Source organism: Pleuronectes platessa, chromosome 2, assembly GCF_947347685.1.
Source record: "Pleuronectes platessa chromosome 2, fPlePla1.1, whole genome shotgun sequence".
In the NCBI taxonomy this organism is placed as follows: domain Eukaryota; kingdom Metazoa; phylum Chordata; class Actinopteri; order Pleuronectiformes; family Pleuronectidae; genus Pleuronectes; species Pleuronectes platessa.
Window position 1 is genome coordinate 9,514,881 of NC_070627.1, and position 104,503 is coordinate 9,619,383.

Genomic DNA, 104,503 nt, shown 5'->3' on the forward strand with positions numbered 1-104,503 from the left:
GCGTGTGATACTCCCTCCGTCGTGATTGGCCGGTGCTGCCTGATGTGTTATATCTTCTGATTACCCCCCACCACACTCACTGATAAGATCCCAGCTGGAGCAGGTCAGGTGCCACAGGGCCAGCTCTCTGTCTTCATGCCTGGTGTAAGGATCGGTAAGAACATGCCTCGTGTGGATGTTCATGTTTGTCTGGCCGCTCAAACATCGGCACGTTTTAATTGTTTTAGTGAAGAACCCCCGATGTCAGCACTTCACGTTGCAGTGGTGTGAAAAAAGAAATACAATCACAGCTCTCACACACACATCAATAAGCTCATGTATATACAACGATGTACTCATCATGCTTTCAGACCTGCACTGAATTCCAGTGATCCTCGGTGAAGGTTCTCCACAGGGTGTGTATGCGTGAACTCAAATATCCGATAGAGAGCCTCCAGAGTTTCTTTGGATTTTATACTAGGGCGTCAGGAGGAGGAGCCATGTTAGAACACAGCAGGAGATCCTCCGCTGGATTCACAGCGATCAAGTGGACGCTTCCAACACGCAGCAGATGCAAAAAATGAAAGAACTGGATGAAGAGGAGGAGCCACACATGTAGAAGAAACCGACGAAGATATCAGGAGGGTTTGCTGTAAACAGAAAAACGTGATCTCCGGAGCAGCATTAATACGTTACATCCTCGGTGCTGCATAAACCCTCACCTGAATCCTCCAGAGGATTTGTTGCTGTTGTGCACGTGTGAAAGTAAATTCCGGACTCAATTCCTCGGAGTTCCTCTGAAGGACATGTCTCAAACGGCTTTAGCTAGCAGGGTTACGCAAAAAACGACTGAACCGATTCCCATTGAACTTCCAGGAGGGGTGGGGATGACTCAAGGAAGAACTATTATAATACCGTCTGGCTCAGTAAGCAGATCAAATCTTTTTTTTTTCAAAATTTTTATTAATTTCTCTGAGAATAATTCATATGGATCTTGATTGCAACTGTAGTTTGACACATCCAAGCTCAAATAATTAGAGGACCCACCTCTCTTTGCACTAACCTTCACATCCCTGTGTGTTATCTCACCAGTCTCATTCGTCACTACAAATGAAAGGAAAAAAAAAACTTTTCACAAAAACATCATCATTGGCTTTTCAGTTGTTGCTTAATTGTTGAGTTGTCCACAAGGTATTGATTCAATCAGTCCCGTCATTCACAACACACCCATCCGACAAACTCAGACTGGCTACTGGGAGCATGGGGAGAACTCAAATATCCGATAGAGAGCCTCCAGAGTTTCTTTGGAATTTATACTAGGGCGTCAGGAGGAGGAGCCATGTTAGAACACAGCAGGAGATCCTCCGCTGGATTCACAGCGATCAAGTGGACACTTCCAACACGCAGCAGATGCAAAAAATGAAAGAACTGGATGAAGAGGAGGAGCCACACATGTAGAAGAAACCGACGAAGATATCAGGAGGGTTTGCTGTAAACAGAAACACGTGATCTCCGGAGCAGCATTAATAACTTACATCCTCGGTGCTGCATAAACACTTGCCTGAATCCTCCAGAGGGTTTTTTGCTGTTGTGCACGTGTGAAAGTAAAGTCCGGACTCAATTCTTCGGAGTTCCTCTGAAGGACATGTCTCAAACGGCTTTAGCTAGCAGGGTTACGCAAAAAACGACTGAACCGATTCCCATTGAACTTCCAGGAGGGGTGGGGATGACTCAAGGAAGAACCCATTATAATACCGTCTGGCTCAGTGAGCAGATCAAATCTTTTTTTTTCAAAATTTGTATTAATTTCTCTGAGAATAATTCATATGGATCTTGAGTGCAACTGTAGTTTGACACATCCAAGCTCAAATAATTAGAGGACCCACCTCTCTTTGCACTAACCTTCACATCCCTGTGTTATCTCACCAGTCTCATTTGTCACTACAAATGAAAGGAAAAAAAAAACTTTTCACAAAAACATAATCATTGGCTTTTCAGTTGTTGCTTAATTGTTGAGTTGTCCACAAGGTATTGATTCAATCAGTCCCGTCATTCACAACACACCCATCCGACAAACTCAGATTGGCTACTGGGAGCATGGGGAGAGATCCTATTGGTCCATTAAAAAATCTGTTATGTTTCTACTGTCTCTTTACCAGCCATGTCCATGTGTCTATCATTCAGGGTGCTAATGATAATGTGATGCATGCTGGGACAGGGCTCACTGGCCAATCACAAAACTTAACAAACCACCACTTATCGTGCCTCCTAGGTCCCAAATTTAAGATTTAGCAGAAATATTGTTGATATTGTTTTGTTTTTTGTAATCAGCTGTCTATAGTCTTGACAAAAGCATATATGTATAAGTTAGCATATATAATAGTAGAAAAACACTGCATATGAGAGAGAGATTACCTGTATCAGCCTACACTATTTTCAACTGATGAAGTTCCACCAGTGGTTACAACATTTCCCCGTCTAAATAATCTGAGTCTGTGTGCGGGCGTCCACAGCCGTGCACTTACATGTGATTTGCATATAATTGAGCTCTTTCAGACATCACTGCTGGTAACAAGATGGTTCTTGCTGTTTGCTGTTGTTGCTTTTATTGTAAGCATCCCGGCTGCTGAGATAATGTTGCTTTATTATGGCTCACGTTGTGCCTTCTCCTCATGACAAAGCCATTTCTCACCAAGACACCCTCTTCTAACTAATTCATTTTTCCTGAAACAGAATTTATCTTCCATTACCGCGCACGTGCAGAGAAACAATCATATTTCCTCCTCGCTGAAAAGAGGAAAAAAGGGGCTTTTGTTTCCATCTCTCCATCGATGGAGGGTTCCTGACGATCGCCTCTCTATGTAAACTATTTGAATTCATAATGTGGAAAACGGATGAATTAATTTCCTTGGCCACTTGTCTGTTTCAATATCAAGCGTTTATTTGAGAGTGCTGCCTCTTCATCTCACTGGTGTGACAGAACTCCCAGAGAAAAGAACAATCTTGAAATAGTGCTAAACGGATATTCATCTCTCTGCCTTCAGTCACGATTACTTTTACCTGCTACTGTTGGACTGTGTCCTGCCTCTTTGCCAAGGGAGCAGGTTCATATGATAACTGAACTGTGTACACACATTTGAAGAGTAAACGCAGACACTCACAAACACACCCTCACAGATTCTCGCCCATTAACGCAAAAAAAAAAACTTCCCACACAACACAAACCCCACACAGGTACAGATGGATTTTTTTAAACATCAACAGCCCTCAGCCATCTCTCCCCTCGTCGTTCCCTTCATCTCACTCTATCTTTTCCTCATCCTTCTTTCTGTCTTCCCTCTCATCTCCTGAACCTCCAGCGGGTTCCTCCTGATTCATTATTTCCTGTCAGCATGTGTCTCTCGAGGCCTCGCATGCACTGGAGCCCCTTCGCTAACTTCACTCGAGCTGGTAAACGGCTACACATCCCCCCCTTCTTCCTAAAGAGCTGCACCCTGTGTGTTCGCACTTTAACTTTTAAACAAGCGGAAAACACTCTCAAGGAGATAACGTGGAAGAAGCTCGTGCTCTCGGCTCCGGGCTTATCAAGAAGGGGTGTCAGGTGCACACAGCCTCAACACCTGAGATGTGCCGATGACGAGCGTGTGGCTGAAAGGTTTCAAAGGGAGGATTCTCCAGAGCAATAAGAGAGTTTTGAGAGGAGTTATATTAGGATATATAGGAGCTGGCCTCCTTCTACTTTGTCCCAGCGGCTACGTGACGGTAAATAATCAGGGCGCTACGTGAGTTCGGGTCTGTGGATTTTGAGCTCATTTTAAATTTCATCAAAATTTTATGAGCTAGAGTAGAAGTAGAATATTACAAAAATAAGACTGGTATAAAAACAAGCCAAGACAGTGACTGCTCGGCCAGTGCTCCTGCTGCATTGATTTAAAGTTATTTCAGTGTTGGTTAAACTAGGAGGATTTCTGCAGTTATATTAAAGATGTATACATTTCTTTTTAAATAAAAGAAAAAAAAACAGTGAGGCAATCCATTTAGAGAGAGAGAGAGAGAGAGAGAGAGAGAGAGAGAGAGAGAGAGAGAGAGAGAGAGAGATGTTGTAAGAACTTGTAAAATGTGTGTTTTACGTTAACAGGCCACAAATTCAAGGAAAAATCCTGAATAAATTGAGAAACACAAAGGATGCAGATGGAGGAGGGGGGGAGGTCAGTGCAAGGTTTGAAAAGTATGAACATAATTTGAATGATATGCTTTGAACGTCACAGAAACCAGGTGTCAACCCACTTTCCTCACCTTTGGGAGATTTGGGATGTTTGATAGCATTCTCCACAATCAAATTCTAAATTCTACATGAGCGAGTGTTTGGAAGAATGTTGTTCATCCCACCACTTGTAGAATTGATGCCAGGGGCCAAAATTCTCATGAAGAAATACAGAAACAAGAGCAAACAGGCAGGAGATCCCCTTGCTGATTAGCTACTAGGTGACAACATTGAAAGTAATGTTTATATATTTGCTATATAATTCAATACAATAGTATTTGTACAGCGCCAAATTATAACATACATTAGCTCAAGGCACTTTATGTCGCATGGTCAAGACCTTAACATTTTTAGTTTACTACACGTGTACTATGCATGTTCCACTAGAGGGCACTACAGAACTCAGACCTTATAGAGCCTTTGGATTTTCACTCTGTAAACAAAAAACATCGGAGGAGGTTAGGCCATGGTTTCTTCTATAACCAAGGCAGAAGACGCGATTGTGGTGCGGACAACATTGTGACAATGGTGAGTATGGTATCCGCCCCGTGGCGCCCCTACTGTTCATGTGCGCATTGCATCTTATGGAGTTGTCGCATTACTTTCTGAGGATAGGCACAACCAGCGTACCAGACATTCTATGCAACAATATTAGAGTGTGGTTACCCCATGTGTCTTCAGACAAAAATGGTTGATAATCAGGTTCTTTGGTTCAGACCATCTATTTGATTGTTGACTCTGCACATGTCTGTAGAAAACATCGGGCTCACTTTGGGTTCGGACAGAAAAAAACAGAACGTCTGACTGGTTTGGGTCAGAATCTGTTTTCTTTCTGGCTCGGACAGTAAACTGCTGCCTGAGCTGCTCTCTTGTTCACATGAAGCAAGTATATCTGCAGCCTTACTCTGATTTGTGTTTTTTTGCCCTCTTTGCTATCAAAACCACTGAGTCTGTCAAGCCTGCATGAGTCCATCATCCCTGCCTGCGGTTGGTATTCACTTGTCTTCTCTGCACAGCAGTATTTGGGGACATGAGGGAAAAAGAGAGAGAGAGGGGACAGATCAAATGTGATTTATCGGGTGTTGGACAGAAGGCCAGTAAACTTCACAAACTGAAGAGGATCAGGGGGTCACAGAGGGGAAGGTCACCACTGCATAAATACTGACAAGGCAGTCCTCGACATGATTGTTGTGTGAGGAAGGAGAAGAGTGTCTGAGTTTTAACTGTCAAAAGCTGACTCATAGCGTCCTTCACTGATTTTGGGGGGGATAAACTTCTGCCCAATTCATCTCTGTTCTCCTAATTCAAGAACAAGATTAACATTTCTGTTACTCTGACAGAACATTAACATATAATGACCATGAATTAGTTCTGGATGGACCATCACTCGTTACTTTGCTCTAAATGTTGTCTGTGTGAGTTATGGGCAGTTGCGGAGCAATCTGGCAGCAGGTTGTTGGGGTCAGACTCTGTTATGATCTGACTTGAGACCTTGGACTGTCACGTTGGTCGTGGAGAAGGAAAATAAAATAAAATACTTCGGCAGTGCCAGTGTGAACCTGATCAGTGCATAGTGACGGGTCATCATCACACTATGTGAAATATAGAGTCACAGGCGGCATAAAGGGGAATAATGCAATTAGCTTGGATGTGTCAATCAATGATATCGTTATACAATCAGATTGAATCCGAGTTTATTCAATCATTTATTCATTAAATCAGTGTTCAGTGTGTGATAACCCTCCTTTTGGTTAACTGAAATTGAAAAGGTATGACAGAGGGCATTAAATGATATACCAGGGCTCTGACTGGTTTTTTGGTGTCAGACATTTCCATTTGTAAAAACCTAACAACTCAAACTGAGAGTTTTGTATAAAGGAGGGGAATGTACAAACATTCAACTACAGATAAATAAAGCAGTCAGCAGTTTTTCTCAAAGAGCTGCGGACACTTTCTCGCCAACTGCAAACTGGAAACCACATAAACAAGCCTGTCTTTAGTTCTCACCACTTTCAAGTTTGTTTCTGCTGTGGATAATTATTTTGTTTCAAATCCACTCTGAAATATTAAATATATTTATTAAATATATATATAAACATTTACTGTCTTTATAATCCTTGTCACAGTTGCCACAAGCGAATGAATGGCGCCCTCAATTAAATTAGCCCGAGACATGATTAACACATTTGGGCACCATGCTGCTCTGCTCCCAGGAGGCCTCATGCCTTATGAAACAAATATTTGAGTAATATAAAGTAACGAGACAAGCAGTGGCAACAGGGGTCTGCAGGGACAGTCTTAACACAAGAGTCAGACCCCCGGCCCCATCTATATGTATAAAGGTTGCATATTTACAGTGCAATATATACACAGTAAGCTCCGAGTTGTCGTCAATCAGACAATCTATAGTCACATATGTTTGCAGACATACAGTAAAAAAACTATAAAAAGTGGACTAAGAGCTTTGAAGTCTTTTCACTACAGCTACAGCTCAGATATAAAAGCATCTACCTGAGCAGACAGACTGTATAAGCACAGATCTGAGTGATCCCCGTTATAAAAATTGCATGGCACTGCTGGACCATGACTGACACACACCCTTCAGTGGCTCCACTTCCACTTCGCCGCAGTCACATTCATGGAGAGACACCAAAAATATCAGGCCGATACAGGAGAGGGGGGGAGGAAAGAAAACTGAGCAGAATAAAGCTCCACAGTGCGACATGGGAGAACATTTGGTCCACACAGCTCCTGGTGTTTCTTACACCTTCTGAGCAGCTGTTAGGGTGATGAATGTATTTTGACTGAATGATTAATTCCATACAGAAACACAGATTCATGTTTTCATGTAAAGAAAAAGCTGATCAGTCTTGCAGAGTGTGCGAACATGACGGGACGGTAAAGATGTGTCCTTTGTTCTACCATTAAAAGCAGTTTTTCTTCTTCGCTTTGAGACGACTAATCTTTCGTGTTTCCTTGTGTTCAGAGTTCTACTTATTGATGTAAAGGATTTAGACTACGTTCACAAGGAGTCCACAAGTGAACCATATCAGATTCCTTCCCCACTATGTGACCCAGACTGAGAGGAAGATTTCCATGATGAGATCTGTACAATACATATGATCACACTTTTCCGCTTGTGCATCCCTTGAAAATTGTCATTTTATTAAATGCCATTCAGGCGTGATGCTAGAGGAGTGGCCTATGACCTTTTTCCTATTCAAGAGGCCAAACACATGACTTGTGAAGCCACCGTGGCCTTGACCTTTAACCACCAAAATCTAGTCAGATAATCAATGAGTCAAAGTGAAAATATCGCTCAAATTTGAGAGGATTCTCTGGAGGCGTTCATACCATGAAACAGTCACAAGACAAAAGTGATTTATGAGGTCATATGACCTTGACCTTTGACAACCCAAATCTAATCAATCAATTTGTGAGTCTAAGTGAACAGACGTGCCACATCTAAAGGGATTCTCTCAAAGCTTTCTGAAGATAACATGTTCACAAAGCAAAAATAGATTTTGTGAGATCACCGTGACTTTAACCTACATACGGACGAAAAGAAAACCTGAAAGCAAAATGCCTGAAGACATAAATAGGGTTTGTCCTCTGTATGTTGTTGGACATCTCATCCTTCTATTGTCAGGCTGAGATCTACATTTTCAGACTTGTTTCAACTGGTAACAGTTGAAGCTGCACTTTGTGAAACATGCTAATGTTAGAGTCACTATGAATTATCCAGGGATCATTTATGTCTGTACAAAATCTGGTCCCTGCGTTGTCAAGATAATTTATTCATGACCCGAGTGTGAGAGGAACAGACCAACAAGCTGACTGGGACTTCTGTCCCTAAAGCCCCACAATTAGCATTGCTAAAAACTGAGCAGCATAAATCTAATGAAATATATAATAACCACCGGGGTCTAGTCACCGAAAGGAAAGACACTAACCCTCGGTAATATCTGCTCCCTGAGTCCCACTCATCATTTGTAGAATCTGAACTAAACGTAAGTACAAACCTCTTCCCTCAGGCTTAATTTGACAGTCCATCTCTCAAAATCTGTTTGTAGAGACCTGGTAAATTCTCTAGAGGGTATTTGTTGATCACTGGCACCATTCTGTCATTCAGCAAATACCAAAGATTTACCTGAAGACAAAGACTTGAAAGAATAAAGCCAACGCTCGTCAATCTTTCCCTGCGTCACTCTTGTGTTGTTTCAAAGACCTGTACCTACTGCCACTGCTTAAAATATTACAAATGGATAAACAAAGTAGAAACAAAAACGATAGAGAGGGTTCATGGAACTATTTAAATAGAGTCGAGGTTTCGTCGAGTGTATGGCTAGAAGCACCTTTGGTAAAGGAAACAGAGTAAAGCTTCTCATGGGAAACATGAAACTGGATTTAAACAATAAACCTAAAAAATTGGCAAAATGTCCCAAAAAATCTTCCAAAAACTAAAAAGCTTACATGATGCATTTTGCATCAACTAGAAACTGGTTTCAGCTGTCCCAACTTATCACTGGTTTCAATAACTCCAACTCCCTTTTTGTAGAAAGGCAAAGTCGTCATTTCCTGAACTTTTCTCAGGTGGGTGAAAGCTGCTTACGTACAATTGATTTCTCTTTTCTTTCTTTTAACTTTACCATTCTGCAGACACTACACTTTTTTTCTGTCCATTTGTATGTCCTGCATTTCTCACCGGAAGATAACACTTACCTGCACAATTATCTGCAGCGAAGTGACGATCAATACAGCTGATATAAAATGGTTAAGGAGCAAGAGTAGACATTAGCATAAGTGGGTTTGAATGCAGATGTCATGGGGATGATTGGTGAATGGGGGGGGCGTTAGCACTGCCACGGCACCTGTCAACACAGTGGTAATGCACACGCTCATAATAGCGAGAGGAGAGGAAGCAGGTAACTGTCACTGGAGTGACATTTTAACTGACAGCATCAAGCAAACATGCAGAGGAACATAAACATCTGTCTGTGTTCACGTCTCACAGGTTCTTGTTTATGCTCACAAGAACACAACTTTGCATATGAAATACATAAACACGTTAAATCACACAAAACCCACAAGATGGTCACATTGCTTACGAGACAAGTAGAAAAAAAACTTTGATTATATAATAATTAAAAGAAATAGAATTAGATAAAATCTCTGGGCTCTGCTTTTCTACTCTACGAATGAATATATATTTATCAATATGGGACGATTAGCCTGACAAGCTAAAACATTAAACTCTGTCCACCAGGGGTCTCTTAATAAAAAAAAACTAAAAAAATAACTAGTTTGATGATGTCATGAAGCATCATGGGAGTTGTTGTCTTCACCTCCTTTAAATAAAATCTACCGAACATCTACCTAATGATTTAAATAAATTTTACAGCAATGAATAATCGGGATCCAGTCGGAGTGACCAGCATCAAACACTGTTTCCCCTTCGTCATACGTCGTTTGCCACTGGTAAAGCTGCTGTGGTGCTAGCTTGGATTAAATTGTGGATTTCTCTGGGTTTGAACATAGTTGGAAACATTCTGGATAATGTAAGAACACTAGTCAACAACATATTTTTTCCGGTGTCCTCTGACATTTCATAAACAGAATTATCAATGTCGGGAAGTGAGTAGAAAACCACGTCATTAGCAAATAATGGACTGGGAACGATCAAGCATTTTGTTTTCCAGTGTCAGGGCCCGTTTCTGTCGGCCCTCAGCACAGAAGTTGAAACCGAGCGCCAGCTACTCTGGAAATGTTTGTACTGAGAGTGTGAGAGGGAGTGAGGATGCGCTGAGAGGGTGAAGGGAAAAAGGGACAGAAATAGACTTGTTTTGTGAGTTTATTTTGAGCTCCATTACCCCTATTACAGATGAGTATCTGCTCTCCAGCCTCTTCTAAATGCTGAGGGTGCAGGTGGCCCACTGAGGAAAGCACCTATCAATCTCTCCCTGGCTATCTACCTATCCGTGTGCCCATTTATTCATCAGCTCATCAGATGACAATCCACCCAGTCCGTTCCACTACTCTTCTGCCTCCCCTCCATCTTTCAGATAATCAGTCCATCAACAAATCCATCTGAGCATCCACCCAGCAATTCATCTACCTATCCCTTTATCTCGCCATCATTCGTCCATTTGTCTATCATCCGTCCATCCATCCGTCCTCGCACACACCCGGCTCCCCCATCAGTTTCCAGCGGCTCCATCAACACCACTCCCCTGTTATTTAAAGAGCCTCATACAACAGGCTGTATGTTAGACGTCCAAAACAACAGACAAACCAAAAACAGAGGAGCTTTTCAATCAATAGGCGCAGAGAGCTGTAATCACTCCTGTGACTCAATGGTTCTGGGAAAATGCATAACACGGCGACAGGGGGAAACAATTAAAAACACAGAAAGAAAACAGTGTACAGACGCAGTTTGAAGGCATGGCTGATAGAGTTGATTACCAAGAGAGTCTCCAGTCACTAGAATCAATTACATGCTCACAGATATCACCAGTAATTGAAATGGATTCGTGGCGGAGGATTATTCTCCCGTTCCATGTAGAAGAAGAGTGGAGAAGAGTAGAGAAGCAGAATCCCTGCAGATTAAAGGGAGGGAAACACACATATTTGCTTTCATACAAAGGAGTCAGATGAGAGATTTGCTAACAGCTGCTTGGTTTAACTAAGCACAAATAATGGAACCAGTGGTAAACAGTTAACCTGGTTCTGTATAATGGTAAAAATTAAAAACTGCCAACCACCACAGCTAAAGCAGTGACTTTATGAATAAAATAATAATGGATCTATAAAGTGTAAACATAAACGACAATTATTAAGCAGAAAACTAATTGAATAAAAAAAGATCGGCACAGTGAAAGTGCAAGTTGAGTAAATATTCACTAAATGGTACATGGACTGATATGTATATAGAACTTTTCTACACTACGACATTTTCACACACACTTACTTACTTATATTCATGTCTGATATACATCACGTGGGTTGCACATTGATACAATATTAACCATTACTTTATTTGTGTAGCATTTAATCAACTATTCACGCACATGTTATCAGACTTCAAGTCTTAGCATTCAAAAGTCTTTTTTGAAGTGATCACGTGACACAGCCGTGACCTGAGTGACCCCAATTTTATTTTCACAAACATAAGAACCTCTGGTCTATTGTATTTAAATTTAAGTGTTTCTGGATGTAAAATGTAAAATGAAAACATCTTTACTTGCTCTGAAACCTACTGAGGTGTCTGTTGCTCTCTATGACAACCCCCCCCCCCGGGGAAATAAAAACATATTATTAATATTTATTTTTGCGAGGTTTCCTATATTCGAAAATTAATGAACTATTGAATTCTTATTGATTTGTCCTTGCTCTTTAAATGGAATATCTGCAAATGTCTGCAAAGGTTGATTGTCACCAGTGATATTAGGAAGGAGGAGGAACAAATGTGGAGGGAAGCGCTTAGCTGCACGTGTCATTCTCAGACACCCCTGCAGGCCGACCATTAGCAGGCAAGAGGCAATCACCATTTCATCAACGTTCACTGCACCCCCCCCCCCCCACCTCTCTCTTTTATTCATGCCTGCTTTCTTTTTTTTACTTTTGTTTTGCCTCCTCCATTTCTCATTTTGATTCTCTTTCCATCGCTCTTCTTTCTCCCTCTCCGAGCTCTTCTCTCCTTCCCTTGGACGACTGTGGTGGTGTTGGAACCATCCATTCATCTGCCTCTGCACGCACTGTTGAATGTTGATTTGAGTGAAAAATACCAAGAGCTGTTTTTTGTGTGGATGGGCGTGTGTACCACGGAGGTGTGTATCGGTCGGTGTGTGATGATGTTTGTGAACCTCGGGCCGACCCTCTGCACCCTGATGGCAGCGCAGGAGAGGGTGCCGTGTGTTGTGGGATAATGGAGGATGTAGCTCTCATTTCTCTCATTATAGTCGTCTATCGCTGTCTTTCTCTCTCATGTAAACACACACAAACACACACCTCTTACCGACACACAATACGAGCACACGCACGTGCACATATACCTGTATCCTTTCCCTTCCCTCACCACCTTATCGGTTTAAACCAGCTCTGACAGTGCTGGCCCCGCTCACCCACACCTTGTCTCGGGGGCACAGCACATTATAAAACAATTACTCCCTTAATTGACAGTTAATTAATCCAAAGTCAATTTGACCTTGCCAGCTTAACCTTGAGATTGAGAGCCGTGGTCATCCCGACACTGACACAGAGAACGCTGGGATCGAGGGAAGTGATAGACGAATGTCGACCGACTTATCTCTACACCAGCGGAGAAATCACTCGCAGTATCTTCTTGTCAGCGTTAAGATAGACTGCACTGGTGTGTGTGTGTGTGTGTCTGTGTGTGTGTGGTTGTGTGTTCAACATTACAGCTTATCAGACAATTGCCAGTTTATTCTGCTGAACTGATCATTTAGGTGTTAATTAGACCTCTTATTTGAAAACTCTGCAAAACCTCTGTTCATCTGGCATCTGCCTTGGCTACAGTATGTGTGTGTGTGTGTGTGTGTGTTGGTGTGTGTGTGTGTCTGTGTGTGAGCGCACGCATTTCCACATTTTCCCTGTCAGTTAGTCAAAAGTTGTAGTTTAACAACATTTGTTGTTTACTGCTTAGATAGCGTATAAAGATGAACACACTGATGGCTCCAAAATGTTATATAAAGTTTCCTGAGTGCCCCCTGGTGGCTTGCTGCAGTATAGGTAATAAATCCCACTTCCTCCATGTTAGTGAATGGGACATCACTGCCGCAGCTCCATCCCCTGATTGCTACTGGCTCCAAATGCACAAGAAAACAGGATCTTTATATCGGGACCCGAGGAAGTGGAGACAGATCATCATATTTACAAGAAACATTTACCTATCAAGTACAATTTTCAGGAAACTATCAGGAACATTCATTGCTTGTTATGACAACATGAAAGTACATAGTTATTGTGAGTTTATCTACATCACCTAACCGAGGCAAGATATGGGTGGGAATAAGGGAACAGTTGCTGGTAAATCAAATGTCATACAAACAATGTCAGTGTTCATATGTTCATAGTTGCACCAGCTTGTAAACAACATAACAGCATGACACTGCGCCGGTGTTCAAAATGCACGAAGTGTATCAAGTCAAAACAATTCCACCATCCCAAGGACAGCTGTCAATCCCGCTTCAGCCCAACTTTACATCATCTCAGCTGTCAAATTAAAAGTTCAACTTCTCGCCATGCAACCAAACAGCAGTCCACACTCATCAGAACATCTGAGGCGACCTCGACGTCAAGACCCCCCCGTTTACGTTTGGGTCCCTTTTCCTCTCAAACGCAGAATCGTTCTCTGTCTCAAAATCTATGGCGCGCTGGATAAATTTGTCTCCACTTTGTGTTGCTTTGACAAGACAGAGCTGCGGCTTCATGGCCGACTGAATTTGTGTGATTAAAGAGACGACAAGCAAAACCATCTGCTTGTCACATCCATCTGTCATCGCCCAGCGTTCGCCATCAGCCGCACATCACTCAAAAACAACAGCAAGTTGTGGTGGGAGAGAAACAGAGAGAGGGGGCACGATCGCTGCGATGCCTCAGAGAGAGAGAGAGAGGCAAGGGGGGGGGGGGGGGCTGGGGAGAGAGAGGAGGGGGGGGGGGGGGGGGCTGAAGAGGACCGGGAGGTGAAGGAATGAGAGTCAGAGGGTGTGACTGAAAGTGAATGAGGGAGTGAGGGTGAAAAGACAGAGCCCAGGGGTGATGGAGAGAGGGCCCAACGCAGCAAGAAACTGGGAGAGATGGATGGAGGTCTGCTGCGGTTTTGTGCTGCACGTGTCGGAGGCGGCCCATTGAAGTCGCCCTGCTGTGGCCACAGATGGTCTTATAGTTACAGGAAGTGTCCTGCACGCTCCCACCAGTACACCATCGAATCTCAACAAAGCTTCATTCACTCTGGTTCCTGGAGTTTTCATACGTCGCTGTTCATAGTCCTTCCAACGACAGCCTATTGTGCGTATTTAAAGTGGAATGTGAATAAATAGATATGTATAGTAAGAAATATATATGGAATAGTACAGTATTAACAGGTATTGTATGATATAAGAACTATGAGCAGTAAGAAATATATATGGAATAGTACAGTATTAACAGGTATTGTATGATATTAGAACTATGAGCAGTAAGAAATATATATGGAATAGTACAGTATTAACAGGTATTGTATGATATAAGAACTATGAGCAAGATAAATATATAAAAATATATAAATATGAATATACTATAGGCGGGATAATACAGTAGTAAAAAAAGTAACAGTGTAGTGCAAATGTTCAAATGTTCAGTGCTCGGAGGAGGGTGTGTGGCAGTCCAAGCCAGGGTGGAGGGGGGGAAGTATAGTCAATGGAGAAGGTGTGTGTGGGGGGGGGGGGGGTTGCTGCTATCACTGTGGTGCAGAGTTCAGCAGGGTGAAAGCCGCAGGGATGAAGCTGTTCATGAACCTGCTAGTCCGGGAACGGAGGACCCTGTAGCGCCTCCCAGAGGGGAGGGGGGCAAACAGTCTGTGGCTGGGGTGTGAGCTGTCCTTGACAATGCTGCGCGCTCTCCGCAGACATCTCTTGCTCTGGACAGCTGCAATGGTGGGGAGTGAGGAACCTGTGATGCGTTGGGCAGTTTTCACCACCCTCTGCAGTGATTTCCAGTCCGCAACAGAGCAGCTGCCATACCACACTGAGATGCAGTTGGTGAGGATGCTCTCTATGGTGCAGCGGTAGAAATTCACCAGAATCTGAGAAGACAGATGGGTCTTCTTCAGTCTCCTCAAGAAGAAGAGTCGCTGGTGTGATTTCTTGACCAGGGTTGAGGTGTTGAGGGTCCAAGAGAGGTCCTCAGAGGTGTGGACACCCAGGAACTTGAAGCTGGTGACACGCTCAACCTCCGTCCCGTTGATATGGATGGGGGTGTGTGTGCCACCTTTCCCACAATGAGCTCTTTGGTCTTCTTGGTGTTGAGAGCCAGGTTGTTGTCGGCGCACCACTCCGTCAGATGCTGGACCTATTCTCTGTAGGCTGACTCATCGTTGTTGCTGATGAGGCCAGTCACCGTTGTATCGTCTGCAAACTTGACAAAGGTAATAGATACATGTACAGGTATACAGTCATAGGTGAAGATGGAGTAGATGAGAGGACTCAGCACACAGCCCTGTGGCCACCGGTGTTCAGGATGAGGGTTGAGGAGGTGTGGTTCTCTAACCTAACAGACTGGGGTCTGTTGGATAGGAAGTCCAGTATCCAGTTGCCCAGGAAAGTGTTGATGCCTAGGTCAGAGTTTCTTGATCAGTTTGGAGGGGATGATGGTGTTGAAAGCTGAACTGAAGTCTATTAACAGCATTCTTACATAGGAGTTGTTATTGTCCAGGTGAGAAAGTGCAGAGTGAAGTGCCGTGGAGATGGCATCCTCCGTACTCCTGTTCTGGCGGTAGGCGAATTGGAAGGGGTCCAGTGTGGGTGGTAAACAGGTTTTGAGGTGAGCCAGGACCATCCTCTCGAAGCACTTCATAATTGTGGGGGTGAGTGCAACAGGGCGGAAGTCGTTGAGGCTCGCTGCAGTGGAGTGTTTAGGCACCGGCACGATGGAGGTTGTTTTAAAGCACGGGGGGACAGCTGCTTGGGCCAGTGACAGGTTGAATATGTCAGTCAAGACCTCAGCTAGCTGCCCAGCACAGGCTCTGAGCACGCGTCCGGGGATGCCATCATGGCCCGCAGCCTTACGTGCATTGATCCTGCTCAGTGCAGCACAAACGTCGATGGAGGAGAGTGTGAGGGGCTGGTGGTCTGTAGTGAGCACAGCCTTGATAGCCGCCTCCTGGTTGTCCCTGTCGAAGCGAGCATAAAAGCTGTTAAGCTCGTCAGGGAATGAGTCATCGCTGTTTTGGGGGTTGGTGTTGGTGGGTTTGTGGTTAGTTAAAGCCTGGATGCCTTGCCACATATGTCGGTGATCGGAGTTGTTCTTGAAGTGCCCCTCAAACCTTAGCTTGTGGCAGTGCTTGGCCTTCTTGATGCCCCTCTTCAGGTCAGCCCTGAATGAACTGTAGGCCTGATCATCACCTGATCTGAAAGCAATGTCTCGTGCCTTCAGCAGTAGGCGGATCTCTTTGTTCATCCATGGCTTCTGGTTAGGGAATGTATTGATACGTTTGAGGGTGGTGACACTGTTGATGTTGGTGTTGATGAAGTCCAGAACAGAAGAGGCATAGGAGTCGATGTCCGTGTGGGAGTCCAGTGTGGCCTGAGCGGCAAACGCCCTCCAGTCTGTGTTTTCGAACCGGAGCTGGAGTGCAGTGTCTGCTCCCTCTGGCCACACTTTAACTGTCCTCACTTTGGGTTTCACACGTTTGATGAGTGGTGTGTATTTGGGGAGTAGGAACAAAGAGAGGTGGTCATACTGTCCTAGGTGGGGGAAGGGGACGGCTTTGTAAGCACCAGCCATGCTGGTGTAAAAATGGTCCAAAGTCTTGACTCCTCTCGTTGTACAGGAGACATGTGGTGGAATTTTGGGAGTACAGTCTTCAGGCTGGAGTGGTTGAAGTCACCCGCAACAATAATGGCTGCCTCCGGGTGTGATGTCTGACGTTTGGTAATGGCAGCATGCAGTTCTTTCATTGCCAGCTTAGCATTAGCATCAGGGGGGATATAGGCTGCAGTCACAACAGTAGATGTAAACTCTCTGGGCAGATAGAACGGTCTGCACTTAACCATGATATATTCCAGGTTAGGAGAGCAGTGACTCTCAATGATGACAGTGTCCATGCACCAAGCTTTGTTCACATAGATGCAGAGGCCCCCACCTCTTACCGGAGTCATCAGCTGTTCTATCCGCCCGGAGGAGGTAGCGCCCCGTTAGCTCGACGGCACTATCGGGAACGCTGCTGTTGAGCCATGTTTCTGTGAAAATCATGATGATGCAATCCATAATCCATTTGTGTGTGGTGATCCGCAGCCGCAGCTCATCCATTTTGTTCGCCAGAGACCGAACATTGGCGAGGAAAAGGCTAGGAAGAGATAGCCGGTGAGAAGTTAGCTTTAGCTTAGCCCTTAGCCCTTAGCCCACGTCTCTTCCCCCGTCTTTGTTTACGATCTCGACGCCGCCTGTGAGCACTTCCGGTCAGCGCGGCCGCGTTGGTAGCCTCGGTAACTCTGACGATCTCGGGAATGAGCCTTGGACCATCGAAAAAGTGGGTAGAAGAACAAGATCCGATGTCTAAAAGATCCTGTTGGCTGTAGACGGTATTCGAAAGACTGTTCTGAGTGAACAGACTTGAAACGAGTAGGCAGATAATAACTATTTAGCTAAATCTGGGGAGACGCTGAGACTCGCATTGTGCACGCGCCGCCATCTTGGTATGGTTCACACACACTGAGCCTCAGACGTTTAGTTAGATTTTGCCTGCCAAATGTTTTCATTCATACTTTCTTTTTAGTAAATTCAGGCACATTTGTCCACTTCATCGTTGAAATAACTGTTTGTTAAGTTGGGTCATTGAGATATTTGAAGTACTCTGAGAGATGAATGTATTATGGGCGGCTGTGGCTGAGGGGTAGAGTGGTCGTCATCCAACCTGAAGGTCGGCGGTTCGATCCCCAGTCTGACCTATCTGCATGCCGAAGTGTCATTGGGCAAGATGCTGAACCCTGAATGGCTCCCCATAGAATAACAAAGTGCTGCGAATAGATGCACTGTATGAATGTGTGTGTGAATGGGTGAATGTAAAACTGTACTGTAAAGCGCTTTGAGTGATCATCAAGACTAGAAAAGTGCTATATAAATACAATTTACCATTATTATATGTCTCGATGACCATTAAATCCATTAACACGACCTGGGCTGAATATTACACAATATGTAAATTCTCACTTTTTTATTCTGCAGATGTACTTTGATGTCAGAGGCAAATTTCACAGTAGGACAATAAAGTCTATCGCATCATATTTAATCTTATGTTATCTCAACTTATGTTATCTGATCTTATTATTGTCCAAAAATATATATTTATTTAGAAATGTGTTTTTTAGGTTTAAACTTATCTTTGTTGTTGTTTCAAATGTCCTCAGATTAATCTATGGTGTAAATAATCATCAGCAGCAGCAGCAACAGTGTGAGCACCCTCTCTTCTGGTAGAACAGGAAACACAGGACAGAGATACGGAGAGAGAGAGTGACTGGATTCACACAAAAGCTGAGTCAAGACTGGGAAATAAAGGACGGTGAAGACACCTTGTTGCTTCATTGTTTTTCTACGTGCTCTCCTTCCGTCTTTCACAATTTTTTCATTCAGTTGCCGTTGTTCTCTTCTTCCTTCCCTCTCTCTCTCTCTCTCTCTCTTCTCTCCGTTCACCTCAACAATGTCCTCTCATCCTCAGAATAAAACACAGTCAGCAAAGGGGCCTTTGGGAGTTTGTGGGAAAACCAGCCCTCATCTTTCATCTCACCATCCCAGCCCTGTTCTCCCTCTCCCCCTCCTTCTCCAGAGTTTCTGTCTCCTTTTCTCTTCTTCCTCCTCCCTTTCCCTCTCTCTCTATCTCCCCCAGCCACTTTCTCTCCATCTTTTTCTTCTCTCCCTCCCACCAACTCTCTCCAGGATTATCGATTTAGCGTAGGCTGTGATTGAGTCTCACTGGGTGTAATGTGGGCCCTAAGGTGTCTTCTGAATGGAGAGCATCATGAGTTATGGACTAACTATAGTCACTCTTCCACAACACCTGAATCACACACACACACACACACACACACACACACACACACACACACACACACACACACACACACACACACACACACACACACACACACACACACACACACACACACACACACACACACACACACACACACAGTGAGAGAGAAATTGCTTTCTCCAATGCAAACCAACCCTTGTGTGCAAAAACAAGGACACACATTGATCATAGTTACACCCGCTGACACACACACGCACACACATACACACACAGTTGATCTGATGCTCATTATAGACATTACTTTACTTCATACTACATAGGTGAATATGTTATAAACCTGCTTTTGCTCATTTGCATTCAGAGGGATTGAATCTACCTGTGACCTCTGAGGTTATTTTAATCCAATCACAGGTAAATCACACACATTATCAAATTAAATAATCCATCCCTCCACTATCTCTACCACTTATCATTCATGGAGTAAAACCACACAGACCCAGGGAGAACAAACTCCACACAGACAGACCCGGACGCAGCACCCAGAGGCCACAGTGCTGAACCACTGCTCCAACGTGCCAGCCTGCCATTATACGATATATCATAACATTATACCATATAATAACATCATACAATATAACATGTGATTGAACAACCTCAGCAGCCACAGATTGAACCGTGCACAATTGAGACAACATAGATTTTATGAAAGCTTTACTCACCGTCAAGACAGGAGCACCACTCAAGTGTCCGTGTTGAACCATGTCAGTATCATCTCCTTCCAGTCACCAGAGGACAGGCAGGAATCAAACCTTTCACGTGTGAAGCGCAGGCTCATCCATGTCGAGTGGAAAGTGTTGTCTCTGTGTGGAAAAGAAGTGTTGCTAGGTTAAAATACTGCAGCTGTGTTTATCAAAGTACTTTAACCCAATACTTGGAGACCTAGTTTGCATTTTGTGCTAGTTTATGCTTTAACTTCACTAAACTTCAGAGGGAAAAGTACTTTATGGTCCAATACAAAGCTCAGTTGCATTTCACAACAAAAGTTGTATTCATAAACACACAGTAAGTTTCTAAACCACCTGTTAACAGTGCAGTGACAGCATCTAAAGCAACAACATCAAACTGCTGGGCGCCGTAATCTGTTCATCATCATAACAAGTCGGGGGCATTAATTATACAACAGCATGAGTCACAGCAATTAAATAATGAGTACCACTACTTAGGATACTTCTATATTTTGAAGGCTGACACAGTTGCTGAAAACAGGATGTTGACGCTAGAATAATCGTTTGAACCATTTAAAGTAAATCTTCATTTCTTATATTTGATGTTTTATTAATTCTTCTTAAGATATTAAGTTAAAAACCCCTTTAGGTTGTTGGTAATGAATCAATAATCAACAGGTTCATTGAGAACTACTTGACAATCACGTGTTGTGGCAGACAGGTGATGTATTTAAACCTGGTAAATATCTGGAGTGAGAAAACGCAGTAAAGTTGTTGAGTAAAGTAAGTCAAGGTGTCAGACTGTGTCCAATGGTGCAGACATTCGAGGTGTTCACCTGTGGAGTCGGTCGGTTGTTCCATGTCGGTGGGAGCTGCAGCAGCTGGAGGAAGAAGGGACACTGACACCTGCTGACACCGAGAGAAACTTTACAGCCCGGAAGTTGGAGAATAGCCACTTCCTTCACCCGCAATATCTGACGTCACAGTCCTAAGGCCCGCCCCCTGGACGCGTTCATTAGTTTTATTTTTATTTTGTTCAGTGGTGGTGATTACTACCCTGTAAAATATACTCTGTTAAAAGTAAATGTTGACAATGTTTAGGTACTCCAGTCTTTAAATATAATTAGAAAAAACTTTTACAAATAAAAGTACTAAATGCAGAGCTTAGCAAATAGCAAAGCTAAATTGACAATGTTATACTTTCACATATTATATTATAATGTAGCACCAATGACTCAGCAGCAATGTACTGTTGTAGTTGGTGCAGTTGTTTATGAGCTTAATGATTTATTTCATTAATGGAAAATAATTAATGTTTGCATTTAACAAATCTGAAGCATTTAACAAAAACAGTTGCTGGTCACTTTGCTGTCAATCTTACTGCTGTACTTGTGCACGCTAGTTGTAATATATGACAAATTGTTTTGTTTGATTTTATCCAATAGTCAAAAAGAACATGTGTGAGAAAACATGGTTACCTCCAGTATTTTTCCCAGGCCAGTATCACATACACACACATAGGGATTCCAGAGGTCCACAGGATCACTGACCAGGCCCGATTCTCTACAAAAAAAGAACAAATTCGGCAAAAAGAGAAAACCTGCGAGGAGGTCACTCACAGACAGTTGCCCTCTACACAACTTACCAGGGTGCAGTCGGAGCCAGAGCACGAGAAATGGAAAACACACAGAGATGAAATAAAAATACATAGCGTCCCAGTGAGAGCAGAAAAGATACCTTTTATGAAAAGGTGAATAATAACAGAGAAGACTTAATGCAAATGTTATTTGGAAATAGGACACTCTGTGAGAAAGTGACTGAGAGGCTGCAGGGCGATCTACCTGCTCCTGCTCAAGTGGATTCAGTATCAGGCACCTGAATTAACAGGATTGATTTCAGGGGGTCGCTTTACAGTGCAGGATGTACCACATACACTGATGGCAGATTGGGAGCCTCTAACAGGTCTGCATCATTGATTAAAAGGCAGTTACTTTAGCAGAAGTCGCTTGTATTTGCCGCTGATGTCTCCAGATATATGCTCACTTTTATCTGAGCATTACCCCCCCCCCCCCCCCTCATCGAACACCCAACTACCTGCCCCAAAACCAAGACGCTCATTGTAATTCGTGAATCCTATTAGGATTGGCCCCAGAGTCGGCCTCTGCTTAGCAAATAAATAATGGTAATGATGATGATCCCTCATCTTGTCACTGGGGCTCTCCCCCGGGGGCCTCGCGGTGCAGGTGGAGGGAGCCTCTCTCGGCCTAATTGGTTCCAACCCTGCAGTCTTCTCTCCAGCCTTTTCTCTCACCCTCCCTCCCTCCCTCACACACACACACACACACACACACCGTCTCTCTCTCACTGGGCCCCAGTTCTTGTCTTTCTCTCAATGTGTTTGTGTGTGTGTCATCACCATCTTTATTCTAATCCAACACAAGCATGAAATCACACCAACACATCAGCACTTTGCAGGTTTTTTGTCCACAAACAGATGGATTAACAGAAGTGAACACACGCACACACACACACACACACACACACACACACATAAACACACACCCATTGTTACGCCTCTTTTATGCCAAAGAGGCGATTGACTCCTTTCCCACTGTCAGTAGAGGAGTGTCATAAAGTGACTGTTGGTATGTAAATACAGTGCAGATCCGGTAGAGGGCTCTATCACTACTTGCACAGGTGGGATGAGTTAAGGTCGAGGGAGGAGTGGATATGAACACAGCCCCCACACTGGTCATGTTGTAATGTTGCAGCCTGTTTCCTGGAATAAAGCTACTTCAAAAGAAGTTTCTTTTGAAATCTGAAGATATCACAAGAGGTTTGCATGTTTCTTTTCTTTTTCCAGGTGACTCATGTTTGACTTCAAAAGCAATGGAAACAGAAGCTCTCACTGGCTTGAAAGTGTTAGATCTTCCACGATATGAAAAAAAATCCCAGCTGCTCCCCAAAAAAAAAGTAAATAAATGTTCATTAAAATAACAGTCATATCTTTATTCATATAGCACTTCTCAAAACAAAGTTACAAAGTGTTTCACACGTTAAAAACACAAAAATACATAAAAGCATGAATAAAATAAATAAAACATTCAACATGTGACAGAAATTTAAGCCTGACTACACATTACAATTATAAAAACTATAAAATCAGGGAATGGAGGATATTCCCAAGTCTTGACCCTCAAATAGTGAGGACCAGCCCAAATGTCCGCCCCTTAAAATGGTGCTCATTAAGATATTATTATATGCACACACACACACACACACACAGGCACACGCACACGCACGTTTACACGCACACACCCTCATTAGATTTTTACTTACAAAAAAAGACACAATTTGTATCTCACAAGATTGCTGTGTCATTCTGAATGTACGAGTAATGGAGATTAATAATTGTACAAATCAGATTAGATAATTGAATTTTTGGCGCCTGAGTGAAAAATGGAAGGGAATGAAAGGGATGTTATTCTGCAACACCTATTAAAAGGATCGTGTCAGGGCTTTAATCTATTGCTTTAGATGTTCTGTCAGGAAATAGGAGATTCGATGCACATACACACACACACATTTGAACATCTATCTTAGTAAGGACACTCCAGCCCCTTACCTTAACATTAACCATCAAAACTAACTCTAACCCTAACCCTAACCCTAACCCAAACCCTGATCTTAACCTTAACCTTAACCTTAGCATAAACCGAATTCTAACCCTATCCCTAAAACAAAAAGGACAAATCTTTCAAGCCCTAAATCTTTGTGAAAGGCCTAAAGCATTGTGATGGTCTTAGGTGCGACAGGAGAAGCAGAATCTGTGTCAACGCTTGGAAGAGACTCTCTGAAGCCTTTTTCTGAAAATCAATGGCTCTGCAGCCGGCGGACGAAAGATGGATCTTTTCTCCCCGACTGGTGGTTAAATGGGATTCTGAATGTGGTGGGTCAATGGGACGATGCGGAGCCTGTACTCTTTAAAAAGGGATGCGTCACGTCCGATGCCTGCAGTTCAACATCTGGCAAAGTTGTTGTACTTTTCGGTCCCAAATGACATGTAACATGTTCAGGGAGGCTCCTGCTGAAGTAACGAGTTGTGTGCAGGTGTGAGTGTGATAGTTAACACCTCACAGTCACAAATTAAGGAGAGGAGGCTTGTGGAACTTTTAACACTGATTTGATCCCTCGATTTAATACAGAATACTCATCTAATCTTAGCCTAATGAATGTCTGCATTTGATCATTTAAATACTGTATAGATATTGTATTTAATCTGCTTTATAGCACAGTTACTTGTGATGTATATACTGTATATGAATACATGAAATAAGATTCAAGATTCATCACGTGATCTTGTTGGTTACAGTCTTTGAAACAGACACGTTGCACATCAGCTTCACAACTGTTCTTCACAACAAACACACACTGTCTCCCTGAGCTGTGTGAACTCGGTTCAGAGAATAACAGCAGGACTTTCTTTACTCTACTTACTATATCCGGTGCAACAGGGACCTCTGTGGGCTAAGATCGCAATTACATGTTACCGGTGTCTTAAGCACAACAATAGGGTAGATTATTAAAGAGAGAAAGAAAGAAAGAAAGAAAAAAAAAACGTAATACAAAATAACTGTGGATATACATTTTTTTTTTAATAAAAGTTTCATACCATCCTTAGGCTTCAATAAACTTTCTCCATGCAGATATTTTTCAAGTTCATCATGTTTTTCATATACAATTTTCTTTTTGATTTAGTTCATTTGAGGGTTGCTAGTTGAATTATTCTGGGTATGAAGGGCAGGCATGATAAGCTAATGCTCCAGCCTGCACCTTTTTGTAAACTTATTGCAATGTTTTTTTTTAACAAATCCTTAGTTTGAAATGTGTTTTGTGCATAGCGTAAAGTGAACTCTTGAATTAGCTTGTTGGACCTGTTGGTGAGGTTACTGTACTGCTAAAAAGCAACAGTATAAGCAAGTAAATTGATCTTTGTTTGTTATATGTAACTATTGTATTATGTCCAATTATTTTATAAAGATACAAAAATACGATTTTGACTTACTAGCGTCATTCTTAAGTATTTTAAGTAAATGATTCAGAATCATAGCTCAGACTTTATCCACCGAAACTTGAATTCTCTTGTCCTGAACTGCCCACATTCATTTAGCATCATGCCACCGCCCCCCCCCCCCCCCCCCCCCCCCCCCCTGGCCCTCGCCCTCTCACCGCTGCACCCACATATAAAAACCATCCACCCACACAAACGACAAACATCTTGGCATCCCCCTCCTCCATCCTGCCTGTGTGGAGTGGCAGGGTCAGGGGGTCAGGGATGACAACATGGCAGCTGTGATATCCTCCGCGCGGTCCTCTCGGGCCAGGGCGGCATGAAGCAGAGGCTGTTGCTCAGGAGGAAGTGACCCGTGTCTGAAGGGGGGCTCTGTCGCCCAATCAGACGACTGCTGAGGCCTGGCAACGCTACCTGCTTGGGCCTCGCTGCTCCTCTCCTCTGACAGACAACAGAGGAGGAAGGAGCCGTGACCAGACAAGTCTTTCTCTGCGTGTGAACTGTGTGTGTGTGTGTGTGTGTGTGTGTGTGTGAGAGAGAGAGAGGAGAGAGGAGAGAGGAGAGCAAACAAACAGGTGGTGACTGAGTCAATCAATTTCATCAAGAAAAATAAATAGAGAAAGATGAAATTGAAAGAAAGGAAGGATTCTTTTGTAACAGCAATTAGAAGTCAAGTTCTAATTACAGGAAGCTGAAGTGAAACTGTCTGTTCGTCTGGTTCCATGTTATTCAGGCCCAGTGATGCCGGTAACGCGCTACTTAGTAACGCGTTACTCTAATCTGACCGCTTTTTTCAGTAACGAGTAATCTAACGCGTTACTATTTCCAAACCAGTAATCAGATTAAAGTTACTTGTCCAAGTCACCTTGCGTTACTATTTCGGTATTTGTGGTTAGCCCGCTGGGCACGTCCTGCGGCTGGGGGAGCAGTCGCCCCGTCGCCCTCCTCACCACGCCGCCGGAGGCTCGGTGTGCGGCACTCCTCGACGTTTTTTTAGGGGGGGAGGTGCTCGTCCGCGGTGCGGGGGCTTTCCTTATAGTATGCCGCGGGGCGGTGTCCGTCGGCGCTGCGGAAGGCGGGGACCGGTTGGAGGGGACCGGGTACGACGGTCGGCGACAGCGACTCTGGACGTGTGTCGGGCTCTTCTCGCGGATCACCTCAGCTACAGCGCCCGTTAGGGGAACCCTCCGTTCGCGCTGGGGGGGGGGGGGGGGGGGGGGGGGCCTCCGGCGGTGTCTAATAAAGTTAGTGTTGGCCAAACCGGTTGTCATTTTTATGTTGAGGCGGCGGGGGTGTTGTCGGCAGCTGCTGAATGTAACTAATAAAGTAACTTGTAATCTAACTTAGTTACTTTTAAAATCAAGTAACTTGTAATCTAACTTAGTTACTTTTAAAATCAAGTAACTTGTAAAGTAACTAAGTTACTTTTTCAAAGTAACTATGGCAACACTGTTCAGGCTGTGTTTAACACTTGGACGTCTCCACAGACGAACAGACACCATTCCCTGCATTCCCCCGTCTCCCTTTACATAGCGAACTGTCCCCACTGTGCTTTCTTTGACTAATGACACTGCAGTCGGGTCAGATACAAAAAATATCTCTGCTTCCTTTACAAGATCTGTAAATTCCTCCCTCTCATCTTCATCAGACATTTGCTCATCTGCATGTGAGCAAATGGATAAATTCTTACCTTTGCTTTGACCGACACCAGTCATGTGTTTGTTTGAAAAAGTCTCCACACACACAAACACACACACAGTTCAGAAGTTGTTATAATAACAATGGTAAGATGTTAAAGAGGCACAGAAACACAGAAACAATCAGTCCTTTTATGTCAAAACAAATAATCTATTGAAATAAAATAAAGGTAATCAATAATGATAAAATAATAATGCATAAGCTGTTACACACCTGTTTTTAAGGTTTACATTTTACAACAAAAAAGTCACAATGAGTGTAAAACTGCTTCCAGACATGAAGGTGACATCTTCCCGAGTTCACTTTTCACATATGAAGACTGCAGCAGGAGATTGTTCCGGTCGGACGGACGATGTCACCACAGCAGGGACATGTCTGGAACGCTCAGGCGACAGGTGGCTTCTGGGTAGATGCTCCAGGAGGCAGGACATGACCGTCTCATGCCGTCCCTGCTGCCGGATTGAGAATCTCAGTGATATAGAGACATTTGTTTTCTTTCGGTTTCAGGTCCGTCGTGTGATGGATACGTCACCAACACGTGGTCATTTTCCTGCTGTATTCTCACATGAGCTCACACTGACATTATCCGGATGTTTTACGAGGGGGGGCCGCGAGGAAAAGTTCCAGAAAGAGTCCTAAACAACTGACCGGGACATTTGTGCTCTCACATGCAGCCCTTTTGGAAAATGTTCAAAAGTCTCGATCCTCAGACGCTTCATCTCTCGTCCAAGAAGCTTCTTCAAATGTGCGCACTCTCTGAAAGCAGCTAAATGGTCTTACAGATCTTTTTATTCAACACTTGACCGTGCAAATGAAGGAGGTATTAGATTGTCACAAGGTATCCTGCATTTAAGATTTGTGCTCTGTGATGTGATGACTACGATGAAAGAACGTGTCACTGTAATGATGCTTCAGAGCAGAAATAGGGTTATTAGCTGCAGGAGGAGATGAAGCAGATACAGGAGCTGGCAGGAGGTGTGACCCCACGCCTGCTGCTCCTCCTCAGATCTCCTGCAGCAGGTTAGCGGGGAAGAAGCCGAGCTTTCGTCCCGTGCTGACCTTCAGGTAGCCGTTCACCTCCTCGCCCTTCTTTACCACAATCTGAGGACACACACAGCGAACACACACTTTTTGAAAACGGCAAAATTATAACGCTGAGCAGAAAACACAGTGTGAGGGAGAACAAAATGGATCTGATCCTGAAGTGAAGCAACCTTCTGAGGGACTTCATGTTATCTTGACTGTGGACTGTGAGCTTTTATAAGTGTCTTTGGGGATGTGACCCTAACAGCTGGATTTAACCAATGTCAAGTTAACGGTGGGGGTTTATACGATTATTTTCAAATTGTCATAAACTCAGAACCAAGAAAGGGAAAATAAGTTGGAGAAAACTGAGACCAGAATCTATAGTATCATTATAATTTGCAAATCTGTGTAAGAACTTTGCTTAATCTTATAACAAAAAAGAAAAGAAAGAAATATAATCTATAACCGTTATTCATCTGTCTAATGCTATCAAGATAGCCACAAATAAAGGCGTTTTAATTTCCTCAGTAACAGTGCCTTAGTTATTTTCTTCTTTGTTTTTACTTTTATATTCATTCCCTTTTACCCTGTGAAATCTGGATTCACAGATGTGTTGACACCTTACGTAATGAAGACTGCAGACACTGCAGCAGACGGACGTGCGTGTGCCTGAATAGTTTCCACGTCTTTACAGGAGAGAGAATTTAAAGTTAGAGTTGAAGCTAATTTACAGTGAGTGAGGGTTAAACAGGAGCAGCTGAGAGGTCTAACAGGTTAGTGACTGAGCGTAAATCACACAACCAGTTGTCTCCTAGTGTCAACATGACACATGCTTCTGTGTGTGTGTGTGTGTGTGTGTGTGTGTGTGTGTGTGTGTGTGTGTGTGTGTGTGTGTGTGTGTGTGTGGACCTGGTCTTTCTTCAGAGTGATCTGACCCATCTCTCTGTTGCCGACGAAGGAGCGTGTCACCTCGTAGACCGTCTCTCCTGCTCGCACCCGGATGATGTAGTTGGCCGGGATGAAGCCGGTTCTCACTCCGATCTTCCCCTGGTGGAACAGAAGCTGGGACAGTGAGGGGCTGCACCTCCAGGTTCACATTTAGACTGGTGCTTACATCGTTTAATAATCTAATCTGTTTTCCAGTGTGACTTTGAAACCTGAGAGACTGATACAAATAGGTGAATGGAGGATGATGATCCATTGAGGAGGAGGAGGAGGAGGAGGAGGAGGAGGAGGAGGGGGAAATATTCTCAGCTCCGGACCAAGAGAATCACAAAAACTACATTTCATCAGCTCTTTACTGGAATATTATACCAAACATTTAGTGAGAATCGATCACACCCAACCAGTTCAACTCATTTGATGAGATTTTAAATGATGCCATGACTTTCTTTTTCTCCAACACTGAACTCTTATTAAGTGCCTGTAAAATGAAGCTGCTACACCATCTATCTGGTTCCCAAGAGCTCGTCTTGGTTAAAAAATGAAAATCACAGACCAGTGACGGATAGGACTGGTTTCTATGGAGGACACTATCAATAGGAAAAGTGAGAGATTTAGATTATGAGCAAAATCTAATATTAGTTATAATGATCTTATTGAAGATTTTAAATTTCATAATTTCCGGATGAGACAGGGTTGAAATCATGACCTCAATCATGAATACACCCAGATGTGTTGTGTGAGAACAAATAGAATGAGGACTCACCCTCCACCACTCCTCGTTGGAGTCATCTATCACAGTGATGCGGTCCCCAGCGCTGAGGAGGAAACTGGATGTGAGTGTATGAAGATTGATCTGAAATAATGACCTGAGCTCAGAGATGACAGGTAGACTTCAGAGAGACGTCAGTGGAGGAGGGGGCGAGAGACTCACTGCACATCCAGGTCGTCCTTCTCCACGGCCTTGAAGCGATACAGAGCCAGGTAATAGTGAGACTGACTGAACACACCGATCTTCCCCGGCTGAGGTTTTTTACCCTGAGAGAAACAGGGAAAATACAGAATTAGGATTCAGCATCAGCGCTTGATTTGAAAATATCTACATGGTAACTTCATCAGAGTCGAAGTGCTCATTATCATCATGTTACCACTGCTGTCGTGTGTCATGATTATTCAATGTTATCATCATTAGCATCCTCCACGTTCTCCCACCTTTTCATCTGCAGGAGCTTTGTCGCCTCTTTTGTCTCCTTCCATGTTTGCTGCTCCGACAAAAACACAAAACGAACAAAGGGAGACGCTGAACGAAGGTCGCCAGTGGACTCAAACATGAGACGCACAATTGACCCACTTGACACCCTGTTCACTCACCTCCTTCCCCTCCCTCCTCCTCCTGCTTGGGCTGGGACTCATCTTCCTCCATCATCATCATCATCCTCTGGACAAAAGCACAATACAATCACAAAGTCTTCACTGTCCGACTTCTTCAGGACTGAATTGTACTTTAACAATTGGAGTAAAACCAACTTTAAGAAGATAGCAGTTTTAAAGGTCTGTAACACAATGCACCGTTAAAGGAAGTTAACCCTGGGAATACAACGATAAAGTCCAATGTCTGTGCAGTGAGACAGGTGGTGTCCACACTCACGTCCTTCTTGTCCTCGGAGCCTTTCTTCCGCTCCTTGTTGGCCATGATCACTCCGATCCGCAGCGTCTCAAACACGGGGTCGGTGCGGTTCGACTGCGCTGCCAATCAAACGCCATCAATCAATCAACAGAGAAAGTTAACCAGAGATATATTTATTTATTTTAGCTTAAAAATGAATGGAAGCGAAGTGAGTTCCTATTAATTTGCACATTTATCTTTGAATGATATCTACTGATCAGGTTAAAAGCTCTGAAACATAATATCACATTAAGCCCCTTTGTCTCATGCTGTATGATTTGAAAGCTTGATTTAGACTCTTTTAAGGTGAATGTCCTCTTTTTGCAGCAGTCGTCTTTTGGGACTCACAGAAGGGCAGCAGCTGGGAGACTGTGGCGTTCTGCTGGCTGCTGTACAGAGGAGAACTGTACGCTCTCCTGAATCCTGGAGGCTACAACACGAGAGGAGGCATGTGTTATACACAGAATAAAAATAGATGATCTGCTGTCCAGTCCAGTTTTGATTTAACATCAGATACGACTGTGGAACATGAGTCTCACAATTTTGCCAAAACACCTCTGGTGCTCCACATAGGACTGGCACTGGTGGTGGATGCTGGTTTTGCAGTTTTTGCATCGCAATGCAAACTTATTGTTCACTGAAAGGAAACAGAATAAAAAAACACAGATGAAGCTGCTGAAGTCCACTTTGCTTCATCAGGCAGGAAACACCAAGAGACCAGAGCAGCGTACAAACGATCATTCTCGCGCAGACGTCACAAAACTTGGGTTTTTTGCAGTAGTGGTCTTTGAACTTGTGAGGTCTGTCGTTCACTGGTTTGACTGGTTCCGGTGGAGAAGGTTCATCTTTCACTTCCTCTTCCACCTCCTCCTCGTAGATGAAGTAGAGCTGAAGATGAATGAGCAGGAAAGAGTAAAAAAACAAACGGTCAGCTGGAAGATAAAAGTGATCTACAGCAGGGGTTTTCAACCAGGGGTCCGCGGCCCCCTGGTGGTCCGTGACGGCATTGCAGGGGGTCCGCGAAATTCGCTTTGATATTTCAACACATTTCCAGATTACTCTTGAATGTCATTGTAACATTTACATAATGTTGCTTTAACATGGAATCCATCAGATTTCATTTGGTTGTGTCCACAATGTTGTGTTCATTGACTGTTTCATCTGTTTCAAATGAAGCAACAAACCTGGGTGTCAGCGTCTCACTGAATTGTTCTCTGGCTGTTTCTTTATTTATCCGGCACCACCCACCAACAATAAGAAAACATTTCTATTAATACTGACTCTCCCTGCTGCCGGAGTCACATGAGGTCGGTCTGCTCTTCACACAATCTGCATCGAGTCAGCCAGATCTGTGAAGAACAGCTTCACCACTGTGTGTGTGTGTGTTTATTATCATTCTGATCAAATTCACATTTTAGAAAGAACATCTGCTCGATAACGAGAGTTTTTGGACTCTTTTTGCATGGAGGCGCACACACACCAACACACAAACACACACACACACAAACACACACACACACACACACATATGCAAACCACAGGCGGGATGGGTTCAAAGGGTTCAGATCTCAAAATAGCCTCCAACAGAGACCAACACAATCCCCACCTGGATGTAACAAAGCTCGACATTGCTAAATATTCTACAGTCTATTCAGACAGAGACATGAGCTTGGCACACACACACACACACACACACACACACACACACACAAGGGACACTCGACAGACTGAACTGGCTCCGTGTCTCCATCACTGGCAGGATTAATGGCGTCCTGCCGTCGTCAGCCTGTGGATTTACGCCACAATAACTGATAACGCCAACAACAGTTCACACATTACAGCGTCATTACTCTGCGGCTCTCTTTAGCTGAAAGGATTCCTGAACAAGCTGCACCCCCAGTGCCTGAGGGCCTTCATCAACTTCCAACTTCCCCATCGGTCACATATCAGGGGAGCAGGAGAACACATGATGTGATATCTGTGAATATCCACTGTATTAAAAGAAGGGATTTGCAAGTAAAATGAAGCTCAGTGAACCCACGTTCCTACATCTGTGTTCTAATTCCCAGGAGGGATACGGATGTGAGCCACATGTAAATTGGCAAATGAGGCCCAAATATCCCAAATCCAATGTGGGCTTGTTCTGAATAAAATGTGCTCTTGGGCCGGATATGGGCCAGTTCTGGTATATTTAGTTTGTTCCAGGCTGACTTGTGGCTTTGCTCCTCCTTGATCGTGGCCCAAATCTGCAAAAACAGGAATGGACCTCCCACAAGCTCCACATGATATGAGGAGTGGAGTGCACAACATTGAAAATGTACATTTTAAGAAATACAGCACCTCCCTCTCCTGAATTAATCATGAAGAACTTGAATCGACTGCTCAAAGTGATTTAGAGCTTTGCAAGTCACATTCACACACATGCATTCAGCGCATTTCCCATCACAGCAAACCAGGATCTTGCCCAAAGACACCAAAGATTGGAGGAGATGGGGATCAAACCACCGACCTTCTGGTGGACGACTCTCTCTGCCTCCTGAACCACAGCTGCCACATAACCAAGTAGCATAGTCCTGTTAATAATCCACCTAACAGATTGTGAATGTTTTTCAATGTGACTACTTTAAACCATTTAAACCTGTTGAAAATGTGTTGTGTGGATTTTCCAAGAGTTCCTCAAATGTTCATTCAACGTTGGAGCAGTAATCTTTTGTTTTAACATGGCAGCAGAAATTCAGATGTTACGTATCTCATCTTTAAATAAAGCTGAAAGAAGTGAGTACTACTACTGTGGGCGGCTGTGGCTGAGGGGTAGAGTGGTCGTCCTCCAACCTGAAGGTCAGCAGTTCAATCCCCAGTCTGACCCATCTGCATGCCGAAGTGTCCTTGGGCAAAATGCTGAACCCCGAATGGCCCCCATAGAATAACTAAGTGCTGCGAATAGATGCACTGTGTGAATGTGTGTGTGAATGGGTGAATGTGAAACTGTACTGTAAAGCGCTTTGAGTGATCATCAAGACTAGAAAACCGCTAAATAAAGACAAAGCCATTTACTAACACTTTAACTTATTCACTAACATGGGTTTAACTTGTAACCAGTGACCATCTGACTTGTGATTGGGTCCTCGATATGTGTGTGTGTGTGTGTGTGTGTGTGTGTGTGTGTGTGTGTGTGTGTGTGTGTGTGTGTGTGTGTGTGTGTGTGTGTGTGTGTGTGTGTGTGCCATTAGTAAGCCATTAGTAAGCCATTAGTAAGCCATTAGTAAGCCATTAGTAAGCTCTGGATACTCCATGTCTCACCGTGTTGTCCTCCTCTTTCACCACGTTATCAGGGAGCGGGGGGTTGTCATGAATATCCACAGAGTCCTTCTCATCCACCCTGTCATCAGCGAGGAGCAAATGTCACATGGACAATGAAATGTTTGGAAAATAAAGTGTGACTAAGAATTCTCACGTATCAGAGTCTGTCTCAGAAGTTACAATCTAGGTTTTCTCTTCTGTAGTTGTCTGGTATCAAACAGTAGAGGATCAACTTTGTGTTGACTATTTTCTTCTGTTCAGCAAATTGATTATTTAATCATTTTTAACTCGTTTGCTTTTCTGATATTTTGAGACAATTCATACAAATACACAACTGGAAACCACACAGGCGTATCTCTCCTTCATATGAGGGACATTTGTTGGGAGAGTTATACACCATCTGCCGACAGAACTCACGAGTCGTAATGAGCCATGGTGTCTGGTCAGTTGGAGTTTTGTTCCTCCAGAGATTGAGGGATTCCACCAGCAGGTGTCACTGCGGACACAAAACACGGCAGCGTCACTTCAACTGCTCCAAAGGAGATTCTTCTCCCATTAAATGATCATTTCTGTTCGTTACGACTGAGGCGCAAACCAGTTTATTAGATCTGTCACTCTCCCACCAGTAACTCTCATGTTTCTTACCCCTTCGGATTCACATGAGTGGACAAAGTGTTAATATGTATAAAGATGCAGTGAAGGTCTCAGAGGAAGCAACTTGATCTTAAGTTAAAACCAGACTCACATGTAACTGGTACGTGTGAGAATAAACGTTAGAGGCACGGATATGAAAACATCAAGCGGCCAAACACTCGGAAACTGCTCAGAAAGTATTAGTGTGGGGTTAAAAATGACCACAGGAGGGTGGATCACTCTTCTGGATGCATGCACATGCAGAAATTACATCAACTGACCGTGAAACGTGAACACCACTTCTTATCAAAGGGATGTGATTCTCATAAAGTCAGTGCTGTCAACCTGTGGAGACTCTGTCCAGCTTTGTTCTACCAGCCTTGTTGTTTCTTTACATGCTCGACTTTCCAAATGAGGCTCCAACAGGTGGGAGATTGGGATGAGTAATGCTAGCAGCCCTGACTGTGTGTGTCTGTCCCTCATGTGACTGTTCTGGACAGCTGAGCACTTTATAAGCTGAGAAGCAAAAATCCAGAGTGCTCTGCTTCTGGTTCCTCACTCAGTAAAGAGTAATGTCAGAATTTTATCTCTCTCACACAAACTTGTAAATACCACTTATGTTACAAGCACATATTAAAAACTATGGGGCAGAGCGAGTCCATAGTCATAGTATCTCCAGTGGACAATAAAATTCTCTTCACATCGTTTATATTATTTATATTTTATGTATTTTTTATTATGGGACTAATAAATGTCTATTTTATATTTTCATTATATGATCAGTAAGAGCTACTTTGATATTTTGAACCAGGACTTGCATCTGGATAGAGTTGATTTTCTTAAAATAAAATACATACAAGAGCAAATATATCTTATATAAAACAACATAGCATTTCACTGCTGAAATACTGTCAGTTCGGTGTGGAGGGTTGAAGGAAATGTGGAGCGAGAGAGTGAGAGGACTGACATGGACGACAGTGAGGTGTGTGTCTTTGTCATGAGCTCAAATCCCACAGAACAGGCTTTGATGAGCTGGGGCATGAATGTGTTCAGTATGTACAAAGAGCTGGTGAATTAAAAAGACTCCTCCAAATGGACGAGTGGAGAGAGAGAGAAACTAGACGCTACCTTACAGGGTACAAGAAAATAAACCATTTAGAATCATTATCTAATCTTTATAAACACGAGGCTCAATAGGTGGTGTTGGTTGTCCACTATCAGAAGGTTAGTAGTTCTTATGTGGTGAAGTGTCCTTGGGCAAGACACTGACCCTAAACTTGCCCCTCAAGGCTGTGAATGATGTGCTAAAATGCTGCCTGCACTGTGTGAATGGCAAAACAGCACTGTTAAGTACTTGAGCGTCATCATGTGATTTACAGAAGGACAGAATTGATGACAACCAGATTATTAGAAATGTCTCACAAACTTTCTGATTTACAACCCAGGTAACACACACAGCCTCCTTCAGACCCTGTGCTTGAAACGTTACCTGGGAGGTGACTTTAAAAAGTTGTAGTGTAGTGGGAGCACAACTGGTGCGGACAGGGTCTTCAACATCACCTGATGTCAGCTCCACACTGACTCTCCACCATCATCAAAACACTAAAAGAGGCAATTGGATTCCTCCAGTAGTTAGAGATGTAAAGAATGTACGTCAAGCTGCAGTGAAGCTGTTGTGCAAGATGTATTTCAGTTTGTATTTGCAAATAATAGAGTCCAATGTGGAGCCGGCGTCTGTGGCTCAGCCTTCAGATCCGTTTTCAGTAAAAGACAAACAATGAAGCACGGGACACGGAGGATGTTTTGATAGATTTTTTTCTCGACTTTTATATTTTTAAAAACAAACAAAAAATAACAGATTAAATAAAATTTACAGTAGACATATGCAATCATTGTGCACTTACACTACTTCTTCTGATACGTTCTGCACAGCTGTCAACAAAAAAAACGCAAACACAGTGGGGCGTCGGGGTGGAGCGAGGGGGGGGGGGTAGAGGACAGAGGAAGTGAGGTAGAGGGCAGAAGGGGAAGAGAAGGGGATGAAGAGGAGGGGAGGATAAAAGGAAGGCCTAAACTTTTGTCACTCAGGGAAAGAAAGAAAAAAATCACTGAATATATAGATTTATTTTATTCCTTACATCACTTATATAAATATATTGAACCCCAAAAAAAGAAAAAAAATCTCAGAAAAAAAACTGAAAACAGCGCAATACAGAAACCCACAACAGCAGTAAGGCAAACAGAAAGCAAGAGAGGGGAGAGAGCAGAGAGTACATGAGAGGGACAGGAGCGGAGATATGACACATGGCAAGAAAAGAGGGAGCAGCGGCGAGGGAGGGGCGAGAGAGAGAGAGAGAGAGAGAGAGAAAGAGAGGGGGGAGAGAGCGAGCGAGCGAGCGCAACTGTGCGTATGAAAAATTTATAAATATGTGAGATTAGCAGACGGCTGGGTGATGGAGAGTGAAGGGAGGAGAGAAAGTGGAGGCAGAAAAGGGACGAAGGGTTGGAGAGCAGAGGGGGTGAGGAGGAAGAGGAGGAAAAGGTTTGACTGAGGTCGACTGTCCAGTGTGTATTTGTTATGTGCTATGTGACCCTGTTGCCTGTGTTTGTGTGTCTGTCTCCTGGGATGTGTGTTTGTGTGTGTGTGTTTGTGTGTCATTGCATGTTATTGTATAATGGCTGCACACAGTCCACGGCAACAGTGAAACACATGCTCACGTGTCTTGTGTGCTCTTCTGCTATATAAATACAAAACAAAAACAATGAATAAAAACAAACGACAAAATCATAATTGCAACCGATCACCAGCCACCTCCTGATTCACACCTTCTTCCCTTTTACAAGTTTAACTCAAGTTTTTTTTTCTTTTCTCGTTTTTGAATTGTACACCTAGAGCAGTCCCCCTCAGTCCACCTTCCTTTTCCACCAATCCACCAAGAGTCTCTCTTTCTTTCTGTCTCTGTCACTTTCCTTCTCTCCTCCCACTCTCGTTTTCTTTCACTGAGAACTGGCTCTCTCCAGCACGCGCAGGTCATAGTTCTTTTTGGCGGCCCTCAGTTTGAAGAGGCTGGCCCCGCTGTTGTTGAGTTTGAAGGAAGCACTCTGGGCGGCCATGGTGCTGGGAAACACTGCCACTACTGTGTAGAGGTGAGCCGGGTCGTGGCCGTCGCACTTCGCTCCCCTACTGGAAGGCCCTGCGCCGGGACAGGGGCCGCAGCCCCCCGCTCCCCCGCGGCCTCCCTGGGGCTCCTTCAGCCACTGGATCTTGGCACCGCACATTGACAGCTGGTTGAAGAGCTTTTCAGCCTCTGGGCGTGAAATCCCCTCCGGCAGGTCCGTTACCTCGAGTACTCGACTCACCACTGGACAGAGGAGAAGCGGGGAGAGTCAGGGAGAGACATTCGATGTTGTTAGGCACGACTGGACAGGCCGCATCTTTAGAGACTCTAGGCACCTGTTTTCAGAGACATGCTCAGTGTGGTGGCTCATTGTAGCTGTTTCAGCTAAACACTTTTTGCAATGTGCAGCGCTTAGGGGAATTACGGTGTGCTAAGCCCCTGGGGCCAGCAGGAGGCTCCGAAAGGAAATCTAATTTGGCATATTTACAAAGGCTGTTGAGCAGCATCTGAATGCAGTGCTACAAGCTAAAGTCAGTGTACTCACAACGACCCAATGTTTACTTAATGGCATCCACACCAGATGGAGGAATTTGTGAGGAAAACAACACACACACAAAAACTAAGGCTGAATCAAAGGGATCCAGACGAGTCACGAGGTACGTCCCCCAGTACAGACTCAAACGTACACCTGAACAACACCATGTGTGAGAGTTTACAACAACACCTGTGAAAAAACCTCATACGGTTTCTTGAGGAGAATATGCCGATCTGTGATTGTGCAACGTTAACTCACCAACATCAGTGGTGCCGAGATCCGTTGATGCAGATTTGAGTGGTTGTTTTTTGCCTCGTGACCCGTGTTTCATTACTCCTTGGCCCTGAACACAGTGACAGTTATTGTGCGGCCTTAAGTTAGGATGCAGTAACAGAACAAGACACTAGATGGCATACCATTGGAATCCTCTGGTAACACGGCATTTGGTAACTGCAGACAACGACTAACAAAATACTACAAAAGCAACATGTACTTGAAACACCTTGTCAAAAAAAGCATAATCAAAAATCAGCATTACCATTACCAAACATAAAATGAATGCCGGTTTTTATTATTTTAAATATCTAGAATATCGGGATCAGTTGATATCACAACCTTTCAGTTAGGCTCCAGCACAAAGGCCTACCAGTACTGACCTGATGGGAGCTGTAGGAGGACTGGCCATGTATGAGGCCAGGCGGACAAAGGCTGTACTGGAGAGGCTGCCCCAACAGAGAGTAGCGCCCATCTCCTAAAAAATGTAAATCAAAATAAGTTAAAATCAGTCCTGAGGTGAAGAGGGCAGCAATAAAAATGTGTTATATGGATGAATACATTAACACACAACAGTCACAGATGATGGATTATTTGAGAATTCGTTAACTTGACAAAGATTTCATAAGATTATGATTATATTTCAACACCACTCAGGAGAGTTCAAAGACAGGACTAGCAAAGAATCACTTGAAATTGGTGGAATGCAGCTCACTGCTATAATATTTTACCATTCCGGAGTTTAAAAGAAGACCATTGTGGGATTTACAGAGATCTCTGTGTAAACAAAGATAGACTGTGTATTTATCAGGTGTTGTGGTTCAGAATGTAAATATAGGTCAGAGGACAGGGACAAGGGGAAGCCATGTGTGGGAGCCACGGGTTCGAGCGGGATGCGTGGTGCCAGTCACGTGAACCAGCTGTGGTAAGATGATACGATGTGAGAGTGGCTTAAGGCCGAAGTCACCTGACAAGGTTCAGGGGGTGAAAGAGCAGGAGTTTAAAAACACTCAGATGGTTAATTTGAACAAATCCTTCCCTCATTAATCTGTATTAAAAGCTATATCTCTGGAATTCATCTCGGACCATCAAATGAAGATTGATTCAATGAGAAAAACCAAGCCCTGGTTCCACAGCCTGAAAATCAGACCAAACAATGAGCGTGTGTTTTTTGACCTCACTTTGTCACTTGTCTGTAGGTAAGACGTGGTCTCTGTATCTGCAGAAATGTTTGTGGCAGAGTTTTTACTCACATATTGTTGTATCTGTGTATGATGTTTCAGCATACATGTATTTTAACCTTCACTTTTCTCAACTGTACCTTGGGCTGGTCCTCCTGGCCGGGGAAACTGGGAAATGAGGGGTAATGGTCCGAGGCCTTGACAGACGCTGCTGACACTGCCAGAGGGAGATGGGGTGGGCGACTGAGTGGGGGAGGCCAGGGGACTTGGCAGCTGGGTACTGGCCTGGATACGAAGACAAAAAAAGAAAACACGATATAAAAAAACAAAGACACTTGATCATCGTGTTCCTGAACGAACAATAACCTTTCAGCTCTAAATAACTTTACTCCAGCCTGCAGACTTAAAATAAGCATTATTACAGATGGCCACTAGGGGGTGGATTGGCAAACAATGAATGCACAAATTAATATAAGGATGTATAGGTTTCAGTTTGAATTCATAACATTTTCCGAATGTGCACCTGTGGAGTGTTGTCAGGCTTGTAGAGCTCTCCTGGCTTGCTGGGTCTCTGCTCTATGCTGTAGTATTTGCATGGGTTCCACTGAACCAGTGGAGGATTCTGGGAAGGCTGTGGTCCATTGGGGACGCTGAGCTGCATGACCATCACCCCAGGCCCAGGAGGGGGAACTCCTGAAGAAGCAAACAGAGAGAGACAGACATGCAACTAATCAGGTGGTTTATGCTATTTTCAGTGTCTATAGACTTTTAACAAAATTGGCCTGAGACAAAAAAAAGCTTCAGTTTCATCAAGTTAAGCTCTGAGCCTCCGGTTTCTTTTTTGTTTTCAAAGACAAAATATTTTAGAAGTATAAAAGATCAATCACAGTGGTGAGTGTTATGGGTTCTACAGCTGAACTATAAAAAAAAGCGCATTTTAAATTCAAATTCCAAACTGTTTTAGAACAGATACTTGAACGATTTACAGACAACCTGTAATATAAAGAACCATGGTAATGAATTTCCTGGTAGAAGATTACCGTCTCATTTGCCTGACAGTATAAAAGCTTTCAGAAGCTAGAGGACGAAATACATTCATTATTCTCGCCAAGTAAAATAAGCTGCTGACAACATCATGTAAAATTCAAGACCCTAAGCTGAAATATGTTGTTGAATTAAGCGCGAGGGCAGGAGACAGTTTGAAAACAAGAGACTGAATCATACATTTTAAGATAAATGACTTACATAGACAGGTCTTATTTATTGCTGGGCCGAGTAACTGACTAATCAAATTACTTTAAAAACCTCTTGCACCTAAATAAATAGCGCGGCAGTGTTTGAAAGGAATGATGTGATGGTCAGTTCGATCTATTTACCTAAGGCCGAGTGAAAGTACTTGATTCCTCACACGCAACCCTTTCAAGGACATTAGTTTAAATATTTGACAAGTGAAACGAGTGCGTCTCTGTGAACTTCAGCCTAAAAACCCTTCACCTGATTCTACTATAAGTGATATAGGGTTTCTGGGTATTATCAACAGCCCCTCCAGTCTGCATGTCAAAGTGCCCTCTGGCAAGATACTGAACCTCGACTTGTCCCCGACAAAAAAAATACAACATATGTTATTGCTGAATGCATTCGCGTATAAATGGAAGAATGTGTCTTGTAGTGTAAAGCGCTCGATAAGATGCTACATACTGTCCATTTCCCACATCTGTAAAAAGCAACATCTGTGCAGTGGTCTTAACCTTGAGTTTTAAAAAACATTATAAGAAATAAGATAATCCATTATATGATAAATACAAGAGTTATTTGTTTTGACAGAGTAAATACTTGAAAATGCCAATTGATTTACATAAAGGTCATCATAACATGACCACTTGACGGTGCTGTCGGCCTCACCTGAATATTGCTGCTGCAACTGCTGGGGGTTGCAGGGGGATGGTGACTGTGTGATTTGATACTGTTCATTGCTGGGCTGCAGATAACCCACAGACGGGCTTCAGGACAGACACACACAAAAGGTTTAGAAAACAATTACAGAGATATCTTAATAAAATGACTGCTACTTTAACTGCTCTAGTCATCAGAGTGTCTGATTACATTCTTATATTTAATGCATGCAACGCTTTTCAACAGAAGGCTTGATATCATTTAAAATATTTCAATACCGTTCACAACTCTTTAGTACAAATATGATATATTGGTATATACCTTGTGCTATTCTGCTGTGTGGGTGTGATAACACTGTAGTAGACAGGCATGGGCCCCTGCACAGACTGGCTGACTGGTACCATCACCTGCTGCTGGTACTGCTGCTGCACCACCTGCTGATTTTCATTTCCCACAGGCACCTGGGTTAATGGTAAATGGTCAAAGGAGAAAACAGATTGTAATTGGTGGTTTGCGACACTCCTAAAAAATAAAAAAGTTCTGAGGATTGAAGACAATAATCAAAGAGGGATTAACATTAGTGTCATGATGATGTCATTTTCTGATTTAATTTGGTCGACACCGGAAGCCGTTTGTGGGCCTGTACATTTTCTGTTCTGGGACATTATTTGCAAAAGTGATTGACTTTTTTCTCACCAGATATTACTACTGTACGAAAGGAACAAATTATTAAGATAAATTATCAAAGAAACACATTTTTGAGGTCAGTTAACTTTGTCTGACTCTTCATTATAAAATGATGATGTAAATGTGCACCAGATGGAGCTGTTGAACCTGGTAACAATCTTCTTGTTTGTATGAACAGCTGCGGGGCAGAAAATTTCAGCCCATCGGATAAAGGTCACAGAAAATCCTCCACGTTTTTGAGAAGTATTTAAAACATTATAAGTTAAACCCTATATGGGACTTAAATCATCCATACCTGATATGATGGCATCTGGGGGTACTGGACCATTATGCTTTGCATTTGTCCTCCCATGCCTGCCCTCTGGGAATTGAGCAGAGCAGGGTTTTGGGGCTGCTGCACACCCATCATGCTCTGGTAGCTTGGCTGCTGGCTGGGCATCATCGTCTGGATACCTGATGACAACAGACAAAAAAGAGAAGAAGATTCAGGATGGATGTTGAAAACAAAGTAGAGTATACAAAGAGGATATATTGGATTTAGCAGAGAAAACAGTTGCTGAGCTTTTGCCTTTGAGGGGAAAATGTATGTACAGCAGGAGAGAAGAAGACTCCACTTATTGTGAGAGGGCTAATCCTTGCCCAAAGGATCAAATAAGGGCTGGAACTGGAAGACAAAGAAAAAACTAATCTGGGTGAGCTTCGCTTTGGTAAATGTGGTACAAACAATATCACTTTTCCATTAAGGAATTTTAATAGCATTTTAAAAATGAATGATAATGGAATAAATAATTATCTGTATAGATACTCTGCACCCCAACAGGCTGCACATCCATTATGTTTCAACAATCACAACTCAAACAAAGGGAGTGGAAGAGAGTTCATTATTTCAATTCAGAAGTGGCTTATTTCACTCGGTTAAAGTTTTTAAGCATAAATCCTCATTATTGACACGTGGCAGCTACATTGAATTGATGCAAGGTCCCACTGACGCAATGTTCATGATCCATGTTTGGCAGATCCACTGGGAGCCAGAGTCCATTTAGGTTGTCAACAAATTTCTACCTGTCACCTACTGTATAAACAAACAGCAAACCTCCACATGGCCTGACTGAAAGTCTGTCGGATAAATCTGTTAAGGTTTTACCAGGAAAAGAAGGAAAGAGCTCTATATTGGGCAGAGCATATTTGACTTGGCAGAACAATGCAAGACCAAGGTTTCATTAGAATCAACCTTTCACCTAGTAGACTTCACACAGAGTACGATTCAGCAGGTTTATTCTTTTACTGACACCATAAAAGTTTGAATAATTCAAGATTTTAATTTTAAAACAATGTAGGAGAAACATTGACACTGTATATCAGTGGAAATCCAATACAACCGATGTATCCATACAACTTTATAGATATAGTTTGTGACTGTGCAGATTTGAACATATGTAAAACACAGTATATTAAACTGACCTGACTGCTGTGTGGGCTGAGGCATAGGTTGTGTGCGCTGGGCAGGATAAGACACCTGGTGAGACATGGGCTGGGGCACACGGTACTGCTGGCCTGAGCTGGGATACTGACCAGGAGGATAGTACGACACCTGTATCTGAAGAGAAGCAACACAAAAATAACAGTTTAAAAAAGGTGAATCGCACAGACGTAAATAAACCATGTGGCACAGAGAAAACAGTGGGGACCTCCTTTCCACTTATTTCTCCATTTCTTTGCCCCAAAAAAAAAAAAATCAGACTTTCATTGTTATTACGTTTGTATTAGGTATTAAGTAGTGATTTGCCACCAGTTTTCACAATCTAGGGTTAAGACCAGACTAAGTAAATTGGTAAACAGTTTCAGGCGCCATTTCAGAAAACAGTTAGACAATTTGCATTGCTATTGATGAAAATTATATTGTGATCAATTACACTCTGAAAACGTTGATAACTGTTCAGTCTTTTAAAAGCAACTAAGGAACAGATTGCAAGTTTTTGCAAAAAACATTGCAAAAAATAATTTGAGACCTCATTATTATAGCTTCGTCATGAAACCTTCCACTTTCTTTACATTCTTTGGTCGACTGGGAGCAGTTAAAAACAACTAGAAATGCAACATGAACATTATATTGGTTGGTCACAACTAACTTCTGTGCTAAATATCTGGCTCTGCAGCAACTAAATGCCAAGCACATATTCACCAGCTAGTCAGTAGCTCTGTCTGCTGCTTGGTGCTGGTTTACAGGTTTACCTGTAAGTTCTTAAGAGCTTTTTTAATGAGTAAGGCAGTGATCAAAACTGACAAAAAAAGTAAAATGAGACTAAATAAAAGCAGTTAAATATCGTTTCATCAGACCAAGCATTAGCTAGGGGTTCATCACCCTGAGCCACCTCTTCTATATAGTAATTGTGATTCATTGTGGACATTAAATATTATTGCATTGTTAAAACAATGCCTACAATAACTCTATGCTTCCTTATCAGTATTCAACAGCAATACACACAGACGAGAGCATTAAATACAATTTAACAGCAGTTAGAGGCACAAGTGTTGAGTGTTGTAGTTGGAACAAATTGTGTCTTACACAGCACGACTAAATGCAGTGCAAAGAATTTCCAAAACACAACATCAAACAGAAAAACTGAATAAGGTGATTGTGAAGAAGATCAATATGTTCTGCCTCCACCTTCATTTGCATTCATGACAACATTCAGCCCATCTCAGCGGCTGTAGCGGTGTCTATATTTCCACTCCTGTTACACTGTGGACCACCCACACATTGACCAACGCAGAGCACATATCCTTTCCCAGCCTGTACTGTTTGGTAAGGAGATCTAACAGTGAGGATAATGTAAATAGTGTGTAGGGGGATAAAAAGGCCCGAAAATCCATAGTCTATAGAGGTCACAATGAACTACAAAAATAAAAGCATTGAGAATGGTACCTTTACATCTCAAAAGAGTAAAATTACACTAGGTAAGGGGCACATAGAGGCACTGCAATTATTGGGTACTTTAAAATGTGCATGTGACTTCAGTGAACCTACATTCTGTGGCGCTGTTAGGTTCTTGAAACATTGGGGCCTGACCATAAACCAGAAAAAAAATTGACTTTAGTAGATTTATTTTCAGCAGCAGGAGCAAAACCCAAAGAACAAATAAGAGTCTTGTTAATGAAGCAGTCATATGGTAGACGGCATGTTGCCAATGCATTCAGAAAACCAACCAACCCCTAACTTCTGTGCAATTCTGTGACAAGGGCTCCTTTTGAACTGCAACAAACAGTTAACTCTGTGTCCGTTCTGTCAATGAGCTCCTCTTCTTCTTTACCTCTGCTCTCTCTTTCTCTCCTATCCTGCTCAAGAAAACAGGATAAACCATGATATGGCAACCAGCATATAATTAAATCTAAATTTTTTGATATGACAATTAGATTATAAACATTTCTTATTTCTGTGTAATTTGTAATTTCTGTGCATAACATTCCTTTAACATCGTCCAGCCCCATCCCTTCCTCTTTGTGCTCCTTCAAGTTTTATCTCTCTTTCTTGTATCCCTTCAAACTGTGTCTCTTCTACGACTCACTGGTGTTACTTGGAATCAGCCTTATTCATTACTCAATTAAATATAATAACTATAATAATATATAAAGCTGTTCATGGAATATACTGGTTTGATAAATAGTATGTCTTGTGCTGAAAATGTTGGAGAACAACCGAGCAAGGTTAGCAAGCTGAAGAGCTCTCCTCTTCCCCACCCTACTATGCCAAGAGGAGATAACCTTCCTCCACCTCCTCTAACCTCACCTGCGCTCGGCTGCCTTCATCCTCTCTCTTTTTGAAGAAGCTCCTTATATCCACAGCCTTCACATCTGACCTCAGTGGTTACCATCAGATATCAACAATAACATAAGTAGCTGGCGTGCGCTCTGTCTCTCATTCACACAAAATGCACATGTTCCAAGTTATGTGAAGCAAATCGGCTGCTTGCATGATACACACCGGACCCAGAAGCTACTCATAATAGTATGTTCAATGGTTTCATGTATGACCAGAAAGACCAGGGGTTTTCATAAAACAACTGTGTCTGCCGCCTCGGACGCCCAGACCTAACGACGCCCAGACCTAACGACGCCTATGCCCTCAATTATCCATTAGATCTACCACGAAAGACTCAGTCTGGTCTTGCTACAGTGCATTTGACTTGTAATTTAAATGCTCTAATTTATGCTTTAATGTCATATTATAGACCCCAGATTCCCTTCACATAGACACACCATTACCAATAATAAAAAAAGAAGAGTGAATTCAGCTATTAAAAAAACTCTACTAATCAGACTAGACTATTACAGCTTAGCCACAGAGCTACATTATAGCACAGAGTGTCTCCCATGGGGTGTTTAATGGCCAGATCAATTTAGTTCTCTCTCCTCAAATGAATTATAATAACTCCTTTATGGATTTAAGCAAAGGCCTAAGGGAGAGAAGGAAGTGTGTGAGTGACAGAGAGTGAGAGAACTCATTATTGTCACCGCCTCTGCAATCGGAAGAATGTGACAGGCTGGATGACTGAGACCAGGCCTGCGTAGGTGACGCACAGCGCTGGGAGTGCGAGGACCAAACTCTCCCACTGGCTGAATCCTGCGGCTTCATCACATCACAACATAGGAATATCAAGCCTCGACCTGTCTGAATGATTCCAATTTCCCCAAAAATGTATTTCCTTAATTCACTACATCAGTGGCCTCTGTTGTGGATAATTTAATTTATGTTATTTTACAGATCAATCATTTTTTTCCCGAATGATTCCTGGAGATTCACAATACTAGTTGACAGTTGATCTTTAGTACACATTTGAGTAATTGTGATAAAATGGTGTAACCTAGTCCTTAAGATTGTCAGGTCAGCTGTAAATGAAAATCACACTGACAAAATTCAAGTACATTCAATTAAAAAGTGACTCATACATTTTGGGGGTCAAGTGGATCAGTTTCTTCATGGAAATTTCAACATTTCCTGTAATTAGACCCAAGTTACATGGTTTGTTCCAGGCAATGTCTTATTGAATTACAATGAAATAAGCCTTCCCTTAAAATAAGCACAAGAGTTATTAAAGAGGAGAGACAGACGGCAATAATGTTGCATCCTATGTTTTAAATTGGGCTCTTATTTAGCTTTTATTGACACTTGGTACAATAACACAGGTTCTGATGAGTACCTGTGACACAGCTGGAGATAGAAATTGTATTAACTAAATGGAAGACATTTGCTACACAAGCAATTACCAGATGTGTAGGTCCAAGAATAATATTACATATTTCCCTGGTATCAATTTCTAGGAGATCTGTTATATATCTTAACATACTAAAATTTTTAGAGACATTACACCTACATCGGATGCCTGAGAACGGTACCTGTTGCGGTGGAGGGGGCTGCATGTAGCCTTGTGGGGGAGGTGGAGCCTGCATTACAGACTGCGATGGGGGGGGTGGTGGAGGTGGAGGATGAGGGTGTCCAGTTGCAGGCTGGTACCCAGACGGAGGCTGCATAGGCTGGCCTGTGGTTGCCATGATGTAGCCGGTCTGTGGAGGAGGGTGCTGGGACAGCACCGTGGGAGCAGCCTGATACATAGTTTGAGGCTCAGGGTTCTCACTGGACCCCTGCCGACTCAGCGTCATCTGGTTGAACTGGGGCGCCAGCTCTTCTCCCTGGGAGGAATGGGAACTATGTCATTAGTGGTCATTTGCAGTTGATGCCTCTATATAAGTAACTCTAAAGGTGTAACTGAGGGCTGAATGATCAAGATCAAGTTATTACTAGCATAGAACTTTAGCAACAGAGACATGTGATGATTTTTTCTTTACATTCGACCGTGGGGACAGAAAGGTAGAACATTCCCCAACATATTTGACAGAGTTCCTGTAATGTTTGTTTCTATACTAACACCGCTGATGTGGCATAACATGCTTGTTTGGCTGATTAGGATAAAAATCCATTATTTGATGGATTAGTTTGAGAGAATTTCACAGAATTTAGCGGTAGACTGCTACATTAAATGTGCTATTTTTAAGTCTTCTCTGCCACAGAACTTGCTCTCATGCTGATGGGGATTGATTGCCAAGAGCTTTAGCCATCAATGTGCTTAAAAGAAAGGAGGTTTTAATACGCCCTCTAATCTTTGATACTTCTTCAGGGCAGACTGGACACTACAGTGACTCACTATCGGAAAGTGACAAGACAGGCTGGCCGCTGGTAAGCATCACGCATTCAGTAGAACAAAAGAAGTTATACAATTTTTTTTATGGAATAAGACACACATATGGACAATCATTATGGTCCTGAACAAAAGGCTTTCTTGCTCTGACTTTAGTCAGGCACACAGAAGTAATACTGGATTGGTTGAGAGCAGTAAAGGCACAATTCTTACAGTTGTGAATAAGAGCCAGGTGAGAAGAGTGCAAGGGTCTTTAGCAGAATACAGCATTAGTTAAGTGTAAGAGTGTCAGTAATACAGAGTTTAACTGAATTAATATAAAGAGATGAAGCTACAAGGTGTCAGTACCATTGTGTACTGCTGGGGAGGAGAAACTGGCAGGAGAACCTGGGGGCAGGAAGGGCTGGAGTAGGAGACAGGCTGAGAGGGCTGCAGAGATGCCACCGGCTGTGCATGCCACCAGGAACAGGGAGGAAATGAAAAGGGTATAAAGAGAAATGAGCAAGCCAGCGAGAAGGAGTAGAAGTAAAGAAGGGAATAAGGGGAGTGAAGACATTGGAAAGGTGTGGGTTAGAACACAGAGGAAAAGTTGTTAATAAACAGATGGAGAGTAATGGAAATAAAATGTAGAGTCTGACTATTAAATAAAAGCAGTAAAATAATGAATATAAAATCTAGAACACTCAGATTTCAGTCAAAATTTAAGTCTAATTTGACAACTATTATAGGATGAATGTGGTCAGAGGACCAAGAAATCTGTTGAACTGAAACCACATTAGTCAACACATCAGTAACGATCTACATTTTTACAGATTTTAACCCTAAAGGCCGGCGCATGCTTCTGCAACTGCGTCTGCAGCTTTTCACGCAGCTGTGTCGTAGGACTCGTTTTAATTTATGCTTCTCAAACCGTTGCACGTTTAACAAACCAATTCCCCGCCAGAACACTAGGCGGAGTAACGTGTTTTGTCGAAGACGACCTTAGAGACGCCTTCTTTCTTCTTCGTCGACTGTTTGTTTACATCGTCAGTGACGGGTTATACAAGTGGTCATACTTTCGGATCTCTTCTGCCAAACGCTCTTCTATTCGGTCCATATTCGTTCTTCTAAATCTTCCGTTGTCTCTGCCGGTATTATGTGGCATGAAACCGGAACTGCGACTCCGGAAAGGATGTGGTTAGCAGAACAATCACATCCCTTGCGGGCTGCGTGAGGCTCGCAGAGCTTTGCTGCATAATTAGAAAAATTGGGCGACGCACGTAAGAAGGGATACATAAGCACGTAAGGGGCCCGGGAGGGCTCTTGCGCTTGCGGGCCCGTGAAAACGCAGAAGCATGCGCCGGCCTTAACCCCAATATCACTGGGTTAAAAACAGCTAGTGGAGGTAATTACCTGAGCGATCATGTGGTTTCCCATGGGGTGTTGCTGTGGGGTGGGCAGCAGGGCAGTCTGAGGCTGAACCTGGGGCTGTGGCTGCTGTGATGGGCAGGGAAGCAGGCTACGACTGGACTGGGAGGCTGCGGGTGGGGGACACACATCGGGACTGACTAGGGACAGGCCTAATGATTCAAGAAAAAACATGATGTATACAGGATATAATTATGGCATTAATGTCTTCGCTTGGCAAAATGATGAACCTAAAACACCTCCCCATAAAAACAATTTTAATCATTTATTGGCATGCAGGTATCCCTGTATTCTCGATCTTATGTATAACAGACCACTAGAGGGCAAACTCAAACTAAAATCCCAGCTGAGGAAAATTCTGTCTCTAGGCTAAATGTATTGGGCCACATATTAATAATAGATACCAATGACTCCTGATTGTTATAACTTGCAGGAAATGTTAAATATAACTTTCTTCCATTTCTATGTGAAATATGAGAAAGTTGGGGTTGCATAATATTTGAGGTTGTATAAAACCTCAATGTACTTTGCTGCCACGGTGGAAATAAATTACTAATGAGTGACAAAGACAAAAGTGACTCTGAATATCTCTTCAGCAGAAAAAACAAGAACTCTCTCATCATGTCAAGCAGCAAAGAGTTACCAGTGTCACAGCATTCCATTAAGACGGAAAGAAATCGAACAGCTTGAGAAAATTATTCTGGGCACTTCCGAGAGCCTGGCAGAGGAAAGTTTGAGTATTTGACTGACAGATAAAGCTCATCAAATGTGCAATTTAGATTCTACTTTTCTTGGAGGGTATTAATGGTAAAAATGTGTCTCTCAGTAACAAGTTACCTGACACTCAATCTGGTTCTGCTCTAAAGAGGAAATAGCCTTTAGGTGTAGACAGCGATATCTAGGCCAAGGCTCTGTCCTCCGGTTTATCAACACAAAACCCAAACAACGCTACTTTTTGTCAGTGTTTTAGGTCCATCCGACATTGACTACTAAGAGCAATCTGCAGATGAGTGCAGACAGATTTAAAGGAAACAGCTGATGCACTTCGGTTAAGGTGTTTCTCTTTCTCTTCATGCAGATCATTTATTTCTGGTGGTCGGACAAATCATGCTCAAACATGATTAGTCAAACTAGAAACAGATTCTGCATATTCACATGAAGAATCTGTTTAGAGCGTAAAAGCTAACACTAGGCTCAATGACATTAATTGCAGAGATTTTGAAATTTCGCCTTCTTCCTCAACTCGTCTCTACAGTCCTCACCAGATCGAGAGCCTTTGCAGCTCCCCTGTGATCCTTTGTTGCTGCCGAGGCTATCCCCTCTGGTGAGAATGGATATGCCAGAGAAGCTGCTGGCCTTAGTGACGGGTGGCCGAAGGGTGCGGTTGGAGCTTTCTGAGTCAGTGCTGCTCCAGGGCCGTGGCTCCAGGCATTTCATGTCACTGTCTGTGCTGCTTTGACGACTGCTAGATGCCCGACTGGAGCTCTCACGATTCCCTCTGAGAGAAGACAGAGGAGGGAGAGAGAGACAAATAGATGAAATGATGGGGGGTAAAATGGGTAGATGCAGGAAAAAGGTGAGATAATTGGAGTGTTGAAGTGAAGAGAGTTAGGAGATAGGTGAGAGATGTGCGAGAATTACAGAGAGAAGAGGTGAAAAATAAGAAGTCAGAGGTGGAGAAAAAGAAAAATGTGTAAAGGTAGGAAGAGAAATATATCAGTAACAGGGAGGATGTGCACACAGAAGGAGAAAGGAATGTAGGTTGGGGCAGAACCAAAAGAGACAGTTAGACAGAGAGGGATAAAGGGGGGAAAGAAGCAGAAGAGCGAGAGAGGGTCATCAACAGGTAAAGGAAACACACAGTTCCACGGGCTGTAGGGTGGGGCATTCAACACAGATGCATATTTTCTAGTTTCATGGAACCACGATACAAAAATCAGGCAACAAACCACCATACAATATTGTGTCCAAATCTTTAACATACAACCACGCACGCATTCACACATGTACACACACACACACACAAACAAACAAACCCATCCACAGAGAAAAACACACATGCAGGGAGAAAAGATGCCACACTGAGGTGTAAGAGGGTCTTACAGTGACACCAGATGAGACAAACTTCCATGAGTTCAACGCACAGAAGACTGAAGACAACATTCACGTGAAGGGCGATCCAGAATGAGCACTTGCATACAAACGAGTACATGTTGAATAGAGATAAACAGTAACACATGCACGTATTTTATTAAAGACAAGGATTGACGTACAAGACACACACACACACACACACCTGTAAATGAATATCAGATGTACACAAACACCCAGACATTAAGAACAGATGTACATAAACACTCAGACTCACACACACTATCTACAAAATAACCACTTGCTACCACTGGTTCACCACCATGAGTCTTTAAACTATATTGCTGTATACACACTCTTTGTTGTGATGCTGTCACCCTGGATAAGGGTAGCTGCCAAGAAAACCAATGATCACACTGTAAGCGTAACCACCACTGTGGGGGAAACCCCTCCATCACAAGTGGATGGTTGGGTCTGCCATTGAAATGTCAGCATTTAGAATATTATGAATCCACTTGAAGGTGTCTTACAGTGCATGTGCTTGAATATAACAAATACAAATAAAGATGAAAATCCAAAAAAATTGGTCAGCTATGCTAATTAAAGTATTTCAGGTATTCAATTTGATGTAGACAGACCCACAACTCTTCCCTAGAGACAGCAGAGGGGAAAAACACCAAGGCAGCTGTAAGTACTTCATTTTTTCATCCACTTAGGACTAGAAGAGGGACATGAACAGAGTCTGTCTGTGTAGAGAGAACAAGGGTAAAATGAATTCAAAACACATACGGCTGACTGTGGGAATCTCCATGACAAGAACAGGGATGTGGTAAGGGTTGTAAAACCCTAGCGATAGTGAGTGGCTGTGGCTGATAAATATTTCAAGGAGACTGTAATTAATGGAGGATCTATTTTGAGTCATCTCTCAGCACAGCCTATTTTAAGGAAGGCTGGGTGCTCTGCCATTCTTTGTACAGGCAGGAACACACTTGTTCGCTTCGCTCTGCAGACAAAGATGAGAGCGGGATGGCGGGGAGAAGGAACAGGAGGGATTCGACTGTTCATCACATGATGTTTCATCTCCCCCCTCCTCATGACGGCATTGCCCATCACATGCACAAACAGGAGAAGCAGGGAAGCTAGGCTGTTGTTAACATGTGGTTCCATCAAACTCAGGCTTATAATAGATGCTGAATCAACCCTTGTTTCACTGGAGAGCTTCTTGTTTTGGTTAATTTCAGAGAAGCATGTGATTTTACGGTGTTCATAGTTTAACAGCATGTATTCTTTAAAAGGTGAACACCTGATATACCTATGAATGTAATGCTGGGCTTAGGTTATTGAGGTCAGTTTTAGTTTAAATGCAAATAGACTGAAATAGGCATAAACAAATATAGATATATCATTAATGCCAATTTAGATTAAAAGTCAACCTCTGAAAAAAAAAAAATCTGCAAGCAGCAAAAAATGTTAATGATAATGAAGCTGGGAACAAATTCGATATATTGTTGTACTCTAGTACAGTCTGATCAAACAACTGATTAACGTTGGTTATTCAATATTAAATTAATTTAGAGAAGAGGTAAAAAAACAATAGGGTATCATCTAAAAATGTTTAATTATTGGCCATTTTTCTTTGTTATTTACGAAAAAAATCTTTAAGTCTTTGAGATTTGATACAAGAAAAGGAAAGAATAAATGAGAGTTGGTATTCTGGACGGTTGGGTTTTTCATTTTTTCTAATATGTTTACATACGAAATGATTTATCAAAATTATAAGAAGATTCATAAAAATGAAAAAAACTTTTGTAAACATGATGACCACAGTCATCAAAGTCTCATGCTTCCTATTGTTCTTTTCTACTTCAAGGTTCTTCTACCAACAAATTTTTCTTTGGTACTATGCAACAGGTGACATGTTAACAAAAACTACAAGACTAAGTCAACCACAAAACAAACAGGTTACTGTGAAAGCAATGCAGTTACTTTATAAAAATAATGTAGTTGACAGTGGATGGGTAAGTAGGTCAATCAGTCCCCGGTGAAACCACAAAGCAGCCATGCATGGGCTATGGGAAGCCCCAGGGTGCAGAGCTGGAATAGCCATCAATCAGCCGACTACGCCAAGCAAAGATATAAAAACCACCACAAGTCACCACTATCATCACCAAATCACTCTCAGAAATGGGCATGGCAACACACAAGTCAAAGTCAACAGCACCCCAATACCTAAAGATCTGCCTCCTCTTTTGAGAGCTAGAGCAGTAGCCCTCAGTGGAAAGTCTGTTGGGGTTAACATTGGGAGAAAATGCTGGGGTTACAGGACTGGATTGGAGAACAGCAGAGGGTTTAAGGGACGGTGAGTTAAGGAAGGGTGGGAGGTAGAGGTGGGCATAGTAGTGTAGAACTTTTACCCCTGAGAAAAAGAAAAAAAAGAAATAGAAAGAGCACACTAGGCAGAAACTGTCTGTTGAAAAGCCCACGCTTCCTCTTTCTCTCTCTCGCTCTCAGCATATTGTGTACTAATCTTTCAACCTTAATGGCAAGGGTGCCGAGGGATAGAGGCTGCCTGTAACTGCTGTGCGAGGTAACTGGAAGAAAAAAATCCACTACCTAAAAAACTTTTTCAAAGACCATGTGTCCTTTACAGCCAGATTGAGCCTAAAGCAACCATTTCTTTAATTGTAGATGTAAAAATCTGGCATAAGTGCGAAAATTTGCATATGAATACTGATCATTTTCTTGGAAATAAGAATAAAAACTATCCGATAAATATGTTGCTTTTAGGAATTCAGCTAATTCTACACAAAGGGAACTTTGCCACAACTTTGTAAACTCAAGAAGCCAGAATGAACATTTTATGTTTATGCTTCTGTAGCCTTCTACCTCTTCTATCTAAAACCTAACAAAGAAACAGTAGCTTTAAGGGGATAGGTGCAGAGGATGGAGTCTTGTGTAGTGCACACACTAGAGTCTCCAATAGGATGCATCATCTTACCTGCTGTCGTTGATGTATCCATTTTGAGAAGACTGTAAAAAATAGGACACCTGCACATTATGAAATGCTTCATTCAACTAGTAGCACTTTAAACCAACATTTTTGGCAAGTCAACCTGTCAGAAGTTTAGTAAGTTTGACATTGTGCATTTTAGGATTAGATATCGCACATCACTTAAAAGCTGTGGTTTCCAATCTGGGGGATGGGGCAGAGAATCGCAAGATTAAAATATGACCGGAAGACTATTACTAACGAGGAAAAGAGAATAGCGTATTGTGGTCGAAAAATGTTTTACTTTTTGAAACTTTTCTGGAATGGTTGTTCTTGCCATATATTATCTTGTTTTACCTCTTTAGGCCGTCAAAACATAAAACTCATGGTCTGAGAAAGTACAAATCATTCTTGAAACAAACTTTTAACAGATTTGCTACGTTTGATAAGGAATCAAAAGTAAAGTCTGATTTAATTAAAAAGGACAAACAATGGGAACCAAGTACAATTACTACCACTACACCAGTCATTAAACATTAGTTTTATTAATATTCTAATCAAGACAGAAGGACCTCTCACTACACAAGAGAAGACAGGCAATTATAGGCAATTGATTTTTGTATTTACAGTTAATTTGTTCTTGCCAATGTTTGTTACTCTGCCCAGGTTCAAAACTTACTTCTCGGGCAAAGATCCTGTCTCGTACTCGCTGATACTCCTCTTCCCGCTCTTCAATTGACTTGCTACGCCGCCCGTCCTGCAGTGGCACACGGATCTAGCATTTGGGGAAACAATTATATGAAAAAAAGGTTAAAATCTAATACAGTGAAAGTAAAAAGTAAACAGAGCGCTTTTGAATGCTGTCCAATTATTTATAAATTAGTCTTAACAATTGTCAGGGGTGGAAGTTACCAGGGTAAGAACGTGACTGAGAGACAGGGGGTAAGAGGAATGAATAGGGGATGAAGGCCCTATGTTCGCACACTTTTAAAACCGTTTCATGCTCTGATGAAACTAGGGTTCATTTGTTTTGGAAGAACATACTGTGCTAGGTATCGAATAAAAAGGGAGGAAGGTGAAGTAGGTGAAAGAAAAAATCATGATTTAGAGCTGATTTGCCGGTGTCTGGGTCTGTTAAGTTAAACATTGCCAAGGGTAAAAATCATATCTTGAAGGTATCTTACTCATTTCCATTGCCACAGCATGCATGGCTTGCAAAGACAGTGATTACTCTCTCATATCAAACTTGGCAGTTATCCCACGAACAAAAATGGCTAGTTGGTCAGTATTTGTTTGTTCTTTCATCATGGGCCACAGAGAAAAACAAGGAAATGTATTGGTGTCCTTACAATGAATGCTTCTAGCAGTAATGATGATGGAAATTGGCCATTTTCCACCACACCCCGCACATCTACAAAACGTTGGTACACTGGCTCTCCATTTTCTTTAATCTGTTGTCCATTTCTCGTGGGGAATGAGACATTCCCCATTTTCTTTTCTTGACAGTCGCCACAATACTCATCAGCAATAATAAGGTGACCATGACCTAACAGGCATATAGTTAGCAGAGACTAACCTGAAGGACATGTCAGTCTATAATCTAATGCAATTTTATTTTATGCAAGAATTTATTTCTTTCATAAGACTTTTTGGACTTCTGACTTGTTTTTTGGGGTATTTATGAATCGTGGCTGGATTGCTTCATGGGTCCTCGAAGGCTGGAGGTTCCCCACCCCTGTCTCACAGGTTAATGTCAAGGGAGCTATCCACTAGCCGAAGTTGGGTGTGCAATAGGACTATGACTGTGAACATCAAAGTAAATCCACTAAAGAATAACTTCAAACAACGAATCCACCGTTTGAAGTGGCCCAATTTCAGCCCAGACCTTAATCCAGTAAAGATGCTGCTGAATGACCTCCAGAAAGTAATTCACACTCGACATGGGAAGAATAAGGGGAAGCTGAAGTTGTTCTGTGAGAAAGAATTTTTCCAAAACTTGGTAGAGTTCTAATCTGCGACTACATAAAATACTTGTTTAAGGTTTTTGCTGCCAATAATGGTTTTGCCCAATTACTAAATCCCAGAACTCACTTTTTCCCCCCACCAGCAGTGTGAATGTTTCAGGGTTGTATTCAATAAAGACACAAAATATAGTTTGTGTGTCATTTGCTCAAGCTCATTGAGTTTGACTTAACTTGCATATTTTAGGTGATATAACCGGGTACAGACCGGATTTCTTTCCACTTTATGCTAGACTAATACACCCTGTTCTTTGTGTAAACCTTTGTCACAATCTATCACACCTGCTGTAAAGATGAGCAGCAATAAGTCACAGCGGCCTACCATCCAAACAACAGCAGCAGACAGTTGAGAGTTGAATATGTTAAGAAGCAGAATCAATGTTGAAGATTGGAACACTTATGATGATCAAACCATTTATTTAGTTAAAAATGTAGGGTTTAATGCTTAATTGAAAATACTCTTAATACTACTACTACTCATGTCCTTAACTTCCTCTTCCATTCATTTTATTTTTGCATCGCAAAAAGCTGATGTCAGGGCTAAAAGGTTTCGTAGTTCGCAAACAGCAGTCAGCAGCAGTGAGGAAGATGTTCAATCATTTGCAAACTGTAAACTGCATTTAATTTTAAGAGAAATAATCAAGTGAATGCATATGAATGGCTCATTATACATGAGGACGTTTGAAAATAGAAATCTCAACACCAATATCAATCTATCTCCAATTCTAAACATACATTTATTATCAGCAATACAGCACAACCAAAAACAGTATGAATATAGTAAACACAAGATGTCCACTCAACATAAACATAACCTAAACCTGAGGTTAGGGCTTTCATGATTAAAGATTTTCACCACTTGATTAATGGCAAAAAGAATTAGCTGCAACAGTACTATCAAAATATATATGAACATTTTAAACAATATAATAATAATAAAAACAAAAGTAATAACAATAATAGAAGCATTAAATAAATATTAATTTCATCTCAAACAATGAAACGGATGTACACAAAATGGATAGAAAATATGATACAGTTAAAAAACAATACCTGGTATACAGTGCAGCCTACCTGATTATCATCCTTGTCCATGCTGGCATCATCTCTCTTCAGGATGAATTTCTTCTGAAAGTCCACATTACGCTCATCCTTGATGTGTTCAGAGAACCTTTGCTCAGGGCTAAAGAAAAAAATAATTAAGAACAAAAGCATGTTTTTTAATATAAAACAAAACTTGACAAATTACCCTTTGACTACATTAGATAAAAAACTAAGGGTAAAAAGTGTTACTCCTATGGAGTTTAAAAGCAGTAGACGTGGCTTCTGTTGGCAGTAAACGCCTTAACAACACAATTACTTTCTGTCTTCTCTCAAACAAATTGACTTTTCAAATTTAAACTGTAGGTTACCGCTACACACCCACTGTGTAAATGCCACTGACTGAGGTTAGCCTCTGCAATCGCGTCCCGTATTCGGGACGCAAGGTGTGTTTTTTTATCGATCAGCGTCAAACATTTGTATTTAAAGAACTGTGTCGTACAGCTAGGTACTAATGCAACATATCGATCGAAAGCTAAGATTCTTCTGATTCCACTGATGTAAACCCTTTAAAGATCCGATCACCACAGCCGGTACAATCAACGTAACAGTCAGACAACTTACCAAAAAAAAAAATTAAGACAGTCAACGTCACTCACCTAAGAAGCATGATATTAATCCACATATCGATAACATTCCAACAAAAAAGGTGTTGGTACATTGCCAAAGGTCCAGACGATCGAATCCAGTAACTTAATCACTCCATAGCACACTATTTCATCACAGAATAGCCACAGCCAGCTGATGCGTAATCTCAGAGTAGCCAGCAGCTAAGTGCCAACTTTGACTTTTTTTCCGTCGTAACTTCTGTTAGAAAGTAAACACAGGGGCTCTCTGGATTTCAAAATGGAGGGTGCACTCTAACCTTTAGATGGACAGCTCATTCGACCCAATTGGAGAAGGCAGGGGTTGTCCACATTCGGCAAAAGCCAACGAGAGCCCTCGTTTACAGACAGTGCGCGCCCTTCTTCTGACGTGGCGAGGCTCAGCCAACTGCAGTCGATTTTTGTTATGACTGACTTATCGTTTAGCCAATTACATTTTCCAGGAAGTACATGTCCTCCGCGACCTGATAGATAACTATCAACACACAGCAAGTCACTGCACAACAGCGAACACGTGCTTCCAGAGCATCTCATCTCCGTGCGTAACAGTAAGTGAGCACTGGTTTTGAGATCGGTGCGTAAAAGTTCGGGGGCGTTGCTGTGAGATCCGTGTGCAGAATTCAGTCTTGCTATGGAGCGTTTTGAAGCTACACTATGGAGAAACGTTTAGAGAAATGAAACTTAATGACCGAACAAGCAAAGGGATCTGTGTTATCGGCGTGACAGCGACAAGTCTGATGATGACGTATCAGAGGAAGACAGCGACACGTCGTTTGACTACGAGGCAGACGCCATGTTTCAGGCATTACTCTTGACAAGTACGTATTTTATTATAATAAATAACTAAATTACTGTGTGTGTGTGTGTTCGTGTGTTAATTTAGGATTTGCTGTTGATTAGTAAAAGGTGTGGATTTAGATGTGGGAGAGATAATAGTTGTCTTTGTTTGAGAATTAGAATGTGCATATAGATGGTGGAGAGATGAGTGTGCCTTTGTGTGTCGAGATGAATGTGAACAGATATGCATATAGGTGTGGGTGTGGTGCCTCTGTACGGCTCTTCTAATAGCTCCCGACTAATTTTTCTTTTCCCACATAGGTCCATCGAGGTTCATGGGTGCTGACATCCTGATAGGGCACTACAAAGTCCTCCACAAGCCTCCTCCTGCAGTCGTGACTGCTACAATGGCTGGCATGTATCCAAAAATTTGAAAGATGTATATTTGAATAAATTTTTAACCATATGACCAGTTTTGTCTCCTTTATATAAAAGTATGATTTTTAGTGAAAAAGTAGCATTTTTAGCCTATTTGGTTACCATGGGTACCAAGGGTCCTTTGGAGCCTCCAAATGACCTTTTTGGAAAACGCCTCGACATACCCTTAGTAAAACATCTGTAAAATATTCATTTTCTGTGGTATTGTAGTCAAATTTGAACTTGGGCTAGTCAAGGCTTCATGCTAGAGTCCCATTATGTTTTTCAGCTCATAAGTCCCAGCTAGAGTCATCAGCAGGCATCTGTTTACCAAAAATATTCAGGCGAAAATAAAAACCTTCTACCTCACTGTGTGCCAACTGCTATTACTCAATGCCAGGAGCAGTTAGATTGATTCTGACTGTTGGGGGGGAAAGTTCAGGATGTTAAATTTCAAAAGAGACCAAGATCATGCATGTACTCCAAATAGTTCAAGAACAGCATTCAATTTAATTTTGGCGTCCTCAAACAGGCGTTTTAGGCGAATTTCACCCGTTTCTTAAGAGGTTAAGTACACTGATGATTTTTTATATTTTACGCATTTGGAAACATTGCATTTATTATGACTACTTTTCCACTTTAACTTATTCCAATCAAGGAAACATTGTTTGCATGCATGCGCACACCATTTACTGTCATACAGGCTGGTTGCTCTGTGAACAGCTTTTTATTTACCGATAAATCTTTTACATTATTTTATGAACACATTGAATGGCTATTGGATTATTCTGTTCTTCTGTTGCATGCTGTGTTTCTAGTGAAGTTAAATCCATGAGGGTTTGTTATTGTGTGTTGTTTATATTATTCACAGAGCTGCCTTAATTGCACTTTCACAGCAGCTACAATACACATTACTACCACTAAAATCGTAACATCTGGACTGGAGAAAACTATGTATACGCAATACTGTGTTTCTTCAATGTTTGAGTAATTTCAGTACATTCGATTCATGGAGGTTGTATATGCGGATTAGAAAACAATAATCCACAGAGGTTTATCAGGTTTATGGCTGTAGCTGCCGAAAAGTGGACTTCATTTAGGAGCTTCACTCACATGCGTGTGTTGCCCGTCTTGTTGATGATGACAGCCTTGCCAGTCTGATCCACATTGTGGTCCATGCCGAAGTAGGCAGCCACACGGTGCAGCAGCATACGGTGATAAGACGTCATCTGTGGAAACTTCTTATACTGGTTACTGCAGGGGACACGACAGACAAAGATGTTAGTATCATATGCTACACACTGCACTGTTATGAACATCATGTGTCCATTTCTTTGAACCTTCTAAGTACTATAAGAGAGGATTGTGCGTCTTGTCTTTATACAAGCACCAGCATTTTAAGGGATTCTGTGAACAAGTCATGGCTGTCTGAATAAAGACAAATTTACATACAAAACAGTTTTCTAGATATTTTCTAGAACAGTGAAAAGGGGTTAGTAAGTTTTTTCAACCCCTAAAATATCTCCTGTTGTCTTGTTCCCCCACAAAAATTATCAGAAAAGATAATTTTTTCAGAATTTTGAGGAGTATGACAAGCAGGATGTCCAACTTAAGGAAATACTTATACATTTATTGTGCTTAGGCTGATATACTGCTTTCAGACAAGTTTCTAATTATAATATCTGAGTCTAGTAATACTATTCTGGTTACAAGGTAACACAGAGGCCGACTGTGAAATACTAACCTAAACTTGCCCCATAATATCAACTACATGTTGCCATACTTATCTTATTACCAAAGCATTCTATAAATAAGAAGGGATGGATTTAGAGCAGCTAAATTTAAATACAAGCGACTGGTTATGAAGAACGTGGCTTACTTGTCGTCATTAATGAACTCCAGGATATCTTGTTCTAGTTTGAGCAGCATCATTCGATCCCTGCTGGGCCAGAGGGGGAGAGAGAGAGAGAGAGAGGGGGGGGGGCGGATCAGTGTCTTGAGTGTTGTGAGCATACCAACCAAAGATCAAAGGGTGGAATATAAAGCAATAAATGCTTCTAATAATGGTTGTATCACTGATGAGTAAAGTTTCAACCCTTTTCACTCTGAGTTTCTTTTTATCTGACAGTCTTACAATAACGTGTTGCCATGTGAATATGAGACACTACATAAATAATTTATCTTTAAAAACCTATAGATAATATTATTAAACCACAGGCAAATTCAAGGGTCCTCGCCTATTGACTGATAATGGAGTATACAATTATATACAACAGTTGGATACATGTAATGTTGAAAATGACGCAGAGTTAATGTTCCCTCCTAAACACTGCACTATCTGGTGCTTCTTTTGATTAATTAGGTGTTTCCATAATAGGCAGTTATTGTGCTCGTCAGATGTGCAGCAATCAATAAAACTAAAAGGTTACCAGACTGCAGGCCAGGGAAAAAGATGTAAAAGCATTTTGTAGACATTTCATTTATCCGTTAACGTTATAGGCAACTTAATCAAGGGACAACAAAATGTACTACTTAATTACCTAACTTTGTGATAAACTGTTTAATGCATCTCAGCAGCAGCTAGAGCAAAAGTGAATTTGTGAAAGACATTAAATTACCAGTGTTTGTCACTTTCCTAATGTGCTATTGTTTTTACAGCTATGCATGTGGTATATCATACCTGGGGTTGTTTTTCAGTGTGTTGACCAGAAACTCGTGAACATCAATGCCCGTGGAATCGGTGTATTCCTGACTGGAGTCTAACAAGAGAGAAGAACAAAGTTAATAATGAGGCAGGCAGGAAGAAAGAGTTAAGACACTGAGTGGGAAAAGAGAGCAGGTGACTCTTCTGTTAAGTGCAAGTGAGAAAGAAAGTGTAATGTCAGATTTTTACTAAACATAGCTTTGCCCCTCAACACTGCAGCAAAAACATTCCAGGTTGCTCGGGAAGGATAAACATAAGAAGTGGATGAGATGCCAGCTAGCTGTTCTGTTACACATACACGCACACACACAAGCACACACTTTAGGAGATCATTTTCCAGTATTTTCCACTACACTAGACAGTTGGGCATTGTATCTCTGTTGCTCTCAGAGTCTAATGATGCCTCTGCAGAGAGAGGGAGTGAGGCAGGTAATTAAAAAAAGAAGAGAGGGGGTTCCAAATATCTTCCAGAGAAATTAGCTTGACATATTGGTTTGGTTCCTTTGGGTATTAACAAGGGACATTATACATAACAGTCGTGCCATGACAAAAACCTTTTTTAATATACTTATGCAGGAGGTATTAACTGAGAATGTTATTTACCATTTATTGTATTTGTAGGGAGGTTAAAAAAACAAGGAATAAATACAAAACTTAAATCTTGTCTTGTTTAGGGTTGCACCATAAGTGTGGTTAGAAAAACAGCAGGCTACAAAAATAATTTAACTTGCCACGTGAGAGCATCTTTCGTGGAGTCTTGTCCTTCTTCTCCTTCTCATCATTTTCATATTCATCCTTTGATGACTTCTCCTCCTCCTTGTCTGATGGACAGCTGATGTGAAGCTGGATGATATCCTGGAAAACCACATTCAACTGCTATGAAAAAGTACAGTATAATTTTGGATCTTAATTTTGTTATTTTTAGTCTATTGAGTAGTGTTAATCCCACACAAACTGCAGTTACATACTACTTAGTTTTACTGCGGTGAATGAACTAAGGTTAGAAGTTAGGGGATGAAGTCAGAAACAGGAACAGTACCGATTCTGGAGTTCCATCAATGGAGAATGGACCAGAGGACTCCTCACACACTGCCAGACTCCGTACCAGCTTCAGTTTGGCATTAGACTGAAACACAATCACAAGTTCATTCATTTTAAAGCGACTTGTTTTTGGTGTTTAAGCATCTTCACTGAGCATTAAGTTATGACACTAAAGGCTCACATTGCAAGTTGCAAGTGAAAAGATATAAATCTGACTGCACTATGATGACTGACTGATGTTAATTCAATATTGGCCAGAAAAAGTTTTTGCGGACCATTAAAATATCAGAAAGGCCTTTGATTTCGATACAAAATGCCATCACCTGATTCCAATTATACATTTCAGTGAAATTTTATCTTAATTTGCTTGTGAATTGTATATTTTTTGCGATCACCACCAAATGCTAACTATTTCACCCTCAAGTCGTAGTGAACATTTTCTGAAAATGCCGTCAAGCCACTACAAATAGATTACATGTATATGGACAGATGGATTGATGGACAGGGGGAGTCTAAAAGTCAGGAACCACTTTACAGTCTTTATGACTATACGTACATACAGATGGGCAAGGCTAAAGACTTATTATTTTATGTATTATTATGTTTTCCAATTATTTTCTAACGGTTTAGTTGGCTTCAAATTTCAACTGCATTATTAAATGCAAAGTTGCTTTAAATGTGTTCGAAGCCGATGGCAACACTTTAATGCATATTTTAATTATTGCGTATCCAAACTGTTGACTGACTAGGAACGTACACAGACTATTGCGCAGAAGATCTGGATGTAAAACAAGACAAGTTGAGCTCAGAGAATATTGTGTGTACAGTTTGTCTTTGCTGATGTTCATACAGTCACTTGAGGAATTCTTCCATCTGCACTGTTGGCAGAAGACATCGGCTCTTCTCTTTAACAGCCTCAGTGAGGTCACCATGACATGCCTACATCAAACCATCTCATGGGAGTTAAGATTTTAAGCCAATAAGCAGAGGGGAGTCCACTTTAGTTGAGAGGATTAAAACGTTAATAATGAGAGGTCAAAAATAACCATGCAAACCACCAAGGGGGGTTATTTCGGGAAGCAGGATTATTGGAAGTTAGTAGGGTTACTTGCACAAAGATGATTACCTTTGAAACGGTAACCCAAACAAACATGCAACTTATTTACCTTGGGCCTTTTCCTGCCATGGCTATGGTTAGGACCTCGTTTCTGCAAAAGATAGTGGTTATTTCAGTAATCTTAGTTAAAAGGTGCATATTAAATACAGATAATTCTCTAACTATGTGTTTAGAGCCTGGATGATATAAGCCCATCACAGATTTACTAATATTGGTTCATATGTTGTCCAATACGTGACAATATTAATTCTCTTAACAGAAAGTAATGGAACAACTTTGAAAATAAATAAACAGAGTAGTCTTTAAAAAAGTGAAAATAGGCTTTGTGACAAATTTTGTGCATACACTTTCAAATGCCAAGCCTCCACTGTGAAAAACACTATTAGCGATTCCTCGGCCATGTATTTGTCTAAATGGGTATTCTAACATGTTTGTTAAAGAATGCATTTGCATTAAACTGATTTCAGAAGGGTGTTACTGTACATGTATACAAACCGAACATTTTGATTACTAATTCGAGGTACAACATTAGCGAAGGACCGGATGTGCTGTAGGCTCGTGTTCATAGCTTCCGCGGACAAACAGGAGTGTGAAGAACCTCCCTCCTAATTTAAGTCTGTGTGTGAACACTTCAGCGTCTTAGTCACTATAATGTCGACGGACAAGACAAGTTGATCGTACAAAAGCCGACATAGCACAACTGCTGCGGATTTGTAGCTGGTAGCAGATTGACCATGCTGACTCGTTTGAAACGACATTACCAGAGTGATGCCCCACTAACATTGGGAAAGAAAAAAACAAGTTCAGGGCAATCGCAGCTCCGAGCGCCATTAAAGCTGCTGCTTGCTAATAATTCAGGCCGTGTCAAAGAAATAACGAGCGTCATAGAGGTTTTTATAGCAGCGGACATGCGACCGCTCTGTTGCTGAGAACGCAGGGTTCAAACACACACTGAAAGTAATCGAGCCCGGTTACGACGTTCCCTCTCATCCGCTTTTCAGCCAGCGAGTCATACCAGCCCTTTATAAACCTGTTCTACACAGTGGAGACATTGTAAGTACCAGGAAAGCCACCCTCTCTGCAAACAATGTGGTGGTTGTTAATTATTTGAAGGGAAAAAAATAACATATATTTAACAATACATTACAATGTGTTTCTACAGTAACGTATCGAAAATGTACCGAGCCGTGACCTCAAAGCCGAGGAACTTACTGAACTGTGATTGTTGTGTACCGTTACACCCCTAGATTTTAAGGTTGTGAAAGTATCAATAACACAGAAAATAATCATCTGGCAAAAGAAGAAATAAGTCTTAAAAGAGTTTCTAGCTAAGACGTTATGTAAATAAGAAATAAAGTATGTCTATAGCCACCTGTGCATCCTGTAAGGAGCTATCCTCGGGCTCCAGGCCCTCCCCTGTCCCCTCCTTAGTGCCCTGTGGTTGAGGGGAGGTCTTGCCTCGACTGCAGGGCTCGATGAGAAGCCCACTCTCTCCCTCCTGCTCGATGTCTGTTGTCAGGCTCACCGACATCTTCTTAGGGGAGGGGGGAGGGTGGGAGTAGGGGAGGGGGTTGGGTGGAGGACCCAGGAGTGGCTGATAGAAAAGAGGCAAGAAAGAATTACACACCCAACATCTGTGGCATTTTGAAAATGAGAAAGCAGAGAGCACATTCCGTATATGTGTGTGACAGTGTGCTACTATACTAACTACCTGTAGGTGGTACCAGATCTGTGCTGGACTCTGTACAGTGAGTCTGGATGGGAACCACACACAGGAAGAAGAGGGGAACCCACTAAGGTAGGGCACTGGTCAGGGCTGCAGCAGGGGGAAAAGCAACGTCCATAGCAAGCCTTAGCCCTCGGGGTGGAGCTGTGAGAAACACACAGAAGAAAAAATGTCATGTTAAACCTTTTTATATAAAAATGACAAATTTACTTACATTATTGCTCATTACAGTGTGTTTAAATAATAAGTTGCCTGATTTGGGGGAAATTTGTCAGAGAAAATCTCTCAGCTAAATCTCGGGCGTAGTGGTTTCAGTGTATTCAATTTTACTAATGAGGACAGGGATTTGCCCCAAAAGACAAATATCAAGGTTTACAAGATATCATAGTAAAACAACATGCACATGTGATAAAAAACATCAATATTCACAGCAATAGGGTGAACTGAAAAGACAGCTGTCAGATAAGGAGGAGGGGCACAAAAACAGGCCAGCCACCACGTCAGCAGTCCTCTGAGGGCTCTCTCTTTTCTCTCCCTCCGGCTCAGTGCAGCAGCATGGTCTGTCCTCCTGTCAGGAGCCCTGGACACCAAAAGCAGAAGAGGAAGACACGGATGACGTCATGTTTCACACACTGAGTGACTCATCACTGCTGCTGCCACTGCTGCTCATTCTGGCAGGGAGGGGGACAAAGAGCTGAAAGCTCAGAGCCCACTGGAACACAGGGTGTGCATATCAGCACATTGGATCAGGGTAAACCTCCCCAATTGCTAAATTGCTTGTTATTTGACGACTTAATGTTTAAAATGCCATTTCTAGAGTGAGAGCATCACTCTTCGTGGATCGGGAATTCGTTTTTATCTGAGAAACGATGAGCTAAAAGGGTGTTTTTTCACTATAACTCATCAGGCAGAAAAAATACTAGGAGTCCATTTAACAAAACTGGAGACAGTGCAAAACAAAGAAGAGCTGCACTATTAGAACCTAGCTTCAAAGAATAGTGATGCACCAATTTGAATCAGAAATGAGTCCAATACAATTTTATCTTCTTACTAAAGAAACACTCTAATAATCGAATACGGTTCACTGGGCCTAATGAGTCAGATTTGGTTCAACATACAACATTCATCACCTGCAAGCTATATTATCATCAACAAGCTACAAATTACAGCAACAACTACAGTCATCATATACTTATCATTACTATGTATTCTTTCTTTTCCCAAATCCTTCTAAATGACATCATTAAACCTATTTTCCCACATGCAAACCAAAGCAGAAACTCTTAGGTCTTAGGCCCTATAGCCATTCCCATACAGAGACAGTCAACACAGATTAACAACAATCCATGGGTCTGATAATCCTATATTATCTAGTATAAACAATAGGATGAAAAGTATGCGTCTAATCCCATACACATGTATAAGTGCATGTTACAGCTAGATGAAAAGTAAATGTGCATAAATCTAGGCATCAAAATCATGATAGTCAGTTTGAATGCATGCAGCATGGATGAGAGCCATTCATGCATGTCCCCGCCTGTGCGGCAGTGCCCTGCTGTGTGCCGTGCTGCGGGATAGATAAGAGATGAGTGAACAAATGAGGCAGGGATTCCCACAGTGGGGGAGACCCAGGCAATGCAGCAGCAACGCGTCATCAGCAGCTTTACACCACATCACTGACCAGGACACCCACATGCCCCAACCCCCACTCTCATACAGGCCTACCATACAGCAGCAGAGCGCAGAGCCACACTATCGACTGTGGGCAGACACAAAAACGTCTGATTCAGTCACTTCAAAATAATCTCTTTTTTTCTTGCTCACACATATTCAGTGTGTTTTCTTGGACAAAAAGAATGAATGGGTTTGGATTGGAGAGCAAAGATAGTCATTCATTTCAAGTGCCATTCTCATATTTGAGCAGACTAATGTCCGTGAAAACTCACTCTAAAGCCAAGTCTTAACCCTAAAAAGCAGTCTCTACCTGTTCGGGCATCAATTTCTGTCCTCATGTCGAGTCGGTTAGTGTATTCAGGTTGAAGTCCCCCAGTGAAGAATAAAAACACTCCCCCCCTCCACGCACAGGCCCACAGCGTTGCCAAGGAGATGGTAACGTCATTCGCAACTGCTGCCATTTGTGTTAGAGCAAGTACCAGCGCGAAGGGCAGAGAGAAGAGAGAGATTGCACTGTGCACAGACTGCAAGGGATGGAAAACAGAAGCAGAGAGAGGAGGGCAAGATAAAAACAGAAACTACGTGCCTTTTCTTTTATTTTCAGGCAATCATAGCCTGTGGTGGAAACAACAATGTGGATTCCCAGTCATCCAGGTCATGGGATATCAAGTGGGACAAAGTCCAATTAGAGCAGCGGAACTGATAAATCCTCTCAAATGAGGAATGAAGCCTCTTCAAACCCTTTACAATGAATCGTGTTAACTCCCTGTCATTAGGCAAAGAATACAAATATAAGTCCCCTAATTATTCTTTGTGCTGACAAAAAAATGAAATGTAAGTTCTGGCTTTAGGACTGGTCAAAAAAACAAACAAACATCCACAGTCTCTTAGGGTCCATCCAGTTTTTGATTGACAATGGTCAAACTACAGGCATTGCAGACTCAACAACTACAACACCACCAGCAGCAGCACTGAGTGTCCCAGTTCAGTCACTGTGTTGGTGGTCCTGATGTTGACCTCTCTCTGCCAACTGTCTACATCAACACACGTGGCTGCAGACATGCAGGGAATATGATTCACTGAGGACTCAAGCCAGTTACATCATAGCAAAAGAGGTCATAAAACCACATCGACAAGTTGGTTTAACACAGCAGAAGAGAGATGCTCTGATCAGGCATTTAAGACCAAATAACCAATTTTATGTTTAGGGCTGGAGATAAACTTGCTTCTTTTTTTTTTAAACCACGTGTGTGGAAAGTACAGCTGTGATAAGGACTTGCACAGCAGAAGCTATCAATTTGACTCAGTAAACATGAGGCAGCCATTACACACACATGTATGTGTAATGAAAAGTACTTAAGTATATCTGTGGTAGTAAGAATAATCCAAAAAGCACTAATTGGATTTTCTTTTCAAGCATGTTACTGCGGCACAATTACATTTAGTCCTATATACTACAGGTTGCTGATTTCAGAGGTTATTTTTTGTGGGAGCAAAAATTCTTTGCCACATGCATTCTGTTGTCCGTCTCCAAAAATCTGCGTGCATCCTTCTTAACATATTTATATACAAACAAAATTAAGACTTTAGGTATATAGAGTGGTTTTTTTTTACTTATGTCAGGGGGAAATGGTTCTACAACAGAAATTTCACAAAAAAAAACAACACCCCACAGTTAAGAAAACAGATGGGCCACAATATCACCATCATCCCCATTAGCTGTCATGCTAACCTCCTGATGACAGGCAACCAGCTGAGACACTCAGGTCATACAATGCGCTGCCCTCTGTGTGAGTGAGACCGTGATTGTGTACGTGTGAATGGGCCACAGAGTGAAAGATTTAACAGTCTGGTCCAAACAAATGTGTGTGTTTGTGTTAAGACACACACAGTATATATACGACCACTTCAGATAGTAGGTTAGCTGAACTAAATATTTCATTCAGGTATGACATCACTGTCAAAATTAGCTGCTCCAGGTCAAGCTGTGTCAAGGTCCCAGCAATAGTTAGCAGCGGGGCAAGCCCGAGAAATGGCAAGAATTCTACTGCATGCTAAGTGGTGAGAGCAGAGAGCTTGTCTATATCAAGCACTGGTTCCCATTAATTACCAAGACTGTGGCAGCCCCGCCACTGGTTGATTTGTCCTGCCACAAAATGATCCAAAATGTTTTTAAAATTCGCACAATAACAATTGAACGGTTTAATGCTATTTCTTTTATTCACTTTATCTGATATCTGTGAGGCTCTGCAGTTTTTCTCTATCATACAATAATTAAAAGGGAATACCTTTGATTTTGTACCTTTCATTGTGACAAGAGCCAATTGATAATGATATGATGAAAATCATTGAGATTCAAATAAAATTGCAGTCAGGTAAGCACACAAAAGAGAACACAGTTATCAGTGCGTTGTCGTGAGGGTATGCAGTGCCTACAGTAAAAAATAGGTTACAGCAAAGTTACAATGCAGATGGACGGTGGATTTCTCTTTGCATTCACACTCTTGTTTTTTCCTACCCAGTTATTTCTCGTTATTGACAGCCACAACGCAAGCAAACAGAATGAGCACTTTGTATTTTGTGTGAGTAATGAATGAAATCTGCTACTATTACTTTATTTCATTCACCGCATTTCAACTTCCATAATGGAGAAGCATGCGTAGCAGATCTGTCTCTCCATTTTCTCTGCAGAGCCTGAATGAAAGATGAAGGTGAATGGAAGCACAAGACTGTGCAAACCGGAGTGAGCGAACGTACAAACCCACAGACAGCAATGGGAGAGACATACACAGGCAGCTCGACCCAATTCAGCTCCTCTGCATTCAGCCACGCACCTTGCCCATTTGACGTCAGAGAGAACCCATTTCACAAAAGGCAGCAAGGTTATGTCTTCCCAGAGTAGAGGCTGATGTGTGTAGTAATGGTAGAGTTTGTGCAAGCTCAGTGGCTACACATATTATAGATCAGCAGCGCTTGCAGTATGTAGGTACCAGTGTTTGTCTGTGTCAGAGAGGATTCCCCTTTGCGTCGATGACACAATCCCCCCGAAAAAAGGAGGGTGAGGGGGCTGCCATAGCACTGGGGACTGTAGGGGAAAAGTACAAGGAACAGACCCAGTAGTTGACCTATGTATACATGCATCAATGTCCAGCAGACACAAATACACTCTGGAATACTGTGCATATTTTATGCTATGAGCCATGTAAAAATGATTAAGATTAGTCCATGGCTGAGAGCACAGGCAGGAAACCTGATGACGAAAGGAAAACCAAACACAGATGAAGAGAACATGAATGGTCAAATGAAGCGGAAGACAGGGTTTCTCATTTTCCATCTATGTCTCTCTTTGTCCTTATCCTTGCCACCCCCACTCTCTCTCTCAGTGAGGATACCCCTTCCTGCCTTCTGCCCCCTCCATATCAATATCTCTCTCTCCATCCACCCACTTTGAAGTGTTGGCTCTCTGTCTCTCTCTCCCCCTCTCTCTTTTTTTCTTCCTCTTTTAATGTGTCTTCTTAAATTGTCAGGCCTGCTGCTGACGCCATCCTCCTCCACTCAACCTACCCACTCAGTCCTGTGGGACGAGCTATGACTCATTCTCTCCCTCCTTCCCTCCCCTTCCTCCCTAGTTACCTAGCTCTACCTTTCTCTAGCTCTCTCCAAGTCTCCCTGTCTTTCTCTATTGCTCTCACTAGTTACAACCTATGTATAGTTCTCTTCTGCGTGGTGTGGAAACATACAGAAGCTGCATGAACAGAACAAATCTGAATAAAAACAGCAAGAACATGAGGAGAAGTGGGTGATTGAGAAAAAGTGTATTGGCCAACTGAATGACAGTTTCCTGTCTGCACAATGAACGAATGCCAGTGGAGAGAGGGGAGCCTAATCTTGAGGGTATTATTGATGAATGTGAGAGTCCTGTAAATATGGGTGAGGGAGCGAAATATGGAATTCCACTTGGGCCAAAATGAAAAAACAAGAAATAAGATTTATGAAATACTCACAATAATCTAGGGCTGGGCAATTAATTGAAAATTAATCAAACAGACATTTATAACCTCTAACCAACTTAATCTTGCTGCGGTTAACACTTTCTCTAATGAGTGCATACCAGATCTGTCGTGTTTCCGCTTAGTTCATTTTGCAGCGGTGGCCCAGGTACCTTGTATCGTGTTGTATTACCATACCGCAAATCCTCCCTCCTCCCTCCCCCGCTGACCTGTGCTCACTTTACACATTTACAATAAACCCTAACAACTTATCCGTCAACCTGGCGTATATAAGAATGTGACGATATAGGTCTAACTTGGAAATCACTGCTTCTAAAATCAGTTCTATTTTGGTCTCATCAGTTATTTTACCATACAGACATTAAAATATTTTTCAGAGTAATTTTATTAAATTAATATATTAATTTGCACCATTTTTGTTTCACGTTTTTATTCATTTCCGTTTTATCTCCCCTTATTGACCAACGTGCACGCACACATGCACAGACACCACTCCGACTGGCTGGCTGTTATGTGTTAGTGCCCCACCGATACTGTAATGGAGCTGAGATAATAGACAAACAAAACATGTCAGTTTCTTAGCCGGCTGGCTTTTCATTTCTAGAAGTTGTAAATAAGAGCTACAAGCCATTAACAGCAGCTTCTATGTGCCTCCCCCCGCTCTGACAGAGATTGACAAGTTCTGCTCATTTGTTTGTATTAGACTACAATAGTTTGTTAGTGTATATGTGCATATGATATATATGTAGATAAATAAATGAATTTGGGGTAGTGGCGCTGTCTTTCCTTCTCAAGGACTGAGGTAATGTGTGAAAGATTCAGCCTCCTTAACTTGAACTCCTGAAATAAAATAAAAAACTGTGTCCAAATGAACCTAGGTGGAGGCTTATCTACCTTATGTAATTTATCAGCTCCTTTTGTTGTGAGATGGGGAGCAGCAGAGGAGAGAGCACGAGAAGGTAGGAGAGGGAAAAAAAGAGAACTGAAAAAGATGGAGGAGCAAGGGGTGGCTAGTGAGAGAGGAAAAAACTTCTCAATGATGAAACAATCTGTGCTGTTAAGCGATTGGACCAGACCTCCACCAATGGGAGGACCAGCTCCATGGCAACAGGCTCTGTCACCAAGAGAAAAGCAGCCATATCCCTCAACACCCCCATATTTTTCTCTTCTTTTCTCTCTCACGACCCCCCTCCTTTCCCCAATTACAAGGCCGAGTGTATTTATCACTTGGTACTCACATTTAACACAAATTGAACAGCACGAATAAACACAACAGTATCATGTGTCAGTCCCACAGACACAACAAACGTACACACATGTGACCAAACACGGCTTACAGATGTACACACAGGCAAACAGACTAAATGGGGCTTACAATGTGATTAAAATGTGAGACTTTCTCACAGTTATTTAAATTTGGTGGTGACTCCCCTCACACGCTGGCTGACTGCAGACAGTTCTGGTCCTCTCCATCCTGATGAGAGCAATGACTAACTATCAGGTCTGGTGGAGCTGATCCTTCAACTAAACAGATTGAGCTCACAGACACAAGAACAGACCTCCAGAATAAGAAAGTGGGCCCCGGCAGATAGAGAGAGGCTGTTTGTCCCTCACAGTCACAGACATACATATGCACAAGGTGAACTCAGTATACACCAGGCGGTATCATTTCTGGGTACCAACCGAGCCTTACTGGATTATACTAGCTTTGCAGGCTAATGCTAGCTGATATGGAGTTTTAAATCACAGGACACAGTCCTAACGTTTGAGTATGACACAAAATCTTTACTGGAAGTATAATAATAGTAGAATGGTCCTTCACTACTGCCATATTCAATCAACTGTAGATGCTACGCTGGCAGTGCATGATGAGAGGTGAAGCCTCCAAGAAGCAGTAGGTAGTCTAAAACCTGAATTTGTTGGCTGCTGCTTGGCAGATGCATACGGCAGGTCTATATTGAGTGGGATTAATAAGGGTCACATTTTTTAAAACATTTGATCATTACAATGAGATAATGATTAAATTAAAATATTGATTGTATACATATTGCCATCCACTAATTAACTGTGTGTTGATGTTTGCCATTAAAAATACATTTCATTTCAATGCAGGAAACTATATTCTACCATCCTATAAGGGTATGAATCTGTACTCATTCTACATACAGATCATTAACATACAGACAATTTAGATTATTTTCTAATTGTTTTTATTGGTCAGTAAACACTGTGGAATGGACTTTTTAATGACCGGTAATCCTGAGCTTCCCACAACCTGAACTTTTTTTTATTTTCAACTACATTTAGCATAACAAAAAGCACTGAATACAAGATATTAAAACCAGGGACAAGGGGGAAAAAAGGTCAGAATTTTTATGTCCTCCAATTTGGGTTTTGACATCTAAAGGCCGATTTATAGTCGGAATTTAGGCAGGCGCGCTAGCACGCAAGACACGCAACACGCCCCTTGAGTGCTTGCGTGCCCCCTCTTGCGGCTTGCGTGTGTCAGCAAATTTTTCTAACTATACGGCAAAGCGACGCGAGCCTCACGCAGCCCTCTTTAGTTCCGGACTAAACCTAGTTTCCGGTTTCATGCCCCATAATACCGGCAGCAATCACGGAAGATTTAGAAGAACGACTAGGACCAAATAGAAGAGCACTTGGCAGAAGGGATCCGACAGTATGACCACTTGTATAACCCGTCACTGACTGGCGGATTTGTCCGCCAGGAAAAGGCTATATGGAGCCGCAGTGGCGATGTAAATATACAGTCGAAAAAGAAGGAGACGTCTCTTCTTGTCTTCGACAAAACTCGCTACTGCGACTAGTATTCTGGCGGGGAATTAACACGCGCAACCCTTGAGGAACCATAAACCAAAACGAGTCCGTCGATGCAGCTGCGTAGTCAGCCGCGGTTGCAGTACTATTATTCGGCCTTTAATCATTACTCTACAATTACCCCCCCCTAAAGAATCACTAAGACACTTTGTTAATTTCAAAACCTTCAGGAATGTTGACTGTAGAGTAATACAGACTCAATCAGCAGTTGCTCTGGCACAATCAAGTGTGATCGATGACCAACTGGACACTATTTTTGGAAAAATAAATAAAATGAAGACAGCACTCGAGAAACAGACTAATGGCAATATCTTCATCTTTAGAGGGTGAGGTCAGTGGACTCAGGTGCAATGGCACACATCCAAGGACTTCTCTGTAAACTGTAATAAACTTTCCACTATACTGCTAGAGGAGGAAGCGTAACCTAGGGCTGTGCATGTGCTCACATGCACAAGAGCACGCAATTTGCTCTCATGCGCAGCAAAGACCAAGTGACAGGTCACAAAGAGTGCAGGTGTTAAACCTTCCTGCTAAAAACGGCATGCCCCTGGCGGGAAAGCAAACAACTACAGTTGAGACTATGACAAGTTCTGCCTTCCTGCAAAGACAGTAAAAACTTAACAGATGTTTTGATGGCCAATCAACGCAGAGGGAGTTCTTCCAGGGCTATCGATGGAGAGAGGGAAGGATTGAAAAAGAGAGGGAGAAAGAACCAGAGCAAGACAAAGGGCACTAAAAACAGTTCTACAATGAACCAATGGAGCAAGATACTAAGTAAGAGACACCTTAGCCTAAAAATGCAACATTTCCACCGTTGTCTTTAGGAAAATACTGAAGCCAATGCAGCCCTGTGAAATAATTTTTTAACCCAGCTCTATTTTTGGTCTGAACATTCCCTAAGTGACTGAGAGAAACTTCTATCTACGTGATTAAATATATGCTTTTAGCTAAAGAATGAGTATATCTTAAAAAATGCACTGGCAAACTGTTAAATATGTCCAGATTAGGGCTGGGCAATATGAGCTGCATGCACACAAAATGTTGGACTTTGTTTTCAATGTTCTCAAATACGTATCACTTTAGAGAGAATCAAACAAAGACAAAGTAAACTTCAAGTACTGTAGATTACTTACTACTGCTAACCCATGTAATGTGAGTGCAGGATAGCGGAAAAGTGAGGTGGGACGACATACAGCAGGGTGATATAGACAAGGCAGAAACCTGACATGGATGGGTGCTTAGGGCAAAATATTATCCGAATTAACCGACATGAGCAAAATTAGGTTGGTTAAATTTTATAAATGTCGGTTTCGATACATTTTCGCTTAATTGCCCAGCACTAGTCCAGAGGGTGACCAGTGTCCTCTGTGATCTGCACAAACACCTCCGTTTGCCTCAGCCACACAAAATAACAGCTGGCTGGCTGGACTGCCAAAACAGTGATGGACGCTTGAGTGCCAGCTGAACCCGGAAGTTAGGCATCCAGCCAGTCAACCAGCAAGGCTGTCTCTGCTGGGCCAGCAGAAAGTGTGGTCTCTTACAATGTGGCTTGTGCACTCCAGAACAGCCAGCAGGAAGGCAACATGCCAGTCATTCAGACATCCATCCAGCCAACATCCAGCTAACCAACACACAGCTCTACCACCCAGCATCCCCCTTCATCTCATCTTCGGCGTTTCTCCTCCCTCCTTTGGTCCATAGGGATATAGCCATCTAATTATAGTTGTTTCAAATCCTGTAGGCCAAAGCACCACAGGTCAGGGTCTGAAAACCAAACGCATGCCCGAAACAAGATCTCTCCCTCTATCACACACCAGATGAGATCTGTGGAAGTTGTCAATAAAAGCAGAAAAAGCAACCATCATAAAATTAAGTTAAAACCATTACAGACAAAAAACATGGCCTCTGCCCTTTATGTATTACCATTACACCAAGCAGGAGGTGACTGCAATGTTCCAATACCGACGACAGTGTGCTAAAATAGAAAAATAGGGGGATGATGAAAGGTCTGCTATTGGATGTATGAGCTGTGGTCAAAAAATGACATGCATGCACAACTAAGTATGGCTAAGACTATATTTGAATACAGCTGTGTACATCTTTATCCGTATCTCCTACTGGAAAATTTCCAGCGCCTACATTAAACACGGGCATATTTGATTTAAATTAATTTATTAGATGCTTTGGTCTCTACTCACCCATATCATCTGTGAGACGATGTCTGTACATGTCACTGGTGCAGCCCCAGCACAGATTAGGAGTGTTAATTAGAGAAACTGCACATGGCAGCGAGTCTCTAGATCACATAGCTGACCTGACAGCAGTGGCAGGTCAGCGCCGAGCAGCACTACTCCATCTGTTTACCTAGAGAAGCCAACCACTCCCAATACCTCCACCTGCCTAAGGATAGCAATTCATCTATCCCCACCTTCTTCTAGTTGTTCCTGCCTCTCTGTCCCTTGAGCTCCTCATTCATCATCACGACCTTCTAATTATGTCAACGGCAACAACTAAACTTGTTCTAGTTAAGTATGTCCTCTCTCCTCCTCTCTTCTCAACTCTTCTCAACTCTTCCAATGTTTCCTATTAAATGCCTAGACATTGTTAGTCATGATTACATAATAAAAATTGCATACAATATATTGCACCATTGCTTTGAAGAGCTGTGTACGGAGCTTTTCATAAGTATCTCACTGGCCGACTACTCATTGAAGAAGGGAGGCTTGTAATAGAGAATAGCCTGTATTTCTAATTCACTGTGTTTGAAAAGTATAATCAACCACATTTCAAATTCAAATGCCTGTTTACCATCTACTGCCTGGGGCAGCGCTAAAGTCTATGCTCCACAAACGAAAGCAGAAGTACACGTACACATGCACTTTACCAGTGAAGCAGGTAAAGCAAAGGTAACTCAAATTGAGGAGAACTACATTTGTAACTGTAATAAAAAGTAGAAGGCTAAAGAACACTTTATCAAACCACCTGTTCAAGATGTACTTGACAGTTTTGTCCATATTCTCCGAGCATTTTTTACTCAACCACACTGCGCTGCTTAAACAAATAGTGAATAGTTAAGATGCTAAAATTAAGGCTGCCTGTACTGTCTGTCAACGAAATAAGATTTAACTAATTTCAAATACTAAACAAACGACAAAATCAAGAAGTGGTGGTCAATACTGATATTATGGCGGTGGCTGCAAATAAATTAATGTATGGAAAACACAGTGAGAAGTGTACAAATATGTTCAATTCATTATGAAAGTGCAGTAGGTCACTGAGTGTCAGCGGAGCAGGCGAACTTTCAGCTGAGGATGTGGCCACATGCTTCTGTTCGATGAGATCAGAAATGCATCTTCATTGTGTTCGCTACTGCACTTATATTAAATACAGGGCCGAACAGATATACGATATGTGGTTACTTACTATCAAAATACTGACTTCATAGTGACTTTGCTGAAATGATCTTTACTGTTTCTTCTCTTGTTGTCAGTTGCTCCAAATCATGGTTTAGAAATAAAATGTTATATAATATAACATAGCTGCCTTAATGTTCTTAACGTTACATTTTCTATTTATCGCCTACAATAAGTCACAACAGGTTAACAATCTGGTAAATTAATAAAAATATGCAATAATTAAGATCTGTGTATGAAATTGAATAATGGCATTAGAATGTGCCCGAGACCGTTAAATTTGGGATTTTATGGTCGAATATTTTCTCCCCAAGGAGGAAAATGACCCCAAAATAAACCTTCATTCTGCTTTGTGCCCTCTACAGCTATTATCACTGCAGTTCTCTTCAGAATGTGCAGGACTAAACTTATACAATTACTTAAAAGCCGGGGGATACACCAATACATTCATCAATCAACATTATAACAATCTGCTAGTTGGAGGCATCGCAGTGAAAAATTCAACTGAAAAGAGACACACAGTGGGAAGAGACTATGAGAAAGGGTATGGGGGGTTAGGGTGGTACTTTCTTTATGAAGTTATCGAGGTTTCAGAGTATTCCGTCACTATTTCTTCTTCTGTGGTTATTAATCCAAACAAAAAATGTGTATGGATTTTTTCCTAAAACAGCTAAAAAAGTGTGAACCTTTTGACTTAAAGGCAATTAGAGCAGAAGTTACTATTGATTTTTTTCCCACCTTTCCACTCCCTCTCATGCTTGCTTCTCTATTGTACTAGTCCTTTTCCCACGCACTGGTAATTAGAATGCAGGAGTGAGGCTGCAGGATCACCAACTACCTGAGGAGCCTAACTCCAAAGTCACAAACAAATGAACAACAAATGTGATTGTCATGTGCACACACAACCTCTTCATGCCAGGGGATAGACTGCATAATGTCCGTCAGGGCTAAGCAGCTAGCTTTAGCAATCTCATCTAACCATGTACGTTTGTATTCTAAAAGGTAGAATAGCAGACATTAGGAAGAAAACCGCATTAGCTCTGGCAACCTGATACCAAATGGGCTTCTATCTAATTTGTGGGTTGCTGTGGTTGACGTTTCTCTCTTTTGTATTTCCAATTGACAAGAGGGTAGAATCATGGGATCATCGTTATTTTATGAGCCGACAACAAGCTAGTTGAATTAGGGTGTGTTCCTCACGACAGTGATGCATCTTGATTTATTGTAATGCTGAAGGATGCACACCCATGTGCACAAACAGCCAGTCATTACATAAACAGCCCATATTCAACACAAGACGTATCTGGGCCGAGGGAACAAAAGAGAAAATAAAAAGGAAGTGATGAGGATTGACAGTGTGATTTTGCAAGGCTCGAACCATCAAATCACATGTGAGGGATCCCTCACATGTGTCTCTCTCTGAGGTTTCTACGTTCTTTTTACCCTGCTAAAAGGTTTTTTTAGTAGTTTTTCCTTACTCTTGTTGAGGGTTAAGGACAGAGTATGTCACACCATGTTAAAGCCCTATGAGACAAATTGTGATTTGTGAATGTGGGCTATACAAATAAAATTTGATTGATTGAAATGAGAGGAAGAGGAAAAGCCAGGTCTTCTAAACCTGAAACAGTGCTGAAGCCATGCGGAAGGCTTGCTATTTATAGCAACAGATTTTTTATTCAAGAGGGCTCTGCTGTTGTGCTTTCTCTCAGGCTTGCGCTGCCTCTCTATCACCTCCACTCGCTATGTTCCTGCACATTGTTTGCAGCCAACCGAGGGAAAAAAACTTTCATAGGCAGGAGATAATTTCTTTAGAGATCAAAAGACAACTCTAACATGTGATTTATTCTTTAATTGTCATCTCCATATTCCGTCATATTGCTTCTTCAAGCCGAGAGGATCGTTGAGGATAAACTTCAGGGTCTCTTAACACAGGACTTCCCACATGCCTTATGTAAGCCTATAGGGTGTCCTTTTTTCTTTTTTAACTGTACACCTCCCTCCTTAGTATGACAGTGTTGCAGAGCAACGCCCACTTCCGAGTGACACTCCACCCACACCCGGCCACCTCCTCCCCTACCTCTTCTCACACAAGGACACAGTGGAAGGGAATTCCTTATTACCTCAGCATTTGCCTCACGAAACATTAAACCATCACAAATCAGACACCATCTCTCAGCCTGTAATGTGTCAAATCCATCTACGCAACACATATCTAGGTTCTCCTTCCAGCTGATAAAATATGTTGCAGTTATACAAGTAGAAACTGTAATGAATGAATGAAATAAGATCTCAGCAAGCCCTGTGATCAGAGTTTTAGCAGAGTTATTAGGGTATCGTTAAATAAATGACAGGAGTTTAACAAAGGGCTACGATAAGATGCAGTTACTAAAGCAGCAATGTTTGCACATTATACCAAATGTCCAGAGCTGTGAAAGGCATAACCACAGGCTACATCTCACCTACACACTGACACACAGACACACGGAGACACACACACAGCACATGCTTACTGTATTTAGAGCTCAGCTCCGTGGATATCCAGCCAAGTCGGATCAGGTGTCTCACAGAAAAAAGCACATTATCGCAGGAGAAGCAGCAGCAGGACCAGAAGCAAGTCTGGACCAAGACAACACTGACATTAGTTTTATCTTGCTAGGTAGTACAAATGAATAAATTCCATTTCCTCCACCATGTAAACAGCTGAGATTCAGGAGTGTTTCACTCTATCACTTTCTTCAGCTCATTCTACTCTCTCCATCGTCACGCTCCGTTTCCTTCCTGCCTGTCGTAATCAAAGGCTCTGTCTGTGTTGATGGGTTTCATGTAGAAATGGTGAGGAACACTATTTTGACTGCCCCCTTTCTTTTTCTGAATGAAGCACAAGCGGTAAAGGGAAAGAGTAAGCCTCGCTTGCTGGCTGGCTCCCTCTCTCTCCTGCTCTCATGCTATCATGCGCACAGTTCGCACCGCTCCCTTCTCCTCCAACCCTCCCTTCTGTGTGGATTCTCTCCCTCTCTCTTCCTCTCTTACATATCTTGTTTGCTCTCTGCTTCTGTGTAACAATATAATTGCAATGACAGCCAACCCAGGGCTCGCAAGAACCCCAGCTGTTTAAAGGGCTGCTTGGATCAGCCAGTATGTCACTTGACACAACAGCAGGATACTTTTAAGAGAGACTACCGTTAATAGATCTATTCTTCCACGAGCATAATTTCAAATTTGGTATCCTTAAAAAAAGAAAGAAAGATACAAGGCTCCATCTGCAGACGGACAGAATAGTCCAGGTCACCATTCATCTGTTTATTTCATGGGAAGGTATGAGGACATTATCTATAGACAGTGTCAGGACAAACTGAGCTTAAAGTAGTGACAGCTATTGGAGAAACAGAGCACTGCTACAATGGTGAAAGTGTAAAAAAATCGAAACATCAGGGTTTTGAAGGGAAGCTGGAGGGGGAATATAATAAAACCACCTCATTAGCTAGGAAAAACCTTTATCCCACAAGATGATGTATTTGCATCTGCTGCCTGTAGCCCCCTCACTGCAAACGTCAGCTGAAAGATGCAGTGGAGGCAGTCAAAAGTTCAGAATCAAAGGAAATGTCAGTAGGGAACTCTACATGAGGTGGCTGAAGTCCAGGGATGTCTGCCTCACACATCGCTGACTTTTTGAGATTTAAACGTGTGACCAGGCTTTATTAGGCACTTAGCAAAATATGTTGCCGTTACACAGCTTTCCAGCTTCGACTTATTTACGTAAGCATATCCAGAGTAGCCTTCATTAGTTCAATCAGTCTATGCATAAATTAATTACATCAGAACATATTTTCATCATTAACCATTGCATTGAATTTCCATTAAAATATATGATAAATAAGATGATGGGATCTAATAGGATAAGCATGACAATCTTTAAATACTTATTTACAAGGACATTAAAATGCCATAGTCAGTCTGCCAATTATGTTAAATGGAGCAAATCTTACATTTGGCTCTTTACAATAAATGAGACAATGTTCACGAAACAGCCGTTTTAAAAGGTGCAACGTAAATAAAGATATTATGTTGTTAGCATTGTCACCTCACAGCAAGATTGTGATTTGTGAAACCTCCACAGAATGTAGCAGGTACAGAATATGGATCGATTGACAGATGGACGGAAACTTTAGCAGAAGAATATTTTCTGTGGTCGTTCCATTCTATTAAGGCTAATTTATGCCTCGCTTAACAGGAACGGACTGGCCATATTTGTGCACAACTTCTGAAAGCACATGGACGCAGATGAAAGACAACACAGAGCAGTACCTCCAGAAATCGTTTGGGCACTGGAGCCAATAGTTCAAGCGAGGCGACAATAGAACACAAGGAAATCATTTTAACAATGGCACTTGAACTTTTTAGGAAGAGACTTTGTGAGTTGGTAAAAAAACTGCAGGCATTACTTTGCCTTGGCAAATGGACAAACTAGCCGCCTTTGCCCTTTTCTTGAGTGGTACATAATCAAAACTTCCTGCACTTTCGCCACGTTTGTCGTTGTCAGAAATTCTCAACACTGCTCTGCCCTCTACTTTTGACATTACTTAACCACCATGACAACGCATGACGCATGGAAGTCTGTGGGTAGTTATGGTAACATCATTTGAAATGGACAAATCTTTTTTTCGTATGAAAATACCTAGCCATGTTTAAATGAAAAAAGAAAAACAATGTCTGCAATTGTAGCATGGCCTTTTAGTCTCACACTGACCACATGATTGGAATAAATGCCAAAGCAAACACTAATGGCACATAATGCCTCAATCCAAGTCCAACAGCTTCTGCATCTGGGCAGCCATGTAGTCTCTTACATGACAGCAAGAGAAGACATTATAGGGCTTAGTAGAAAGGCAGAGAACAGGGATGAGCTGAGCAAGGATCAGTGGCCAGAGATATCACAGATAAACCGTTCCTGAGCAGTTACCTGACAAGGTGCTTTAGTCACTACACGCATCATATAACTGAGTTAAAGCTATTAGGAAACACTGGGAAATAGTTCTTACCTCCACCAAGGAGGTAATGTTCCCCCCCCCTGTCCATTTGTTCCTTGGTTTGTTTGTAAAGCATGGTTTTCCCCAAAACTTGGTGGAAGCATGGGGTTTGGATCAGGAAACAACCCTTTTAATTTTGGTGCAGATCCCAATCATGGGGGGGATGAATTTTTTTCAGTTTCTTTAACATCTGGGGCCTTTCTTTAACATATTCACAATTTTCCCAGGGAATAATTCATGGATCTTGTGTTTAAAAATCTGCACATTTAGTGAACTGATATCTATGCATTTGTGAAATGTTCAGGTGGTTTAAATTTAAGGGGACTGTTGGGCCTCGGCAGAGGTATGTGCTCTACTGAGTGCCATTCTAGTTTACATGGAATATGTTCAAACAGGCCCAAAAAAGTCATTACTAAATAAGATTGTTTGGAAATAACTAGTTTCTTAATGGACTTTGGATCAGGCGTAAGTTAAATGAAGCCTGTTTTGGCCCAAACGTTTCAATAAAATAGGCTTCTTGTAATACAAGTAATAAATCTATACCTGAAAACAAAACAAAACAGATGCTTTGTAGACCCCTGCTGGAACCCTGAGATCCAATGGTGAATTTCAACATGTAAAATTTTTTTTCTGTTTTCTCTTCCTTTGAACCGCCATGCGAAAACCCTCCAGGTTTGCAGCAATGAGTCCGAAGTCACTCACGTACCTATGTCCAATCTGAGGCCAGACTTACTGCCAAGCAACCAGTCCCCTCCCTCCTGCTTTGATCAATAATTTACATCAAAAGCTAGCAATGAACGATAGATATGGAAGCAGAAGATTGAAAAGCGGGGAAAACATTAAGAGAATAAAAGCTCTGAAAACAAAGAGAACATGGAAAGGAGAGGGACAAATGAAGATAGAGACACGGAGATACAGGAGTGGTTAAGAGAAGAGAGATATAGGAGCAGCAGCAACAGCACAGTGCTTGGTGCGCCGGCAGAGATCTATAAATAGCTCTTCAAATCTCTAGAAAAAGCCACTCTTCTGCTTCTGCAGCTGCAAACAGAGATTCAGAGACAGAGGCAGATATGGATACCTGGCTAACAAATAAACGCACTGATCATGTCTTTCTGGATAATCGCTGACTATTTCAATTCTATCTGCCTGTAAAATATAGTAATAAAACCACTGTCACCATTTTGGCTTGTATAAATACTTAATCATATGATATAGAGTAAACGCAAGTAGATTAACTCCAACATATAAAATCCCGCGTTCTACAGGTGTATGGAGAATGAAGAAAGTTCATGCATCCTGCAACAAAAAAAACGAATTCCTGATAACTATTAAATATCAAACGTTATACTTCTTCAACTATTTGAGTTAAATAAACAACTAAAAATGACATTTGACAATTTGATATGTTCTATAATGTCAAGATTGAAAGATACAGGAAATGAAGGAGAAACAGCTCTGATACTACATCTTTCTCATTGCTGCCCTTAGCAACAGCAGACTGTTGATTCAATGACTCACCTCCATGAGATCGTACTGTAGATAAGCCTTTTCTCAATGATAATTCCTTACACCACTAACTGGACTTAGTACACATTTTATATAAAGATGGAGTATACCATTTTTTTCAATCTGAAAATGTTCAGAAGGGGTAGCCCCTTAACCTATCCTTGGTCTCACTGAGAACAGTCAAATATATTATGATAGTTTCAAGACCACCTCATCATCAAACGTGACTATGTTGACAGTCCATGCCCTCCCATTTGCCAACTTGTTTGACATCTCATGCATGTGAATATTTAAGTTTTCAGACACACATGCAGTTTTCCCAGAGCAGATGTTTGAATCGCGGCCCTGACAGTCTTCGCTGTGATCCCACCTTGTTTGACTCAACAGTCTGTCTTACTGTCTATTTTCGGCCCAAGTGTGAAAAAGAAGCGCTAAAGCCAAGAAGGAGCGGTGACCATCCATTCCATATTGTTAGACAAATCTTATTTCGAATGAGAGTCCTCTTCAGCTGAGCTTTCAGAAACTATGGATTAGAATACAGAACGAGTAAGAGGCGTGTTTCTCCTTCATGTTGATAGATTATGGAATAATTTAGCCTCACAGAGGGAACAAGATAGATATTACCTCAGTTTGGAGGGGGGCAAAGGAAGATGTATAATGTATTAGAACACAATGCGGCCTAAACTTTAATTGAACAGTGCAATAAACGAGGCCTAGGAGTGTAATGTAATTATTTTTTGACTAATTTTACAAATCAGCTTACTTAGATTCAACCTCAAAACCCAGACCATTCAATCAACATTACAAAATACAGACCCTTGGGATCGATAAGGTCCAGTTATTGGTTATTACATCTGCACTTTGCTGTACAAACAAGTACGTCTTCTAACACCTTGTTGTCACCAGCTGAATGAAGAGGGGGGTTGCTGTAAGAACGATTGCAATGGCCAGCTACAGACAATTTCCAATCACTCCATTCAGATTCGACCCATATAATCAATTAATCCCCGATCACCAGAGGCAGGCATTCCTTCCCCGAGTTACCTTCGTACCGTCTCGGTTCAGATTAGAAGGATAAACATGTTACCGTGGCCATTCTCGAGTCAGGCATGGAGATCGCGGACTTTAAAGATGGTGCTTAACGTTACGTTACATTCCAACTAAAAAGATCACGGTATCATGGATTTCACATCGTCTCCAAGTCACCGCGGAGGTTCAGCTCACCGTGTCGCTGGCCGTGGGTCTCGGTGTCCGGGTGGAAAAATCCCGTCAAGGTCTATCTGTAGGGGAACATATGGAAGTGTGGTCAGAGCCGTGGCTGAGCAGTTGACTGAAAATATTAGCCTTGCCTACGCGCTAACAATAGCTAGCTCAAGGCTTTAGCTCGCTTCCCCCGGCGAGTATAATTAGCCACCTACAGCACCTAGCCTGGCTAATGTTAACCAGCTAGCTAGCGCTTTCCTTCCAGTGTGTGCTAGCTAACTAGCGCCAACACAAAACCCGGAATTCGCCACACAACTAGCGAGTCAACAAAGCGGCGTATGTTCACAGTGAAGCGAACCCTGCTGTAAATCCCCCCCGACGCTGTCAGGTCTCGAAATGTAGCAGGTGCTAGCTAGTGGGAGTTAGCTAGCTCTGCGAATGACTTACCGATGCTAATGTAAATGGTGCTGCTAGCTTGACTCGGTTCACTGCGACCCCGACTGTCAAAATAGCGCCGCGTGAGGGGAGAGCGCTGAAGAGCCGTGCAGCGACTCTGTCAGAGAGAGTGTGTGTCTGTGTCTGTGTGTGTGAGACGGTAACACATCTGAGGGACAACAACCGAGCGGACAAACAATAAGCGCACACAACTGAAAGGGAGAAAAAAAAGAAACAAAACGCTTCTCGCCTCCGACTTGTGTGAGTGAGTATCGCGGCGTCACTTTTTTTTTTTCTTTACACCCCCCACCCCCCTCCTTTACCAACACTTTACGTCAGCGACGCACTTCTCAGGCGCAAGGAGACGTCCAGGATTCCTGTTTACACACCGTCAAACTATCACTGACAAGACGAAGGTGTGTCACCGAGATGCCAAAGATATTGTCTGTGTGTCTCCACTGCTGCAGACTGTAGGTGCTGGTTCGTTAACGCGCTTCATACGTCAGTGTAGGGCCCGATTTCCAATGTGGGCCACTTTGTAGGGTGCTTCTACTCCACTGCACTTCAGAGGAAGATCACTACTTTAAGTGGCTACAAGTGAATGAGATTTTTCTGATAAAAAATGTGATCGCTTCATTAAATATGATGCAGTATCATAGATTCGATGGGGGGGGGAGTTGTGCAATGTTGCGCTAAGATTAACATGAAGTCACACTGTGCTAATTACAATAATATATATATAATTAAAGATAAATTGTGTAAGATTTATGTGAAAGGGATCTACTGGCAGAAACAGAATATAAAACAATCCCAGTGATGTTTTCACTAGGATTGTTCCATCTAAACTGTACGAGTTGTTGCCCTTTACCCCAGTCTGATACACAGGTAGCAGCACGAATCTCTGCTTGTGTGACTGACAATTCTCAGTGGAAGGGCTCTCCCACCCAGGACCTTACTATCCCCATTGACAACTATGTGTTAGCCCACACCCAGGCAGCAAGGAACCTGGGTTTGACACTCAACAGGCAACTCTCCCTTAATGCCAACATTGCTGCAACAACCCGATCGTCTAGATACAAGGCTCCACAACGTCAGGAGAATATGTCTCCTTCTCTCTCAGAAGGTGGTACCGGTTCTGGTCCTGGCTCTTGTCATCTCACACGTAGACTACTTCAAGACATCACTTGCGTACCGAGCTGCAAACAGATCGGGCCCGGTTTACATCCAGGACATGGTTAGATCCTACACCCCAGCCCATCCATTCCGCTCTGCATTGGCCAATCAGCTTATAGCTCCCTCACCCCGAGGAACACATAGCCACTTAATAAAATCATGACTGCTTGCTGTCCTGGACCCAAAAGGTGGAACAAGCTGCCATTGACATCAGGACAGCAGAAAAGCTACACATCTGCTACATCTCTGATGACTACACCTGGGCTAAGAAGATGGTCTAAGTTCAAATTGCACCCATATGTTGCACTTACATGTAGAACTTTGTTGTTTGGCCTTTTTTGAAGCGAATGTACTTACTTGATTGTTGTTGTTATGGGTTTGTACCCTCATGGTTGAATGCACTTTTTGGAAGTCGCTTTGGATAAAGTGTCAGATATTCGATATTTAATGTAATATAATGTAAAAATACTATGTGTGCATCGGGAGTGGATCCTCTCTACAGAGGCAGTCATGTTTTTTACAGTAGACCAGACTGGATAAACTGAACACCTTTTCAATTTCGATGACAACTGAAGGTTACCACAGGTTCTCTTTTGTTTTTTTTAGGTTAGGGTGAGGTGAGGGGTAATCAGCTGCTCCATGCAACTTCACCTTTAGAGGTCACTAAATTCTACACCCTGAACCTCTAAACTGCTACTTAACATTTTGAGGAGGATTTCTAACATGTCCACTGATTATCAGACTGATATCAATGAGTGTGTGAAATTTGGTGCAGGTTGATTGAGTGTACTCTACTAAGTGCTGTTCTAGTTTACATTGCATTCATTCACACTGGCCAGAACAAGTCTTTACTAAATATGATTTAGTTTGAAAGTATACGTCCAATTTATGCCACTTTATTGGCCACTTCTAAGAACAAAGAACTATCACTTCATTTCACTTCAACTGACAACTGTAGTTTCTAGTTACTGTGACTTGTCATACCAAAATGTGACCAGTTGATAAAAAAAATGCATTATTACAGATTAAACCTCATAGTGGAGTTGTGCAAAGTTATGCTGTGATTAACGTGAGCAACACTGTGTTAATAACTATAATTAAACTGCAACCTTGCCAGGGAGAGTTCTCACCATTTTCACTGTTCTCCCAGGGAATAATTGATCTGAGTTTGTGAAATCAGGTGCAGCTTGATAAACGTCCTCTCATAATTGCTGTTCTAAAATGTTCATGTTTGAAGGCCTATTTCCAATTTATGCCACTTTATTTGCCACTTTTAAGAACAAAGGACTTAATTTTGTGGTTACTAGTGACTGCTGTTACATACATGTGATCAGTTCATCAAATATGATGTATTATTATAGATAAAACCTCAGGATGGCTTTTTGCAAAGTAATGCTGTAATGCGGTCAACCTGTACTGATAACAATAATTAAAATGTATAACTAATCTATAACTAAACTTAGAGGGCAGCTTCTGAGGCCTTCAAAACAATTATGTATTGTTATCTTATGTACTTCTACTTGCAAAATGCATCTTTACTTATTGCTACTTTAACTCAAGTAAGGGATCTGAGTAATTCTTGCACAGATCTATCACTGATTAATCTCCCATACATCAGGTCAAACCTATCTAATAAATGGAGGGCAGTTTATGTTGATGGTGGATTGGGGGCTGATGATTGGAATAAAAACTTCACCTTGTGTGTGCATCTGTGCATGTAGTTGTTGTAGTTCTTACATTTCCCCACTAGTCGGCAGGCAAGTTCTTCAGTGATGTGCTGAGGCCTGAACGTTCATCGTCTCAGTATAAAGCTTGAATGTCAGAGGAGGGAAATAAACGTATCTCACGGATGTAACTTATATATTTTGAAGATAAACTTAGACTTGATTTGATTGTTCACTTTGTGTCCATGGAGGCAACATTTCAAACCCTGCATGTTATTGAAGCGTTTGACTTTCAAAATGAGTTGCTCCCTATCCATGGCTGCACAGGGTTCATTACCTGAATTGGTAAAACAACTTACTAGCAACCTTTTAACTCCCTTATGGGCTTAATCGTGCAGGTCCATTCCACTGATGGCATTTGTTACACAAATTTTATCCAAACTCCTTATGAGATTCAAGAATCAAAACTTTATTGTCCGATAATGCAGGCAGTTATGGAAATGTATCTTACACTTGTGTATGACACACCAGAGTATTCAACTCGGCACATCAGAAGACAATACATTATCTGGATTAAAATGTCCCGAAATATAAAAAATGCTGCAGAGAAACAGGAGTAAAAACTCAGATGAAGTAAAGGTTGACCTGTGGCAGTTGAAAACTAAATATTAATATCTAACTAGCCTATTTGTCTACAGAATTTTGTAAAATATTTGTATTCTATAGCATATGTGTAGGTCCGGATCACATACCTAGGCCAAGAAGTCACAAAACAACAGAATCACGAAACAAATCCCTGTAGTTTCTCGTGGCGAAAACATTTTGTTAATATCCAAACACACAAGACGTTGCTGTATGAGCATATCAGACTGACTGTCTCTTGTTCTTCTCGTCTTCCCCCCTCACAACACACACACACACACACACACACACACACACACACACACACACACACACACGGCATCATCATTTTGCAACACACTGTGCCACCTTGGAGGGAACATGATAGAGCTTGCTTCAAATACCGCCTAAGAGCCTCGAGCAATTTCCCACATTTTGAAATACGATTCACTTATGGGTGACTACGAGGTGGACTCATCCTTTAACTGGGTTAAAGGGCACCGGATTCCTGCGTCCACTTGGCATGAGTGACGCAAGGTTGCGTTTACGGCTCAGTGGCACCGCAGCGCGCAACGTGGCACGGGGACTTTACCTGTTGTGTTGAAGGAGGAACGTTTTTTCTTATCATGTATGGAAATCAGTCACTTTTAAGACAAGGTGTGCATCAGTTTAACTTAAAGGTGTGTCGTGTTACCAGAAGTTAGTTATGGGCGCTACCACACGTCGCTGATTGTGAGTCAGAAACGTACGTGTGCGTGCGTTGTGAGAGCGCACGACAGACAGAAACTTTGCCAGTAATTTCCTTGGTGCCCCGATGCGCTCATTGGTGCGTCCCTCCAACGTGTCACCAGTTTGTGTGGATAACCCGAGATATCTTCACCTGCTGGAGGGTGAAACGGCACTCCTGTCTCTCAGCTGCTCTCCTCACGGTGTCCAGCTGCAGCAAGAACCTTTGACAAAACTTGTCTCGTTCACAGAACAACTCAGGGAAGATTTGAAGACTCAGTTGATTTGGTCTTTTTACGCACGACGAACATTGAGATGCATTTATTGGCTTTAGCGTCAAGTATGACGGCGTTCTCTTTCCCATTATCTGTCTTTTTGGCACCTTTGTTGCTGAACGCTCTCCGGGTCAGTGGCTCCCCGTCGCCGGGCTGCGCTTCGTGTGGCTTACCTTCAATGGAGAGAGACGCAGAGGAGAGGCTGATGACAGAAATCGCCAAGCAGCAAATTTTGGAGAAGCTGCACCTAAAAGAGAGACCAAACATAACTCACACGGTTCCCCGGGCGGCGCTCCTCACTGCGCTGCGCAAACTGCACTCGGGGCGCGTCAGACAGGATGGCACTCTTGAACTACAAAACGAAATACCAACCAGAGATCCTGGCTATGAAATAGTGAGCTTTGCAGATATAAGTGAGTTTGATATTTACCTTTTATTGTGTAAAGCTGTTTTTTCCCCTCTGCATCTCACAGAAAGGTCACGTTTCATGTGCTCAATATGCGCAGAAATTAGGTCAGACTTTCTACTTGCTTTGTTAATTAGGCTACGTAATGTTGTTTTACGATATAGACACAGTTAGTACTTACAGTACCTCTCATCAATGTATAGATTTTAATGGCTAGAATATGCTGCTTTAAGTTATAAGCATTGTAACAGGCGGCCACCTCTAGTGTCAAAATATTAACAGTCTGTGTTATTTTCAAATTGTCTTTGATCCGTAGGTAAGATGGACAGTGGTGAGGGGGCCAGCCTCAACTTCCAGTTTCAGCAGGAACGAGGCCAGAGTATCCAGGTACTCGAGTCCTCTCTGTGGATCTATGCCCGCTCTTCTGAGGACCCTCGCCGGGACTCAAGACTCTTTGCCAGAGTCTTCCTTTCTGCAGTCGGAGAGGTGTCTGGTAGCAACCGCACCCTGGTGATAGAGAAGATGCTGGAGGTCCAGGACAGTAACTGGCACACCTTCCCCATCACCCGCACCCTGCAGTCATTCCTCGACGGTGGCCAACGCCGCCTACAGCTGGAGGTGAGCTGTGATGAAGATGGGAAGAATCTTTGCTCCTTCGATGACACAGCTAATTCCGCGCACCAGCCCTTCCTGGTGGCCAAGGTGCGCCTCCGGGATGACCGCTCCAAACACGTACTCAGGAAGCGTTCCTTGCGTTGCGGGAATGTAGTAAGCGTGTGCTGCAAGAGAGAATTCTACATCAAGTTCAAGGATATCCAGTGGGACGAGTGGATCATTGCACCTGAAGGCTACCATATGAACTACTGCATAGGTCAGTGCCCCCAACATCTGGCTGGTTCCCCTGGAATCGCATCATCTTTCCATGCCACTGTCTTCAGCCAGCTGAAAATCAACGGCATCAACACAGCCACAACTTCATGTTGTGTTCCCACTGAGCGCCGGCCACTCTCCATGGTCTTCTTTGACTCTCAACACAGCATTGTCAAAATGGACGTTCCGGACATGATAGTGGAATCCTGCGGATGCACATAGAGGACGCAATATGAGAAACATGGTACTTAACATAGATTTATTTTGTGTGTGTATTGTAGACAGAGACTCACAGAGTGACACAAACACACATCAACAGAGCAGATGACCAAACTCAAAACACTTACTCAGGTAACATCTGACTGATTTGACTTCAAAATGATAACTGCCTTATATAGATTATTTAGTTTTAAGGTCTTGCATTATGTAGTACGTAAGTAGCAGGCTTCAGAGAAAAACTAAGCTTCTACATTTTTAGGCTGGAACTTATTTCAATACCTAATATCAGGCGAGTTATTCTAATTTATGCACAATTTGTGAATGCAGAAACATTTCATTCATATATCATAGGCATAAATTAAAGAGAGGAAATAAACTAGGAACATTAACACCTGTTGAACTCAACAGAGATCAGAAAGGTGTGATATCAATGTAAAACATTTGGCAGGAATGCAAACTAGTTCAGACTAGTTCGATGTCAGACAGATTGCAGATGTTGTTTACATTAAGGTAATCATGTGATGCCTTCAAGAGAATCCTTTCAAATTTTTGTCATATTTAGTTTATTTATTTATTTTTCCAAAATTGCTGCTGGGATTCAGTTCAAAGATGCAGTAAACAGTTTTATGGATCTTAGGAAATTGTGAACAGAAGTGATTGGACTTTCAAGGCAAATTACATTATATTAGATATTATATTTCCTATATGTTTCATATAGTCACAGTGTCCACATTCTATAAATAGAATTTAAATTGTGCCTTTTATAAATCGTGATGACCAAGTGGACTTACTCTTCGAGTATTGGGAAATTATAGCTCACCTGAACTTTACTCAGTAATATAAATGGCTGGTAATAAAAGCATTTGAACATCATTCTCATTACAACAAATTTGATAATATTTCTAAGATGAAAAAGGTGCTTTTAAAACTGGCAGTTTAATTGAGTTCTGAGACTAAACTCACTCGAACTAAAAGCACAGAGTTTATATTTCCTCTTCCTGTTCTTGAACCTTTTAAAACACTTGAAGATTCCTCATTTGGGGAGACAGAACTGTACAACTGGAATCATAACGAAAACAAAATTGGGCCAAGAATATTTCCTTGAGGAACACCATTTTCATATGGGTCTTTCATGTGCAACAAAATATTTTTGGGGTTGACATGTCACACAATTTTAATGCTATTCTGATGATTTTACTCTTTTTTACATCCACAAAAAAAATGAAATTATATGACAAAGTCATGATAAGGAGCAGTTGTTTTTTTACAGGGCAAGAGAACACTGAAATTGAACTGAATCAGTTAAAAACTGCTGAAATCTGCCCTAACTCTGATTGCAGTTGATGCCGCATGCAGGTTGAAATATGCTTAATCAGCATCTCCACTGTATTATTTACACAAGTATGGTAATCAGTTGGGTAACTGTGACTTTGACAGAATATGACCCCAGGGTTATTTTTCAGCAGCGTGGTCAAACATTTAGCTATTGCTTCAGTGTCAGGTAATGTGAAGGTCTGTGAAGCAGTGGGATCAATGACCATGGCGCCTTTAAATGATTCACTTGTATTTACGCTTTTGAGTTCAAACTTATACGAAATATATTTAATACTGGAGTCTATCTTTGCAGTTCATAAATTGATCTTCTAAGCACTTCCTGTCACAAGGTTCATTGTGACATTGAGGTGCCGTTGTACCATAACTTACTATGCACTTTATCATCCTACTGTATTTTTATAGCAAATTTTATAGGCCTTCAGAGAGCACAATGTCAATTCGCAATATATTTTAAGCTATAAGTTGTGTTTAAATGTGTGGCATTGTATATAATTGCAGATGACAAATGATGCAACAATTTCTTTATAATGTAACTGATGGGAATGGAGCCAGGATTTGACTTATAATTATTGGCTTCAATCTTTTTTATTTCATACTGTATTTAATGTATAACAAATTCTTTGTTTTGCAAATAAATGATAATATTTGCAAAAAATGTGTGTTGATGTGCTGAAATTATATGATTATTGTTAAAGGATATTTTAGTAATGAAATATTATCAATGATCCGAGATATTCCCTTTGTAGTTTTTAATCAATGTAGACTTTCACCTTAGAACAAAAAGATTAACAATTATTGAGAAAAATGTATTACTTTAATTGAACCCACAGAAAAAAAATCTATATATAAACACAAATCCTTGTTTTCTTAATCCTCTTATAATGTCAACTGTGACGAACAGCAGTAATATTTCAAGAGCTGGTGCATTTTTAACCACCCCAATGAGATATGTATACATAAACACGAGTTTAAGTTTAATTAAAATTCACTTAATATATAGGTAAATTTACACCCATCACAGACCAGGCTTACACATCATTTATATAAGATGTACTGAAAAATTGTAATGTATTAATATATATGCTTACACATTTGACAATGCAGTGAACAATAAAACACGCTTAAAATGTTGTCAGTGAAGTACCACGTGGCTTTGATTCAAATGCAAATACTTAATTCAATAAAAAAAAAAAAAAAAATTAAATTTATTTTCATAAATTTCCCAATTTTATCCAGCAGGACAAAACAAGGTACGTGCCATGTAATCACATTGGCCCTGTCTGTAAGGCAAAGGTCGTATTTGCTCATACAAATAGTAGAAGTGGCTTTATGGACTGTCTGTGTTTGGTCAGTAAACAGGTGTCACATTCTCTTGGCATGATACCCTTTTCACATCATGCATCTGTATTTGCGATTGGTTGCTCTCCTGTTGGATGCCACAAACCCGGAGAGAATGTATGTCACAAATAAAGTTTGGGGACTTCTGGCTTGACAGGAGGTCAGTACACTGGGCTAAGACAGAAGTTATTACATTTTCCTATTTTGCTATTATATAAGCACATCTTGATGTGGGACTCCACCATGGCACACTGACCTGTAAAGGTGTCTATGCTTTATTCTTATATTTCAACCACTCCTCTAATATTAAATTATACTACACAAGATCTACTCAAATCGAATCTCATAAATCCTCTGTTGCCAAAATTCCTGACTTGCACTGCCAAAACCTGTCAACTCCCCCTGTGAAGCCAACAGAAATGCTGATATTACACCATCCAAGCTGGACTATAACCAGTGTCTGAGGGGAGTTCACAAAAATTTGTTTGAAATCATTTGAAGTAGAGTTGTTTATACTGTTCCTTGTACACAATGTCGACTTTATGCTTAATAACTCAGAAGTTGTTTTCTTAGTTCTTAAATGTTTGTGGCCCAGTTTGTATAGAATAACTAACCACAGGAATACAAATATAGAGACTCCCAGGCTGAAAACCACTGGGACTGGCACAGGGATTCAATGAAAAATCATGAAAAATCCTCTTTTAATATTCAACATCTAAACTGTGCTTTCATATTTCTTCCAGGAGATTTGATTTGCAGGAGCAGCTCAGTGGATACTAAGCATTTTCACAGGACTGGCGTCCTTTAACCCTCTACATCAGCAGATCTGATGAGCATCAAAATGATGAACTGTCAATTGATGGCGTTGCTGAAAAAATGTCAGCACATGTTATGGTTTTAGAGCATGATCCTGAGAACAGTTCAGAGTTAACATGAGCGGCTGAGTACTCTTTGACTCAAGGAAGTCATTCCACTGGCCTCGCTCATGGAAAGCAGAAAGTCAACCTATTCTGGGAAAAAATAAAAAGCCTACTGACTCACTGATATACTGATATACTAACACACTGACCCACAGACCGACTGTTTGTTGTGTGCCGCTATAACCCTAATCCTCCACTCCACTCACAATCCCACAAATCCCCTGGAGAGGGTTAAGGGTTAAGGCATCGGTCAGACTTGTCCCCTGCGATGTCATGACAGGACGACCTGTGAAAAGTTGCTTTCACACTCGCCCTCCCTTTAACAGTCTACAGGTTAACAGTAAAAAAACGGATTGGCTGTTCAGTTTAGTGGACAAACATTTGAATGTACTCGTGATCATTTTTAACATACATACTCCGAGATAAATCGTCAGGGATCTGCACTATCCATGTGTACAACATATTCCATAAATGCTCAAAATGTGAGTATGAATTAGAGGACTCCCTGTTGACACCCAAACTAAATCCCCAAGCAGAGGACAGATCAATTATTCAATTTAAGATGAAGGCTAGCCAATGTAGTGAACTGGTGCCATTTAGTGAACCCAAATGAACCTGATGTACAGCTTACTGCTGAAATATTTACACTGAGAAATCTCTAGTCTCACCTATAGTGATATTGAATTTCACTATACGTGTTTCATGTTACAATGTTCAACAGATGATGGTGAAATTGTACTTAAATCAGTCAGCGATTGGTTCTCCTGTAGGAATCTGGCCCGTAAAAGCAAAGAATACGATGCATATTATAATGCAGAAAATATCTGAAAGCCCGCCTTCTTGCTGCCGTGTATGCTGCACTTAAAATAATTTAGATCCCCAGGATGATCCCATTACAACAGACCCAGTTACCTGTTATGTCTCCCTGTGTTATATCAGAGGTGCTTATAACCGCACAGTATCCTGCATCCTCCATGTGAACTCAGATGGAGCTTTAATTTTAAACTTTGTGTCCTCTATAAACGAGGTCATTCAGCTCTCTAACGAAGATAAATTAAGTGAATAATAACAATAAAATCTAAATCTCCCGAAGGCTAATCATTCAGATTTACTCAAGGGGAAAAACAATCAAACCAACTCCGGCTTTATTGGGTTCATGTTGTTTACTCTGTCACGTTTACCTCCATGAACTTCCAAGATTGTCAACTACTTGTGACCAGCAGGGCAAATACTTGAGTTGAGGGACTGAAAAACTGGGAAGTAAAGAAACACATATTTATCTCTATCAGTCTCTTTCTTGTATGATCTTTTAAATCTTGCATATCTAGATTCAACTCTTCGAATTTGATTAAACTCTTCAGATCACCTTTAGTCACAAGCCTGGACACTACTACTACGTTTTACAGGTAGTTTACTCTCTTGGTTAGCATAAATAAAACTGATGATTGAGAACACTGATCAGTGCAAGTAACATCAAAGTTTAATAACACTTGCCCAAGGCACTCTCTAAATCAGAATGTGTCCTATTTTAGCTCTGTCTTGTAGAAATTGGGAGGGGTTCAAAAGTTAGAAAAATGTTAGAACAAGTGGAAACTCAAGATATTGTGATGATGTCAACAAACTATTGTCCTGTACTCCTTCACAGAATTCTGTAGAAATAGCCATTGCCCAGACTTGACTGGTAAGGTAGCCTACTTTTGGAACAGGATAGGTTTAAACGATGATACAAAGAAGCATGTGCTCACAATTAAGCTGCTTGATATCGAAAACCCAGGTTTAAGACTAATGGTGCAGTGTCTCACTAAAACACTACTTTTACTTAATCAGAAAGTTCCCAATCATCCAGTACCCAATTTTAGCTGTTTGATCAAACAGTTTGATTGCTACGAGTGAGAAGATTTTTAGCTTACCTATTAGGATTCATGAGCAAAGCCCTCAGCCTGAGGCAAGTCAGAGTTTGGCAGAGCTTGCGGTAAACAGATCATAACATGCACATTTTCAATGCCCTACAGCAATGTCGCAGCTGATAGATCTTTTGTAATAGTTTTGACTGCTGAAGGACACATACTGTAATTTTAAAAGACACTCCCACACTGAAGATTGACTTTGGCACCATATGGGTGTAAGAAAAATGATAACAGAGACATTGCTGAAAGCAATACGACATCGAAAAGATGATCTCTTTGGAGATGATGATTGTTCCATCAAACCAGTTGTGGAATAGCTTGATCTGAAAAAACTAAATGTAAAATAAGAATGGACCTGGAAGTGTTGTGAAATTGGACAGGAAGATTTCAGGAAGCAGACAGACCAAGCTTTTTGCCATTCATAACAGGCCGGCCCTTTTTATTCTATATTTGGACTTTATCATAAGTGCTTGAATTGCTTGAGAGAAATTATCAATCGATTAGCACACAGATTTACAGCTCTGTTCCAAAAGGAATACATGGCTGCCTCTTGAAGACACAATGTGTCAAGGATTATGGTTGAATAAGATATCTACGGAATTGGGAATTGGGTATGTCTGATGACTTGAACATATAGTATATACCAGCAGAAAACCAATGATCATACTAGACACTAACTCCTCCTGGTTTTCCTGATGCTCCTGGTACATTTGCCATTTTCAAGTATTACAGTAAGCTTTGACGCAAGCTAGAGCTTGCTCAGAAAAGATAGATAGATAGATAGATACAATTATTTGTCCCAAACACATGCACAGACATGCACAGGCACACTCATGCAGGTAGGGAAATTTAACCTCTGCTTTTGTTTCAAATATGTGTATTGGGAAACCAATCACATAACAGAGAAATTAACAGTCGACAGTTATGTTTCCTTTGTTTTTTACAGAATAACCTCTGCTTTTAACCCATCTGGTGAAGGACACACAGAGCAGTGAGCAGCCATGTACGGCGCACGGGGAGCAGATGTTGGGGGAGTAAGGTGCCTTGCTCAGGGGCACTAGACAGGGTAGAGAGAATCCTCTTGGATTTTTTGGACAGATCAATCCAGGTTCGTCTTTTTGTTGTTTCTCCGTGGAGTCGAACCAGAGACGAACTAGAGACCTTTTCTGCCCATAGTCCAAGTTTTTGCCACTAGTCCACCGCCTCCCCTCTGGTAGTAGACTTTGTCCTTGTTGGATATTTGTGTCTCTTTGGTTAAGGAGTGGCCATGAATTTTGGATATGTTGACTGGGCATCAGATTTTGGTCAGATGGTTTTTCTGACATTTGACTTTAGTTGAGTATCCATCCAAGAAAAGCCTTGTCTAGCCATCATGTAAGCAACTGGTCTGGATGTACGCATTGCCAGAACCTTGCAAAAGAGCTCAAGAGTTTCCTGGCAACAGTCTAAACAAAGAAGGAAATTTACAGGATATCAGTTGTACCCAACAACCAATTGCCAAACTGAAATGGCCCAACAAGGCTTATAACTGACTGTTCTGAATTGTCCTAGGTTAACTGCTCTAATTCTCCGTTTCAACACTGGCCCAAACCTAGTCCAAATGCTGCTGAGGAAAGGTGTCAGAATTGCACAAGCCCAAACCCTCAATCTCATCAAAGCAACCTGGTTCAGATACTATGTCTCCGACTGTTGGGATGAGTCTGGACATTCTAGAATTACCATGAATAAACCTGATTCTACCACTCTGGCTCTTTGGAAACACACATCAACAGGCATTCCCTCCATGCACAACAGATGATTTCACACTTGACAGGAAATAACGCTATCTTAGCAGCGGAAGTTGGTCCCCTGTCGTTTTCTCTCATGTGAGGTGGCACAAGTACTTTTGCATGGATTAAAGAGTAACACACATTTATCAAAATATCCATACTTTATTGATAAGCAACATATTTAAAAGGTCAACGGACACTCTTAAATGCTGCATACAACATTTTAAGTTGAGAACTTTGCATTCGGTACACATTCGGTACGCCATCTTGTCTGCAGCCAGGTACTCTTGACATTGACGAATTACAAGCATTGCTAAGCCGTACCTTCCGTACACGTTTTGGGTTTAACCTCGTAGCCATTCCAAGCTAAAAATCCCTAGTCTGACTTTTCAACACTGCTCTTCCTTATTTGTTTTATTCCTGGAACCAAGCAACCAACAGCAGAGTAGAAATCTGCTTCCTGTTTACATCATCAGGTGTCATGAATAGTCATGTGATAGGTTTTCAGGTTTGTTAGTATGGATGCAAGTCAGGGATGAATGGTGCAGAGCAAAAATGCTCATCTGCACGAAGATAATTTTTAAACGCTATTTAATAAATATTTTGGATGTAGTACTTGTCTTTGCTAGTACTGCTACCTAGTGGAGATTTAGAAAATAACATACATTTAAACTCCTCAATCCCTTTAAGCTGGAGACACATTTAAACAGTGGGACATCTACTACCATTTTTTATTTTATTAAAAAAGACCTACATTTCCCTTTACCATGCAAAATATAGGAAATATAGGATTAAACCCTGTGAGTTTTGGACGTTTTTGGAAAATCAGGTGTTGTGTACGCAAGTGTTTTAATAAGGACAGGGGCTGCTGGATTTAAATAGTTCATTATCCAGCAGGAGCTTGCATCAGCACAGCTCAGGGAATTAATGTCAGAGTCCTTTCTGTTCCACCTGAACCCTCACTCAGGTCTAACCGCACACAATTTCCTGTGTGGACCTAATTCTGTCAAGGTGGTCTAAACACAATCCATCCAATTAGGTTATTGTATGCCAACATCTAATGTGACGGTGTACAAATGTCACAGCCAAGATGCTTCAGAATATAATGTTTCACAAATCAACATTTGGACAAAGTAGGCCCTCTTTAGGAAAATGTGCAGATTATTTGTCCAGTCACAAGTGTCATTGTATTGCAAACATACCTGGTACATAAGACATGATTTGCTTAGATGAAGTGGAGTGTGTCTAGCTGCTGGAAGAACCAGGGCTACAATGAACGATAGACACAAAAAAAATATGTTTTAAAGAAAACATACTTACAACTTACTCTAGGTGCAAAGGAGTAAACACAGATTTGAGCTTGTAATGCTATAAAGAAGGAGATTCAAGAGGTATGCATGCAAGTTTTATTGAATTAATAATTTTGGCCACTTTCTGTATGAGTGGTGCGTTTGGAGCTTATATTTGTGGTTCTCTAATATCCTGTAATGGAATGTAGTTCAGAGGACGTCATTGTTTTCAGAATGTTTTGGTTTGCCCTGTTCTCAGGCTTGTACTATGCTGCCCTCTGGTGACAGTGGCTTGAACTAACAATAAACATATAAGATAAGATAAGATAAGATAAGATGCATTTATTCGTCCCAAACACATGCACAGTCATGCAAAGGCACACTCATGCAGGTAGGGAAATTTAATCTCTTCTTTTGACCCATCTGGTGCAGTACACACAGAGCAGTGAGCAGCCACGTACGGCGCTCGGGAGCAGATGTTGGGGGAGTAAGGTGCCTTGCTCAGGGGCACTAGACAGGGTAGGGAGACTCTTGGATTTTTGGACAGATCAATCCAGGTTCGTCTTTTGTTGTCTCTCCGTGGAGTCGAACCAGAGACGAACCAGAGACCTGCATGTATCAGTAATCAAAATTAAAAGTCTGCCCAGCTGCAAAGTAAAACAAAACACGGTGTTATTAAATGTATTATCAATTATATATACATATATATGCAGTAATATTTCAAAATAAAAGATTTTGCAAAGTTGATTGTGACTGAAACATTGCAGCGACATGAAGACATTTGCACTGTTTTAAAATATCATGAAAAAAAAAAAAAAATACTCTATACAAAATGCCCTTACTGTCCACTGTCTAATAGTAAAATGCCTTGCTCGTGAATACATTGTTTTAGAGTCTGGAGTTTGTAATCCTTTCAAAACAGTACCCTGGATTACATTGACTCAAGTCTGTTCAGTGGTACTACGATCAGATAATGCTGTAAAACAAATTACTGGAAACTACCTCTCCATTTATAGTGTACACTTAATAGTCCTGGTTGCTGTTATTCATTTCTATTCATTATTAAATCGAGCTAAATTTCAAGTAAATTAAGTATTCCACCAAAGCTGTATGTCGTAAACTAAAAGATATATCAAAGGATCTAAATGTGTTTATTTGCATGAAGCATCAGTATTGACATATATTCTAAACTACAGGCCATATATATGATTTAACTCGTTTAGTGATTATAGTAACATTCCACCCTTGTCTGTAAAATTAGATACAGGGATGGAAATCAAGGATTTTCTAATTAAATCCATGCAATTTTCAATTAATTAGCATTATACAGTTAGATTCTCGTGATTACTTCCCGACATTTTCCAACTCTGGGGTATTTCCACCAAGCAAACATTAACAATAAAAATGTCTTTCTGAGTAGACATAATGCATTTTTTATTACTTTGGCGCATAGCTCTACAGACATATTTTATAGCATATTAAATACATCCATTTCATATCCTTCATGCCTCTTTAACTGTGGTTAGTTGTCCTCAGCCTTAAAGTATTTCTGTTATGCAAAATATGATTATTTACAGCTGCCTAATTTCTGTTGATACCAACTAATGTGTTGATTGAATAAACTATTGACCTTTTCTATAACTCACAATTCAACTGCATGGTAGAAGTACTAGAGAACATGATGCAGCATTGATCCATTGCAACCACTGCCTCATACAGTATATACGTCTTAAATACAATATGCAAATATCAAGCTTCCCTGCAATATATATATATTTGAATGTATGCATGCATTGCAAAAGCAGTTCCACTACATCCACTTTGCATCCTTTTACTCACATGTAATCTCTGTGCAGCTCCTGTGCACCAGCAGACTGAAGATATACAACATCCATGCAGACCTGCTCCTCCTTGTGCATTGTTCATCCCCTGTAGTCTCTTCTCTTACTCTCTCCTCCGTGTGTGTAAGGGCCTGAGGTGAAGCTACTGAGAGCCCATACATGTAGTACCTGCCGAGCTGCAGCACTGTCAGACCCTGGACCAATGGGAAGAACGTGCATGTGCAAAGGACCATCTGCAATGGAAAAACAAATCCTGTAAAAGATTTTGTGGATTTTGCAGCACGGGGGAATGGTGTCCAGCTGCCCCGAGAGCCTCTAAGTGACAGATGCTTTCTCTCCTTCTCATTTGGCTAACATGCATGTTCCTGTGTATCCTCCAGTGGCCTTAAATACTCCGAGCCTAGACGCTCCTTCACCCTGCAGCCACGCAACACTTTCTTTTGACTGTTGAATAAAGACATTGCAATATATAAGGATACAGAAATGTATATTTAATCAGTAATCACAAACACCATCCGATGGTTTCTGACGGTTCATTGAAAGGTTTTGTCATACTTTGATTAGGTCACAGAGCTGAGCAACATCTCATTTACAGCTTTCACCTTCACTTGGCTGAAAGCGTTTGCTCTGACTTACTTACAGTCCTGACCCTGACTGTAATCTACTAAACTGTAACTAGGAATTCTCTCCCATTCACCTTTTCCCCCCATGCCTCGCTGAGAGATGCCCACATGGTTTTCAGTAAGGAAGCATTGTTTAGTTGGATTTTTGTTTCAACATTCTCTCAATTTCTCTGAGTTTTCGTATTCCGCGACCTTTTCTTTCTCTCTGACCTGATTTTTATGAGCGTTTTCTTTTTTCTCCTGTTAAATTTGTCAGGGGGGGGGGGGGGTTTAACCCCCTGTACAGACTGTTAAGGCCTAAATGAGGTGACCTTTGATTTGTGAAAACAAAAACAATTATTTTAGGTTTTAGAATTTGTTTTGTTATTTCAATTGTAAATGTCTTTTATTATACTGAACCATATAAAGTATTGGTATTGGTGGTAGATGTTACCAGACATCCTGTTTAGAAAGGGTCACAAATAGATAGTTATGATCTTGGTAGAATTAAAAAGATAAAACTATTAAAAAAGGTAAAGGTGGGAAAAGGATAAATGTGCATCAAAGCTTCAAAATAGGAAAAGATTGAAAAGGGAAAAAATAAAACGACATTTTTACGTTTAGATAAAAATGGTGCCTTGTATAAATCACATAATTGTAATTCTAACAAGAGAATACAAATTCAGTTTCAGAAATTCTCAAAATAGAAAACAATTCACAGTTTTGGCAAAAAGCAAAAGTCAATTTCTTACACAATCCAGTAATTCCATCCATACATAGACTCTGTGGGATTTGCTGCTTCACCTGTGTAATCCCTCCCCATTGATAATCTGGAGTGACCCCTGTGTTGGATTCTCTGTGCAGTCAGATGAAGCATATGGTTCCAGCATCTGTGCACTGATTTACATCCAGGACTCTCCTGCTTTACTCCTGCAGCAGCTATACTGGGACTAAAGCCCACGACTTTCATTGACAAAATCTGGTTTAACCACTGGCCGTATGTTCTCAATGGACTCCAGCCGCGGTTCAGGTCACCAACTGTTCAGACTTTGACTCATGGCTAATTTAAACTGGAACCCCTTCATGCCTGAGGATTTATTACCTGATTCTAACTGAGCTGTTTGGCTGAAAGACGGTCACTCGTCATTTTCTCTGCGTGTGGAGGCTACTTTACTGCTTTTATCACCTCAAACTGCAGAAACTGTAGCTGTGGAACTTTTACAAATATTAACCACATCTCTTTGTGACACCTTTACATTTTACTTTTAAGATTTCCTGGGAACATTCATGTTATTGGCCAATATTAAGACTTAAACAGCAGCTTAGTGCAAACACAACAAAACAGAGAATGAGTGATGAATAACACAGACATTGCATTTCACAACACACCATAAAGTATACTACCTCACCTTGGGACAAGCCTGAATTCGAGTCAAGTGACCACAAGCAATTAGTCATTGAGGCAGTGCAAAACAAGCAAGAGGGCGATAATTCACTGATCTATTAACTTACAA

The 104,503-nt window shown here is 41.7% G+C and overlaps 3 protein-coding genes across 8 annotated transcripts; 1 reads left to right on the forward strand and 2 right to left on the reverse strand.

Annotated features, from left to right (window-relative positions):
• Nucleotides 1–27,485: 27,485 nt before the first annotated feature.
• LOC128459058 (SH3 and cysteine-rich domain-containing protein 3) lies at nucleotides 27,486–33,983 on the reverse strand. Its single transcript, XM_053444164.1, has 12 exons — nucleotides 33,835–33,983; nucleotides 33,418–33,496; nucleotides 30,849–31,005; nucleotides 30,657–30,754; nucleotides 30,466–30,547; nucleotides 30,100–30,197; nucleotides 29,823–29,889; nucleotides 29,664–29,713; nucleotides 29,386–29,489; nucleotides 29,218–29,269; nucleotides 28,419–28,556; nucleotides 27,486–27,584 (listed from the first exon to the last, which is right to left on the reverse strand). Exons 1-12 carry the CDS (start codon nucleotides 33,849–33,851, stop codon nucleotides 27,486–27,488), a joined length of 1,041 nt encoding a protein of 346 aa, XP_053300139.1. The 5' UTR covers nucleotides 33,852–33,983.
• Nucleotides 33,984–35,849: 1,866 nt separating this feature from the next.
• Nucleotides 35,850–86,465, reverse strand: LOC128449822 (R3H domain-containing protein 2). Of its 6 annotated transcripts, none has more exons than XM_053433151.1 (26): nucleotides 86,382–86,465; nucleotides 85,621–85,676; nucleotides 66,358–66,508; nucleotides 65,914–66,072; nucleotides 65,575–65,796; nucleotides 64,252–64,293; nucleotides 63,084–63,170; nucleotides 62,776–62,899; nucleotides 62,021–62,099; nucleotides 61,220–61,279; nucleotides 60,454–60,594; nucleotides 57,515–57,623; nucleotides 55,099–55,194; nucleotides 54,429–54,478; nucleotides 50,602–50,837; nucleotides 49,325–49,491; nucleotides 47,133–47,426; nucleotides 43,200–43,335; nucleotides 42,034–42,191; nucleotides 41,373–41,512; nucleotides 41,061–41,158; nucleotides 39,682–39,851; nucleotides 39,299–39,443; nucleotides 38,361–38,455; nucleotides 37,963–38,047; nucleotides 35,850–37,412 (listed from the first exon to the last, which is right to left on the reverse strand). In XM_053433151.1, the coding sequence occupies exons 5-26, from the start codon at nucleotides 65,731–65,733 to the stop codon at nucleotides 37,048–37,050; spliced, it is 3,036 nt and encodes a 1,011-aa protein (XP_053289126.1). In that variant the 5' UTR covers nucleotides 65,734–65,796; nucleotides 65,914–66,072; nucleotides 66,358–66,508; nucleotides 85,621–85,676; nucleotides 86,382–86,465; the 3' UTR covers nucleotides 35,850–37,047. The 6 variants fall into 6 exon arrangements, with proteins under 6 accessions (XP_053289126.1, XP_053289119.1, XP_053289141.1 ...); XM_053433144.1 differs by lacking the exon at nucleotides 86,382–86,465 and adding an exon at nucleotides 86,047–86,318 and having other exon boundaries at nucleotides 66,425–66,508; XM_053433166.1 differs by lacking the exon at nucleotides 86,382–86,465 and adding an exon at nucleotides 86,047–86,318 and having other exon boundaries at nucleotides 54,429–54,460.
• Nucleotides 86,466–90,037: 3,572 nt separating this feature from the next.
• LOC128449850 (inhibin beta B chain) lies at nucleotides 90,038–94,454 on the forward strand. Its single transcript, XM_053433188.1, has 2 exons — nucleotides 90,038–90,906; nucleotides 91,216–94,454. The coding sequence occupies exons 1-2, from the start codon at nucleotides 90,534–90,536 to the stop codon at nucleotides 91,989–91,991; spliced, it is 1,149 nt and encodes a 382-aa protein (XP_053289163.1). The 5' UTR covers nucleotides 90,038–90,533; the 3' UTR covers nucleotides 91,992–94,454.
• The last annotated feature ends 10,049 nt before the right edge of the window (nucleotides 94,455–104,503 follow it).

Bases quoted from the DNA above. Each gene is read 5' to 3' on its own strand.
- LOC128449850 (XM_053433188.1), top strand. From the start codon at position 90,534: ATGCATTTATTGGCTTTAGCGTCAAGTATGACGGCGTTCTCTTTCCCA. The intron at 90,907-91,215 runs GTGAGTTTGATA...TTTGATCCGTAG, and splicing joins AGTGAGCTTTGCAGATATAA to GTAAGATGGACAGTGGTGAG.
- LOC128459058 (XM_053444164.1), bottom strand. The intron at 30,198-30,465 runs GTGAGTCCCAAA...TTTGATTGGCAG, and splicing joins CTCCCAGCTGCTGCCCTTCT to CGCAGTCGAACCGCACCGAC. The intron at 29,270-29,385 runs GTGAGTCTCTCG...TTTCCTCCTCAG, and splicing joins AAGGACGACCTGGATGTGCA to CGCTGGGGACCGCATCACTG.
- LOC128449822 (XM_053433151.1), bottom strand. From the start codon at position 65,733: ATGTCGGTGAGCCTGACAACAGACATCGAGCAGGAGGGAGAGAGTGGG. The intron at 64,294-65,574 runs GTGGCTATAGAC...TATCTTTTGCAG, and splicing joins GCTCCTTACAGGATGCACAG to AAACGAGGTCCTAACCATAG. The intron at 63,171-64,251 runs GTAAATAAGTTG...ATTGTGTTTCAG, and splicing joins ATGGCAGGAAAAGGCCCAAG to TCTAATGCCAAACTGAAGCT.